Source organism: Chiloscyllium plagiosum, unplaced genomic scaffold (assembly GCF_037043375.1).
Source record: "Chiloscyllium plagiosum isolate Xiang-an unplaced genomic scaffold, Cpla_swu_hap1 HiC_scaffold_11, whole genome shotgun sequence".
NCBI lineage: Eukaryota > Metazoa > Chordata > Chondrichthyes > Orectolobiformes > Hemiscylliidae > Chiloscyllium > Chiloscyllium plagiosum.
Window position 1 is genome coordinate 37,614,085 of NW_028270149.1, and position 136,106 is coordinate 37,750,190.

The window sequence follows — 136,106 nt, forward strand, 5'->3', positions numbered from 1 at the left end:
TTGATCATCCTCTGTATCAGCCATCTGGCATTTCTGCTGTCTGACTTTGTCAATAACAGGCCCATGCATTGATATTACATTCTGCAGCATGAAAAGTATTCACAGATCATCCTGGAGCTGTATTGAAATTTGTTGCATTTGAACAAAATCTAAATTAATAATCTTTTTTTTTAAATGCCAAATTTGTTATTTGAAATTTTTGATGTGCTAATGTGAAGACCATTGCACCTCTCCAGAGTATGGTTTACATAATTAACATTGGATTAATGAATTCTGGTTACTTTGAGTGTAAAACTGAAATTAGAATGGACTAGTATGGGATTAGAATCTGGACTGCACTTTGAAATATGATGGAAGAAAAACCCATACCCCACGGACACAAAGTGCGTAAATAAAAGCTAAACCTCAGTACAAAACACACACAGGAAGTGCGTGTGTGTGTGTACACACACGCAGGGGAATAATCTCACACACATTCCACATGACAGCAAAATCTATATAGTCTATTCTGCTATAACGCGTATTTCTTCAATGCAAATTGGCTTTAATGCGATTGAAGAATTTAGACTGTTATTTGCAGAATGCGAACTTTCCTTACCTGTATTAGCTATAATGTGATTCTAGCCTCATTAGTTTAAATGATGTGGGTATTGTGCAATTTTCTTATAACGTGAGATCGCACAAGAATGGGACTATCATGTTATATCAGAGCCAGTTGTACTACTAAAAGGACTGAAATTTAGGACACCATCACAACAGTGACATAGAGTAATCACCATCACGTATCAAATTAAAAAATGGAGGAGGCCTTGTCACAACCAAAAAAACGTTCCAAATAACAGCCATTCACTCCAGTCACGGAGGAGGAGAAAATCTTTTTAAAAAGATCAGCTTTGGGGCCAGGTGCGATGCATTTTGCAGAAATGGCATTAACATGAATACAATCATCTGGAACAGAGTAAAACAATCAATGAGGGTGCAAAGTGTTGACTATAGTTTTCAATAAGACAGCTTTAGGAAATCTGCATATGATATTTTAATAAGAATCATCATAAAAGGGACAAGATTGAATGAACTGGCACTGCATTCAGAAGAAGGGTCATGACAGGTCAATCTGTCTCAGGGCCACAATTAACACCTGATGGACCAACTGTGGTGGTACTTTTTTTGTCATTCATGAGATGCAGGCAGCACTGGTCAGGTCAGCATTTATTGGTTATCTCAAGCTGCCCTTGAGAAGGTGGTGGTCAGCTGTCTTCTTGAGCCACTGTAGTCCATGTGCCAAGAGCTGATCCTTTATGCCCTTGGGGGAGAGAAGTCTAGGATTTTGACTCAGTGTCACAGAAGGAACTATGATATCATTGGGGAAGGTGAAAGCTGCCTTATCCCAAAGGAGTGAGAGAGCTGTAAAATTTATCAGTATTAGATAAAAAAGGTAATCTCCTTTACAGAAGCAGACTCGGTAACCACTTTGTGGAATACTTCTGCTCTCTCCATAGGAATGACTTGATCTTCTATTTCAATAAACCACCTCAATTCCTGTGAACCTTTCCTTTCTGGGCTTGTTACATGCTCCAATTAAGCTTAATGGAAAAGAGAGAAACAAAACTGAATTTTCAGTTTAGATATCTTACAGCTTCTAGGACTTAACATCGAGGATGACAAATTCAGTGTATGACCCCTGTCCTCCATTTTTCTCTTATTCAGCCACCCACCCCCAGCCAAGTTTTTATTATGTCCTATTAACTTTGATCTCAGCAGATCAGACCCATTTTCTGCTTTTCATACCTTCGTTTACACCCAATTCACATTTCTATTACTCCTTCACCACCAACACGACCTTTGTCTTTTGCTCTGGGCACCTGTCCCAATTACTCCTCCCCCTTTATCAATATAATAATAACCGTTCATTTCTATTGCTTTCAATTCAGAAGAAAGGTCATACTGGATTCAAAACATTAATGCAATTTTTTTCTCCACAGATGCTGTCAGATCTCCAGCACATTCAGATTTCCAACATCCACAATATTTTATTTTTATGTGGCAGGTGGGGATTGGTTACACTCTGTGACCAGCCTGTATTCTCAAAAGTGCTGAGGAGAAAGTGAGGTCTGCAGATGCTGGAGATCAGAGCTGGAAATGTGTTGCTGGAAAAGCGCAGCAGGTCAGGCAGCATCCAGGGAACAGGAGAATCGACGTTTCGGGCATAAGCCCTTCTTCAGGAAGTGCTTCTCAAAAGTGCTGTCATCCCTTATGGATTGGATCCCTATGCACTGTCTTAAAATGGCCCTTACGACTGGTTTAAGACACTCAATGATGATGCCTAAAATTCCACGTTTGATAATTTTCACCCATGTCACACTGTTTCAAGGTTCCTCACTCCCTCTACCTATAAAACTACAAACCCAGAAGGAGTTTTAAGATTTCCTTAATAGGAGTTATTCTTCTTGTATTTTGATAATTAGAGGTACTTTTAGCATTGAAATGTTTGCAATCAGAACTGAATTCACACTTAAATTCTTATTACAGGCTTATCGTCATTTTATAGTCCATATCCTGAAAAAACCCCACAGCTGATTGGCAAGCAGACAAGTCCTAATCAGGAAGTCAGTTTAACTCATTCAAGCAAGCCAAGTGATCAGGGTAAGTACCAGATCAATAACAAATAAGGGAAGGTCAAAGGCATGTTGTCAGAGTATTCACACAACTCCCTAGTTTAAATTGCTCTGAATTAGACATACCTGCATCTAGAAACCAAACTCTAGAGTCCAGAAATTTAGCTCTGAATGCTGTTTAAACTTTTAAAATTTCTATTATATGTGGAGCAACAAATGATAAGGTTTGCTTAGTGACTGGGAGTGTCTACAAAGACTGAACACATGATTTTGTTTTTCTTTATTTACTCATGGGACATGGGCATTGCTAGCTGGCCTATATTTTACAGCCCATTCCTGGTTGCCCATAAGAAAGTAGTGGTGAGTTGCATTCTTGAACTGCTGTGTGTAGATTAGAGTGGTGCTGGAAAAGCACAGCAGGTCAGGTAGCATCCGAGGAGCAGAAAAATTTACGTTTCAGGCAGAAGCCCTTCATCAGGAAAGTCCTGATTTTCCTACTCCTAATCAAGATTTCCTAATCTTGACTCTACTCTCCAGCTCTGCAGTACCCACTTTCACCCTGCTGTGTAGACAGATCATACTGTTAACACCCACAATGCTGTTAGCAGAGGGAATTTCAGGATTTTGACCCGATGAGTCATTAATTAACAGCCGAAGAGCTAAAAGATCCCCAAAAGATATAAATCACATTAGACCAAATCAGAGTCAGATCAAATTTCTGTATTTATCGACTAGAAGTAATGTAACTTATACAGAAGTCTACTGAATTCATTGACCACGTCATGCAGATGCAGAGAAAGCATCGATTATATCATTTTTTCAGATAGGAGCTAGCAAACAGAATTGTTGAATTGATGACTGCGTTCACCTACCAATGGAAGTTTTCTAGCAATAGTTTTAAGTCAAACTTAGGACTTACAATGTCGAAGAACTCCTGAGGCATGGATGATAAGTTCAAAGCAATCCTTGAAGGTCACAAAGCCTACAGGTCCTAAGTGTAAACCTATTTGTTGACACCACCTTTAGACCACCCAGAGCTAAGGCAGATCTGGCCTTCTGCATCCATCAAGAGAACAGGCAGCTTGTAATCAATTTTGCAAGACATTAGAATTAGCTTTGTCATGTGCCCTCACTGAGCACAGTGAAAAGCTTATACGTTGTCACTTATAGTGCCATCTTACGTACAAATGTACAGTTTCTTTAGTTACAAATTTCTTAGAAAATAGTGAAATAAAATGACCAGCACTACAGAAATAAAAGTTCAGAATCACAGTCTTCCAATCCAGACCACGCTGGCACTTAGCTTCCAGTCTGCATCAGGCCCGAGCTCCAGACTAGGCTGGGCTTCACCCTGAGGACCATGAGGCTGGGAAATCGCTTCAGGCCACCACAGTGGGCCGAGGACACTATGCCGGGAGGCCACCACAATAGGTGGGGAGGCTGCTACATTGCTATGGGAGGCCACCGTGCTAGGCTGGGAAGTTGCCACGCCACGCCACGTGATGCATAAGGTCATTTGGCAGAGGCAGTGTATGACAACAAAGGCGGGCTGCCACAAAGAAGTATCTCCAAACTCCAATAAAAACCATGCGGTATAATGCATGAGGTACTCCCATGGAGTGAGACGGTGTATACAACATGACAAATAGTAATGAATGCAAGTTTCACATGCTTGAACTTGTGGAAAATACCAATGTCATCACACCATCTGAAGTGTTTGCAAAAATTCAAATTAACTGTTCTCGGAAAACTGCTGGCTGTTCATTAGTGTCCGAGATTGACAAAGGGCAAGTTCCAAAATATTATCCCTGCAAATTCTTTAAACAAATTTGTCCAAAGCCATGGAAAGCCATTACAAAGTGTACAAAGATCATTCAACAATGATTAATCAAACCATGTGAAAGATTACCAATGCTGGAGTTTTTTTACATTTTCCCTGGGATGTAGGCTGTGCTGGCTGGGCCAGGATTTAATGCCCATGCCTATTGTCCTGGGGAAGTTGATATTGACCTCTCATCTTGAATTGCTTCCTTTCTTGGTAGTAGGGACATGTCAAATATTATTAGGAAGAGTTCAAGGATTTCAACTCCAGGTACAGATCCAGGTTCCTTTTTAAACACATGGAAGGCCACCACCAAATGGGCAACAAATTCCATACAGTCACCATCTTTGTGATTAACATGTTCCTTCATGTTCCCTTTAATCCTTCAACAAAATCATCTAAAGTCTATGCTCCTGGTTTTTGGCCTCTTCCCTAGGTGAGTTGAGATTAGAGTGGTGCTGGAAAAGCACAGCAGGTCAAGCAGCATCCGAGGAGCAGGAAAATCGACGTTTCGGGCAAAAGCCCTTTGTCATCTTTCTTGATGAAGGGCTGTTGCCCAAAACATCGATTTTCCTGCTCCTCGGATGCTGCCTGACCTGCTGTGCTTTTCCAGCACCACTCTAATCTAGACTCTGGTTTCCAGCATCTGCAGCCCTTGTTTTTACCTAGTTGATTTTAACCCTACTGTGAATTCTCTTGCAAGGATGCCTGCCTTGAAGAAGTTTTCCTCCTCTCTCTACAAGAATCTCAGTAAATCTCTCTCACTGCAACCCCCAGGTCATCTCCTCTGCCCTGAAGCTCTTCAACCATGTCCTGAAACAGACTCACTACCACAGCCACATTTGCTTTCTCAGTGCCTGCCTCCATAACCAACTCATCCCACACGGACTCCGGACCACCTTTAAACCAGCAGAGTTCAGAACTGAACAGGACAAAGAGTACAGACTACAGATTCAAAAACACCAGCAACGGTTCTCCTCCAAGATCCTTTGCTCCACACATGCAGCCATGCGGCGGCGCCTTACCTCTCCACAGTCAGCCCTGCCACAGCTGAGGGCCACACTCTCTCAGAATTGCAAAGGACCCCTTCTGTACTATATTCTCAGGAGAATTCATACTCTCAACAAACAGTATTTCAACACCATCTCAAACATCAAAAACTGTAAGTACAACAAACGTTTCTATGCCCACCTCCATAACCAGCACTCCTCAAATATTCCTGAACATTCCCCCAGACGCCATTAGACATGTGGCTGCTGCAGCTACCATCCCCACGATGATCGACAACATCACTTCCGCCCCCATCATAGCCGCTTCCACAGCCACATTCCTGATGAAGGGTTTTTGCCCGAAATGTCGATTTCCCTGCTCCTCGGATGCTGCCTGACCTGCTGTGCTTTTCCAGCACCACTCTAATCTAGACTCTGGTTTCCAGCATCTGCAGTCCTTGTTTTTGCCTTTCCCCTAGGTGAAACAGGTCTGGCCTTGACATAGACCTCTCATGATTTTATGAAGCTCAATTACATCATCCTGCAGCCTCTTTTCTTCTCAGGAACTCTATCCTATCCATCCTTTCTCAAAACTGCAGTTTTCGATCACTAGCAACATTCTTGTACATCATCCCTGCACTTTCTCCACAGCAAGTACGTCCCTCCTATTATATGGTCATCACAAGTGTCCACAAAGTTCCAGCTGTGACCTAACAAGCAATTTTAAGTTTCAGTTTAATATCACTGCTTTTGTATTCCATCTCTCGTTCATTAAACTAAAACATTCCATTTGCTTGTGTACCACCATATATACTTGCCAGCTTTAAGGACCTATGCTCCTGCACTCTCTCAATCTACACTTGTCAATATCCATTGATTGTGTACTCCATCTTTATTTCCCTCCCAAATGCTTTACCTCAATTTTTTCTGCATTGAATTCCACTTGTCATTTTTCTGGCAAATCCATCAAAATATCAATATAATTAATCAACAGCTTTAAAAACAATCTTTTTACATGCAATTAAAGCAAAATAACATCTTCTGCTTCTTCTAAATTTTTTAATGTGCACAGCATTCTCCAGTTTTCTGGTTAGTTGTCTGTTCAACCATAGCTTGGATTTTTGTAGCACCCTTAACATAGGAAAATGTCCCAAGTGCTTCTCAGGAACACAATTTAAAACTAATCTGCGTTAGAAGATATTAGTATAAGTTAAAGTCTTATGTTGCATTCTAAAGGAGGCAAAAAGGGTGGAGCAGTGAAAATATTTAGGGAGCCCCATAGGTCAGGGCTTGTCTTTCAGAAGAGACATTTAATTGCTTCCTAACAACATTAAAATACATAAGACTAAAACTGATGATCTGGTCACTAGCACGGTGGTTTCTGTGAGATTAGCCGTCAGGTTCTGTTTCTAAGTGATTCATATACATAATTCTTTCGCATATTTTGAGGCCATAAGTGGTGCCAATCAAATACAACTCTTAGTTCTTCCTAAGCAGGTAAAGGCATTCTCACCAATAACAGAATAAAAAAGAATGATTTTTAAGAAGCTAGAATTGGAGGAGCCCAGAGGGTTAAGGGCTGGGCTCTGCCATCACCAACAGAGCAAATGAAAGCTGTTCAACTCAGATGCTTTTTGTGGAATCCTGTATGCTAAGTAAGGGCTTAACTTGTTTGTGCAAATCACTACTTTTCAAAGTGTTTAAATGTAACATGCTTTGGAGAATGTCATCAGGAACTATGAGTAGAAGTCTTCATTTTGTTTATTTAATTTTCAGATTTTTTTCATTACTGCTTAAAAAGCTAATTGGAATGGCCATGTTCTAATTTGAAACCACGCAACAATTTAAAAAACTACATACTATTTCCTGATATCTTTCAATTCCTATGTGTGTACCAGTAACTGCATTTTTAATATATCCCATTCAATATTCAATTTTTACCTATTTCATTGCAAGATACACAAAATCTCACAATTGGCTTTCAGTCAGCTGCTATTAACGGTAGGCATCTAATATACCTGACAGTGCTGTGTGATGTTACATTACTATAAGTTAGATAGGGATTCATTTATAATTGAAATTTATATTGATGCTCTGAGATTGATAAGTTTATCATAAAAGTAAAATGTTTATTTTCTTACATTTATAAAAGCTTGAAGTTATTTCAAAATCATATCACTCTCGCTGATTGACATTTAATTGAAAATTCAGAGGATCACAAACTTAATCAGATGCGCTGTATTGCATTACAGTACTGGATACTATTGCCATTTTCAGTTGAACAGATTTACATTTAGATTTGACGTTTACACAAAGGATACCAGGAAATTGTACCAAGTTAAAAATCACCCAACACCAGGTTATAGTTCAACGGGTTTAATTGGAAGCACACTAGCTTTCGGAGCGACGCTCCTTCGTCAGGTAATTGTGCCAAATCAGGGAAATTGTAGCATTCTGTCCAATTGTTGCACAATTTATGCTTTCAAGCTCTGTCTGAGAAATTTTCAGTTCTACAGAACTATCATATTAAAGATACAACAATTGTTGCTATTGACATTAGCTGTCACAAATATTTAGATGATCACGATTACAAGAGACAAAGGAGTTTCTTTGAGGATTAGCAGTTTGACGAAGAAGTTCAGATTCTGTCGCTTATCTGTGTGGGGAGTTTTGACACAAATATTGGTATCGCTGTTGGCATCACAGCTGATGAACTGGAGGGTGGAATCTGTCACATTTCACAAGCCTTGTAGTTGGAGATCAATGTATTTTGGAAGCTGAAAGAGAAAAGCACCGCTCGACCTACTGCCATGGCTGGGTTTCCAAAATCAGGCCTAACTGTAATACTGACAATAATTAATTTATTTCAAATAGGTTTATTACAATCAGAAATGTATGATTTTATTGCCCAAATTTATGGGTGAAAAAAAACACTCAAGACAAGGATGAATAAATGGAGACATAAGAATGAATGGCAACAGATTGCAGTTACAATACACACCTTAAACTAAACCTCATGACTACATTCACCCATGTATAAGGTTGCCAACTTTGGATGAGGGCATTGCTGGAAATTTGCACATATTTTGATGCAGCATCAGATCACATTGTCTGTTTGCAAAACAGATTAAATTAGTTTATTTGCTTGCATTAGATTTACAGTCAGAAACTATTTTGCAACACATCCATAATCCAGACTACGTATACGCAAACAAGAGCTCATGATAAACAAAAGAAACCACCAAGGGAGTGATTCATAGGCCAGGGGAAACTCTGATTCGACTAGTGCACAGCCACAAGCCAAGATATTCATTTCCACAGAATACCACCTCAGTCAACTAATGTCATAGGAATCGAGCATCAGGCCATCAAACTTCCAGGAGTGCTTTCAGAGATGGCAAACTTTAACTGATACTTTTTTTTGAGGTGCTATGACTGCTTTGGACAGTATCAGAGGCTGAGTTTATGTGGACAATGAAATTGCCTAACTGCTTATTGATCTGTGTACACTAGCCATTTTACTGGAACACTGAAACCAGCCAGTTTCTAACTGGAGTAATTGGTTGATCTGGAAGATATAGTGAAAAAAAGGACCCTTTAATGCTTTCTCTCTAGCTGAGTAAGTAGACATGAAATGTACTTTGTAATCCTTGCCCCTGGTTCATTGCATGCTGATCTCAATTGTTTTTGCTAGACTGTGTCATTGGAGTCAATTGAGAAATTGGATAAGTACAACCTGCAGACATATCAACTAGGTCTATAATTGGGTTAGGAAGTGGGAGCCAGTTTAAACACTGTCTTCAAAGATAAATCCATACAGTCAAGGGTAAAATAACATTGTGGTGCAGAAACTCAGGGATGGAGGAAATGACTTGGTCATCACTATCTTCTGTTATCTATGCAGCCTTTATTATACTACTTTTCAGTCTAAACATCAACAGAGATTTTCAGAGAGCCAAGTGAGAGGCAGTTTTCCAAAGGTCTCACTGACAGTGCTGACAATGACACTCACTGAAGCTTTTGCAGTTTTATACCCCACAGCATTGAACAGAAGAGGCTGTGTATACGAATAGCTCTGATGTCTTACAGTTGCAATATTTCCCTGCACAGAATGTTAATAAACTGGTACCTTGTTTCTATACAGCAACAATTGGCCAGGTCAGAACGGAGCTGCTGGCTGAGCAAACTTTACAAAAACGTAGAATTCAAATGAAATTTTGAAGCACCAAAATTCACTAGTACAAAATTGTGATCTTCCTAGACAGCAGTGTCCCATTAGAAGTTAAACACATTCATTGAAACATTACTGAGCATTGAGATTTATATTTTATCAATAATATTTCATTAATTTACAGTTGATACTGTTAAACAAAATAAAAGGTAAACATCCAAGAAACAAGTTGCTTTATTTAAAATAGGGTTCTTTTGGTTAACTGGCTCAGAGGTCCTGATGAATACCTCCTTGAATACTTCAAATCCACATCTGTTTTGATTCTCACTCACGTAAAGAGATTCCTTATGTTTTACTTTAAAAACATCCACCATATTAAAACACGTGCAAGGAGTGAACCATTCAAATACAAATCAATCACTGTACATACAATTGAAGGACTGACATAAAATACTGGAATGGAATAGGCTAAAAGGGAAATAACTAGGCATCCACAGCACAGGAGTAAAGAAAATCTCAATTTCCAGCTTCAATGTGAATGCATTCATTAATCCATAAAATGTTTTAAACTGCATCAACTGAATATATTTCTAATGAATGTACAATTGAGCAAAGGCAATTGTAACTATAGGGTTAACCAAGATGTAGTCTTCATTTGAGGACGAAGCTTAATTCTTCATTTTCTTCCAATCCTTTCGTCCAGATGTTTCTGGAGTTGTTTCTGCCCTTCTCTTCTGTGCCTAACAGTATATAAAGAGTTGTTACAAATGGGATAATAAATAAAAAAATCTGAAATAAAAACAAAAAATACTGAAAAAGAACAAATACACAGGCATCTAATAGAGAAAAGGTACATCAAAACTTAGGTTAAAGAACCTTTGTTCTGTCAAAGCAGCCCTACTCGAAATGTTAACCTGTCTTTTCTCCTCAGACACTAACAGATTTACTGTGCACTACAGAGTTTCAAATTAATTTCACTTTTTATTAGTTCAACTTTACATGTAGAATATTAAAATCCTTTGTGCACCTGGCTGTCATTGGAAACAGAATTCCAATTGGAACCAGGGGAGTAAATAGACAGACTTGACTGCCCATCAGACTGAGCTTAAATGACTATTTCCGCTCTAAATTACATACTTCCATGTCTGCACTCGAGTCAATCAGCTGAATCTTTTGTTGCTTTGGCTAAGTGTCAGTTGCATTGAGTAAGGCTATCCCGCCAAATTGGCATCTCTCTCTGACTACAGCAATATTTGCCACATTCCTTGAACAATTCTTCACTCACTGGATATCTGCTAAAAGACTGACATCCTGACTTCCCGCACCATCTTCAGAATGCCGCTGTGTGCTTGAAGATGCACTGGCAATCTGGTATTGCCCAACCCCAACAACAATATGGCACAGCGGCCACATAAACAAGATGCTCTCGGCAGACAGCCAACATGGCTAATACTCCCTCATACACACAAGCCCGCTGTTTAACCCACTGGACTACACAGTTAACGTATTCTTACCTACATCACAGCTAACTACCCTCTCTCAGTCACCGCTGCACTGCTCCCGATGTCCACTGTCAACCCACAGGTCTACTGTCCAGCATGAGGTCATCACATACAGGTGAGAAATCCAACAACTACAAACATGAACTTTTGTTTACAACTGGCAAAAACAAAAAAAAAACAGAAGCTGTCTGCTATACACCCAGTAACTGTCCATTCCATGATGGTCTGCTGCATCCAGCTGTCATTTACTGGAACCAAGTGTCAATCAGCTCCTAGCAGTGTCCAATGCAGCTGAGCTGTGTCATTCACCAAGACAGCTTTCTCCTCTCCAATGTCCTCCTCCTCCTCAGAAAGCTGATCCCATCCTCTCAGTTCCTCAGCACTGAAAGAAAATCTCTGCACAGCACATTATTCTTGGATGAGGCAGCATACTCCATCCAGGCTAGAATGAATGCACCCTCCCAGATCACTGAAAGCAGTGGAACTGCACCTTCAGCAGCCCTACTGTCAGTCAGCCCCACCATGGCCTTGGTCACAGCACGTGCATCAACTTGGCAGAAGTGCCATGCCTACTGAGTGACTAAAACATCACATCAATAAATGATCATCCTCCCTTTGCCCCTAGTCTCCCTTGCTTCCTTGTGAACAATCAAGGCATGGACCACCAGGACTGTATTCACCCCTGACCTCTGACAGACTTCACCTGAGTAGCCCCTAAACATGACCGACTAGACCCCTGACTGCTGTTTTTGCAGGTCCCTAACTGATGAGACTCGATTTGCCTGACTGCTAGTGCTGGACCTACAGGACTGACTATTGTTTACTTCCTGGACTGCAATCAGACAGGTGTCCTGACAAGTGGTCTGAGTAAATTAATGACCATTGCCAAGGCCTTCGATTGTGTGTAGACTGTGCCCACAATTGGGACCCCTGACAGACACTGACTCTCGTTGACTGGACTGGAAACTAGCCCCCTGCCACCTTCCGACATAAGTCATTTGGTTGAATATATTGGGTCTGTGTACTGACAGTCAAAACATGCCGTAGGTGTCAGATTGACGTCTCAGTAAAGTGTACAGCAAGATGTTCCCCTGAACCCCAAAGAGATGCCTACTGACAAGCATGACAAGCAGCCTGTGCCTGTGTGACTGTACAAAAGAGCATGTCATTATGGCAGTACTGATACGCCCTGGCTGAAGCAACAACGTGCTAAAAGGCGTGGCTCGGCATTGAAACTGGATGCTAAGTGTGTGAGTAATAAGAGAGCCACCAAGAGGCCCTGAGATACAGCCTTTCCAATCCATGAGCTGGGTGCCTGCCTGTAGACACAAACCATCCCTGCTATTTGCTGATGTGCTCTGCAATACAGATCTGCCCTTCCTAAGCATCATAGAAGTGGATCAGAGAGGGGCCATGAGTATCCTGAGGGGTTGGTAAATGTCCATGCACAGGGGATGCGTGCCAATGGATTGTATTATGTAGTGGGTAACACGAACGCTGTTCACAGCCAGTAGCGAGCTAAAGTTACCAGGTACACACTCTGAATTCCATGCTGAGAACTCTTGCTCTATAGTCTGCTTGGCTCAATTCATAAGATAGGAAGTTGCATATTGATAAAACAAGATGCGCAGTTAATAAGGTTATTAACAAACAATAGTCCCCCTTAATAGGCAACTCACTGCTGCCTAGCAAGAGCCTTGTCTCAAATGCTCAAAAGATCCATAAAAGACAGCAAGTTCCTCCCAGCAGTAAGATCATCCTCATTTGACTTCTCGTGCTATTCTGCCACAAATCTCAGGTAAGCCTGCATTGTTCATAGCCCTTTAATATTCTGCGCATTGGCTCAGCCCTCCTGCCAGCTTAATGAGTAATGGCACAATCAAGTGTAGCAGTAATTAATTGAGAAAACAAACTTCTAGGTATTGTTCATATGTTGCAATCATTCTCGCCAGTTTAGGACATTTCAGCAACTGATCTGAGCTCAATGAACTAGCAAATGGATGAGGAAACAAAACGCGAAAAGGGTTTCATTTTAAGATTTCCAACAAGAACCCCAACTGGGAAGTATGAATAGCTTGGACAATATCAGACATAATCCAACACAGTAAATGCTGGAGATGCTCAGCAGGTCTGGCAGCATCTGTGAAGACAGAAACAGAGTTAACATTTCAAATCCAGTATGACCCTTCTTCAGACATAATCAGCTGTTTTGTTGTTTCAGTTAAATAGTCTAACTGACATCCAGTGGCTGGACTGACAAAACCAAAAGAAGGTTACGTGCACATAATATCAGGGGGGCTGGCACCAAACAGAGACAAGTATTCCAGCAAAAGCTAGCAGCTTCTGGTAAGGACTGAAGAAAATGGAAGAAAAATGGCAAAAGCTATCATTGCCACTTGTTTTACTTTCCTAAAGCTAAAACAAAGTGGATATTTTAAACGTCCTTCATTGTTCTTCATTATTTTTTATATGAGCGAATGCTACCAAGTCAGTCGACGTGGAGGAACTGAACTAACATCAGTAAGTATGCAATCATTAAAAGGTACTACAACTGTACATCAAGAACTCTTCATAATAAGTTTACTCTGCTAAAACAAAAACTTCACTTCAGCTTTTCTATGTTAGTGTATAACCTAAAGTGGCTAACTTAAAAAAAAAACTAGCAATAAATGTTCACTGCCAGAAGCAGAGATTCTGTTTCTCTGATGGAATCTATATTTGAAAGTGTGGGAGAAAGGGTAATTTATGCAGCACAACTCTGTAATATGTTTCATGGAGGTGTCCTTTCAATTATTTTCCAAATTCCTGAGGCAGAGAATGAGAATAAATACTTCACTGACATCTGTCAACATTCTACAAGGTTCAAACAGTATTTTTCATTCTAGATTCAGATGCATTTTAACTCCAGAGAGCTCAGTTATAAAGTTGTGCAAAGAAGTTTAATATTATCCAAAATTACCGAAGCAATTTCAAACATCTTCTGACCTTTTAAATACAAACTCATTTATGCTTTCCATTCACACTTAGGATGAAATCCTTGCTTTTCATCATTGAAGTCAGTGTGAAAATAAAGTGAAGAATCTGGTTCTATTAAAGCCAACAAACCAAAATAGCCTCATTACGATCAATATTGGTACATGACACTGCTTCTTAAACAATTTCTTTTAAAATTTTGCTATCATAAAGCAAAGAATGTTAATACTAGAGAATGAAAGAGTCTCCGTTTAGGGGGAACTCAACAGGATCAATTTTCAATGTCTTTGCCTACCATTAACAAGATAGAAACGCAATAGGGTTGGCAGTGTTAGAAACCTAGCACTAGGCACAGGCCATTTAGCCCATTGAGTTTGTTTCACTATTCCATGAGGCCATGGCGATACTAGGACCGAGATCCATACCCTTGCCCATATCATATGGTACCTTCTATCTAGCTATCAATCGCAGATTTAAATATTAATAAATGATCTGGCATTGCTGTTTGTATGGGAAAATTTCAAACTTTTACAGCCCTTTGTCATAAAGTTATACAGTCAAAAAGCACAAAAATAGACCCTTCAGTCCAACCAGACATTCAAATCTGACCTACTTCCATTTACCAGCATTTGGCCCATATCTCTCTAAACCTTTCCTACTCATGAACCCATCCAGATGCTTTTTAAATGTTGTAAATGTACCACCCTGATCACTTCCTTCGGCATCTCATACACACTCTCCATACACACAGCACCCTCTGCCTGAAAATGTTACCCCTCACATCCTTTTTAAATCTTGCTTGTCTCACCTTAAACATATACCTTTAAGGTTTGGACTCGCCCACCCTCGGAAAAAGACTTTGGCTGTTCACCCTATCCATGCCCCTCATGATTTTATAAACCTCTGTAAGGTCACCCCCTCAGCCACTGATGCTCCAGGAAAAAAAAACACCCCAGCCTCTTCCCATAACACAAACCCTCCAGTCCCAGCATCACTCTTGCAAATCTTTTCTGCAACTTCTCAAGTCTAACAACATGTAGAAGGACCACCAGAATTGTACACTGTATTCTGTGTGACAAATGGTTTCCTGATTTCACTCCTGAAAGGTCTGGCCCCAAACTGCATCTTCTATCCTGGACCCTCCAATTCCTCTCAATCTACCGAATCATTTCTCCTTAATAACCCTGATGGCCTGCATGCCAGTTCTTTAGCTCCAAGACACAACAAGACGGGTGGCAGAAAAGCCCTCTCTCACTCATGGTATGTAGGCAATATTACTCATTAAAGGCCGTTAAAACCAATTGGAGGAAGTCAAATTAGGTCCAGGCAACTTCTGTTTTCCTGCTGGCAGTAAGAGCCAGCATAGATGCTTGGAGGAAGACTCTCTACAGGAAGCTGGGTTTTGGGGTGGGGGTGGGGTGGGGAAGACTAGTACTCCAAGAAGGGAGGCCTGGAGTCGCTCCCAACTTGCCGAACTGCAGCAGCAGCAGCCAATGAGGTAATTCCCTTGGCTCTCAGTGGTTTCCTGGCTGAAAACGTCACATTGAAGATCTATCTCCCTTACTTCGCTTGCATTCCAGCCTGCTCCTATTTTTAAGCTGCAAGCCCTCTGATTGGCTCTCCAGCGTCAAGAGATCATCCATTATTTTTATTTGGATAGTTAGGCCTGCTCTCTCCAGGGAAAATCACAATGAGCAATTATTTGCTGTACAGTGCAGTTTTATGATAATCTGACAACAAATTCCTGTCCAGGGACTCTGAGAAAGTTGAGAGGAGATTGCGTAATTGTGTTTAACATTACAAGGTGGTTTGATAAGATTAACTAATTAAAAAAGGTCTGGCAGCTATTACATTGCTAACATGAGAGCATAAATTTAAGATAATTATAAAAGAGCCTTTTCTTTCTAAACCGCACAGTTAGGATCTGGATGCATCTCCAGAAACAGTGGAAGCAGAATCAATCATAGCTTATCCGTAAGCTGCAAATTGAAAAAGAAAAATTGACGGTTAGCAAGCAGAGGGAGTGGGAATAAATAGAGGGTTCTTTCAGAGAGCTGACCAAGGTATGATGGCTGACTGGCACCTCCGTGTGCTGTAAAATTCCATTATCCTAATGCTCTAATGTGTTATAACTCCAATTTCAGAAAAAAAACACCCTTTACTGCAGGAGCGTAATACTTCATTACCACCACCAGTCATCTTGTGACCTCTCTGAGATTGAGAAGATGACATTCATGTCAGGAATTATATTGTCGAGACTAGAAACCTTCTGAGATTACCCAAAGCGATTTTGTGGAGAGCAGAGATGGACATTTCATCAATAGTATTAGAAGGTTCAAAACTCAGTCACAGATTTAGCCACTACTGGAGGTAGGTGAGATGTTTTTTTAAGCAAATTAAGTGCTCTCTCATCTTGTGGTTCCCTGCATGAAAGGGAACTGCTTTTAGAGCTGCTTGTCAAGACTATCCGCCACCTCGCTTTCTTGATTTACTCTGAACAAAATTTTAAATACCGTTCCAGTTTTAGGTCCTCGTCGTTTCTTCTCAGCACGTTCCTTTTCTTCAAGTTCTGAGTTTTCTTTCTCAATTAGAGATATCAATGTATTGCAACGTCTCTGGAGTTCCTGATGTAAGAAGAGTATGAAGAAAGAAAAGTTATCGTCATCAATATCAAAGGGCAATCTCATTGAGATATATGACATTGCTGAAGGGTTAGACAAGATAGATATTGTGTGGGATTTGTTTTCTGGCTGGGAATCAAGAACCAAGGGCCAAAGTCTAAACATTAGGGGTCATTATTGACGGACCAGTTCAGGGCCTTGCAATTGTAGGTGAATCAAGAATGTCACCCATGGACTTTCTCACTCAGCACTTCAATGCAGAGACGGCAAGAAAGGGGTGAGTTTCCTATCAGGAAAGACTCACTCAATTACTTCTACTTCTTGTCACCTCCAGGAAGGGGAAAATTACATCCTATGTTTCTAATTACTTTGTCAGATTGGGACTAATGAATACAGCAGCCATTTTACAGTAAAATCACAGAAGCAGATAACTGTTCAGTTTTACTCTCACAGCTATTAGATTTAAAGAGTGTAATTCTAATTTAATTGAGCAAATTTACTTGCCTAACGTAAAGACCAAAATGGCCAAACGAAAGCTATCCCTACGTAAAATGACAATGTGTCATACCTGTTTATTTTGACCACTTAAAGAATACATTTAGCACAAATTTGTAATCTGCTGAGTTTCAAACCTATTTATTAAATATATTACATGCAAATAGTTTTCTTTGAAGATGACAGTCATGTCTAAAAAGCAAACCAAAGCCACTGTTCTCAAAGGCACCTTCAGTCTTCCTGTGTAAACCTGTTCATATAGGAAAAGGATTTTCCTATAAGAATTGAATTTTATAAATGCCAGTAATTGTTTGAGTTGTGAATAAAACTCATCCAAATTAATAGACATTAAAAGACTAATAGGGTTTTGAATTTGCTCAGCACCACGTAAATCTTACATACAAATGATACTATCACATTTGATTTTTCTAAATGTACAATTTATAACTCTCCCAAAACAAGTACCACAATGGCACTTAATTAACATAGTGTGATCTTTGTAAGGAATCTTAGTGCCTGAAAATGTGGGAGTTCGAATCTTTGTAGCATTTAAATTCAAGACTCAACAATTTGAAAACCTAGTGAACATTTTCAAATTAATTGAACATTTTCTTACCATTGCTGTCCTGGACTTGATAAACCAGTCAAACCTAAACTGTGGGGCATTGCGCACACATTGTCGCAGTTCCTCATACACATTTTCCTTATCAAAGCCCATCTTGTGCAGCATACAGATCAGGAAGCGATCTTCCTCTTCTGTATAATTCTTTCCTTTGTTAGTTCCATACTGAATACGCAGTTGATGGAAAGGAGCTTTATATCTTGCCATCTGAAATGAAGGAACAGACGGACACAAGTTAAAACAACATACCAAGAAACATGTACCACATCAGAAAGTTCACTCTTTTTCAGTAATACGAGGAATCAGATTACAAGATAATGCATATGCAGTGAATCACCCAACATCATCTTTAAAGCAACACTTGACTTACAGAAAGAAATGAATATTGAACTCTCTGATTTAACAATGGTTTATATTATAATGCATTGGTAATTTTAAATGTAAGGATACAGAAAGTGCTATGATCTTCAAAATAGGTCTTCACTATATTCCATAACAGGATTAACTTTGTATGTGACTGCACAGCATGTCATCAATATTGCAGGGAATGTCATCCCAGATTAGAAAATTAGGGATATTAATCCCACAATCTTTTAACAGACAGATATGTACCAACACGTGAATCATGAAATAGTTCTATATTCCATACTGTCAATTTCACACATGCCACTGAGGTTACATCAAAACTATGCAGTTCAGAAGTCCTGTTCAAGCTGAGCACGTCAATCCTCTTGCATACATTTATCATGCATACATGAGTATGTCTAAAGTTTCGCTGCCTGAGCACTCAAATGAATACATCATAAACAAAAAAGAATTAGAGTGAACACTGCATGACACTTAGCGGTATTAAGTAAAACAAAAAAAAAGTCACCTTTGCATCTAAAGCTTTCTTTATGCTAATCCGTCTTTGAATCCTTGACTCCCCACGCTCAATCTGGGCCATGATCTTCTCGATGTCCTGCAATTCATTGCAGCGTTCCCAGAAAACAGCTAAAGATTCAAGTATATGTAAAGAATGAAACAGCCTGCAATACTCAAAGAATATTTGACCACACAACAAACCTAGTTTCCATTTCAATTTTCCTGCTCATCTCCCAGAATTTCAACTGAAAAGGGAGCTGTCAGCTTGTCAAATGTTCAAAGTATCAGCCTTCAATTTGGAGAGTTTAAAGACCATGTTTCCTTTTTTTTATTGTGTGCTGGGGGCTAAACTGGGAAAAGGACTGCTTTAAACCAAGGACTGTGGAAGGAGTTGCTGCATGTTTTAAAACAAGCAATCGGAACTCATTGTGAACTGTGTTTATACTGTTGCTTGTTCAAGCAGTGGAGGAAGAAGTATAAGCTGCCATGACATGGCCATGTGATCAAAGCAAACCACCCAGACAGAGAGAGAGAGAGAGAGAGAGAGATGACTGGTTTATGCAATAAGGTCCAGTTGTGGAGGCAAGGAAAATCACTGTCTGGTTTCTGGGCAGGTAGCCTGAGAATGTGTGAATAAACAGAGAATGTTTCTCTTTCTTTCTCTACAGTGAAGTAACAAAACTAGAAAAATAGCTAGCTATTGTCTCCCACCTGCTATAAGCAGTTGCCTCTATGCCGTGACTAAACAATTACAGTATCAACTGCTCTGTGTCTGTACTATAGAACTGAAAGCAACTTGGAGAGAATGAGAAGCTTGAAGGTGAAAAAGACCTGGAAAACAAAAGAGACGCCTCTCTGAATCATGTGGACTGGTGCCATCGAAATGTGTTTCCCCGATATTTTTTCTCCACCCATAACATCCATGTCTCTGAATGTCTTTATATGTATGTGAAGTGGTTTCAGAAGGGGGCTAGAGTTTTAGCTTAGTGCAGTTCTATAGTGATAATTCAGTTTTATAAAGCTGTGGTTAAAATTAATTTCTTTGTGAAAGTGGAGTACTGGAGACTTTGAGTAACTCAATCAAAACTTTAGCTTGCATGATAATCCCAGGAATGGGGGCTTCAAATATCAGCGCACTTCCCAATTTGATCACAAAAGATTCTTATTTATCTTCCACTTTCTATGACCCACGGGTAGGCTGTCAGAATGCTGGACGATTCAGGTTTCACTGTTAAAAGATTTTTTAAATAAAATATGGTCAATTTAAACAGAAAAATTTAAATCCCGAAGGAAAAGATTGCAAACCTACAAATATCTTCATCAACAAGATCCTTTTTGGTCAAACCTAGATTTACAACTCAGGTTCGATGACCAAAACTAAAAAAAAATACCAATTCCGTCAAGAACTGGAAACACATTTACCAGAATACTCAATGACCTCTTCAGGAGTCTTCCCCTCAACTTCTCTGGCAATGTTATCAATATCATCTCGACCATACTTCTCATTGGCTTTGATAAACTGATTGAAGTCCCGTTTGTTCCAAGTTGTGAAACCCTAGCAAACAATTTGCCAGTGGCAGTTTGAGTAATGCAACTTAAATTTGCACTGCAAGTTCATTACTACATGTAAGCACAAGTGATCATTAAATGTAATAGGTAATTTTGGAGTAAGGATATTAAATATGGAGAGTTGTGACTTCCATTAATTTTAGTTAAATGTCAATGTGTTTTGATCATAATTATCTCACAATACAAATAAATGTATTCCAAAAATATGCAAAACAAACTTACACAATAATTGAAGACTAATCGTATTAATTAATTAGTAGGATTAATATGATGGCACATGATGGAAGGTTACAATTTGAACGCAGACCTCTTTTTAATTATTAAAAATTAATTAACAGCTCAATATGATAGGGCACTCAAGGAACACTCAAAATCAATTTCTAAGCTATATATAGTTAGAGGAGATAGGTTTTTTCAAAATTTCAATGATTTCACACTCCCAAGACAAGGCCCACAAAGCACCTAGGTGCAACAGCCAAAAGCTGCTGCGATTCTGGTGGGTACAGACATTCAACTAATGGCTAAATTCCTAAACCAACAGAGACTAGATCTTCGGGTCAAAACATACTACAAGCAATTTCAACACGCGTCAGCAATTTTACAGGCAAATTAATTCATATCTAGCACGTTATACTTTTGCATTTCCTACATTATGAGTTCCATTTGTTAACAGTGCAGGATTAACTATTGTGCAAACAAGATGTTGATAATAAAACAGCTTTACACACAGCATTTAGTTAGTTCACTTCCTCAATATTATTTTTAATGGTAGCTGAGGAGTTTTTTTTCGTGGTCCTAGTTCTGTGACAGTTGGCTTAGGAGTTTGTTTTACTGTTGTTTTGTGAACGATATGCAAGATACAAATAAAAAAAAATTGCATCTTCAACTTTGTTGGACAAATGACAGAAGTTATTATACAAAAGAACTGAAAAATTTGTGCAGGTGCTATGCAAGCAATTATAGTATTTTATATTTATATATAATGCATTCTTAAAGATATTCCAGTTCCAATAGTGAAGAAGATGTAGATCAGCATTATCTTTTGTCTAAACTGCAATAGGCTTGGAACTATACCTGTGTAAGAAGCTTCTCTTTCTCTTCAACTTCCTTCTGGTTGAGAGGCAGTGCATCGTCAATTTTCCGCTGCTCTTCCTTTTGTACTTGAGCTGCATTGTGTAAGTCAGGATTCCGGGGGACCTGGAATTATTCCCAAATGGGCAGTAAGTTACTTACATGCAATACTCCATATTGTTATATTCTTATAGCAGCATCCAACACAATGCAAAGAAAAAATCCAATTGGCTTATCTACTTATGAAAAGAGTTACCAAATGCCTCAAAAGATAGGTTACCTCCAAATCTCAACATTGTATTAAACTGCATCCACATTTCATGTATTCTTTTGATTCTTAAAGTTGTTTATTTGGAAAATAGTTGTACCTTCAATGTCACTTTTCACTAAGGATTCAAACACTGAAAAGATTACAGATTGTCATCCAAACACAATGTATTGCATTTGAACACAAGGGTCAAGATTAAGTGTAATCAATAAAGATTAAGATTAAGCTCATTTATGTAACAAAACTACCAACCACAGATTAGGTTTCCATCACCAATACCGGCAACATGCAGAAACCAGAACATCAACTGGACCAGAGTTGGAGCTTTGAGGTGATAAGGGATTTGTCACTGAACATGTGTCTCAACTGCTCACTGTCTCAAGTAATTGACCACAAACTGACTGCCAGAAAAGCTTATTGGGAGAATGCAGAACTAAGTGGGATGCTCACTTGGAGAGCTAGATAGGCATGAGCTGAATGACCTATTTTCGTGTGATAACAATTCTGTGATTCCATGAAAACTTCGCCCAAGTTCAATTATTTAATACAATCTCAATAATGAGCATCCAAAGGTAGTAGTCATGCATAGCAAATGAACACACTCCATTTTTGTTGACTCAATGCAAGTGCACACTAATATTAACATGAAAGATGTGGTCAAATTTTAATGCATGGTGAAGGATAGAAGCATCACGCAAAAAGTACTGGGAAGCCATGCACTCTGCACCTCCAGAACTGACTGGATGTTTTCATTTTCTCTACAAATGTAAAGGGGTTTCAATGGGAAAAGACTGACTTTGCGTGATGCTGTTGATGTTCGTTGTACTAGAATGCAACACAGCAGCTCCAGTGCACTGTGAAGTATTTCATAGAAAATCACAGAATCACTTACAACTCAATACAATGAATTTCAGCCAATTACTCAATTCTTAAGACATTTGCACTGCAATACCTTATAGCCTATACTTTTTCGATAAGACAGGATTTCTTTCTCCAGTAGTTCAAATAGGCGTGGTGGAAAAAACTGGAAGTCTTGAATACTTGGCTGTTTTGGAGGTCGAGGTGCCTACAATATATAATAACTGTAATCAGAATGGAAACATTCAGTACCTCTTCGTCTTTTGTCTATTTGTAAGAGCTGTGCATAAATCTTTGTTATTTTTAATCATTTCCTTTTGCTCTTTATGAAAGGCTTCTAAGAAAAATAAACATCTTAAATGATCATTCTCACATTTTTAAATTACAACAAAGCAACCAAATAAAAACATCAACATTTCAATCATTAAGTACTTTTTACTGGATCAGGAAAAACCAATTCATCTTTAATGGAATCGTAAGCAATTTTCCTGGAAAGCACTTTGCAAGCCTACTGGTGAGGTCAGTATGTGTCAACCCAGACCTTTGCCAAGATTGGTTTGTACCTGTCAAGTACAAGTAGCAGTAAAGGCTGAGGGGGAAAAAAAAGTCACATTTAGAACATAGAACAATACAGTGCAGAGCAGGCCATTTGGCCCTCAATGTTGTGCTGATCTGTGAACTAATCGAAGCCCATCACCCTACACTATCCCATCATCATCCATATGCTTATCCAAGGACTGTTTAAATGCCCCTAGTTTGGCTGAGTTAACTAAGATTTGTATTTATGATCTATATAATATTATTCAGACAAAAAGACAACTTTTTACAGTCTAGAGAGATGAATTTTACAAATGAGGTGAAAGGACTGGGGGGAGGAATGAAATTTACAACAAAAGAAGCATATTTTAAGGAAGTTTCTGCAGTACCCAACACAGTCAGCAAGATCAAATGGCTAAGGAGAATCACAATAAGCGAGTCTGCAAACTTGAAGTTGGATTATCTGTGAAGTCTAAGTCCACCGAGAAAGTTCCCAAAGCAGAGCAAGTTGAAGGTTTCAAAGATAGGGAGAGACCTCTTACAAAAGGAGAAAAAAAAACTGGGTGGAATTTTCCCCTCTATCGGTCTGGCATGAGCATAGACCTTGTCATCGAGCAGCAACCATCACAGTTCCACGTGTGCCTCATTAAAACCCTGACTTGCTTTATTTTATATGCCCTTTCCAATTCTACTCTTTATTTCCCAAGAAGCTAGATGGCACAACTGCCCACATATAGTTCAGAGCAGGTACCTGGCAGCTGCAGCTGCAGTTTATCTATCCTGGCCTCATTTAACTGCTTCTTCACAACACATCCTTGCATGCTCCATGGTAACCTCTCATTCACAGTTGGCAGTGGCCAACCACCAGCCTTACCACATCATCATGCCTGCCATCAGACTGGCTCATGCATCAGTTCAGCTCTTCAACATTTTGCTGTGGAGTTCATGGGCTCCCGTGAATTGTGTGTTTGCACAACGTTCAGTTTGCATGCTGGGACACAAATGCATCGACTCAGCGGTCACTTTATGACTGTTGGCTTGCTTTCTTAGCACAAAATCACCTTGCACTTAACTTGAGGCCTCCGGCCTCTGTATACTTCACACTGCTTTCTTGGCATGTCCTCACTGACTTACAGACTGCTAGCCTTTACCTAGTTTACATTGCTTTTAAATGCAGAAGAAGAGGCAGACAGCTTGTGATGCTAGCCAATACTGAACAGGCAAATGAGTGGACATGTGCTGTTTGGTACCATGTGGTCAATGTCACATCCACAGTATATGCCATAGTTTACACTGCAGACACACTGCAAGTGCTTCAAGCAAATGGCCAAGTGTAAAAGTCAAAGGGAAGCAAAACAAAGTGAAGTGAATAGGATACACAGGATGTACAGCAACAGTCAGTTCAAGTACTCATCTGATCCCAGTCCATGGGGTTGGCCATGGTCAGTCAGGTGCTTGGTTCTATTACAGTCTGGGAATCTGGCCGTGGTCAGTCCTGCAGTTCAAGTTGAACCAGTCTGGAAGTTCAAGTCGACAGTGTCTGTGGGGATACTGGTCCAGAATAGAGAGGGTCAATGTTTCCTGCATTGAGACAATGGAAGGAGTTCAACACAGATGGAAGAGGTTAAGCTTTAGGAGAAGAGTGAGTAGGAAACGCAAAGGTTAGGAATGTTTGCACTTTGGGAGGATGAGGTGGGTGAGAACAATTGAACGTACTTGACGATTGCCACACTACGCCTTGCAGTCTATGAGCCTTAGTTAGAGACATGTGCACAGTTAGAGTGAGTGGTGGTCTCTGAGTGAGGGGTGAGATAACACAGAGGAGATGGTGGCATTTACCCTTGGAGAGTACAGATGATCATCAGCCTTCTTCCTGCACTCCTGGGTGACTCTGTTAGCTCAATAAAGTGCTCTGGTGATCTCATCTCCTGTGGTAATTCACAGGAAAAAAAGTCAGCCTTGCTCTCCATTAAGATCTCCATGTCTCTGCGCCCATATGGGGAGCGGGTTTTCCTTTACTCCAGGCTATGCTCTTGGTGATAACAGTTGATCACTACAGAATGAGGGGCAGTTCCTGGTCAGCAGTATCTGTACTGCAGCTAGGCTTTAAATATGGCACCAATGATGGGCACACCAGAAATCAACGACAGCGATAAGCTCCCTCCTGCCCTACAATTCCCTAAAAAGACACGCAAAAACCTGGTTTCAATAATTGTAATTGCATGAAAAAAGTTGCTCTGAGCTGTGGCGGGCTGGACGCTAGGAAACTTGACAAAATGCATTAACTAAAAATGGGAAAATTCCACGCAATAACTCTGACTGAGTTGGAATTGTCTCTGATGATCAAAGGGGATTTTGGGGATGAATTCTAACTTTTGTTAAATGGGGTAAAATGGTCAGTAATTGAATAGTCACTTGTTATATGTCACACACAAGTGGACTTGGGTCTTAATTTTTTTTAAAATACTGTTATTCTAGTTATTTTATTTCTTTATTTTTCAAATTTATCACTGAGATTTTGTACTTTTGAAGGTCTGTAATGCTGGAATTTTTACTTTTTTTTCTACCTTTTCCTAAGAATTTGTACTAAAGAATCTGTACCTTTATACTAAAATGGCACCATAAGTGGCAACTTGTAAACTTTTCACTGTACTCATGAAAGCACATGTGACAATAAATCTAATTCATTCATCCATTCAATTTGTCTTTCTATTGCTATCAGTAGACCAAAGAACTTTCAGAAAAGGTTTACAAGACAAATTCTGGTTATCTTATGGGGAAGGGTTGGAAAGTAATTCTTTTCTCCTGGTAGTTAGAACAGTAAGAGGCAATTTGACTGAAAATTGAAAGATGCTGAGGATCTTAGCAGATTATATGTCGACAGGAATTTCCCCTTTAAAGGAGAATCTAGTAATTGCAATCACCGGTTTAAAAATAAGCAACCATCTATTTAAAACAGAGATTAAATGATTTTTTTTAAGGTTGAGAGTCTTTGGTATTCTCTTCCTGAAAAGATGGTGAAAATAAAGTGTATGAATAATTTTAAGGCAGACATGTATAAATTAAGCAAGGGAGTAAAAGGTCATTAATGTTAGGTGTGAATGTGGATTTGAAATTACAATCAGATCAGCCACATCTTCATTAAATGGTGAAACATACTGGAGGGGCTGAATGGCCTCTTGCTCACTGTTTCTATGTATCTTCATATTTATGCTGTTCAAATTGAAATTCCTGGAAACCCAAGACAAATGTTATGAAGAATGCTGAACTGAGAGGATGTTCAAATAAAAATTAAACAAGACAACTTCATGTGATGAGACAGGGGAATACCATGTCTGAATTCTTGCACCATGATTTACTTTCAAAACCAAAGATGTCTTTTAATGTTCCCTCAGTGTAGACATCAGTGCAGTATTTTTAATCATTTCATCAAATAAAAGCTTGTATTTATTCAATGCTCATGATATAGAAGAACTTTGGGGAATGCTTTAGAAGGAGATAAAAGAGTTGAGAGAGCCAGGGGACCAATGCCACAATCAAAGGCAAAAATGTAAGCAGGCTTTGAAAGAGGGAGCATTGACGAGAAAGTACAAAGGGCAAGAATATAGTAACTGAACAACCGTTCTGTGAATATTATTTACCCCAAGACCAAACACATCAATAGTCAACTTGCACATTTTCTGACAGGAAAAAAAGTTTCTTCTGATATTCTGAGAGGTAATTCAAATAATCGTATAGAACAGGAGAGGAAATTTACCCTGTGAGCATGATGCAACAAAATCACAAACCTCATTCTTCATAAAACTGGTTTACAATTTTCATACAGATAGGGCAAACTCTTCTCTCTGCATCATCGTCAGCAACCTGCTACAGATGTGTATTCTCCAAGGAAATCAAAGAGGATAAGGTACCCAGGAAGTATACTATCACATGATGAAATCTTTATGTTGTTCCTGTGCCTTTGTATAATTTGATAATTCTAACCATCACAAACTACTAAACATAACCTTAAACACCATCATTTTAAATTCAAACTATCCTTTGAAAACATAAACGAAACTGAAGTTGCGAGAAAAGCTCAACAGGTCTGGCAGCATTTGTGCAGAGAAATCAGAGATAACTTTTCGGGTCTAGTGACCCTTCCTAGAATTGATGGTAACCAGGAAAATGTCAGTTTATATGCAGGGAGGAGGTAGGGAATAAACGATAGGCGAGGATGGAGCCCAGAGAAAGAAGGACAGTTGGACAGATAAAGGAGTGAATAACCAAAGGGCTAGGAGGGTGAAACGCTGTTAATGGAGACTGTTGGTGGCTAACGTTAGGTACCTATCAGTTCTGAGGAACAGTCACCGGACCAGAAACGTTAACGCCGATTCCTCTTCACAGATGCTGCCAGACCTGCTGAGCTTTTCCAGCAAATTCTTTTTTTGTTTCTGAACTACAGCATCCGCAGTTCTTTTGGCTTTTACTTTGTAAACATAGCTTTCTTCAGCCCGTTACCTTTGGTGCTCTTGGCTCACTGACACGTAAAGCTTCTCGGAAATATGCATCGACTGCATAATTGGCTTTCCGCTCTCGTTTGGGAGGTTCAATCCACTCTGTTAAACCTATCTGTTCATTTTATAAAAAAAGAACAATTTTATTAACACTCTGCATTTAAAATTGACAACAAGATCATTAAATTTGATATGCAAGCCCCACAGTACATAAGGCAACCTTTGAAGTGTCCAAATATGGTGATTGACATACACAGAGGAACCTCGATTATCCGGCATTCGATTAACCGAATGAAATACTCCCCGCCCATGTCCTTCGGATAGTCGAGGTTCCTCTGTACACTGAGCATAAAATGTGAGCCACTGTTATGGGTATGGGTGGTCACCCTTTCAAGATGTAAATGAAAACCTGGTCACATATAATATGAATGTGGCAATGGTTTATTGAGTGCATTCATTGTACAATCAACTGAGAGAAAATTCTCTGATTCACTGGTATATCCTTTCCTAAAAAAGACCAAAACTGTACATTGTATTCTAGATGTAGTCAGACTGATACTATGTACAGTAGTAGAAACACTTCCCTACTTTTACGTTCCAATTCCCTTGCAATAAAGACTGACATTCCATTGGCCTTCATAATTAATTGCTGTACCTTAACACATCACAGAATCATAGAGATGTACAGTACAGGAAAAATGCCAGTCAGCCCACTGAGTCTATGCTAGTCTAAATTATTCTAATCCCATTTTCTAGCGCTTGGTCTACAGCCTTGTATGCCTTGGCATCAGAGTTGCACATCCAAATACTTCTTAAATAATTTGTGGGTTTCCACTTCTACCACTCTTAAAGGCAGTAAGTTTCAGATTCCCACCACCTTCTGGATGAAAAAAGATTCTTCACATCTCCCCTAAACCTCCTCCCCTTTGCTTAAATCTATGCTCCTTGGCATTAATCAATCTGCTATGGGGAACAGCTCTGTCTGTCTTCCCTACCTATGCCCCTCATAAATTTATAAATTTCAATCATGCCTCTCCCTTCAGACTCCTTTGTTCTAAGGAAAACAGCCCCAGTTTATCCCATCCCTAACTCTCCACCCCAGGCAACATTCTGGTAAATCTCCTCTGCACCCTCTCCAGTATAATCACAACCCTCCTGTAATGTGGATTTCAAAACTGCACATAATACTCTGGCTGTGGGTTAACCAACTTTTATGCAGTTCCAACATAACCTTCTTGCTCTTAAACTTAATGCCTCTGCTAATAAAGATAAGTATCTCTTATGCCTTCTTAACTACTTTATCTCCTTGTCCTCCTACTTTAAGTGACTGTGGACATGCACACCAAGGTCCTCCTGCTCCTCAGTGCTTCCTAAGGTCTTACCATTCGGCATCCCTTGCCTTGTTTGTCCTGTCCAATTGTATCAATTTAACAGAAATAGAGAAGATATGTGGAGGGAAATTATAGATGGAGCACAGTCTGTTGGAGTGCATTATGGTGCGATTAAAAGGACAGGAAAAATAGTCTTTATGTTATGTCTGAAGTTGAGTGATCTTTTGAAGTGTATATTTTTGCATGTAGGTAGTATGTTAGAAATATAATTGTTTGCATATCTGAATGAGCAATTTGTCAGTTTAACTGCTTGCTAATGAATAATAACTCTGGAATAAAAATTAACAGCTAGGTTCATTAGCTCTCTACTTGTTTCTGATTCATGATCATTACCATCTACTACCAATGGAATGTAAATTATTCTGATTTATTTAACCTCAATTAAATTTTGTTTAGTAACCAAACAGATGAGTGGTTATTGGAGCCAATGATGCTTTCACATGTGGTTAAGGTGTGACATCAACTAGACATGTTCTGCTCAATTTGTTTATGGGTTATTATTACATTTATATTCCAGATCAAAAGCCAACATTCTGAAGCCAAGTTTTTTAATTACTCAACTTTCATCAACTATTGTAGAATTCCATTAATGGATTAAGGATTGATCAGCAGAGCAAATAAAAAAAAGGTACACCCCTTTTATAGTGAAAGTGGCTGATCCAGATAGTCTGTATTTCCTAATTCAGTACAAACAACGCATCATAAAATTTCCCAGTTTCTATTTCTGTGGAACTCTGACCTTCGATAATACTTTATCTCCTACTACAACCTTTGAGCAGATTGTCTGAAAGTTGAAATGAACAGGCTTCAAGAAGGGTCTATTGGCAAATTTCAACAGAAATTTGCAACCTATGAGAGAATATTTTGGACAACAAGATAGTTCTGAACATGACAACTTTGGCTCAGCTCAGACAGCGATTTTTAAAGCCAGTACTTAAGCAAATACACAAAATGATCTGACATACTTTGCAACAAGGGATAATTCCACCAGCTGTTAAATTGTCAATATTCACAATATGTGAACACATTTGTGAAAAAATCAAAAAAGCATTAGCACTACTTTGAAAACAACGCTTTGAGGAAACTGTAGAGAAGATGTGGAACAAACTGAAGAGTAGCACACATTCTTTGCATCACTAGAGGGAGGTTACATTTGAGGATAAGGTGGTTCCAAATCCACTACTGTGCAGAGGGTGGCATATGCTTTTCATGTGCCTGTTCACACGGTCCTAGGAAGCATCAACAGTTGATGATGGGACTTTGTGAAAATGCTTCCAGCATATTGCGAGCATTACCTGAGCCATTCATTGTCATCCCACCTGTTTTGGGAGGGGATTGCAGAAAATTCATTCTACAACATCCTCCGCCTTTTAATGACAGCATTTTTCATTTCCTGATGTTTTTCACATCATCCTGCATCCTATTCTATATTTTCTCCCTACATGACTAACTGCACCTACTTTCACAAACTATTTTCCTTCACTAATTTGAGTGGGATCTTCTGTCAAATCACCTGATCCTGCTGTGATTCTAATCCCTCTTGTTGGGTCAGTGTGTTTAAATATGCAGGGCAGCCTGCCGCTAAACTTCCTGCCATATACAGGAAGCCCAGAACTGCTCAGCAGAAATATATCTATATGTGGCACAGCAACAAAGTTTTCTCTGTAAGGTGCTAAGGATCGGCAGTTAGATTTAAGTGTGCTTTGCCTGGAATGCTAAATATCAGAAATGGTCACTGAAATGGTGAGTTTTAGCTTGCAGTACTGATATGCTGAAGGAATTAAAGCTCATTTAAAAAAAAAATTACATATTCAAAAGAGGTTCAATAGTAGTATTAAACTCAAAGTTAACAACACATACCTTCTGTTTCCCTCTGTAATCTTCACCTTCAAAACTATATAAACTTTCTGTTTCCATTGTAAACGATCGAAGAGAACTCTCACCAAGGTTTTGCAAACGTTCTTTCAGTTCAGCTGTCTATAATGGAGAAAATAATTTTCTTCAATTACATTTTCAGGCTGCAGCCTAAGACCATCAATAAAGTCAGGTTCCAAATGAAATATGACAGCATTAAAAAGATAAAAAATAGAAATTAAACATTAGAAAAAGGTGTTTCTGAATTTTAGTCAGTATACGTAATGCTTTACATTAACAATTGAGTCAGGGAGAGAGGCACAGGAAATTCATAATGCCTAAAATCTGAATGTGACTCCCCTGATGGCCTGACCTGTTAAACAGTGGACAGCTTATTCACACAGACCAAGAAAGGCTCAAGATTGATCCTTGGCCATTGTTAATTGGGCTAACAGCAGGAGACTTCTGTCAACTTCAGAACACCTGAATTCACAAGGAGAAAAACCACAACGAATATTCCTGCCTGAATCACTAGCCAGTAACCCTGCTGGAAGTATGTGTGGACAGTATCAGGCTCAGACAAAATATTCTCCATCTAGAGTCAGGTAACATGTCAACATTGTCAAAGGTCAGCATCATGGTTCGACTTGCACTACTTGAAGAAAGAGAGAATACTGAATTTCCAAACATTGAATAGTTCTCTCCTTATAATCACAACATTCATGTAGCAAAGAAATACAGGGAACAAGTTATTTAGTAGCTGACCGTTAAGAACGAAACAAGCAGGAAAACATGGACTCATTAAATATTTGGTTGTGATACCTTCTTTTCTCCTCTCTCCAATATAGTGTCAATGTCCTCATCTGTTAGCTCACTGTCTTTGGTGGCAAAGACATGGGTTGCACCATGGCGAATCATCTGTAGCATTTCATCTTTGCCTAGTTTGTTGGTCTGTTGGTCAATCAGCCTGCCTAATAAAATAAAAAAATTGCCAAATGTCTAGATGTACTTTTGAAACAAATTGGATTTAAAAAAAACTAACTTGCTCTGATTATTTAACTCTATTAAATAAACAGTAACTAAATTAAATGATTTCAATCTGATTTCAGATAGTCAACGTGGTTTCGTCAAGGGCAGGTCGTGTCTCACAAACCTCATTGAGTTTTTTTGAGAAGGTGACCAAGTATGTAAATGAGGGTAGGGCAGTTGACATGGTATACATGGACTTCAGTAAAGCCTTTGATAAGGTTCCACATGGTAGATTATTGGAGAAAATGCAGAGGCATGAAATTGAGGGTGATTTAGTAGTTTGGATTAGAAACTGGCTTTCTGAAAGAAGGCAGCGAGTGGTGGTTGATGGAAAATATTCAGCCTGGAGTCCGGTTACTAGTGGTGTTTTGGGACCATTGCGGTTTGTCATTTTTATAAATGACGGCATAGGTGGATGGATTAGTAAATTTGCAGATGATACTAAAGTCGGTGGAGTAGTGGACTGTTTGGAAGAATGTTACAGGTTGCGGGGGAACTTGGATAAACTGCAGGATTGGGCTGAGAGGTGGCAAATGGAGTTCAATGCAGATAAATGTGAGGTGATGGACTTTGGGATGAATAACAGAATGGCAGAATACTGGGTCAATGGAAAGATTCTTGGTAGTGTGAATTTGCAGAGGGATCTTGGAGTCCATCTACATAGACCCCTGAAAGTTGCTACCCAGGTTGACAGTGTTGTTAAGAAGGCATACGGTGTGTTAGGTTTCATTCGTAGAGGGATTGAGTTCCTGAGCCACAATATCATGCTGCAACTACACAAGTGCGGCCACACTTGGAATATCGTGTACAGTTTTGGTTGCCATATTTTGGGAAAGATGTTGAAGCAGTGGAAAAGGTGCAGAGGAGATTTACCAGGATGTTGCCTGGTCTGGAGGGAAGGTCTTATAAGGAAAGGCTGAGAGACTTGGGTCTGTTCTCATTGGAAAGAAGAAGGCTAAGAGGGGATTTGATAGAGACATACAAGATTATCAGAGGATTAGATAGGGTAGAGAGTGAAAGTCTTTTTCCTAGGATAATGACTGTAGCTTGTACGAGGGAGCATAGGTACAGGAGAAAGTGAGGTCTGCAAATGCTGGAGATCAGAGCTGAAAATGTGTTGCTGGACCAGCGCAGCAGGTCAGGCAGCATCCAGGGAACAGGAGAATCGACGTGGAACATAGCTACAATTGAGGGATGATAGATTTAAGACAGATGTCAGAGGCAGGTTCTTTAAGCAGAGAGTGGTAAGGGCATTGAATGCCCTACCTGCCACCGTAGTTAACTCAGCCACATTGGGGAGATTTAAACAATCCTTGGATAAGCACATGGATGATGATGGGATAGTGTAGGGGGACGAGCTGATAATAGTTCACAGGTTGGCGCAACATCGAGGGCCGAAGGGCCTATTCTGCGCTGTATTGTTCTAAGTTCTATGTTCTGTGAAGAATAAAAGCAAAACAAAAAGGAGCCTGTCAGGTAACTTCTGTATTACTGGCATCAAATAGTTCATGGCGATAATAATAACCATGTGAATATCTCTGCTAAGACCAGAGAAGCAAAGTGCAAGTTCATTCACTTTCCCTTCATCCTCTCATTGCCAGACTTGTCTTCACTGACCGCAGTAACGTATGTTATGGATACGAGTGCAGCAGTTGTACTCTATTACCTCACCCAATCAGCTTCACATGTGAGTACCTGCTGACTTCACCTGCATCATCTTCCAGGGCAGATGCAGTAACACAGGAATAGGAATAGGGCATTCAGCCCTCAAATCTGTTCTATCATTCACAGTGATCCTGGCTAAATCTGTGGCCTAACTCCATATACCTTTCTGCCTTTGGCCAATATCCCCTAATACTTTTTGCTTAACAAAACTTTGTTTTGTATTTAAAACTAGCAACTGACACAGCATCCACTGCTGTTTGTGGAAGAAACTTCCAAACACCTACCATCCTGTGTGCAGAAGTGCTTCCTAACATCTCTCCTGAATGGTTAGGCCTAATTCTCAGACTATGACCCATTGTTCCTGAATCTGCACTAGTGGAAATAGTTTCTCTTTATCTACCCTGTCTTTTCCTGTTAGTATTTTTAAGGTTTCAATCATATCACCTCTTAACCCTCTAAATTCTAGAGAAAAAACAGCCTAATTTCTCCTCATAACTTTTAACCCCTGAAGTCCAGGTATTATTCTTTTAGACCTATCCTGTGTTGTCCCTCCAAGGCTAATACATCCTGCATCGAGAGTGTGGTGCTGGAAAAGCACAGCAGGTCAGGCAGCATCTGAGGAATCCTGATGAAGGGCTTATGGTCAAAACGCGATTCTCCTGCTCCTCGGATGCTGCTTGACCTGTTGTGCTTTTCCAGCACCACCTACCCAGCTCTGATCTCCAGCACTTCACTTTCTCCTAATATATCTTGCCTCAAGTGTAGTGCCCAGATCTGCTCTCAGTACTCCAAGCAGAGTCTAACTATGGTTCTGACTAGTTCCCATTATAATGCATACAATTTCAAGCAGGATTCAACAGATAGCATTCATGGTGAGAATTCTGAATGCATCCCCCTTCTCTGGCTTATAGTGTCTTGCTGGGAGAAAATGGGAAATGAGAAAACACCAATTGTGTCATCCTAATGGCTACCAAAGCTGAGAACGCCTAATTGAACACAGGTTGCGAGTTGTAGTGCATAGCTTGGTAGCACACCAAACAGTGTCATTCAGGTCTGGATCATCAGGAAGTTAGCTTGTATGTTGTATAAAGTGTTTGTGTTGCACACAGAATCATGGAGCTGTGCAGCATAGGAGGCTTCTGAGCACATTCAGCTTGTTTCAGTTTTATCAAAGAGCAATCCCATGAGTTTCACTCTCAATTTATTTCCAATAGCCTGGCAATTTCATTCTCTGTCAGGTATTTAACTAATTCTATTTAAGACTACTATTGAAACTATTTCCATCACACAATCAGGCACTGCACTTCAAATCTTAACTATTTGATATGTTAATAAGTTTACCTCATGTCACTTCTGGTTAGTTTGCTAATCGTTGACATCTGGTTATAGGCTCCTTAGTTATCAAGAAGATTCTCTTCATTTAATATATCTAAACCCTTCTTGATTTTAAAGATGTCTATCAACCTCCTCTTAACCTTTTCTGCACGAAAATGAAGAACCTTAATTTCTCCAATCAAATAACAGTGATACCTTTTGTCCGTGACCATTCTAAGGGAGGCAATGGCCTAGTAGTATTTTCACTAGACTGTTAATCCAGAGACTTGGAGATAGTGAGGACTGCAAATACTGGAGAGTCAGTGTGGATAGAATGTTGAGCTGGAAAGAGCACAGCAGGTCGAGCAGCATCAAAGGAGGAGGGGAGTCAACATTTCAGATCGGAACCTTTCATCAGGACTGGTGCAAGGTTCCGACCTGAAATATTAACTCCCCTGCTTCTGTGGTGCTGCTTGACCTGCTGGGTTCTTTCCAACTCAACACTCTATCCACTCTGTTAATCCCGAGACCCACGTAATGTTCTGGGGATCTGAGTTCAAATTCAGCCATGGCATGTGGTAGAATTTGAATCCAATAAAATAAAGTCTAATGATGACCATGAAACCATAGTCAATTGTGTGTATCATCTTCATAGCATTTGAATTCTTCAGATTCCCAGAACTGGACACAATTCTCCAAATTAGGCCAGACTAATGTGTCAATTAGCAGAACCATCTGGCTTTTATACTCTATACCTCCGTTTATTAAGCCTGGGAAAACTCATTTGTTAACCTGTCTTCCTACCTTCAAATATTTACACATGAACACTCCCAGATCTCTGACTTCATGCAACCTCGATAAAATGTTACCATTTAATTCACATTCTCTCTCCTCATTCATCCCACCAGGGTATAGCATTCACATTGAATTTCAATTGCAATGTGCACACCCTTTGCATGAGTTTATTTATGTCCTCTTGAAACCTTTCATCATCTGTTTAGTGACTGCCAAGTTTTATATATCTGCAAATATCAAAAGTTATGCACTGCACCAAATCAAAGTAATATATATCAAAACAGTGGTGATTCTACCGAACTGAACACTAGGAAATACCATGATATATCTCCCACCAGGAAAAAACACAGCCATTCACTACATCTCTCTGTTTTATGTCTATGCTGTTTTTGTGCAGTGCCACTTTGACTAACAAGCTTGATTTGTAGGACTTTATCAAATATCCTTCCAAAGTCTAAATACACAACATCAACAGCACCAGCCCCTATCCACCCTGTCCATTAAAGCTCAATCAAGGTAGTAATGCAGAAGTTACCCTTAACAGATGTATGCTGGCCCTCCTTTATTCATTCAGGCTAATGGATGATGGACTGTTAATTTTGTCTGAATTACTGCATCTGAGCACTTTCCCACAGGTAACTGTAAATTAACCAGCCCTTAAATTCAAGGTTATTAGCTTCGTTGTTTTTGAATAAGGTGTAACATTTGCAGTCCTCTTGACAACAAGTGTCGCCTTGTAACTAAGAAGGATTGGAACACTTTTAAAAATGTATTTATGAGATGTGGGCTTCGCTGGCTCGATAAGCATTTATTGCCCATTCCTAATTGGGGGTGGCACAGTGGCTAGCACTGCTGTCTCACAGCACCAGGGACCTGGGTTCGATTCCCATCTCGGGCGATTGTCTGTGTGGATTTTGTACATTATCCCAGTGTCTGCGTGGGTTTCCTCCCACAGTCCAAAGATGTGCAGGCCAGGTGAATTGCTGAATTGCCCATAGGGTTAGATACATTTAATCGGGGTAAACGTAGGGTTACTCTTCGGAGGGTCAGTGTGGACCTGTTGGGCCAAAGGCCTGTTTCCACACTGTAGGGAATCTAATCTAATCTAATTGCTGTTAAGGTGGTGGTGAGCTGCCTTCTTGACCCGATGCAGTTGTTGGCTTGTATATTCACTCACAGTGTGTGTGAGGAAGAGAATTCAAGGATTGACAATCTCCCCTCAGCAACCAACGATACCTCCCGACCAGACATGGTGACTTATCCATTTTAATTATGACCACTTTTCCTATACTACCTCTTTGTTTTTGTCACATTTCATGTCCCAACAATCTCCCTGCTTACAGTAGCTTTGGCACAGTCCTTTTCCTTGCTAATGCAAAGTCCTCAGTAATACATCAGCCATGCCTCTGCCTCCACTAATACATCTTCATTTAGGTCCCGTATCAGCACCACTGCTCCTGACAACCCTTTTCACTCTTCATATGCCGATAGATGACCTCTGAATTCACTTGTATGTTAGCTGCCAATTTACAGAGAGATGATGTGGTACAGTTAAGGGTAGTCAGGTTCTCCTGTAATAAAGACAGATGTCAAATAAAATTGACTCTGGTGGCTGTGAAAATTGGTGTTATGGTGCCAAATGTCACAGGTATGATTATATGAAGTCTGTCAAAAGTAATGGAATTATGGGTGAATGTCATATTATATGATGCAAGTGCTGGTTGTGACCTGAATAAATGCAGCAAATTCATTTCATCCAGTTCTTGTACAAGTATACAACTAGTTTCAAATATTAATTATGTTGTGAGTCAGGATTGTGTGTTTACTTATGCGCATGTGTTGTGTTGGGGGTAGTGAAAGAAAGAGGGGAGGGAAGTGAGGAGAGGTAAAAGCAACAGAGAGAGAGAGAGCGAGACAGAGCGAGAGGGAGAGAGAGAACTGAATGAACTTGTATTCAGGAAGTTGCATCCCCATTCCTAGTTAAGTGTCAACAGCACAAGAACAATTCAATCAAGCAGCGTTTTGCTATCTCAATCAGCGGCTAGTGTGAGATAATGATAATGAGGATGCTGATCTATAATTGTCAATGCAATGCAGTGCAGCACAGGAAGTGCTTTGCATTAACTTTAATTGGGGTTGCTTGATGTCAAAACTGGGTGTCTTCATGAAAAGTAATTTTCCCAAGTCACATAACCTACCTCGGTGAAAACAAAAGATAAAGTTGGGGGAATATGAAAAAATAGCAGTTTAGATATGTACTGTCCTTCCATATAAATCTCAATACAGCACACAATGACTTGGTCAGCTACAAACTGAAACAAGAACATCAAGTTTAACAACTCTCTTTCCTTTATAAAGTGCAACTTTTTTGCATCCTTGTTTCCCAGCCCTGATCTTGCTGCCAATTACTAGCTCCTACAGTGACTATGTTTATGGTAATGATGCTCTACCCGGTGAAGGTTTGAAGTTCAAAATCCAGGTGTGGTTACAATGCTAATTACAGAGTCGGTTCCCTATTTGCAAACAGGCTCCATTCTGAAATCCGTTTGCAAGTTGGAACACGACAAAAGACAATATAAAGGAGCTGTTCCTAAGTACAGCTCATGTAAGTTCATTTCGGGTCTTTAAAATACATTCCAGTATGAGATTGTGGTTGTAAGGTTGGATGTTTGTGAATTGGTACCTCATGTGTAGAAATACTCAATGGATCAAAGTCAAAAGATTTTCATATCATTTAAATATTTGTCAATTTGGTCCAATTGATAGCACTTTCAATAAACAGTTCCGAGGTCTGTGTGCTCAATGCCTTCTCTAAGACCTGAATTAGACTGGTGCAGGTAAGACTGCTTGTTTGCAATTTTTGAGAAGATTTGTAGCTCAGGTTGAGGTTCAGGTTGTAAGTTTGCTCGTTGAGCTGATAGGTTTGTTCTCAGATGTTTCAATCACCATGCTAGGTACCACCATCAGTGAGCATCCATTGAGGCGCGGGTGTTCTGTCTCGCTTTCTATTTATGAGTCTTGGTCTGTTAAGGTGGGAGATATCATTTCCGGTTCTTTTTCTTAGAGGTTGGAAAATGGGGCCCAAATTGATGTGTTTATTGACGGAGTTCCTGTTAGAATGCCAGGCCTCTGGGAATTCCCATACATGTCTCTGTTTAGCCTGTCCTAGGATGGATGCGTTGTCCCAGTCAAAGTGGTGTCCTTCCTCATCTGTGTGTAAGGATACTAGTGAGAGAGGGTCATGTCATTTGGTTGAAACTTTATTGCTGGAACAGCACAGCAGGTCAGGCAGCATCCAGGGAACAGGAGATTCGACGTTTCGGGCACAGGCCCTTCTTCATGTCATTTGGTGGCTAGTTGGTGCTCATGTATCCTGGTGGCTAGTTTCCTGCCTGTCTGTCTGAGGTAGTGTTTGTTGCAGTCCTTGCAGGATAATTTGTATAACATCTGATTTGCTGGTTGTTGGTACAGGGTCCTTTAGGTTCATTAGTAGCTGTTTCAGTGTGTTGGTAGGTTTGTGGGCTACCATGATGCCAAGAGGTTGAAGTAGTCTGGTAGTCATCTCAGAGTTGTCTTTGATATATGGTAGTGTGGATAGAGTCTTTAGACGTGCTGTGTCTTCTTGTTTGGGTTTGCTGTTTAAGAATCGGCAAACTGTGTTTATTGGGTACTCGTTCTTGACTATGCTGTATAGGTATTTTTCTTCTTCTGCCTGTGGTGCTGCAGTGTGTTGTGGCCCGTTTAAGTAATGATATCACCCACCTTAACAGACCAAGACACACAAATAGAAAGCAGGACAGGACACCAGTGCTTCGACAGAGGTTCACTGACGATGTTATCCAGCACGGTGATGAAACGTCTGAGAATAAACCTACCAGCTCAGCGATCAAACTTACAACCTGAGACTGCTTGTTTGTTAGTCTGTTTTAATGTCAGTAAAAGACCCTACGGGACCATTTGAAGATTGGGAGGAAATTCTCCTACTGACTTGACCAATAATTCCCCTTCAATCAAGATCACTTATTCCTCCATCTCACTGGGTTTTGTGGAATCTCCTCATATATAAAGTGGCTATCACTTTTGCCCATAGTACAGGGGACCGCAAAATATGCCTTAAAAAGGGTAGGTTCTAATAGTTTCAAAATAAAGACTGAATTCTATTTATTGTAAAGCAAGTATCAATAATGAATCAAACCGAACAAAGGACTAGAAACATATTTCTCTTGCAGATGTGTACAATTTGTTCCTGTTTTTTGACAAGCACATTGGAGGCTGGGTCAGATACATTTATATTGTGATCTTATTAACCTCCTATTGCTTCTAGCTGTAGGAAAAAAATCTGGTAACATATGACAAAACAACGTGCAAAATCTCTATTTTGCAATGACAAACTACAATAATGATTGATACATGTTTGGAATAGTGTGTGCAATTCTGGTCTCCCTCTTATTGGAAGGATGTTGTGAAACTTGAAAGGGTTCAGAAAAGATTTACAAGGATGTTGCTAGGGTTGGAGGATTTGAGCTATAGGGACAGGCTGAAGGCTGGGTCTGTTCTCCCTCTAGAGTTGGAGGCTGAAGGGGTGACCATTCAGAGGTTTATAAAATCATGAGGGGCATGGATACAGCAAATAGACAAGGTCTTTTCCCTGGGGTGGGGGAGTCCAGAACTAGAGGACGTAGGTTTAGGGTGAGAGGGGAAAAATCCAAAAAGGACCTAAGGGACAACTTTTTCACGCAGAGGGTGGTGCTTGTATGGAATGAGCTATCAGAGGATATGGTGGAGGCTGGTATAATTATAACATTTAAAAGGCAGCTGGATGGGTTTATGAGTAGGAAGGGTTTAGAATGATATGGGCCAAGTATTGGCAAATGGGAATAGATTAGGTTAGGACATCTGGTCGGCATGGACACGTTAGACGGAAGGGTTTGTTTCCGTGCTGTACATCTCCATGATTCTATAACTAAGTCAATCTTCCTTGGTGTTTCTCAAAATGCGTTCAATAATCCACCATTTTACAATAGGAACATATTGGCTGTGTAAGTGATAACACGAAGATCACTATTTCACTACAGGTAAGTCACATAAATGCTCATATGTTCACCAAATAGCAGGTGACACCCGATTCTGGGATTCCCATTCCAATTTCAAGCACCATTTTTTTGCTGGCATGTTATAAAGGTAAGGGAGTCGGCCTGTACACAGCACTGACACCCTCACCGGTTCCAAAGAGGTGGTGGACAGCTCAAAGCCCACCGTCACCCCTCCACAATTTTAGTAGAGTCAAGCCCTTCAGCCACGGCTCAGAGGAGATGTGGCCCTCAGTGGAACCCAAATCCTGGGATGGCAAACAATAAAAGGCAGCTGGAAATGTGTTGCTGGAAAAGCGCAGCAGGTCAGGCAGCATCCAGGGAACAGGAGAAACGACGTTTCGGGCATAAGCCCTTCTTCAGGAATGCCCCATTCCTGAAGAAGGGCTTATGCCCGAAACGTCGATTCTCCTGTTCCCTGGATGCTGCCTGACCTGCTGCGCTTTTCCAGCAACACATTTCCAGCTCTGATCTCCAGCATCTGCAGACCTCACTTTCTCCTCAAACAATAAAAGGCAACCTGATGCTGATACCCTTTCAGTGACAGGCTTTTCAATATATACCAATTTTTTTTCTGCAATACTTATATGTTGTATTGTAAGAAAGATGTGCGTTTGCTGCACTGACTGATTATAGGGCCTGACAGATCAGCTTTTACTTGTGTAATTGCACCCTCTTGTGGCCATTTTGTATAAGGTACATTAACCATTACATTGATCAGTATTATATGTTTAGATTAGATTAGATTAGATTACGTGTGGAAACAGGCCCTTCGGGCCAACAAGTCCACACTGCCCCGCCGAAGCGCAACCCACCCATACCCCTACATCTACCCCTTACCTAACACTGCGGGCAATTTAGCCTGGCCAATTCACCTGACCTGCACATCTTTGGACTGTGGGAGGAAACCGGAGCACCCGGAGGAAACCCACGCAGACACGGGGAGAATGTGCAAACTCCACACAGTCAGTCGCCTGAGGTGGGAATTGAACCCGGGTCTCTGGCGCTGTGAGGCAGCAGTGCTAACCACAGTGCCACCGTGCCCATAGTGCCACCATGCCGCCATGTTGTTCTTCACTAAGAGAAAACACATTCAAAACTGGAAAAAAAACTCTAGCATAATAATCTGAAGTGATTTAAATGCCCAAAATCCTTTAAATTGAAAACCTTCAGCAACTTTCAATTAGAGAATAAGGCGGCTACAATCTGTTGTTCTTAGATTGTTTTCATTGACAGGATATCTCATGTGATTTGAAGGAGAAAAGTATTTGTTCCTTCAGTTTCAAGATTTGTTTTGAAAGTTGAGCCTATTGTGAATGCTCGGCTGGACTTCAGAAGCTCATCAGAGAGCTATTTACCATTTGATTGACTGTTTAAGATATTGTAAAGGATTATCTGCCTTAAACATGGTTTCAACAGATTGACCACTTTAAGGGATTTAAGTCTTTAAATTAATTTTGTGAATGACATTTTTTTTCAAATGCTTAAATAGAAGCTTAGTTCTTTTAATCTCCGTTTCAAAGATATAATTTTTAAAGTCTGCCCACAGCAGACAGTGGGTGAATTGCTCGGGAGGATATATAGGTGGCATGGGAGAATATAAGGGAGCATGGAAGTATCAGAGAATGGAAGGAATGGAACAGCCTGGGGAGCATTGGGACCATGCAGGTATCTGCATTGGGATGATGGATGAGGCTTTGGGCCTGTGATATTTCATTCTAAAACTGAATTAATGCCCCAGTAAATAGGGAACGGCATTCCAGCCTGCCAACCTTACTATCTACCATCTACATTGCCAACTGAAGCCAGTAGACCATAATCTACAGTGCCCTCACCCCTTAGAATGACAATACAGCAAGTGGGGATATTTTTAAAGAAGACAGGTTTTCTAACTTTCCTTACTCGATGGTGAAAATCCATCCCAATGTTTCTAAGTCCAGAAGAGTGGTTTGTCACACTTGGGAATTCAACAGATTGGATATATTGGCTGGCCTAACTATATTTCCCCAGTCAGCGATGCAGTCCTACCTTGCTGAATAACAATGGAATCAAGTCGCAGTTTCATCTCCGCTCTTTCCACAATCCGCTCTTCCACGGTGTTGTCTGTGATAAGCCGAAATACACGAACTGTTTTCTTTTGGCCAATACGATGTGCGCGGTCCTATTTGTAAAAGAACACCACAATTTTTTTTTAAGTGTCATATGCACAGAATAAAATTGCAGATATATGCAAAGTTCTGATAACCTCCCTGAAATCTGTACATTTGACAGAATAATTTTATTCAGTCATTGGATACATGCCATCCCTAATTGCCCATGAGAAGGTGGTAACATCATGCTGAACGACCACAGTCCTTGTGGTTTCGGGATACCCAGAGTGCTATTAGGAAAGGATTCCAGAATTCTGGCCAAAGTATACATAAAAGCCACAGAAGAACAGGTTAAAATCAACATCTTCAGTAACCCAAACAAATAAGACACTAATAAAACTAATCAGCTGCAGTTGTAAAGACCACATTCAAGTTTAAATCCTAGTTAGTATTGTTAGTCAGAGCAATACTGAGGATAATCCAAATAGACTCAGCACTGATGCAGTGACTTGATTGCAGACACTGTACCCTTGAATATCCCTTCAGGGTATGATGAGGCTCAGTTGTAATATCGTACACAACAGAGTTAACTGTCAATATCATCTGTCTACACAGGAAAGTACTGGAGGAGGCTAATATCTGAGGCAACATATTTTGAGGAAGGCATTCATCCCTTTTGAAAAAGAGGAAAGTCAAGGAAAAGAAGGAAATACTTCAAACAAACAATAGAAACAGTGCAATTGTGCACATAAATAATGAAATTCTGCTCTTGAAAACCTGAAATCTCTTTTGTAATTATCAATCTCCTTTGGTTTGATGAATTATAGATAATTAAGTTTCATTAATGATCCTAAATTTTCTTCAGTTTTAACTAATTGGTTTAAGAGAACATTGGGTAAGAGAATTGGGTAAGAGAGAATTATTTGCCAAATTGATCATATAGTTCATGCCATGAAAAAACAGAATCTTTTGTGTAATAAAGGCAGGGAAAAGAAATTGCTACTGACAGTTCAGCAAACTTTGCAGAATCCCAATAGGCTATTATACTGAAAATAGAATTTTTAAATAAGTTACACTTTCAATAACATTTCTGACCAAGGATTTCCTCGAGAAATACTGACTCAAATCGCTCTCCTTTTGAATGCTGATAGATCAGCTTTTACTTGCGTAATTGCACCCTCTTGTGGCCATTTTGTATAAATGGCTACATAAGGAAAAAAGTGGCTCAGTACTGTATGAGTTAATTCTCAATGTGCTAAGTTATAGAATCATTGAGATCAACAGCACAGAAAAAGGCCCTTTACCCTTCGAGTCCGTGCTGGTGAAAGGCAACCACCTAACTATTCTAATTACCTGCAATGATCCCTCCTGTGACATGGGTTGGGATGGGGATGTTCCTAGTTGAACAAATTTGATATGGATAAATTTCAGTGCAGGAATTATGAGGATTTTGTTCAATGATAAATAAGCATGGCTGGACTGGCCTACAAAGGCGGTTGCTTCAACAGGCCTTCCTAGGAGACAGGGAAAGTACACTCGCGATTGAAAGTCTTTCGCTGCATGTGTGATAACGCTCGGGATATTTTTCACCGCTATCCTGGATAGTCCTGCTATCCCTTTGCTGTAAGGGGAAGGAAAAGGAGAATATTTTGGACTGGAGCAGGCCCAGATGTGTTTAGATCACTCACGATTTTACACATCTCTCCTAAACCAAGAGGCATGCGCTGGCAGACTGTGTGTGAGCTTGAGCCACATGACAGGCATTGGAGACTGCAGAAAGCTGTTTGTCTGACACAAGGAATCAGTACCTAGAGGATATTGGAGAGTTTATTGTGGTTTTGGAAAAACTGTCCATGCATTCTCATTTTGGAAAATTTCAAGAGACAGCAATGTGAGGCAGATTTGAGTGCGGTTTTAAAAATGAGGCCTTTTGTAGTAGGTTGCCAACAATGCCAAAGTTAAACCTTCAACCGAGTTTGCCAAACAGCATTTTCAATGAATATGGTGGAATATAACTCGAGAGAAGTTTGAGTTTACAATCACAAGGCATCTGCTGAAGGAAATAAATACCAAGTGGGTAAGCCAAAGGGCCCATAAAAACTGTCCAAACTTTTCCAGAAAATGCATCACTACATACCATAGCTTGCAAATCCACTTGTGGATTCCAATCTGAATCATACAAAATGACGACATCTGCTGTTGCAAGGTTGATACCAAGGCCTCCAGCTCTGGTACTCAGCATAAATATGAACTTCGAACTGTTGAAAGCATTGAAAGAATCTATTGCCCGCTGTTTAAATCAAAGATAAAAGAAAATCAATAAATACAATGGCAGGATTTAGTCAGTTCAGCACTTTCCAAAAAACTCGAAACATGGTCAGAAGATTACTTTCTCTTTCAAATGGTAATGGAACTATTGTGCATTTTCAAAATTTTATTTTCCTAACAAAGTCAACTGAATTGACATTTCCATCTCAAAATAGGCACCATTAAGAGTACTTAAACTCCTAAATATTCAGCATTGAAAAAAGTACAACAGTAAATAGTTGGTACAGGAGAGATCCATATGTACAACACTGAAGAAATTTCATGCAAAACATTAACTGGCACTTTCTTTCTCAGATAAGTTTCTGGTTTTACTTTAGCTTTCCACCTTTAATTTTTTTTTTCATTTCAGGAAGATCCAATTTTTAAAATTTCAAAGCAGAATTGATAGTCACATCAATTCCAGTCAGATTCCAAATAGGAGGGAATGAGGGGCAGCCATCGCTCAGCTAAATGTGCAGTCATCCAATGCGGACGGAATAGTGAGGAAGAAAATGCAGACAAGCTGGAGGCTCTGGTCACAATTTTCAGTTTTTGTTTTGATAGGCAGGTGATGCTAGAAAAATAAAAGATTGCAAACATCATAGGACCGTTTAATAAAGATGTCCATTCATTGCTGCTTTGGGGAATTTCAAGACCGAGCAATATGCAACAGATTTAAGTGCAGTTTGAAAATTGAGGGGATTTGCAATAAGTTCCTGGTATTGCCAAATTTAAACCTCCAACATCAATTGCCAAACAGCGCGGTCCTTGGATAAACTTAACGCTTACAAGGCCAGACTGCCTAAAATTGATGGTGGACACAATAATCCAACTGACATTTGGAAATGAATGGGCAAATAAATTAAAATTAGCATTTGTTAATAAAAATCGCTCTTCAATGACATATTTGAATTTTTTGAAAGGAGAAGCTTGGTGCAAGTCTTGATGCATTTGACGTTGCGGCACATGAACTTTCATAAAGTGTTTAATGAAGTGTCATAGAGCATACTTATTTGCAAAACTGAAGCCTATGAGATTAAAGTGCTAGTGGCAGCCTGGGAAAAAAAAAATCAACGTAAGGAAAGTAGAAGACAGCGATGAAGTGTGTTCCCCAGGGGTTGGTATAAAAGCTAATACTCTTTTTGATATGCTTTTGATATGTATTCATGACTTAGTGTAAAGGGCAAGATTTATAATTCTGCAAAACTACATACAAATCAGGAGTAACCGAGAATGTAATATCTTGAAGGGCAGACATAGATTCACTTGTAATTGGATTAAAAGCTAATTCTATAAATACTTGGACGAAATGATTTTACAGGGTTTTTTAAATTCATTCAAGGGATATCAGCACAATTGGCTGGACAAGCATTTATTGCCCATCTCTGTCCTGGAGATGTTGCCTGTAAGCTGTCTTCTTGAGCTGCTCCGGTGATGAAATGCTGTTGGAGGAAGGGAGCTCCCTCAGGATACTGACACCTCACAACAGTGAAAGCACAGCAATATAGTTCCAGGTCAGACTGGTGTGTGGCTTGGCGGGGAACCTGGACGTGATGGTGCACCCATGCATCTGCTGCCCTTGACTTTCTAAGCGGCAGAGGGTACAGTTCGGATAGTGTGGGAGTAGGATTAATTGTACAGTGCTACCAAAATGTGCAGGCTTAAAGGGTCAAATGGGCTCCTTCTGAGTTATGTCATTATATGACATTAATGTTTACTGGTGTGCTTTCTGATGAGAGGGAGCTGGAAGAAGGTTTTATGCAAGGAGACCCAGAAGTATACTTTATATTCCATGTACTGCATATCTCTTTTTTTTGGAAGATCAGCCTGAGTGACTGACCTAAGCAATATGGGCATTAAACGTACCGCTCTGAGAGTCAAAGATTCTAGTGGCTTAACCGTGCTTAGAGACAGCATGTAATCGAAGACTAAAAGGCATAATCCCAGCTCTATAACAATGTGTCTCACCACAGGCAGTGCAGCAGTATTTACTAAATTTGTCTCCAAGCTCCTAAACTAAAGCAGACAGCTACAAATGAAATCAGGTGACACCAGCTGGAATGCTCCCAGATGTGGATATCAAATGGTGACAGGATTGGGTCAGATTATTCAAAGGTATCACAAACTAGCCCAAACCAATTTCAACATTGACACAGGGCCTAACAGAGCTCTATGATGCAGAATCAACAGCAAAACACAAAATGAGGCTCAGACCAACAATTTTCTGATCTTCATGACCCAGATGTACAACGGACAATTCTACTACCTGTTAACTCATCAGTGAAAGCTGGGCAAGTACATATTACTTTAGGAAAAATGAGCATTATCACAGACCTCTCTTTCTTCATGAGGGGTTTGTCCATCCAGACGACAATAGTCATAGCCACGCCACATGCAGTAATCTTCAAGAATATCCATCAAACGGGTCATCTGGCTGAAAATGAGGACTCTGGAACCTTTATGACAGTTATGAGAAAGCAGGAAAAAAGTCTCAAATTGAAATAGTCAGATATCAGCAGCTCTGAAAGGGGTATATTTCATGATTCAGAACTCAATCCCAGATGATAATAAAAGCTAGTTACAGAAAAGTACTTTTATGAAAAATAAGCAACATGATTATGCACATGAGAGCTTTTTCAAATTACTTCATGGAATCTCACCATCACACTTACTGCCCATCCTCAATTAGTTCCATTTGCTATTTTCCAATCCATGGACATCATTCTATGACCTAAGCAATTCTTAAAGTCATTGCAGCCAATAAATCTGTACCAATCCCTTTTAAGTGTGAGCCAATAAATCCTAGACTGTTGACATTTTTTAATTCCATTGATTGTTCCAGCACATTGTCAATTCTAATGTTTATTCCATTATGCCCTTGGTTCCTCACAATTTCTGACCTGTTCTTTGTATCCTGTATCATGATGCCAGTAACAAAATATTTATTCAACATCTCTTCCATATCCTCATTCCCAATTATAATTTCCCCTATCTCTGCTTCTCGGGGACCTAAGTTTATTTTCACTAAACTTTTCTCATACAGTTATAAAAGTTTTTAAAGTCAATTTCTGTATGATTTACTATTTATGCTCATCTTCTAATTTCTCTCTTTTAAGCAAATGCGTGGATATCCTTTGCTGATTTTTAAAACTCTGAATTTAGGACTTGATTTTGGATTTAATTTTATTACTTTAAACTTACTAAAATTCAAAAATACTGATTACTCCTCCCCAGATTTCTTTTACTTCAAGGTTAATAGTCATATACGATGCCAAACTAAAAAACAACCTTTTTGGATGTGTGCAAGTTTATGTTGAGTGGAAGATGGAAGGAGAGCATTGGAACAGGCATGTTGAAGTAATACTGGTAAGAGTGAATGTTTCGGCAGTGGATGGGCTAAGGCAGGCCTGGAGTTGGGTGCAGTTATGTAAATAGAATTTGTTAGTCTTGATGGTGAACTGGACGTGTGACTGGAAGCCAATCTTGCAGTGTAATACGAGGTCAAGCTTACAGGAAGTCTGGCTTAGCCTCATTCTCTTGCCAACTCACATTTTTTTGCTGAGAAAGTTTCCATTGTTGACACTGGCATAAAAGAAAGTAGCAAAAGGCATATTTGTGGAATATTGGATTACAAACATAATTCACTCTTGCTGACTGCAGCTGCCTAAAGATTTTCAGTTCTTCTGGCACCAACTATACATCTTTAAGTTACATAACTGAACCTACGGGGAGCCAAAAACAATGCAGCCTGCAAACATAGGGGTTTAACCAAACCTGCTTTTGGGCTAGTCATATCAGGACCAGAGATGTGACCAAGAGCTTTTATTAATTGTCTCTACCTTATATAGGAAAGCGCAAAAGCCCAATTAAGGCTACATATATAAAGGGTGGAGGGTGATAACAGTGATCATAGCTTTCATAAAACAGGAATTAGGAAACCCAACAAAGTAAATTTTCCAACTAAAATTAGCACCAGCGCTCCATGAATACCTACTCTGTTCCCTCAACTTGGGCAGCAGCTTATCCAAAACTACCATCTTGCCACAATTGTAAACAAGATGAGTGTCTGTTGTGTAAGGAGGACCAGGTTCAGCACCATCAAAGAGATACGGGTGGTTACAGCACTTTCGGAGCTGCATTAAGATGTTCAACAAGCGCATCTTGTCCATCTTTCCAGCAGAGTTTAGAATGTCAATGTCCTTCATCAAGATTTTTGTGTACCTGAAAACATTAAGAAATAAATGTACAAACTGATTGCAATTTTAAAAGGGCAAAGCAAAGCACAAAATTGAGGTTCACAGATGAAAAGCGGCTAGTGGGACAAAGTACTGCAAGGCTGCCAGTGCACTTTGAACCCACACTCACCAACATAGAAAAACTTCAGGAGAAATGCAAAAAAAAACTGAAAATACTTCCATATTAACATCAGTTAAAACTGCATCAAATGTCTTGATTGAAGACAGGCTTTGGAGCCATAAAAGCTAAAGGCAGAAGTAATTTAGAAAGCTAATGTAAGAATGAGAAATTCAACCAGAAAGTTGTCTCGTCTGTGACTTGTCTTTACCAGCCTATTCTCTTCTCTGGACAGCTTTTTAACATCCAGTTGAACTAACAGACAAACATCGCTTTTAACATCCTCAAAGGGAGAGACCTCTGACACACCCAACACTGCAATGTCAGCCTGCATCATGTCAACTCATGTTGCAAGGCCAAATTTTACCCAGAGGCGACAGTGCTACCAACTAAACAAGTCTGACACTGCAAAAACATCTGTATTTCAAACTAGATTATTCTGCTTACTAATGCAGAGCTTGCATTTGCAAGCCAGCAAGTCACTTCCGGAAAAGCAGATTGTTTGGGTGCCAACCAAAAGCATTTTAAAAATATAAATCCACAACAAAGTCGTGGAAGTTACTGACTTCTCAAAACAGTGCCCTGGAACTTAGCAAAATTCAACAACAGATATTCACTTACCATTCCCTTTGCATTTTACTGAGGCCAACGTAGATCTTAGTCTCTTTTTTAGGAGGCAAGCTTTTTTCAACCTCTGCTTTAATCCGCCGAAGCAAGAATGGTCGGAGTACCTTAAGGTTTCAAAATGAGGAACAGTAATATTAGAAGGCGGAGAAAGTTGAAAAGCAGAATTTGCCGACTGTTTCCTGTAGAGTGGTAAAGATGCAATAAACGTTGCCGGTCTGAGAGTGGATGGAATTGTAAAAGTTGTCATAATCTTATCAGACCATAGGGTTGCACTCTCATTATACATAGATGACTGCTGGTGGTTTAACCTGAGGGCTACTCGTTTAAACAGAAAGATGGAATGAGTCTTTGAAGTTCCAGAATTATTATGAAATATTGAAAAGCAGTCATGAACATGGAGAGATCTGGCCAATTTGTAAACTCCTCATCATTCTGTAATTCCTCAGTTTTTTTCAAAAAATAAATTCTTTGTCTCACAAGTTTACGATACAAAATGCATGTAGCATGCCACTTGCCAGAGGGGTGATAAACTTACCGCATGTAAACGTTCCACTAGCTGCTGATCACCGAGGCAGTTGTTTGTGTCAAACCATGAGTCAAAATCCTGCATATGCCAAGGAAAAAGTTAGTTTTTGCACAGAAGTATGAAAAAGTTATTTAACAGTTGCCATTTTTGTACTATATTTTTTCTTTCAAAATCACTTGTCAGAATTCTCATATTCAATTTCTTCTATTTTCTTCCCTTCACACCCTTCACCCTTGTTGGAAGCAGGTCACCAATAGAAAGACTTCCAAGTGGCAACTTTATTGCCGAAATAATCATTCATCTTCACCAACAAACCTGGATTAATGAGCAATGATTGGGCTTTTGGATACAGTATGGCATGTTAAGTTGGTTATGGTAAGTGCAGATCTCAGCATGTGTTGAAAAAGTAATCAGGACGTAGGATTGAGTTTATTTTTAATAATTGCTCACAGTGTAGTTGTATGTAATGATCAAGCAGGTAAGGTATTATTATTTCATTCTATTTAATTCCAGCTAGTAAGACACTATTATCATACCATCGAGGCATTTGGCTATAGCTGTTAAGTGCAATTTACCACAGTGACCCAGTCAAACATAGACTCAATGGTGGAATAGACCCACTTTTATGACTTGCTTCATTACAGGGCAAATGTGAGGACACTTTAATTGGAACAGTTTTTGTTTTAAATTGGTTTGGCTTATTCACATAAAATGCCTGAAACAGTAATTTATTTTAATGTATGTAAATAACACAACATAAATTTGGATTTGACATTTGGATCTTGCTAATCAACCTGTTCAGAGGTGTTATTATACACCTCTGGAACAGGTCAGACTTGAACATGGGTTGTCTGGCTCAGAGATAGGAACACTATCAGTGTGCCATAACAGCCCTGGCTCTGAGTCCTCTAATTAGCTTGCAAGTGCTTCTTTTGTTGTTTTCATAAATCTGGCTTTCAAGAGATTCATTACCTTCTTTATCTTTAAATAACTATATTATAACTATTACTATAACTATCATAAGACAATCTAGGCAGTACAAATGGGAGCTCTTGTAAAACGTGTGACGAACTTTATATTTCTGGAGAACAAAGGTAGTACAATATTTTTATATCGAATTATATCTTACGGAATCAATTATGAGATTAATAGGAAGGGATATCATCAGAGGTGTGCAATAACATAAATTTAAAAATGCTGTGATAAGATCAGGAATTTCAGGATTTGAACACTTAGCATTAATCAAGGTACAGTAATATATTGCCAAGTCAGAATAAGGGCTGACTTAGGGAGGAACTTGCGGTTTGTGAAATGCCTACATTCTGACTGCTCTTGGCTTTCTAGGTGGTGAAAGCCAAGAAGTTTGGGAGTTGCTGTAAGTAAAGCCTTGGCAAGATCTTGTAATGTATCCTGTGAATGGTAAACATTTTAGCGACAGTGTTGTTACAGTTAAATAAGGGTAATTATGAGGGCATGAGAGAGGAACTGACGAAAATAGACTGGAAGCAGAGCCTAGCGGGGAAGACAGTAGAGTAAAAATGGCAGGAGTTTGTGGGTATAATTGAGGACACTGTACAGAGGCTCATCCCCAAGAAAAGAAAGATTATCCGGGGAGGGATTAGACAGCCGTGGCTGACAAAGGAAATCAGGAAATGTATTAAAGAAAAAGAGAGATCCTATAAAGTGGCCAAGAGCACTGGGAAATCAGAAGATTGGGAAGGCTACAAAAACAAACAGAGGATAACAAAGAGAGAAATAAGGAGAGAGAGAATCAAATATGAAGGTAGGCTAGCCAGTAATATTAGAAATGATAGTAAAAATTTCTTTCAATACATAAGAAACAAACGACAGGCAAGAGTAGAGATTGGGCCACTTCAAACTGATGCTGGAAGGCTAGTGATGGGAGATAAGGAAATAGCAGGAGAACTTAATAAGTACTTTGCATCAGTCTTCACAGTGGAAGACATGAGTAATAAATATCCCAACAATTAAAGAGAGTCAGGGGACTGAGTTGAGTATGGTTGCCATTACAAAAGAGAAAGTGCTAGAAAAGCCAAAACGTCTTAAAATTGATAAATCTCCTGGCCCTGATGGGCTACATCCTAGAGTTCTGAGGGAGGTGGCTGAGGAAATAGCGGAGGCGTTGGTTGAGATCTTTCAAAAGTCAATGGAGTCAGGGAAAGTCCCGGATGATTGGAAGACCGCTGTTGTAACCCCATTGTTCAAGAAAGGATCAAGACAAAAGATGGAAAATTATAGGCCAATTAGCCTAACCTTGGTTGTTGGTAAAATTCTAGAATCCATCATTAAGGATGAGGTTTCTAAATTCTTGGAAGAGCAGGGTCGGATTAGAACAAGTCAACATGGATTTAGTAAGGGGAGGTCGTGCCTGACAAACCTGTTGGAATTCTTTGAAGAGGTGACAAGTAAGTTAGACCAGGGAAACCCAGTGGATGTGGTCTATCTAGACTTCCAAAAGGCTTTTGATAAGGTGCCACACGGGAGGCTGCTGAGCAAGGTGAGGGCCCATGGTGTTCGAGGTGAGCTACTGGTATGGATTGAGGATTGGCTGTCTGACAGAAGGCAGAGAGTTGGGATAAAAGGTTCTTTTTCGGAATGGCAGCCGGTGACAAGTGGTGTCCCGCAGGGTTCAGTGTTGGGGCCGCAGCTGTTCACGTTATATATTAATGATCTGGATGAAGGGACTGGGGGCATACTAGCGAAGTTTGCCGATGATACGAAGTTAGGTGGACAGGCAGGTAGTACTGAGGAAGTGAGGAGGCTGTAGAAGGATCTAGACAGTTTGGGAGAGTGGTCCAGGAAATGGCTGATGGAATTCAATGTGAGCAAATGCGAGGTCTTGCACTTTGGAAAAAAGAATATAAGCATGGACTACTTTCTAAACGGTGAGAAAATTCATAAAGGCAAAGTACAAAAGGATCTTGGAGTGCTAGTTGAGGATTCTCTAAAGGTAAACATGCAGGTTGAGTCCGTGATTAAGAAAGCGAATGCAATGTTGTCATTTATCTCAAGAGGGTTGGAATATAAAAGCACCATTGTGCTACTGAGACTTCATAAAGCTCTGGTTAGGCCCCATTTGGAGTACTGTGTCCAGTTTTGGTCCCCATACCTCAGGAAGGACATACTGGCACTGGAGTGTGTCCAGCGGAGATTCACACGGATGATCCCTGGAATGGTAGGTCTAACATATGAGGAACGGCTGAGGATCCTGGGATTGTATTCACTGGAGTTTAGAAGATCAAGGGGAGATCTAATAGAAACTTACAAGATAATACATGGCTTGGAAAGGGTGGACGCTAGGAAATTGTTTCCGTTAGGCGAGGAGACTCGGACCCGTGGACACAGCCTTAGAATTAGAGGGGGTAAATTCAGAACAGAAATGCGGAGACATTTCTTCAGCCAGAGAGTGGTGGGCCTGTGGAATTCATTGCCGCAGAGTGCAGTGGAGGCCGGGAAGCTAAATGTCTTCAAGGAGGAGATTGATAATTCCTTGTGACATCAAGAATTTAAGGGCAACGGGGAGAATGCGGGTAAGTGGAGTTGAAATGCCCATCAGTCATGATTGAATGGCGGAGTGGACTCGATGGGCCGAATGGCCTTACTTCCACTCCTATGTCTTACGTCTTATGACAGTACACAGGTAGTGAAGAGAGTGAATATCTAAGGGGATGGGATGCTGAGCAAACAGGTTGTTTTATATTGGACAGTTCACAAGCTCCTTGAGGAGGGAACTTTATGCACACTGATCATAGTCTCACCATGAGACAAAAGAAACTGATCCAAGCAAAGGAAAGCTAAGTTAACAGAATACATCTGCCCATAAGATGGGAAGAGTTGAAGAATAAGATGGGAAGAGTTGAAGAATAAATTTGGGAGTTGAAATAAGTTGACACAGTTCTAAAAAGAGAAGGGCTTGAGGAATATGATGGAAGGTGGGCAGAATTATGGAAAAGTAATAGGCTGATTAGGACAGAAACATGAATATAACGATCAATACTGGACATTCAGAACCAAAAGTTCTCAACTTACATCAGAAGAATTGAATACATCAGGCAACAGGAAGTTGAGCAAAGCCCACAATTCATGGAGATTATTCTGCAAAGGTGTCCCTGTCAGTAACAAACGGTTTGTTGATTTAAATTCCCGTACTATTTCAGAGAGCTGAGAAGAAAAAGAAAAATTGTAATAATTGTATAAATACAAGAGTTAAAACAAATTTCAAGAATAATTACATGTATTCAATTAATCACACAACTTACTTTTCAAAGAAATGTGCAAAGATACAATGCCTACCACAGACTAGGATTGCTTAAAGTGTTTACACATAAACTATTCTTGAAACATGGTCACTGTTTTAATGAATAAATGATTTATTGTCACATAATCTAGGAAGATACAAAGAAATGTGTTCTGTTTCCGCAATCTGGCATCATTTTGAGGTACAAAAGAATTTTAAAAACTTGAATACAAATCATCTTCATTGGCCAGGGTCCCAAACACAGCTCCAGGACCTCTGCAAGGTCCCTGCTCTGGGCCTAACGCTGCCAGGAGTCCCCTGTTCTGGGCACTGACACCACTGCAGTCAACAGCCCACTACCACCAAGAGTCCACACTCTGGGCCTATTGCAGCCAGGGATCCCTGCTCCGCGACCATTCCTTGCATCTTTGCATTGGGCCTACAAGTCAGGAGTCACCGCCAACAGCGCTCTGGCCTCTCTGTGATATCGCAAAGATGAAGAAAAGGAAAAAAAGACAAAGGAGAGAAAAAGAATGTGGCCAGCCTGGAGCGGACGGCCTCAGCCTGAATATTACCCATGCTGGCACTACCACCTTGAATCAATGCAAGCAATGTACAAAATACAGCAGCCAATTTGTGAACTTCAAGCTCCCACAAACAGCAATGTGATAATGATTAGATTTCAATCTATTGTGATGCTGACTTAGAGATAAATACTGGCCAGGACCCTGGGAAGAGCTCCCCTGCTTGTCGCCAGAAGAACCTCTGGTGCTGTGCCGCTTGGCTACTACCAGGGGTCTGCTGTCATTGTGTGGTATTTTCTTAGCCACAGTAGTTTGTTTTCAACCTCTCTATGGTATCCATCTTTTGTTTTGGCGCCTCACTCTGCTGATCTCCACTTTGCCCTCTCGAAGAGATCGCCATAGCTTTTTAGTTCTGGTCAAATGGCTGAGAATCATACTTTGTTTCTGGATATCACTTTTCACTCTTGAAGTTTGAAGCACCTCTTCATTTGTTTCATAGTCTGTAGATGGAATCTTTTAGCATACCTCTTAGGATCCACATCATAAAAGCTTCTGATTCCTTCCACAGATCTTTACTTATTGTCTAGATTCCTGAGGACACAGCAAAGTGAACAGAATGTAGCACCTCAAAGATTGCTTTCCACATTTCAAGCTTGTCACTAATAAGTCCTTCACATTTGCCAGATTATTTCTGATTATCACTGTCCTTCTTCAGACTTTAGTTTTGATTTCTCTCAAACTTTTTTAACATTTGTCCTACACAAAGATCTCTACTTGTTCCATTTCAATCCAGTTTCCTCCAATGTATTTCTTTTGATGACCATTGTTTAATACCTTTTTCAATTTTTAAATTTAAATCTTACTCTAAGCTTTGAGATTCTGCTTGCTGCATGATATTTTTTCACTTCTTCTGATATTACAGGTAGTGCTGAGTTTTCGGTACACTGCAAATTTGTTATGTTCCTGCCTCCAAATTTTACCTTTGGAAGAGTCCACTGCTATTGAATATCTGTTCTGTATACTAGCTAATTAATTTTCAGCATTGTCAAATATCTCTTTTCATTTGAAACATGTCTGACTATACAGCTTCTAGTCAGCCTACTAATTCATCCCAATATGGACTCTGGATAAATCTCATATCTTTGCAACATCAAAGTCACACACTTCAGCAATACATCTATCAGATATTTAATTCTTTATATTTATAGAATATTCTAAAAGACTGTCCTTTGGTTAAATATTCTCTCTTCTCTCTACTCCAAGTCTTTTCATTAATATCTGCTTCAGACTTGTTATTGTTTCTTTCTATTATGGTTTTCAAGTTGGAATATTGCATGCAATTCTGGTCTCCTTCCTATCGGAAAGATGTTGTGAAACTTGAAAGGGTTCAGAAAAGATTTATAAGGATGTTGCCAGGGTTGGAGGATTTGAGCTATTGGGAGAGGCTAAACAGGCTGGTGCTGTTTTCCCTGGAGCGTCGGAGGCTGAGGGGTGACCTTATAGAGGTTTACAAAATTATGAGGGGCATGGATAGAGTAAATAGGCAAAGTCTTTTCCCTGGGGTGGGGGAGTCCAGAACTAGAGGGCATAGGTTTAGGGTGAGAGGGCAAAGATATAAAAGAGACCTAAGGGGCAACTTTTTCATGCAGAGGGTGGTATGTGTATGGAATGCGCTGCCAGAGGAAGTGGTGGAGGCTGGTACAATTGCAACATTTAAGAGGCATTTGGATGGGTATATGAACAGGGAGGGTTTGGAGGGATATAGGCCGGGTGCTGGCAGATGGGACTAGATTGGGTTGGGATATCTGGTCGGCATGGACAGGTTGGACCGAAGGGTCTGTTTCCATGTTGTACATCTCTATGACTTTAAAATGAGATGACTTGTTAAATTTGTGGTCCTAAACTGATTGCACTCAATTGCTTTAGGTTTCTTAGGTATCTTAACAAATAACGAATGTCTCAAGTAACTTTAAACATATCTTTTGAGATATACGTTAATGGAAATTTCTGTTATCTCGTCAATTTTTGCAAGAACTTTCATGTGTTGATGTTATTTCATGCATGTCTGAAGCTTTTCCTGTCTTCATCAATTTCAAAGCATTCTTTACCTCTTATATCATAATGTTTGGTCATTTGCCTCTATACTTTGAAGGATTCCACAATTTGGATCATTGTACAATTTATGTATATATTCTGTCCATCATTTTGCTCCTCCGTCCCTTTCAAACAATATCTTACCACGTTTATCTTCTATGCACCCATTCTTTGTATTATCTTTTCTTTCTAACAGTCAAAGATTTCATCTCCTAGTCTGTAGCTTTCATTCTATGATATATTTCCTGTTCCTGTACTTCATCAGACATCTTGTTAGACCAGGTAAAAACAATGGCTGCAGATGCTGAAAACCAGATTCTGGATCAGTGGTGCTGGGAGAGCACAGCAGTTCAGGCAGCATCCGAGGACAGGCAAAATCGACGTTTCGGACAAAAGCCCTTCATCAGGAATAAAGGCAGAGAGCCTGAAGCGTGGAGAGATAAGCTAGAGAAGGGTGGGGGTGGGGATAGAGTAGCATAGAGTACAATAGGTCAGTGGGGGAGGAGATGAAGGTGATAGGTCAGGGAGGAGAGGGTGGAGTGGATAGGTGGAAAAGGAGCTGGGCAGGTCGGACAAGTCCGGACAAGTCAAGGGGACAGTGTTGCTGGAGGTTAGGAACTAGGATGAGGTGGGGGAAGGGGAAATGAGGAAGCTGTTGAAGTCCACATTGATGCCCTGGGGTTGAAGTGTTCCGAGGCGGAAGATGAGGCGTTCTTCTTCCATGCGGCTGGTGGTGAGGGAGCGGCGGTGGAGAAGGCCCAGCATCTCCATATCCTCGGCAGAGTGGGAGGGGGAGTTGAAATGTTGGGCCACGGGGCGGTTTGGTTGATTGGTGTGGATGTCTTGGAGATGTTCCCTAAAGCGCTCTGCTAGGAGGTGCCCAGTCTCCCCAACATAGAGGAGACCGCATCGGGAGCAACGGATACAATAAATGATATTAGTGAATTTGCAGGTGAAACTTTGATGAATGTGGAAGGCTCCTTTAGGGCCTTGGATTTACCTGGATTACACCTCTTCCCACCCTACCGCTTGCAAAAATGCCACCCCATATTCCCAATTCCTCTGTCTCCGCTGGATCTGCTCCCAGGAGGACCAGTTCCACCATAGAACACACCAGATGGCCTCCTTCTTTAGAGACCGCAATTTCCATTCCCACGTGGTTAAAGATGCCCTCCAACGCATCTCGTCCACATCCCGCACCTCCACCCTCAGACCCAACCCCTCCAACCGCAACAAGGACAGAACGCCCCTGGTGCTCACCTTCCACCCTACCAACCTTTGCATAAATCAAATCATCAGCCGACATTTCCGCCACCTCCAAACAGACCCCACCACCAGGGATATATTTCCCTCCATACCCCTCTCCGCCTTCCGCAAAGACCGTTCCCTCCGTGACTACCTGGTCAGGTCCATGCCCCCTACGACCCACCCTCCCATCCTGGCACTTTCCCCTGCCATCGCAGGAACTGTAAAACCTGTGCCCACACCTCCTCCCTCACCTCCATCCAAGGCCCTAAAGGAGCCTTCCACATCCATCAAAGTTTCACCTGCAAATCCACTAATATCATTTATTGTATCCGTTGCTCCCGATGCGGTCTCCTCTACATTGGGGAGACTGGGCGCCTCCTAGCAGAGCGCTTTAGGGAACATCTCCGAGACACCCGCACCAATCAACCAAATCGCCCCGTGGCTCAACATTTCAACTCCCCCTCCCACTCTGCCGAGGATATGGAGGTCCTGGGCCTCCTCCACCTCCGCTCCCTCACCACCAGCCGCATGGAAGAAGAATACCTCATCTTCCGCCTCGGAACACTTCAACCCCAGGGCATCAATGTGGACTTCAACAGCTTTCTCATTTCCCCTTCTCCCACCTCATCCTAGTTTCTAACCTCCAGCAACACTGTCCCCTTGACTTGTCCGGACTTGTCCGACCTGCCTAGCTCCTTTTCCACCTATCCACTCCACCCTCTCCTCCCTGACCTATCACCTTCATCTCCTCCCCCACTGACCTATTGTACTCTATGCTACTCTATCCTCACCCCCACCCTCCTCTAGCTTATCTCTCCACGCTTCAGGCTCTCTGCCTTTATTCCTGATGAAGGGCTTTTGCCCGAAACGTCGATTTTGCCTGTCCTCGGATGCTGCCTGAATTGCTGTGCTCTCCCAGCACCACTGATCCAGAATCTTGTTAGACCAATCAACTCTCTTTAGTCTCCATGCAGGTCGTTCTGCTCGAACGCACGTTTCATTAACACAAATTCGCCATAATGCGATTGACAAACTGGGGGCGCTGTTTCTACAACGCAAACTTTTAAAACATGTGTTGGCTGTAACGCAATTATATCACCAATACTTTAAGCACGATATTTCTATAACACAGGGTTGCACAAGAATGCAACCATCGCATTACAGAAGAACTGACTGTACATGCATTCAATAGTTTTCCCCCAATTTCCTCAAAGTCAAATGTAGCTTTTCTTCCCCATTTCTATCATCGTCACTAGAAACTTATGTCATTCATTCCTTTTTTTTTCCATTCTTCCGCAGCATGTTGTTAAGTTTCAGGTTTGTTCAGTTTTCTCATTCCTAAGACAGTCTTTTTTTTAAACTTTAAAGCCGAATATCTCTCTGATGTTCTCATCTTTCACCATATCAGTGTCAAAATGGTCACATATGTTTATTTTTCTTGGCATTTTCAATTTCGTGTTAATTTTTCCCACAACAAGACTGTGATCTGAATTGAAATTTGCACCTGAAATATGTGAATACCCTTTCACTGTTCCTATAACATTGTTTCACATCACACAATCTATTTAATCTCTGTGCCCATAACCTGGACTTCTCCAAATGTACATTCTTTGTTTTTTTTCCACTCACGAGTGGGACGTGGGCATTGCTGTTTGGTCAACATTTTTATTGCCCTTTCCCTCGTTACCCTCGAGAAGGTGGTGGGGCACTGCTTTCTTGAAATGCTGCAGTCCACGGGCTTTAGGTTGACCCACAATTCCCTTTGGGAGGGAATTCCAGGATTTTGAGCCAACAACAGTGAAGCAATGATGATATATTTCCAAGTCAGGAGGGTGAGTGGTGTTGGAACATGTTCAAATAACAAATGAAATCAGTGAGTGGCAAAATCAACATCTTTATTCAGCAACTGTAGTAGCACAGCTTGAGGTGGCGATCGAATCCTGAAGTACAGTTCTTACAGCAGCTTCTTGATACACAGTTCTTGCAAATATTAAAATTCTATCACTATGGTTCTTTATAGTTTTATCTATCATACACAAAAGATTGTATGCAAGAGATTGTTTCAACATTTGCTAAGTGCTGGCTGTTACTTCTGATGGGATTAAGAATGTCTGTCCGGTTTCCTTGCTTACTTGAGAGGTATTAGTCCTTTTAGCTTTTAAGTTGGTAAATATTAGTAAAAGTACGAGACCTATGTGCTCTGAATAAATTAGAAATTATACGTGTACTTAATAAAAGAATCAAGGATATTAAACGGATTATTGCAGCTGGGTCTTGAGATTTGTTTCCTATTTGTCGGAGTGAGTTTCATTCATTCATGCAATTTCACAGAAGCATTGTTTTGACAGTAAAGGGGAGAGTGGCCTTGTTTATTGCATTTACTAGTTAGGGAAACTGTTTGATGTTCTGTAATCTATTCAGGTCCTGAGAGATGGTTGGTAAGGGCTGATTAATATTATAATTTTTCCATAATTTCAGGTGGGTGGTCTCGACACGGTGTGGGGAAGGTATTGTTTCTGAGTAGTCTTTAATATTTATTCAGGGGTAGGTTTTGATGTAAATAGGTTTGATAAGGGTTGAGGTGTGAAGAAGCCGTAATGGTTTGGAAGGGAGTTTTAATTTAGTCTTTGCAATAGTAAAATGCACTACAAGAATGCTGTTTTATGAATGAATTAATGAAAATGTGTTATAGTAAACAACGGATTAGTAAAGTATGATGAATGAATTAATGAATGGGAATACGTTATTAATGAATACAGTGAGCTGGTGAGTCAGTTAGTAAAGATATCTATAATGCAATATCTCACAGTAGCTTGGAGGGGAACTTGCAGGTGGTCGTGTTCCCATGTATCTGCTGCCCTTGTCCTTTGAGGTGGAAATAGTCATGGGTTACCTTAGGATATTTGGTGAACTCTGCAGTGCTTGTTTATTGATGGTGTTTGTTACTATTAGATCATTTTCTTGACAAAATCATATCAGTCTCTTGCCTCCTTTTTCTCTCAACCTAAGCTATGTCTTCTTGATGTTCCTTCACAGGGTTCAGCATTTACATTGCCATCATAACTACACCATCATTTCATTTTGATTTATGCATAACAGTAATTATTGTTTGCAATATTTTAGGTCAACTTGATAGGGCTGACAGTGCTTCAGTTTAACATCGTATCCAAAAGAAGGTACCTTTAATAGTGTAGCAGTCCTCTTGTGCTGGCGAATCAGCTCGCATTTTGTAATCAAGTTGTGCAGTGATACAGGAAATGATAATCTCTGACTCAGAAGCAAGGTTGCAAATGGGCCACAGCTAACACACAGCCATGTGTGTGTTGGTGTTTATTTTCCACATGATCAATAATCTTAATCACATGTACCTGCCTTTTACCCATATCCTTTTACTTCCCATTTCTCCAACTATCTTTGTAACTATTTGCAAATGTTGGCATATTTTACAATTAATTCCTAACCCTTCAAGTACATTCTATAGCCTGCATTAAAAAAATCGTTTAGTAATGTAATATGCCAATGGTTTATATCATTTTTTATTCAGTTGTGGGACATGGGACCTGAGCATCTCTGGCTGGCCAGCACTTTTGCCTGTTCTTAACTGCCCTCAGGAAGGTGATATTGAGCTGCCTTCTTGAACCGCTACATTTCCATGCTGCAGGTTGACCCACAATGTCATTGGGAAAGGAATTTTAGGATTTTGACCCAGCGAAAGTAAAGGAACAGCCATATATTTAGTGTCAATTCTGTTGAGTTTCATGGAGGTTTCTCATGCCATCATCCCAAACAGTTCTTATTACTTACACAACAGCCCTATACTGTATTGCTTGTTAAATTCTCCCACTTGCTACAGGCGGATGTACTGTCTGCTGCTGGGACCTCCAGGGGTTCCCAACACTGGGTGCTACCTGTACACCAGTCAAACACTTGCAGTCTGCAACTGCCTTGCATAGTCTCTGGCAAGTGACATGTTGAACTGAGGGCAACTGCCACCTCACTTTGCCGACAGGGACCTGGAGAACCTGGTGGATGGCAGGTGAGTCACAGTCATTATCAATATGGCGGGCCATGAAATGTTGGTGCCTAGCATCCAAGACAGAGAGCTGGGTGTACGAGGAGCAAGCAGGAGTCACCAGCTAACCACTGAGTACCACATCCGAAATTGTCACCGTCTTGTTTCTATCCAATGGGTGGAAGACTGGGAAACTGCATATCAATGAGGTTACATGACATGATAATGAGGACGCTAATGCAGGCAAACAGGCCTCTCACTGTTCACTAGTGAGAATCTTGTCTTGGTTGGAGGATGGGATTTTTTGCTCTTGACATCGGGAATCTCTTTACCACTGACCTCTCACAATTCTGTCCATTTTCGCACATAGTCCACATCATTTCAGGGGCTGGGAAAATTCCATTTATGACAACTGTGTTCTCAGCATCGTATCTTGCTGTGAAACATGGAGAGCTTATAGAAATCAGGAAAGGAAGACCAACAACTAGCAGCTTCATTGTCTGCGAAGTAGTCTCAGTATCTCCTGGAAGGGCAAAATCATGAAAGCAACCATCCTTACAAAGGCAAAATTTCCAAGTGTAGCAACACCCATCAAGCAAATATAACTGGGATAGCTCTTAGGATTGAAGACGCCATATCCTCAACAGTTTTCTATATTTCAAGATGGTGGGAGCAGTAGGATGGGTATTTTTTGGCACCTGAACCTATCTGATCCCCAGCAACAGACTGGCTGCATCCTCCTTTTCCTTTCTTCTTTGCTCTTTCATCTTCATCTTTTTGGCAGCAATGATGAAGGTAGTGACATCCACAGGATCAGCAGGCAGCCCAGTGTGGCCAACTGTGGGGGGGTGGGGAGGGGGGGGGGGGGGGGTGAGGTGCAGCCCTTTTAAGGATTGCTAGCCAAACATGGCAAAGCACATATGGAGAGTTGAACTGTAAACTGTGTTTGTTTGTTTTTCTATTTTTTAGTAAGAAGGACAATAATGTTTAAGTTTTTAAACTTTGTTTTCCTTATTTTCTGCTTTGTAACTAAGATTCTGTACCAAAGTACCTTTCTACCCAAGATGGCACTGTAAGTGGTGACTTGTAAACTTCACACTGTACTCATGAGAGTACATGTGACAGTAAACTTAATAATAAAATAATTGAAGTCAGAAAACCAGTAGGATATCTAAAACGCCAAACCTGACATTGAGAACGAAACATCAATTCTTCACATCTGGGAGACACCGGCCAATGAAATGGACAAAGCAATATCATCTGTCATCCAGCAATTTGTTTAGTATTTTTGCCACTATGTGTACCAACATATGATCCCTCTTACTTCTTTTTCATCCACATGGACCTCTGAGGTCCACGTGCAGCAGCAACTTCCAAAATTGGAAGTCAATGGAAATGCTGATAGCATGTTGATTGGCAAGTGTGGTCCCTTGGAGTTGCAGCTGAGAGGGAACATTACAGCCAATGCCAAAAACAACAATCTAGCACCTGGTAACCACCCATTATGACAGTACTTGCCCCTTATGTGTTGGTCCCTTCAGACATCAACAAAAATGTATTATACAAAACTACATCATCCCCAAAAGACTGGCTGCATCTTGGTACATGGTAGATACCAAACACAATGTTATTTGATGCTACAGAATCATTTCTTCTAAAGTGACACAAATCCTTTAATAGCAAAGTTGTCCAAAGTACACAATCCATCTGTAGTACCATATATACTCTCCAATGGACTTTTCTTCTCCACCTTATAGTATGGTAAACATGGCTTATCAGATCACCTTAAGTTGGAATTCATTCTTTGTTAAGAAACTGCAGAACCAGTTTATACTTTTGACCACATACACCCTGGAAAACACTCCACTGAGAGGTCTGTGCGACAGACAGGCCTATTATTGATTAAATACCTTATAGAGATTTTCTTTTTATTCATTTATGGAATGTTGTCAACATTTTTTTCCCATCCATAATTATCCTCAAGAGGGTCATAGCAATGCATCTCCTTAATGCTATCACTCATGTTGTGAAAGTATTCCCACGGTGCTATTAATGACTGAGTTCCAGGATCCTGGCCCATCCTTATAATGGAGGAAAGGTCATTGGTGAAGCAGCTGAAAAGGCTGAGCCTAGGACTTTGCTCTGAGGAATGCCTACAGTAGTGCCTTACATTAATGATTGATCTCTAACAATTATCTTACCTTGTACTGATTGTGGCTCCAGTCCAGGGGTCAAAGTAGTTTATTTTTGAGACATTCTCAAGGATAATTCTCAAGGGCAGCACAGTGCTTCAGTGGTTAACACTGCTGCCTCACAGCGCCAGGGTCCCAGGTTCGATTCCAACCTTGGACGACTGTATGAGTCGAGTTTGCACATTCTCCCCATGTCTGTATGGGTTTCCTCCGGGTGCTCCGGTTTCTTCCCACAGTCCAAAGATGTGCAGGTCAGGTGAATTGGCCATGCTAAATTGCCCACAGTGTTAGATGCATTAGTCAGAGGGAAATGGTTCTGGGTGAGTTACTCTTCGGAGGGTCGGTGTGGACTTGTTGGGCCGATAGGCCTGTTTCCATACTGTAGGAAATCCAATCTAATCTAATAATTTTTGATTTTAAGAGCAAATTTTTCTAGCTTTCTACCTCCTTCACTGAATGATGCGGACTTGTAACATTTCCTGTAAGTCTGCTGAATGTTCATAGGATTTCCTTCTTAACAGACAGTACAATACAAAAGATGGTATACATACAAATTATAAAATAATTTAAATTAAAATCTATAAATAATATACACTAGATAATCTCTGATAAAAACAATTCTTCTATAGGATCTTTCCAAAATTGGATCACATACACTGTAATCAGACCCTCTTCCTCACCATATACCATTTACAATATTCACTCCTTGTTTCAGCACAGCCAAATTTTTTTGCTAAAATACCATCAAAAACCACATGCTCCCTTAGTCTAGATTCAGCAATGTCATCTTGAACTGTTTAATGTTAATGAAGGCTTGAACAGCCATTGTAACATTTTAGTTTGAGTCCCTGCACAGTACCAATATATTGCGACTTTTATGAACCAAACATTCTTTAAATCTCAAGAGGCAGTAAAGGCTTTATGTTTCACATAAACATCAAAGGCATGCCCAATCTCTCTCAGGCTATTTGACGATTTTATCTAGAATAACGTAGCTGCCAACTGTCCTTCCCGCTCTTGGACATCACTCAGGTCATACATGCCCTGACAACACTTGAGTTACACAACTATTTTAAAATCAAAAATTCAACAAAATACCTATCCAGACACCACACATTTCAATGCAACAGTTCAAACATAATTATTTCGTCCCTGAGGTTTGATAAAATGTACTACCAACATAATGTTTTTTTAAAAAAGAAACAATATTAAATAGCAGGTGCAGTTGCAGCATATCAAAGTAGCTTCTCGTGTCTGTGAACATTTTCCGAGCTCTCATTCGTGGTCTGATTTCTTTTCCATCTCTGCTCTCTTCCTTGCTGAAAATTGGGCTTGGCCCTGATGGATACTCACCTCTGAGTACCCATACTTCCAGCCTCCTCCTAGATCTCTGCTGCTAAAAGAACGCCTATCAGCTCCTCCAATCACCAGGCACTTCCCTCCCACCTTTGGTGCTCGTCAAAACTCAGATTCTGTCGCCGAAGTAGTAACAAGTTTCTGAGAGCCAATCTGTGAATGACAAGTGAGCAAGGGAGGAACAGAATCTCCGAATGGAGCAGCTCTTCACAGATTATGCCTCTCTCCTCTATAGAGAGATGACTTTTTTTCAAATGGATCTTTCTTGTGATTTAATTTTCAGGAGGAACCAAGGGTGTTGGCAGCAGGGAGAGGTGAATCTACCTGCCATCTTATGTATTTTGAACGTGGGTAATCAGGGGAAGGATTTTCACTCTGAATTCAATTTAACTGTCAGCCCCTTAATGCCACAATCTTTCAAATGATGCTCTCATGAAAATGCAGTCATTCTCACTTCACCTGTTCAGTCCAGCTCTTTTGTCTGTGTTGCTACCAAGGCTATGTTAAGGTCTGGCATTGAATGCCTACTGGCAGAATCCAAATAAATTAGTTTTAGGGCTAAAAGGCAGAACCTTCCCCTCCTTGTGGTGTGACCAATGGCACAGAAGGTGATAAAATACAGAAAGAATGAGAAAACCAGAATTTCAAGACTGAGAACCATTTTTGTCTTCTTTAAATCAAGCCTTAAATAGCAACCTTTGAATCTCACCATTGAGTGGCAACTACCTATTTTCCTTTACACTATTAGAATTATTATTATACCATTTCCATTTTCTGCCATTTTCAATTCTCTAAAAAATTTCCATTAGGTTACACCTTAATCTTTTTTACAAAAGATACAAACAAGCCTGTTCATTATTTTTTTGCAACATAGCCTTGCAATGTTAGTGAAATCCCTTCAGCATTTAAAAATGTCCCCTCTCCCTTGGAGACCTCCCCTTCATTTCACTGTCTATCCAGTTAGTTGCTCAGATGAAGTTTACACTTAGGAATTAGCATCATAAGGTAGTGTTCTTACCTTGGATTTTTCATTCTTGATTCGATGAGCTTCATCAATGACCAAGTATCTCCAGTTAAACTTTTTGAAAACAGATTTTTCTTTTATGACCATTTCGTAAGATGTAATGCAGACATCCCACTCGCCTGGCATCATGATATCTCGAATAAAGGCAGCCTGGTTTCAAGTCAAAGAAGTTTTGATGAAAATATTATCATGGTTATAAATCTTTCATCATACCTTCAGTGCAGAGGCACAATATTTCTAGATTAAGAAAGGTACTGCTGATTGTTTGATCCCCTCCATTTTCTCATCTCTTGAAGACACTCAACAGTACTGAGAAATGGTTTCCAGTTCCAGTTACTCAACGCCCTGCAGTCATTCATTCAAGTGGCCAGTCTTAAAGCAAGTGATTTGTCATGCCATGACATCTCATGAAAAGTCTGCAAATTACTATCCAATTTCCTGCTTGACTACCACAATTTTATATTAAAAGTCCTAAGAGGTAATGAAAATGTCAACTTCTTAACAGATCTTTGCAATAAAAAAAATCATTATTCATGCGTGATGCAAGGCAGCATGTGTTGGCATTAAATTCTGTTCTATTACTGCAGTCAGACATGTATTCCAGAGCAGAGGTGAGGAGTAGATACTCTGGCTGATATTTTGCCTCTTCTCTCTCTACAAAGACCACTGAGTGCAGCTCTACGGCATTCTGACAAGCCATCGCCAACCTGGGTCAGATGAACTATTGAACCTATGATCTTCTGTGCTATGCAAAGTTTATGGCATAGGGAAAAGGGTATTTTGAACTGTGGCGCCCACTCCAACTTAAGCCCATTGTCCTGTCCTTTTCTTTATCAATCTTCAAATCTCTTTTCATTCCATTTATACATTATCTCCTTAAGAGACATTATGGATTCAGTTCCCTCATCACTTCTGATATCCTGTACAATTTGTTTTTGGCAAACCTTAATTTATCATAATCTCCTGTGATGTTGAGTTCATGTCACACTACATGTAACCCATCATACTGTTCTGTATTTGTAAAATCTTCCTGACTGTCCTATTTTAACACCATCACCTTGATAACTTGTTATGATACCTCTACTTTAATTAGTTTGTTCAGTTTTGGATTATATGTTACTTTGATGAGACCCTCGACATGCGACTCTTATACCTATCGTGTTATTCCACCTATTTGGTTTGCCTCCAGGACCATCTTATTTTAAATTTTTTCTAATTATCTCTCTGCCTCAATTAACTGGATACTAGGTCCTCCCCCTCAATTACTATTCAGCTGCTGACACTTTACTCACACTGTCTGATATTTTTTGATCATCTGCAGAAACCTACTGTTCATTACTCCACTCACATCATTTGTATGATCTTTTGATCTTTCTACCCATTGATCTCTCTGCCTATAAATTCTGTGCCTATATACATTTTCTCACTTCACCTGACAAAGAGGCAGTGCTCCGAAAGCTTGTCATTTCAAATAAACCTGTTGGACTATAAACTGGTATCATATAAGTTCTGATGTTGGCCACCCCAGTCCAACACCAGCATGGCATCTCCACATTTTCCTAATCTCTGTTTTTTTTATGAAGATAATCTTAGATTTGAGTTGTCTGGTTACGAACCTCTTACATTTCTTTTTCCCTCCTTGCCTGGTCAAAATTATTTGTAATTTTAGCAGTTTTCAATTTAGATTTCTGTATATTACTCCGACAACCCAAAGAAAGAATCTCAGTTTCTTTATTCCTTCCTTGTAACTAAAGCCCACTTCTGCACTTTTTCTCTGATCTTCCTTTTTTTCTGTAACATGATTCAATATTTTAAATGCAACCTAATAAATGAATTGTATTAGTTTAGCATTATCCCTTTAGGCTTGTACTCTACAACCCTAATTGTTAAACAAGCATTCCATTTTCTTTAAAAATATGTAGCTTTACTCACTAGATTTCAAATATTTGTATCCAAATACTTCCTTGAATCTATTTATATCCTGTATATCTTAAAATATTAACAATTGGTGCATATTTATTCTCATACCTCCTCTAAAACATAGTTCACATTCCTCTACATAAATTACATCAATATCCTATCCAGTTTAATGCTGAAATTGACGACCATCACCTTCACAATTTACAACACCCTCTAAGTTTATTTCATCTGCAAATGTTGATCTCTGAGCAAAGCAACACCTTTTCTATGCAACAGCAGCACTCTGATCAGCTCAAAAGCACTGAATATCATTCAAAAGCACACTGTTTGATTTAACATCATTGTAAACACTCAAAGAAGTGTGAAAAGCTCCTACAGTTCTCAAGGGAATAGCCGTGAATAAGTAATAAGCATATTCTTCAACTAAAAGAGGTTATGATTATGATATGGTAGACCTGTGCTTGCATACACAAAATCATTGAGTTGGCAAGGGTGGTCTGAGCAACATTGATCAGTAGATCTCAATTTCAAATATTGGTTTGTGCTGAGTTTGTTCTCAGGGGGATCAGTGTAAACGAAACAATTGTTCTTACCAATATCTGCGCAGGAGCAGAAAATGTGTCAGCCATAAATTCCATACTGACAGATCTAGTGATACTGTTGTTAAGCGTGACTGTGCTAAAATTGGGTGATTAGACAGTTTGACTCAGCAATGATGATTTCATGATCCCAAGACTGCCAACACCCTCCATCTCATTTCACATATGAAGAATGATTCCTTAAGCAGAGCATTGGAGGTGACAGTCAGTGTCTTCAAAAAAGTAGGAGAATACTGAACGGGGGGAACACACAGATGGAAATTTTTAGCAATCATGAATTTAACAGATTCCTATAAATATTAAATGGTGTCCCATAGAAAAGCATACACATACAGGGCGTATTCAGAAATATTCCGAAAATAAATTTCTTTACCCTTTGATCTTTGTCTCCAATAAGACAAACTGCACGAAGTGATGGAACCCAACGCTTGAACTCTTTCATCCAATTATGTAACGTGGACTTTGGTACCAAAACCATATGCGGTCCAGGTGTATTTCTGTAATGTTTTAGGTAGCCCAGCAATGCAATGGTCTGTAGTGTCTTACCAAGACCCTATTTTTTTAAAATAAAAAGAAGTAAAATTTTAGAAATGGAATTATTTTCAAAATAGTAAATCATTCCAATTTGCTAAATGAATTCTAAGGTTTAAGATTGAAACCAATGCAAAATATCCAATACATGAAAGTAAAGAAGTCAAAAAATGACAATCCTTCATTTTTATGATGAGAGATAGGAAACTATCATGGAGCGTAGAGCAGAGAATGTTACAGCGCAGTACAGACCCTTCGGCACTCAATGTTGCGCCGACCTGTGAAATTAATCTGATTCCCATCTATTATCCATTATTATCCACATGTATGTCCAATACCCACTTAAATGCCCTTAACGGCGGTGAGTCTACTGCTGTTGCAGGCAGGCCGTTCCACATCCTTACTACTGTTGTTGTGGTTCTGTTCGCCGAGCTGGGAATTTGTGTTGCAGACGTGCTGAGGATGTCACCTAGACACGGGACGAAACGTCTGCAACACAAATTCCCAGCTCGGTGAACAGAACCACAACAACGAGCACCCGAGCTACAAATCTTCTCACAAACTTTGAACCCTTACTACTGTCTGAGTCAAGAAACTACCCCTGATATGTCCTAAATCTATTACCCCTCAATTTAAAGCTATGTCCCCCTGTGTTAACCTTCACCATCTGAGGAAAAAGGCTCTCACTGTCCACCCTATCTAACCCTCTGATTATCTTATAGGTCTCGATTAACCTCTCAATCTTCTTCTCTCCAACTAAAACAGCCTCAGTTTCCTCAGCCTTTTCATGTAAGACCTTCCCTCCATACCAGGCAAAATCCTAGTAAACCTCCTCTGAACCCTTTCCAAAGCTTCCATATCCTTCCTATAATGCGGTGACCCGAAACGTTTGCAACACTCCAGTTCCGACCTTACCAGTGTCTTGTACAGCTGAAACATGACCTCGGGGCTCTGAAACTCAATTCCCCTATGAATAAATGCAAACACGCCATATGCCTTCTTAACAACCCTATCAATCTATGTGGCAACTTTCAGGGATTTATACACTTGGGCACAGATCTTTCTGTTCATCTACATTGCCAAGAATTTTACCATTAGTCCAGTACTCTGTACCCTGCATTCTTCCGAAGTGAACTACCTCACATTTTCCACATTAAACTCCATTTGCCATTTCTCAGACCAGTTCTGCATCTTATCTATGTTCCTCTATAACCCACAACATCCTTCGGCAGTATCCAGAATTCTGCCTACCTTAGTGTCATCTGCAAACTTACTAACCCATCCTTCTACGTCCACCTCCAGATCATTTATAAAAACGGTCAACAGCAGTGGCCCCAAATCAGATCCTTGTGGCACACCACTGGAAACTGAGCTCTAGGATGAATATTTCCCATCAACCACCACCCTCTGTCTTCTTTCAGCTTGCCAATTTCTGATCCAAACTGCTAAATCACCATCAATCCCGAAACTCTGTATTTTGTGCAATAACCTATTGTGTGGCACCTTATCAAACACCTTGCTGAAGTCCAGATACACATTAACCACTCTACCTTCATCTACCTGTTTTGTCACCTTCTCGAGTAACTCAATAAGGTTAGTGAGGCACAACTTACCCTTCACAAAACCGTGTTGATCTAATCAAATTATTCCTTTCCAGATGATTATAAATCCTATCTCTTATAACCTTTTCTAACACCTTACCCACAACCGAAGTAAGGCTCATTGGCCTATAATTACCACGGCTGTCCCGACTCCCGTTCTTGATCAAGGGAAGAACATTTGCTATCCTCCAGTCTTCTGGCAACTACTCCTGTTGACAATGATGACATAAAGACAAAGCCAAAGTCTCTGTAATCTCCTCCCTGGCTTCCCAGAGAACCCTAGGATAAATCCCATCCAATAGACAATAGGTGCAGGAGTAGGCCATTCTGCCCTTCGAGCCTGCACCACCATGCAATATGATCATGGCTGATCATCCTTAATCAGTATCCTGTTCCTGCCTTATCTCCATAACCCTTGATTCCACTATGCTTGAGAGCTCTATCCAACTCTTTCTTAAATGAATCCAGAGACGGGGCCTCCACTGCCCTCTGGGTGAAGAAGTTTCTCCTCAGCTCTGTCCTAAATGGTCTACCCCATATTTTTAAGCTGTGTCCTCTGGTTCAGCACTCACCCATCAGCGGAAACATGTTTCCTGCCTCCAGAGTGTCCAATCCTTTAATAATCTTATATGTCTCAATCAGATCCCCTCTCAGTCTTCTAAACTCAAGGGTATACAAGCCCAGTCGCTCCAGTCTTTCAGTGTAAGGTAATCCCGCCATTCCAGGAATTGACCTCGTGAACTTATGCTGCACTCCGTCAATAGTCAGAATGTCTTTCCTCAAATTTGGAGACCAGAACTGCACACAGTACTCCAGATATGGTCTCACCAGGGCCCTGTACAGCTGCAGAAGAACCTCTTTGCTTTTATACTCAATCTCTCGTTATGAAGGCCAGCATGCTATTAGCCTTCTTCACTACCTGCTGTACCTGCATGCTTACATTCATTGACTGGTGTATAAGAATACCCAGCTCTCTTTACCTAAATTGATTCCATTTAGGTAGTAATCTGCCTTCCTGTTCTTGCCATCAAAGTGGATAACCATACATTTATCCACATTAAACTGCATCTGCCATGCATCTGACCACTCACCTAACTTGTTCAGGTCACCCTGTAATCTCCTAACATCCTCATCACATTTCACCCTGCCACCCAGCTTTGTATCATCAGCAAATTTGCTAATGTTATTACTAATACCATCTTCTATATCATTAACATATATTGTAAAAAGCTGCAGTCCCAGTACTGATTGCTGCGGTACCCCACTGGTCACTGCCTGCCATTCCGAAATGGAGCCGTTTATCACTACTCTTTGTTTCCTATCAGCCAACCAACTTTCAATCCAAGTTAGTACTTTGCCCCCAATACCATGCACCCTAATTTTGCTCATTAACCTCCTATGTGGGACTTTATCAAAAGCTTTCTGAAAGTCTAGGTACACTACATCTACTGGATCTCCCTCGTCCATCTTCAGAGTTACATCCTCAAAAAATTCCAGAAGATTAGTCAAGCATGATTTCCCCTTCATAAATCCATGCTGACTCTGACCTATCCTGTTACTGCTATCCAGATGTGTCATAATTTCATCCTTTATAATAGACTCCAGCATCTTTCCCACCACTGAGGTCAGACTAACTGGTCTATAATTTCCTGCTTCTCTCTCCCACCTTTCTTAAAACGTGGTACAACATTAGCCACCCTCCAATCCGCAAAGAATTGATCCCGAATCTATCAAACTCTGGAAAATAATCACCAACGCATCCACGATTTCTCGAGCCACCTCCTTCAGTACCTGGGTTGTAGACCATCAGGCCCCGGGGACTTATCAACCTTCAGACCTAACAGTCTCTCTAACACCAATTCCTGGCAAATATAAATTCCCTTCAGTTCAGGTCCTTCAGCCACTGTTACCTCAGGGAGATTGCTTGTGTCTTCCCCAGTGAACACAGATCTGAAGTACCAATTCAATTCTTCTGCCATTTCTTTGTTCCCCGTAATATATTCCCCTGTTTCTGTCTTCAAGGGCCCAATTTTAGTCTTAACCTTTTTTTGCCTTTCACATACCTAAACAGGTTTTTACTATCCTCCTTTATATTATTGGCCAGTTTACCTTCGTACCTCATTTTTTCTCTGCGTATTTCCTTCTTAGGAATCCTCTGTTGTTCTTTAAAAGCTTCCCAGTCCTCCGTTTTCCCACTTATCTTTGCTATGTTATACTTTTCCTCTTTTAACTTTATATGTTTCTTAACTTCCCTCGTCAGCCACGGCCACCCATGCCTCCTCCTAGGATCTTTCTTCCTTTTTAGAATGAACTGATCCTGCATCTTCTGCATTATGCACAGAAACATCCGCCATTGTTCCTCCACAGTCATTCCTGCTAAGGTATTGTACCAGTGAACTTTGGCCTGCTCCTCCCTCATAGCTCCATAGTTCCCTTTATTCAACTGAAATATTGTCACTTCCGATTGTACCCTCTCCCTCTCAAATTCCAGATTGAAGCCTATTGTATTATGGTCACTACTTCCCAATGGCTCCTTTACTTCGAGGTCCCTGACCAATTCTGGTTCATTGCACAATACCAGATCCAGAATTGCCTTCTCCCTGGTCGGCTCCAGCACCAGCTGTTCTAAGAATCCATCTCTGAGGCACTCCACAAAGTCTCTTTCTTGAGGTTCAATACCATCCTGATTCTCCCAGTCTACCTGCATGTTGAAATCCCCCATAACAACTGTAGTAACATCTTTGCGACAGGCCAATTTCAGCTCCTGATTTAACTTACGTCCGACACCCAGACTACTGTTTGGGGGCCTGTAGATAACTCCCAAGAGGGTCTTTTTACCCTTAGTATTTCTCAGCTCTATCCACACTGACTCTACATCCCCTGATTCTAGGTCCCCCCGCACAAGGGACTGAATATCATCCCTTACCAACATGGCCACCCCACCCCCTCTGCCCGTCAGTCAGTCCTTACGATAGCCCTGTCCACTTGAAGCCACGTCTCAGTTATCCCCACAATATTGTATCTGCCAATTTCCAAAAGAGCCTCAAGCTCATCCATCTTTTTTCTAATGCTTCATGCATTCATGTATAGTATTTTTAATTTGTTACTGCCCTCACCCTTCCCATCAACTCCTATTTCACTCAACCTTACGGCATGATCCCTTTCTGAGTTTTCTGCCTCATTGATACAGTTGTCTTTCTTGACTTCCCTTGTTCTAACTTTCCCTCCAATTTCCTTCTTAAACTTCCAGTTTGTCCCCTACCCCCCGCTACTTAGTTTAAACATAGCTGTGTTGCAATAGCAAACCTGCCTGCCAGAATGCTGGTCCCCAACCTATTAAGGTGCAAACCGTCTCTCTTGTATAATTTATGCTTACCCCAAAACATACCCCAGTGATCCAAGAATTTAAATCCTTGCTTCCTGCACCAGTTCCCCAGCCACACATTCAAGTCCATTATCTCCCTGTTTCTGGCCTCACCAGCCCGAGGAACTGGAAGCAAACCGGAGATAACCACCTTGGACGTCCTGCTTTTCAGCCTTCTTCCTAGTTCTCTGAAGTCCCGCTGTAGTATGTTCCTCCTCTTCTTCCCGACATCATTTGTGCCGACATGTACCAACACCTCTGGCTCTTCACCTTCGTCCTTGAGGATTTCCTGCACTCTGTCTGTGATGTCTTTAACCCTGGCACCAGGAAGGCAACACACCATCCTTAAGTCCCGCCTGCTGCCAAAAAAACCCCGGTCAGTTCCTCTCACTATGGAGTCCCTTATTACCACGGCTCTGTGCGATGTCCGACTCTTCCGCTCTGCCTCTGCGCCAACTTTTGATTGATAGACCTGGCCGCCTCACGGACTGGCAGTGTCATCTGTCTCTACTGTTTCCAAAAGATTCAACTTGTTCCTGACAGGTACTTCCCCTGGGGTCTCTTGCACCTGTCTCCTTCTGCCTTCCTCATCGTCTGTTCTCTTCTGGTACGATTGGTGTAATAACCTCGCTGAAGGTCTTGTCCAGAAAGATCTCGTTCTCTCTGATGAGCCTAAGGTCCTCGATCCAGCCCAAGGTCTTACCTATTTTCAGATCTTCCAAAATTGCTAAAACCTCCTCTTTGTCAACCGCAATCCCACCTAATCTAGTAGCCTGCATCTCCATGTTCTGACCAACATTGGAAAAGGGCAATGTGAATACTGACGAAAATACTCTCGCAAACAAGTCATTATATCCTTTCTCAAGATGACATCAACAATAAGCAATGTTAAAATTACAAAGAAAATAAGCAAATCATGCATGCTTGCGACTTCTTCATATCAACAAATGATAGTCATGGCTACAATTCTGGCACCTCATGCCCCCATGAAAATTTTTAGTCGCCTGTATATAATAAGAAAGACTGAAGCTGCGTCAGTACATCTTCTTGGTGCTGACTGATATTGAAAGCAAGTCTGAAGTAAAAGATGCACCTCTTTGTGTTACTCTGGAACTACTGTAGGTAGACAATGATGTCTCTCACTCTCTGTCTAGCACCATGTCTTAGGAGGACACTGTCATCCATGGACTTCCAATAATTTGCTGCAGGATTATGCATGGCAAAGAGATATACTGTTGCTTTTTATGAAAGAGTTAACCACCGCATTTTCCCTCTCTTATCACCAACCATCAGGCACCCTGGAAGGACTTACGGACTGATAATCAACTTGTTTGATAATTTTACAAACACACCAATGGCCATCAAGTCCTAACTTGAATTCAGCTTCTAGCGCAAAAGTAGGGATGTCACTGCTGTACCAAAAGACCTCCCTCCCGTTTTCAATTACTTAGATTGAATTTTAATTGTATTTTGTACAATTTTTAACTTTAATTGTACTTTGTACCCGATGAATTGCATTCCATCAGGTTTAACATCACAATCAGAAAGCTTATGTTCAACATCGGTTACCTATGGTCCTAAGACTGTAGGTAACTTCACGACTTAAAAGCAGACAAATTCATGAGCAATTCTGATCTGCAAAAGTTTGAATCATACCATTTCATCAGCAAGGATACCATTAATACCATTTTCATAGAGGGAGATCAGCCAGTTCAACCCACGTATCTGATAATCTCGAAGTGTTCCCGATTTCACATCTGGAGTACAAAAAAATTTGAAAAAAATATTTATTTTAATCCCATATTTACAAACTTGCAAAATTAATCTAGAATTTAATCTAGAAGTTACTTAAAACCCCTCTCAAAGTATATAAAATTGTAAGTGAATTCAGTTTATATAATAGTGCTATCCTCAAAAGATTGCAATAGCACATCATTTGGACCATAAAGCTTAGAATTCCATTATTTTCACTTGTTACAGAAGAATTGCTGGAAAATTAAGTCCCTTCTGGCAATAAGTTGCAAAAAAGAGCTACTGCAAATACAGAATAGAATTTCAAACAAAATATCAGCATGATGAATCTCTCTCACTCCCTGTGCACAGATCTCAAGGCAGTTAATCATAGAATGGCATGAATAATAACGGCCTTATGAAATTTAACATCATTACACCAGATAATACAGTCAACTGAAATTCTGAATATCTATATTTTAGTATGTTTACTTTTTCCTAAACTAGTAAGAAAAATGTGCACATTAAAAATTAATCACTGCTCAACGAAGTCCCTCTTACACAAGGTCAGGCTATTGTTCTTCATTCAACACTCAAATCGTTTGCAGGTTTCAGCCCTTGAGTAAATGTGATTAGTCAATAGTAAAATGAGAACAGAAAAATGTGATTTAAATCCTGTTGGCAATGTGGATTCATTACAGTACTGTTGAATAACTTCAACTACTGTAAGTGCAGCAGCACCACTCACTGGCACTGAAAGGCTTTGCAACGGTTGAGACAAGGATGGATGGGATACAACTCAGGTCATAGACATATTTGGTAGATGTTTAAAAAAAAGATTCAGTTTATACTAAGAAAAGAACCCAGAAGCCTGATAGATTGCTGTTTATGAAACTGGCCCTTACCAACCAATACGAATCCCAAAAATGAAATGGTCATACTTACAGGATGGTGACTCTTCAAATCGAACGCAAACATTTGATGTCTTTTTGCTTTCAGAAAGTAGTTCCTCATCCTCCTCCTGTTCAGTACGCCGATGACGGTTGCTTAACATCAATAAAATAAGGATCAGTAAACCAATAGGGAAAATCAGAACTTTCCAAAAATATAATAGGATTTTATTTTACAGCAGTATTTTTAATAAGACAATAATGGTAAGTTGATAATCTGACAAATCTTATTAGAGTCATTATAGTCATACAGCACAGAAACAGACTGTTCAGTCCCAGCAGGCGAAACTGAAGACTGCAGATGCTGGAAATTAGTCGAGTGTGTGGTGCTGGAAAAGCACAGCAGGTCAGGCAGCATCCCAGGTGCAGGAAAATCGACATTTTGGGCAAAAGCCCTTTATCAGGACACGTCGATTTCCCTTCAGTCTAAGCAGTCCATGCCGAACATACAGGCAGTTCTTCTATAACGTGATGGCTGCATTCTTGTGAAACCCCGCATTATAGAAAAATTGCCCTTTCGTGAGAGCACTTAAAATGTTGGCAATGAAACTGCGTTATAGAAACACGTTTTAAAAGATTGCACTTTAGAAACTTATCCTCAATTCGTCAATCGCATTACAACAAACTTGTGTTACCGAAATGTGTGTTATAGCATAACTACCTATAATCCCAAACTAATGTACTCCCACCTACCTGCTGCAAGCACATATTCCTCCAAATCTTTCCTATTCATGTATATGTCTATGTGTCTTTTAAACATTGTTAAGTGTGCCCGCATCTATCACTTCCTTGGGGGGGGAATGAATGCGTTTGAGATGAACTATATGCCTAAGACACACTAAACTCCATTAACACACTTTCAAACTAAACTATGGAAAGGCCTACATAAGCAGAGTTGCATTGTAATAATTGCAGAAATCAAATTTGATTTCTAAACTGAAATCCTTTATTGAAGAATCATATCTGTAGTTGTGACTTGGTTAAGTTCAAATTCCAATGTGCCAATTGCAGCAATTAAATGATGAAGACTCTCTCATTCATTACTCCTAACACCTCGTCCATTAGATTTTGTATTCTTCACATAGTTAATAGTTCTTTGGGATGCGGTAACTGTTTTTATGCACCTTACATTGTAGCAATTCCGCGTAAATGTGCCAGGTACATCCAGAAAAAATAACTTAAGAGAGGGCATCTGCAATTCAGGCTTAGATTTGGTTTGAAAATCCCATAACACTATTCAAAGTAAACATTTTCTTCCAGAATCCTCACCAACATTCCCGAAATCAATACCATTGACTCATTCATCTAGTTAGTTCTGGGATCATGTGTGAAAACAGAATTATTGCATTTACCTCCAAAACATCCATCACTCTTTATGCAATTAATTGTATGTAAAAGAAATGTTCGAGAGATGTGATGTGGCAAGTCTTTTTCTTCTTTTGGAAATTTTGTTTCAAAATAAGTGCTGAAAGATGTTGTAGTATTGTGGAGCTGCATGGAACACAACCTTTTTTTCAGTGCTTAAAAATGATAAGATATGGCAATTACGTTTTTCATCTACATTGCCAATAATCCAATTTTAGAAATCCTCAAGTTTGGCCATTCAAATTCCTCCACGCTTTTCTTGTTGTGGCTTAGACTTGGGAGTCTATTTCAAGACAGTTGAAACAGCAGGTTGAGCAAAGAACAAACGAAGAAGTTTAATAAAAGGCAGAGCTATTTTGTAAATCTACCAGCAGCTACCAAGAATGTTCTAAATGAGATTGTGATGGCTCGCAAACTTCCACCATACCTGACCCCAGCGCACCTTCAAAGTCACATTCTCATGTCATGATGGAATGTATAGTACATTCCAGCTTGTCTTGTAGGAGGCTGACAAAATACCGAAAGCCTTAGTGGAGTTAGTCTAATAAAAGAAAAGTAGCAGTCTCATATTCGAAAGAGTGATATGAGCAAGGGAGGCCATTTAGGAGGAGATGCTGGTGTAGTGAATGAAACAATCATCCTGACGTCCAAGTTAATGCTCGATTCCAATCCAATCCATTTTTTTAAAATGTTCCTTCAGAGGACGTGAGCATAGCTGGTTAGACTAGCATTTATTCCCATCACTAAATGCCAAGTGGCAAATTATAAATCAACCACAATCCCGTAGGCCTGGATTCACATGTCGGTGAGGTCAGGCAGATTTCCTCTCCTAAAGAATATTAGTGAACCAAATGGGCTTTTACAACAGCTGGAAATGGTTACATGGTCACCACTGGGCTAGCTTTTCATTACAGATTTTTGTTGAATTCAAATTTCACCATCTGCCATAGTAGGATTTTGAAATTAAAAACTATCCCAGTAATTGTGAGTGTGAAGTCATCACTGATTGTCGTAAAGATTCATTTGGCCCTTTAGGGGATGAAATCTTCCATCCTTATACAATAACATGGTCGATTGCTTTTTGAAACAGCCCGGGGAAATCACTCACTTCAAAAGGAAGTTAGAGAAAGGCAACAATTGCCAGTGATGTCCACATTCCATGAAGGAGTAAAAGGCCTCAAACCTATCTGAGCTCAACCATCCAGAACAATATCTCTTCTCAGATAATGTTTTCATCCCCAGAGATTTGTTCATAATTACTGCCTGATTACTTCAGAATTTTAATAATCAGGTATTTAAATTTCCAATTCCTACTTTCAGAGGTTCACCTATTACAAAAAGAGCAAAGCAGGGAGTTGTTTCAGTGCCCAAGACCACATATGTAGTTTGCATTTCTATCATAAATTTAGATTAATATATAATGCTTTGAACTATTATTCCCATTCTTGAAAAGATTCATCTTTATATTCCTTACTCATTATCATTTCAGTTATATATGTACGACTTAAATCACATCTAACTATTGGTTTGTATAAATGGTAATCTTATATTCTTAGCTCCCTGATTAGCCTTTACCAGTTTCTCTTCCGTTTTGTTTTTCTCATTTCTTTTCTCCCATGCCATAATCTTTAAAACATAAAGCAGGCAAAAACATTATTAATCATCCAGGAATATTTGGCAGGTGAAAGGTCATTCACTTGGGCAAGCTATTACTCAACAGATATTGATATTTGTGTCACTGAGAATTTCAAATGAAAGAATTGTTGACTTTTGTGACTCCAAAAAATCATTAAACTCCCAAACTTCTATTGTATTGTGGCAATTCAACTCTCCTTCCAAGCTTTCCTTGACTGCATAGCTTCCTGGTTTACAGAATCCTTCCTTTATTATCACTTCTTCTCCTCTACACCCTGAAAGTATTGACCATTTGTCGGCATGCAATACCATGAGAACCACTGTTTTCTAGTAGCATGCACAGGAGTTACCATCTGCAAGAAGAGAATGATGACAGGCTATTCATCTGAAGGGAAGTTGATCTCATAGTCAACTTGTGCACAATCTAGCCGGGCTCACTGGACAGTAATAAGGAAAGGAAAACGTTGGCCATTTTTATGCTGACTCACCTGGATGCCTTATGTTAACTTTTCTCTCTCTAACTTACAATATTCCTACAAGTACCTGACACCCATGATGAGGTCAACCAGTCAACATAAGCTAGACATTAACTCATTCTGCATAAAGATAACTTTTTGTGTATTTCAGCATATATGCAACTTGAACATCTCTTCTAATACAAAATTTGTTGCATTTGGCAATGCAGACTAGTACTTGTCCAACCAACTTGAACAGGTATCCCCTATACTAGGATAAATATATTGCATCTTCTCTTGAGGATGTTACTGTAATGGGGAAGTTGAGCACATGGGTGAGTCATGGAATGACACTACACAAACCTGGACATTCATAATCGAGCTCTGATAACGAATAACAATCACTGAGAAATATAAAAACCCTGAAATCAATATCTTGTACTTACACAGCATCACTTATAATTCATTTTAGAAATTATGGAATCTTATAACATTGTCTAATATCTTCTGTGATCACAGTTTCCATTCACACATAATAGTTTGTGAAAAATGATGAGCAGAATTTAATGCCCTCCGACTTGGCAGGGTGGAGCATTCAATCAAAATGATGTAAATGTCGATCCCGTTATCTTCCTGCCTCTGCTCCAGTTGAGTTTATTGCTGAAAGGGCCATGGATGTCCTTCCAACCCCAGTGCCATAGGACTCCCTTAAATAGTCAATTAATATTCCCTTTAGTGCATTATCTTGCCTCTACTGGTATTTACCTAGTGATTAGTGGGTGACTCACCATGTGGGAATCCAAGAAATTAAACTCAGTCTGTGTTACTTGTGGGCATGCCCTACCTCATTCAAAGACACTGACGGCCAAATCAAGGGACAGGTCATACCCACCACCTGTATTCATCTAAGACTACTTCACCATTCTAACCCTCTCCCCAACCAAAACCTTCCCCCCCCACCCTTTATCCGCAGCTCCCCCTACCCCCACCTCTATTTCTGAAGAAGGGTTATACCCGAAACGTCGACCTCCACCTCTTGATGCTGCCTGGCTTGCTGTGTTCCTCCAGCCTCCTGCCTGTCTACTTTGGATTCCAGCATCTGCAGTATCTTCTTGTGTCAGATCAAGGAACCTCGCAGTGGAGAGGGGTGTCTTGCTGAATGTCACTCCTTTGTCCGTACATTTAAACCAGTACCTTGAGCCACTTTGTGCCATTACTAACCGGTCCAATCTTGATTTGGGCGAAGAGTACCTCCACTTCCATCAGTATCACCATCGCCACACAGCATTGCTGCTCAGTGAAGAGCCACCTACTTCTGACTGTGCAGCAGCTGTCAGCATGTCCTCACCCAGAGTTCCCAATCCTGGGAAAGTCCTGCGCTGATTGGCACTTAACGTATTGAGGCTTCGCTAAAGGTGGTAATGCAGGGCTCTCCAGGTGGCAGGCATGCCCCATGTATTGACAATATATAAAAACGTCACCAAGACAATGCCGATGCTGCAAATGGTCTCTTAACTGCATGGCCTAAGAATACTAGAATCAGGCGTCATTGTTTGAAAGTATCTAACCAATTATCCTGCCAAATTTCTTTTCAAAGTTTAATTTTGCATTACCTGTGAATATATATATGCACAACTCTGCAATACATATATGTGCACTGTACAGCATACAATAAAGTTGAAGAATGCAAGTCCCACAAGAATAGATAGCATGCTATCAGTCTTTATCTTTCACACACATATTGAATTAACACAAATCTAATAATAAGAAGAGCTCTCTATACGGAAACAATACTAGCTATAAAATCAATCCCAGTACTGTCTTTCAATTTACTCCAGGTAACAACATTTAGTTCATGCAAAAACTGCTACGATTGGCAGTTAGGAATATAACATGAGATGGAACCTAATGGAGATTAGCAGCATATGTTGTTTGGTCAACAGTTTGATATAGTTATGTCTCCATTTAAGACCATAAGACATAGGAGCGGAAATAAGGCCATTCAGCCCATTGAGTCCACTCCGCCATTCAATCATGGCTGATGGGCATTTCAACGCCACTTACCCGCACTCTCCCCATAGCCCTTAATACGTACAACACAGATGGCCTCCTTCTTCAAATACGTACAACACAGATGGCCTCCTTCTTCAAGGATACGTACAACACAGATGGCCTCCTTCTTCAAGGACCGCAATTTCCCCCCCGACGTGGTCGACGGTGCCCTCCACCGCATCTCCTCCACTTCCCGCTCCTCTGCCCTTGAGCCCCGCCCCTCCAACCGCCACCAGGACAGAACCCCACTGGTCCTCACCTACCACCCCACCAATCTCCATGTACAGCGCATCATCCGCCGTCACTTCCGCCACCTCCAAACAGACCCCAGCACCAAGGATATATTTCCCTCCCCTCCCCTATCAGCTTTCCGTAGAGACCACTCCCTCCGCGACTCCCTTGTCAGATCCACACCCCCCACCGACCCAACCTCCACTCCCGGCACCTTCCCTTCCAACCGCAGGAGGTGCAACACTTGCGCCCACACCTCCCCCCTCACTTCTCTCCAAGGCCCCAAAGGAAACTTCCATATCCGCCACAGATTCACCTGCACCTCCACCCACATCATCTACTGCATCCACTGCAGCCGGTGTGGCCTCCTCTATACTGGGGAGACAGGCCGCCTACTTGCGGAGCGATTCAGAGAGCACCTCTGGGCCACCCGGACGAACCAACCCAACCAACCTGTAGCACAGCATTTCAACTCCCCCTCCCATTCCACCGAGGATATGCAGGTCATTGGACTCATCCACCGCCAAACCACAACAACCCGACGGTCGGAGGAGGAGCGTCTTATCTTCCGACTGGGAACCCTCCAACCGCAGGGGATGAACTTGGACTTCACCAGTTTCTTCATCCCCCCTCCCCCCACCTTGTCTCAGCCGGATCCCTCCAGCCCGGCACCGCCTTCCTGACCTGCAGTCTTCTTCTTGACCTCTCCGCCTCCATCCTACTCCGACCTATCACCCTCACCTTGACCTCTTTCCACCTATCACATTTCCAACGCCCCTCCTCCAAGTCCCTCCTCCCTACCTTTTATCTTCTCCTGCTGAACACTCTGCTCATTCCTGAAGAAGGGCCTGTGCCCGAAACGTCGAATCTCCTGTTCCCTGGATGCTGCCTGACCTGCTGTGCTGTTCCAGCAATAAAGTTTCAACTTTGATCTCCAGCATCTGCAGACCTCACTTTCTCCCCATAGCCCTTAATCCCTTGCAAGATAAAGAATTTATCAATCTCTGCCTTGAAGACATTTAATTGGCTCCGTGGCAATTATGGATGAGTAATTGCTAAACTTTAACTAAACAACAAAGTTGTCAGTAATTACATAATGTGAATGCTATCTCGTTCTGACTACATGTTAGTATCTAGAGCATTAGGACAATAATTTGTTGCCTGAAGTGAAATTGAGAAGTGAGTTTGTGGAGACATCAGACGAGTTATAGATGCTGTTCTGTAAGAATGTGGCGTCAAATGATCATTTAAGTGGGCAATTAATTAATGAACCTTAATTAAGACATATTTTGACCTAATGCTGAAACCATTCTGGAGAGGGTTCAGAACATAGTAATTATAAAAAGGTAGGAATAATTCACTTAGAAAAGACCATTACTATTTTCCTTTGTTGTAAGCACTATTAACAAATATCCTACAAGAGCCATTCAAATAATTATTCGTCAGGGACACGACAGTGACTCTCAACATAATTGTGTTTCAAAGCAAGACCACTGTTAGCCAGAATGTAACCGGGTTCAAAATAAATATTTTACCCAAAAACACATTTACAAGATAGGTAATTGCATAGAAAGCCATGGGATCCTTGATGCCCAGAGGCACAAAGTACTTCTATCTTGACTTGGCTTAGGCCACAAAGCCTCTCATGGTTGTCAGCAATCAGTCAAAGGGCTGGACACGTTATATGGCACCATGTTATGTCAATTTCATAATGGCACCACATGCCAGCAGCTTATGCACTAAAGACACTGCGTGTACTTTAATCAAATGGCCATGTCTCCATCCATTGGGGTTCCCAGCATAGTAAGTCTATTATCAGTCCAGACACTTGGGCTCAGTTATTTGGTCACTCAGGCAGTCACGGTCAGAATCCTCTCCTCATAGGAAGTGAGCTGCATAATGCCAAGCATTCCATTGTCTATCTTGACTCTTTCTGCCCGACTGTGGGCTTTTCCCACCTGGCATGAGACAAAGGGAAAGGTTGAGTGAGATGAAAGTGAAAGGCATAGCTTAGCAGGTGAAACAAAGGTGGTGAGATTTCCCAAATGAACGAGTAGGCAGCCCAGAGTTAGTCACTGGGAGGTTAGAGTGTGGGAACGGTCAAATAATAAAAGAAAATGTTGTATGTGTTAGTGAGAGTGGTAAAGCATGAGCCTTGGTGGGATGTGTGTATCATTGGCAGAGATAGTGAGTGTGAAGTTAGAGAGAGAAAATGGTGGCACTTAAGCAGGCAGGAGCAGCGAAGATCTTTGTCTTTCTTCCTATTCATCTAGACAGCTGAGACCACACTGACCAGGATGCCAATCTTGGACCAGCAGGCAGGGTCGAATGTCGTGGCCTCCTCTGCCAGTTCAGGGGAAGAAGATAGCCTTCCTCATGAACCCCATCCTCCAGATCCCTGGCCACCCAGCATGAACGTCACAATCCATGCTGGGCAGCCCCAAACTGACAGTGCTTGACATGGTGCACAGCAGCCTTTCAAAGATGGTAAGAGCACAAAGAATCTAAGGATATTGCAGCAGTTAAGAATGTCTGGCTACTGTGAATGAATCGGGATAACATCAGCTGAGAGGAGTGTAATAGGGAGCATTAGAACATAGAACATAGAAAAATACAGCGCAGTACAGGCCCTTTGGCCCTCGATGTTGCGCCGATCCAAGCCCACCTAACCTACACTAGCCCACTATCCTCCATATGCCTATCCAATGCCCGTTTAAATGCCCATAAAGAGGGAAAGTCCACCACTGCTACTGGCAGGGCATTCCATGAACTCACGACTCGCTGAGTAAAGAATCTACCCCTAACATCTGTCCTATACCTACCACCCCTTAATTTAAAGCTATGCCCCCTCGTAATAGCTGACTCCATACGTGGAAAAAGGTTCTCATGGTCAACCCTATCTAAACTCCTAATCATCTTGTACACCTCTATCAAGTCACCCCTAAACCTTCTTTTCTCCAATGAAAACAGCCCCAAGTGCCTCAGCCTTTCCTCATACGATCTTCCTACCATACCAGGCAACATCCTGGTAAACCTCCACCCGTTCCAGTGCCTCCACATCCTTCCTATAGTATGGCGACCAAAACTGCACACAATACTCCAGCTATGGCCGCACCAGAGTCTTATACAACTGCAACATGACCTCAGGGCTCCGGAACTCAATTCCTTTACCAACAAAAGCCAGTACGCCATATGCCTTCTTCACCGCACTATTTACTTGAGTGGCAACTTTCAGAGATCTGTGTACATGGACACCAAGATCCCTCTGCTCATCCACACTACCAAGTATCCGACCATTAGCCCAGTACCCCATCTTTTTGTTACTCTTACCAAAGTGAATCATCTCACACTTAGCTACATTGAACTCCATTTGCCACCTTTCTGCCCAGCTCTGCAACTTATCTTGGTGGGCGGCACGGTGGCACAGTGGTTAGCACTGCTGCCTCACATCGCCAGAGACCCGGGTTCAATTCCCGCCTCAGGCGACTGACTGTGTGGAGTTTGCACATTCTCCCCGTGTCTGCGTGGGTTTCCTCCGGGTGCTCCGGTTTCCTCCCACAGTCCAAAGATGTGCAGGTCAGGTGAATTGGCCATGCTAAATTGCCCGTAGTGTTAGGTAAGGGGTAAATGTAGAGGTATGGGTGGGTTGCGCTTCGGCGGGTCGGTGTGGACTTGTTGGGCCGAAGGGCCTGTTTCCACACTGTAATCTAATCTAATCTAATCTTATCTATATCCCGCTGTAACCCGACACATCCTTCCTCACTGTCAACAACTCCACCGACTTTCGTATCATCTGCAAACTTGCTCACCCAACCTTCTAGCCCCTCCTCCAGGTCATTTATAAAAATGACAAACAGCAATGGTCCCAAAACAGATCCTTGCGGAATACCACTAGTAACTGCACTCCAAGATGAACCTTTACCATCAACTACTATCCTCTGTCTTCTTCCAGCCAGCCAATTCCTAATCCAAACCTCCAACTCACCCTCAATGCCATACCTCCGTATTATTTGCAGTAGCCTACCATGGGAAACCTTATCAAACGCCTTACTAAAATCCATATACACCACATCTACCGCTTTACCCTCGTCTACCTCCTTAGTCACCTTCTCAAAGAATTCAATAAGGTTTGTGAGGCACGACCTGCCCTTCACAAAACCATGCTGACTATCCTTGAGCACATTATTCCTATCCAGATGTTCATAAATCCTATCCCTTACAATTCTCTCTAACTTTGCCCACAACAGAAGTGAGACTCACCGGCCTATAGTTACTAGGGTTATCCCTACTCCCCTTCTTGAACAAGGGAATCACATTTGCTATCCTCCAGTCTTCTGGCACTATTCCTGTAGACAACGAGGACATAAAAATCAAGGCCAATGGCTCTGCAATCTCCTCCCTTGCTTCCCAGAGAATCCTAGGATAAATGTCATCAGGCCCAGGGGACTTATCTATTTTCACCCTTTCCAGAATTTCCAACACCTCTTTCCTACATACCTCAAAGCCGTCCATTCTAATTAATTGTGACTCAATATTCACATCGGCAACAATGTCCTGTTCCTGAGTGAATACTGACGAAAAGTATTCATTCAGTGTCTCTCCAATCTCTTCAGCCTCCACACGCAACTTCCCACTACTATCCTTGACTGGACCTATTCCTACCCTAGTCATTCTTTTATTCCTGACATACCTATAGAAAGCCTTAGGGTTTTCCCTAATCCTACCAACTAAGGACTTTTCATGTCCCCTCCTTGCTGCTCTTAGCTCTCTCTTCAGATATTTCCTGGCTACTTTATAACTCTCAATCGCCCCAATTGAACCTTCATGCCTCATCTTTACATCGGCTGCCCTCTTCCATTTAACAAGGGATTCCAATTCCTTATTAAACCACGGCTCCCTCACACGACCCTTTCCTCCCTGCCTGACAGGTACATACTTATCAAGGACACTCAATAGTTGCTCCTTGAACAAGTTCCACATATCAATTGTGCCCATACCTTGAAGCCTACTTTTCCAAGCCACGCATCCTAGGTCGTGCCTCACCGCATCATAATTTCCCTGCCCCCAGCTATAACTCTTGCCCTGCAGTGCACACTTATCCCTCTCCATCACTAGAGTAAAGGTCATCGAATTGTGGTCACTGTCCCCAAACTGCTTACCTTCCTCCAATTCTAACACTTGGCCTGGTTCGTTACCCAGAACCAAATCCAGTATGACCTCACCTCTTGTTGGCCTGTCTACATATTGTGTCAGGTAACCCTCCTGCACACATTGGACAAACACCGACCCATCTAACGAACTCGAGCTATAACTTTCCCGGTCAATATCTGGAAAGTTAAAAGTCCCCCATAACAACCACCCTATTACTTTCACTCTTCTCCTGAATCATCCTCGCAATCCTTTCTTCTACTTCTTTAGGACTATTCCTAACCTTTCCTATTCCTAACCTCAGCCCAAACTACCTCAGATGGCGAGTCTTCATCCATCGTCCTTTCCACCACTGTAATACTATCTTTGACAAGCAATGCCACACCTCCCCCTCTTTTACCCCCACCTCTGACCCTACTAAAACATTTAAACTCTGGAACCTGCAACAGCCAATCCTGTCCCTGTTCTACCCATGTCTCCGTAATAGCCACAACATCGAAATCCCAGGTACCAACCCACGCTTCAAGTTCACCTAACTTATTTCGTATACTTCTTGCATTGAAGTATACACACTTCAAGCCACTTTCCTGTTTACAGGCACCCTCCTTTGAGATTGATGCCATGTTCCTAACCTCCCTACACTCCAGGTTCTGCACCCTAAAGCTACAGTCTAGGTTCCCATGCCCCTGCAGAGTTAGTTTAAACCCCCCCAATTAGGTAGCTAATGAGATGAGTTTAGGATGATGGGATGGTGAGGCTTTTCATGCTTCGCTGAGAGAAAGCCTTCTTGAAAACTAATGAAAATTACATTCTATCAGAATATGGTAAGTTTTGGCCAATTATCTTTAACTCTTCACTCATACCTTTCCAGATGATGCAAGGGAAAGGGTTTAAAGTGATTTTCGCGTAACCTTTATTTAGAGCAAGCAAGGAATGTCCCAAACTTGTGCAAAGAGAGGGTCTCATACAAGGAACAAAACTTTTAACCAGTAAAAACAGGGCTGCAATAGTGCAGATGTTGAGACTGCAAAGCTCTAGCTAGGGCCATGTGTGTAGCATGAACAATATCCTATATTTTTTGATTTAATTTTCATTTGATTTACTACTGGCATGCGTACCATGCTACGGTGAAAATTGTTGTCTTATATGCTTTACAGGCAGATCGTACCATACAAGTGCATCAGAGTAACAGAACAGAGTGCAGGATACAGTGTTACAGCTGCTGAGAAGGTACAGAGTGTGATCAACATTAACATTAAAAAGTTCCGTTCAAAATTCTGGTAACAGCAGGGAAGAATCGTGAACAGCTTCTGTTTGTATGTGTATAGAAACATTTATCTTCTGCCCTATGGAAGAGGCTGGAGAGAGTTTAACCGGCGTGGGAGGGGTCTTTGATTATGTTGATTGGACAGAAGGCTGGTCTGCATGATGGGCTGAACTGTGTTCACAACTCTCCATGGTTTCTTTCAGTCTTGGGAAGAGCAGCTGCCATGCCATACAATGATGCATCCAGGTACAATGCTTTGAATGGTGCATCTTTAAAAATTTGTAAGTGTCTTTATGGACATGCTGAATTTTCTTGGCCTTCCCAGGAAGTAAAGGTATTTCTGTGCTTTCATGACTGCAGTGTCAACATGGGTGAACCAGGACATATTGCTGGTGATCATCACTCCGAGGAACTTGATGCTGTCCACCATCTCCACCTCAGTACCGTTGATGCAGACAGAGGCATGCCCTCCATTACACTACCTGAATTCAATGACCAGCTCCTTTGTTTTACTGACATCGATGAAGAGATTGTTCTCTTCAAACCATTAAGCACTCAACGTTTTTCCTGAGCTCCATCTTGTCAATGTTTCAGATCCGATCTACAATGGTGGTGCTGTCAGCAAATTTGAAAATGGAGTTGGTGCAGAAGTTGACCACACAGTCACGTGTGTATAAGGAACAGGGGGCTGAGTATGCAGTCTCGCGGGGATATTGAGAATTATCATGAAGGAGGTGTAGTCACCTACTCTTACTGAATGCAGTCTGTTGGTCAGGAAGTCAAGAATCCACTTATAGAGAGAGAAGCACAGACATTGGTCTGTGAGTTTGGAGATGAGTTTGTTTCAAATTATGGTGTTGAAGCAAAGCTGTAGTCAATAAGCAGGAGCCCGACGTAAATATCCTCATTGTTCACATGATCCAGGACCATAGGCTAATTGCAAATGATCAAGGCAATCTGGGAGGCTGCAGCTGAAGTAAGCTATGACCAACCTCTCAAAGTACTTCATAATTTTTAGATTAGATTCTGCAGTATGGAAACAGGCCCTGCGGCTCAACAAGTCCACACCGACCCTCCGAAGAATAACCTACCCAGACCCATTCCCCTACCCGATATTTACCCTTGACTAAAGCACCTAACACTATGTGCAATTTAACATGGCCAATTCACCTGACTTGCACATCTTTGGATTGTGGGAGGAAACCGGAGGAAACATACGCAGACACGGAGAAATCGTGCAAACTCCATTCAGACAGTCGCCCGAGGCGGGAATCGAACCCAGGTCCCTGGCGCTGTCAGGTAGCAGTGCTAACCACTGAGCCACCACGTACAGTCAGTTCTGCTATAAATGCGGTAGTTCCATTCTCATGCAATCCCATGTTATAAGAAAATCGTGTAATAGTAGCACCATTTAAACTAAAGGGGCTGAAATAGGTTACAATCAATACACACTTTAAAACTTGGCGCTTTCGGAACAGTGTCCCTAATTTGTCTATTGTATTATAGCAAATTTGTGTTAACGAAACATGTGTTACAGCAGAATGGCCTGTGCAGATGTTAAAGTCACTGGGCAGTGGCCATTGAGGCATGCTACATGATTTATCTTTGGTACTGGGATGATGGTGGTCTTCTTGAAACAGGTGGGGACTTCAGATAAGGAGAGGCTGAAGATGGCTGTGAATACTCCTGCCATCTGATCCACACAGGAACTCCATCCTGGTTGGTCACTTTCCGTGGGTTTACTCTTGAAAAGTTCGCTCTAACGCATGAGGCAGTGACCAAGGATACACATGCACTTAAGGCTGAGAGGACAAATATTGTTTCGTTGCCCTTCTGTTCAAAGCATGCATAGAATGCATTGAGCTCACCTGATGTACAACTTTACAATATAAAGGTAATTATGGTATCCCAAGTAGAGCCCATGTGGCAAACTGCTCAAGGACTTTCGGATATGTATGTACACCTGGTGATGCATTCATTCATTCATCCACAGACGGCCTCAATTTTAATGCATAGTTTCTACATTTTGAATATAATTCAGAATATAATTCAAAATGTCAAACAAATTTCTACGGCAACTGTTCAGTTAAACTTTGTTAACTTAGCAGAGCTGACTTGTTTAATCTCAATTAAACCTCTAATACATAGACAACGTAAGAGAAAATGATAATTACACCCTACAGGATACCTCATAGTTGGCACTCTTTCCAAAAGGTTATCCTCCTCCCTGTCATGTAGGTTGGTGTCTCTGCCTGTGATAATTCATGCCTGTATGGATTGTTTAATCTATGCCAGCTTTAATCAAGCTGCTCTCTCATTATAGGCATTACCAGTAAGTGATTTTTCAGCAGTGAATGGTTAAAATGGGCTGAATTTCACTGAAAAATGGCCAAGTGGGAAATAGAAAAACATTTGGCCGATTGAGTCTACTTTGCCATTCACCTTGACACTTTTAGTCTCTTGAAATCTACCTGCTTCTGACTCATATTCAGTGATTTGGCCTCCAATGCCTTGTGTAGTAGAGAAGTCTACAGGTTCACCATCCCGCGTGAAGAAATGTCTGTCCAAAATCGCCTACTACATACCCTGCCACTGCGACTCCTTGCTTCAAAGCCCCTGCACAGGGGATGCATCATTCCTGCATCCGGTCTATCCAGCCCTGTCAGAATTTTTATGTTCCTTAGAGAGTTTCTTGCTGTGAGCTCTATGACTTATCTCACACAATTCTCCAGTGCTCACCTTATTAAATATGTACCACATATATAAGGGCAAGCATGGCGCTAACTGCATGCTCATTAATGGTGGAAGTAGTCACTATTGTTAGGACCTCTCAGAATCGATTTTCCCACTAGTTTCCAAGGTTCTGCGCATGGCGATTGCATTGGCGCACCAAATACAGTATTGACTTCTGGTTCCAGACATCTTGGCTATGCAGGGACCCCAGAGGCCTGCAAGCAAATTAGAGGGAACGCTGCTGAAAGGTTCCCCGTGCTGGTGCCGTATCTAAAGCTCAGCCGGGTACCAGACTGAGCACTGCCAGTGCATGAAGTGGGAACTGAAAAAGATAAGTTTCCGAGGGCACGTAAGTAGCACAGGTAACATTTCATTGCAAAGACCGCTCACCTTCATATTGTCACCTGTTTGATCAACAGTTATTGTAGATGCATCTACAAGGATCAACTTACACCAGCTGCCCTACCCTTAGCACCATGTCACAACCCTATCGAAGGCAGTGGTCCTCTTTCCCAAATGCACAGAGTGGCATAACATCTTCTCGTTGTCCAATGTGTAACTATTACAAGTTGGATAAGCTCCAAACAATTGAAAGCATTCACTTTTATTCAAAAGCAGCAAAAGCAAAGGGAAATAATGAAAAAAAAGCTATGTTAGCTAATGGAAACAGACAGGGACTGCTTCCTTTTCAGATAGCAGCAGACTTATGGCCAATGAATAATTCCTTGCACCGAGCTCACATGTATTGGAACCGGGTATTAATTAAATCCTGTTGGCTTGTGATATCATGGTGAAGATAATGTTCCTCCTGGTCAACATCCTCCATCTTTCTTCTTTTTGCCTGTTCCATGTCTGCAGAACACAGCGTGCTAGAATTAAGCAGCACACTCTGTCTGGATGTAGCAGCAAAGAGCCCCACCATGGCCCAAGACAAACTGAAAGATCTTCCACTGGCCCATCATCTACTCCACAATTTTATTTATGCTGCTGTAGTTACAGAGGGCAGGTCTTATAGCCCGTGAACCATCCTTATAAGGCATCAGCTCTTGAATGAAGCAGAAACATGGAAGGTCTGAAAGAAAAAGACACCATGGTACCTTCCAGGGTACCTGGCACAGACTCCTAAGAACATTTCTACAATGAACAGAACAGTTTTCTACTGAAAAAGTCGACTGCATTGATGTGATGCTCTCAACGCAATCTGTTACAGTCTATAGTGCCCCCCCTCCTGAGGGAAACAATTTGAAGATGTGTGATCTGTCATAGATTGCATTGGTAAAAGCCTTAATATATCCGTGGATTGAGGAAAGAGATATCCCACACAGGTCCTCAGTTGATCCATGGAAGCAGCCAACTGCATGAAACCTTAACGCAGCTGTCATCTTGATGACAGCCAACATCAAATGGTCACCCACTCCTTCAGGTCACAAGTTCCACTACAGCTGCTGGTGAACTTCTGTAACTTAAACATCTTCAGTTTACAGCTGAAATGCACTTCACGCATTTTGGAGGAAATGGAATCGAGAATGATATGCTCTGGGCCTCCTGTACGTACTCTGCATCCCAAGGAGACCTCCAGCTATAACCTCTTCGTGCGGAGGCTGTTGGGAAACTGTGTAAGATTGCTGCTGATCCTGGGCTTGCTAACAGATAGATTGATAAATTCTTGATGTCACAAGGAATTAAGGGCTACGGGGAGAATGTGGGTAAGTGGAGTTGAAATGCCCATCAGCCATGATTGAATGGTGGAGTGGACTCGATGGGCCGAATGGCCTTACTTCCACTCCTATGTCTTATGGTCTTATCTGTTCCTCTTCTATTTCTCGGTTTTCTTCACACCACGGCCACAGCAACAAAACCCCCTGCTGTAGCTGGATCCACTGCTAATGGTTCTGATGAACCTGTGTGAGGAATCTGTTCGCCGAGCTGGGAATTTGTGTTGCAGGCGCTTCACAGGAGGCTCCCAAGCACTGAGGATGTCACCTAGACAGGGGATGAAACGTCTGCATCACAAATTCCCAGCTCGGCGAACAGAACCACAACAACGAGCACCCGAGCTACAAATCTTCTCACAAACTCTGTGTGAGGAATATCAAAAAAAGAACAGTTCCTTAGTAATGTGAGCACCCAGCATTCGTAATCCAAAAGACAGCTTCGCAGAGTCCTCCACACAATGGACATGGAGGACTCTGTAGAGGCATTCTTTTTCACTGATCTGGGGAAACCTTATTCCAATGTACACAGCACAAGCCAAGCTCGCAAATACAATAGGAGATTGTAAGTGCGGTACGATTACTGGTGCCTTCTAGCCCTGGTCTTCCTGCATCCCAGCCCACCAACCTCATGACCCATGAAAAGCAGCATCGCACATAAGAACATGTTGGTGAATACTTCCAGTTCAAGGTGAGAGGAAATCAGCTCCTTGCCCTTGTGCAGCCTATCAGATTTCAGACTGTCCTCGTGAACTGTGGCCCACAGGTAAGAGTTCTAAGATTGCCTGCAAAAATGACTGCTTCACAGAGTTATTTTGTTCAATCTGATTCACATGCAGCATAAGGATATCTTCGACCTGTATTGTGTAAATGCTGATTAATGCAATTGGTCCTTACAATCACTCACAAGTATCGTCCACATGCTCAGACGCATAAAACATTTACTCCAGCAGATGTGGTCACAGCCACTTTCTGAGTTTCCACGTTCTCATCCAAATCTTTAATTTATGTCTTCATCTCCCTGAACCCTGGCCCTACAACTTAGTCACGCCAACCACCATGTTGCACTGCCTCCCTCCCCCACCCCCAGCGAAGCCAGAATGGTTGTTACCATTGATGACCCTTCCTCCCTTTCAGCTCCCCAATTTTATACGTTGAATTGCTTTCCCTTCAAAATTACTGTTTCTTCTACATCAAGGCATACTGCCTTCAAGCCCCATAAAGGACTTCCCAAGCTGTCTTACCACAGCATGGCCCCAGATACCCCATTGACCTGACCAAGGACTGCTCACCATAGATTTTGACTCAAGGCCCGTTGGTAGTAGCACACCCTGTGTGACTGCTGCAAAATACCTGGCACATATCCAAAATGACTGAGCATGGAGTGAATAAGCAAAATGCCCTGAGATGCACCCTAATCAAATCAATTAGGTGGGTAATTGTTCGGAAGCGCAAAATGGCTGGCAGCAGCATTACAGTGCAAGGTGGATGTGTGCTCTGAGGTGCAGAAGTAAAGTCAAGAACTACATTCTATGTAGGTCAGGGATGTGCCATGGAGATGTGGTGAGGCAGGTGCATGTCTGAGGGTGGAGGGTGCAGGTAGCTGCTGCCCATGGAGCATGATCTGAGATGTTGGGGTCTGCAATCCAAGCTGGAGACCAAGAAGGAAGCAGCAAAGTGGAGCTTTGCTGAGTTCCATGTCAGGAATTGTTGTTGTCTAATTTCTAGCACATCTAACATTCAAATAATTACGGCAAGATTAGGTACTAATGACATGTAGATGCATGCAAGTAAGTCTGTCGCCTCTGACGAGTGAGATTCTTGCCTTGCTGTTGTTCAAACAAGGTTGCAGAATCGGACTTTATTTTCTCCATGTAGAAAATATCATATTTCCGATCTCAACTTATTTCTCCAACTGACTAAGCATTGCCAACGTTGTTCCGGAGAACTGAGAAACTTCAGGCCCATGCCATTGTCAGTTATAACCAAACAGCATGCAAAAGTAAACTGTGATAAGTCACCAATTATTTCAACTTGAAGTCTGACAGACTATGATGAGTGAAACTGGTTTGTAAAGCATCCAACAATTGATATAGAGCAAGTTAATACCATTACTAAAATTAAAGATTACTGCAATGAATCCACTGCAATATACAGTCTGGATTTTCCTCGAACAACATAAGCAAGAGGGCATTTTGGCAGGTTTTCCTTTTTTTTCAGTTTTGAGGAAATATTCCAGCCAGCATGTTTTGCTAAGTCAGCCATTACTGGAAATAGAAAAGCTTCCACTGGTTTTAAAAAAAAAATTAAATCAGTGAACATAAGACATTCATACATGTTACACCACAAATATCAGTTAGCCATTAACAATTTCACCTTTGCACCTATAGTCCATCACTTCCATCTTAGTTCTTTTTCCTTCCCCTTTTGACTCTTCTCGTTACTTCTGCCCTACTTGTCACCCAGCCATGTCATTTTTTTCTCTTGGCCCCATATCATCATTATTTATCTGCCATCCCATATATACTACCCCCATCCCCCCAGCTACCAACGTACTTCGATAAGCCCCTGCTAACTTCTGTGTCGGTGGACTTTGCCTGAAGAGCCCACTGAGGCTACTACCACAACAACCTCAACTGTTCTACGGTCCCTTTGCTGTGGACCTTCTTATTCAGCTGTCTGCTCAGACCCAATCTCACAAAACATTTTCCCTTTATGTACCACCACCCACTCCCACGATGGCCTTAAACTCACTCATTGATGACATACTTTGTGACTATGGCACAGAATGTTCCAGTTAGCCTATAATCAGCAGCAATAAAGCATGACTTTAATAAAGTCAATTGTTAAAACTAATCCAAAGGTTACAGAAATAGCTAACGCAATACCAAAGAACCAGCCAGTGTAAGATTTTCAGCTCTCACGAGGGCCAAAAGCAGAGGGAAATAGGCATCCTCCCACCCCGAGAAGCTTGTCAGTTCACTGGTTCTATCTTGCCCCCAGGCTGTTTTTCACAGAGGCATTATGGGTGCGGCATGTTTAAGACAGGACTACACACCCTAATACAGCAGGTCCGGCTAATAAAGGGCCAAGTAAAGCTGTTAAAGGAGAATTCAAGTTCCAGATTTCTGCAAATGGCAAATGCCCATTTCACTCCCTGAAGCCACCTCCCAGTTGTGAGCAATAGGCCCAGCATTCCAGGCAGGTTGAGAGGCCACCCCTGTCGGTCTAGGAGCAGAGGGCAGCCACAGGCCAGACTCCAGGTAGATTCTGCACTACTCCACAATACCCACAACCCTCCACGGCCCCATCTACAACAGCTATCATCTGATTTCAAAATACATTTTCTATTTTTCATTTACAAGTGTTGTAGAGATGGGCCCCAATGAGAACCTTATTCCTTACTAAGCTTTCACTGCAACTTGCTGCTCCTTTCAAGCTGAAACACCGCTGATTGGCTTACCAGAGAAGGACCAGTCTGCTCCAAGAGCTATTTTGTCTGGCCATGAATTGTTTACACTCTAAAATCAGAATGAATAACTGTTTCTCTTTAGCAAAAGCAAATTACTGTAGATGCTGAAATCTGAAACCAAAAGAGAGGGGCTTTGACAAAGGGTCAGTTAGACTCGAAACGTCAGCTCTTTTCTCTCCTTACAGATGCTGCCAGACCTGCTGAGATTTTCCAGTATTTTCTCTTTTGGCTTCTCTTTAGCATGGATTTCTTGTCTTATGAGCACATAATTTCAACCACTACAGTACACGGTGGGTTGCAATCTTTCCAACCGTTTGCTCTTTTGACTTAATCAAAAATGGTAGAGGAAAACTTGGCAACCTAACAACATCCTTCCTATAACAGGGCAACCAGAAGTGAACACCATCTCAGAAGAGGTCTCACCAACATCCTGTACAACCTCACATGGCTTCCCAACTTCTATACTGAAAAATCTGAGCAATGAAGGCAAGTGCGAGGAGGTTCTTATCTGGAACAAGATGGCAGTCAAGTACAAGTTACGGACACTGTGGCAAACAAGAAACCTAGATGATCCTTCTGTCTTCATCGAATCCAGAGCTGTTCTGCCTTTCTCTACCCAAATCCTTATGGTATTATCAGGTTGAAAGAAGCTTAGTATGACTTCAGCATTAACCCTTTCATGTCATTATCATATGCATTACCAAAGCCTTTCAAGCTTTTTTCTTTATAGTTCACATTTTTTCATTCCTGTACATAATTACATTTACAAACCTTATCATGCCTGAATGGTTCACAAATTCAGGTGCCCTCGACATTTCACAATTCTTCCAGAATTTATTCACTTCAAACTTGGAAGTTTATAGGTCCATGACTCTCGAGGACTATTGTCTTTGATTGTGTTCTGCAACCCATGAGTTCTGTATCCCTTGAATGTTCTTCATGGAGAATACTGTTTCTATTCAACCGTGCAATTAATCGATTCTCTCATGTTGAGAATTTCTGTCACAGAGGAACTCTTTCCTGCTGAAACATGTATTTACTTTTTGAAGTATTGTGGATTTCAAGGCAGGACAATTTCATCAAAAATATCCGGAATCTCTGTGCCAGCTGTTTCTTTTTAGTGTCCTAAACTTGTCACTTCAGCAGTGGCTTCAATGGATTTTATTGCAGCCCATCTTCAATCTGTAGAAGCAAGTCTTTATTCTCAACCTGAAGGTCAATCTGTGCTGTAACATGCAGATTCAGTGTTTAAACATGCTGACTCAATTTGGTCCTTGTTTTAACCACCATTCTGCATTCCCTCCCCTCCAACCCCCACCCATACCCATTGGAAAGCCAAGAATTGGATATGCGTTGCAATTCAAATCTGTCAAAACAGTTTGTTTCCCAGGTTGTGTTATTCTCCAAACAACTTCAGGTAAAAATTTATCAATGACTTCACACTGCACACGTTCTCGCAAATTTTCCTGATTTTTGTCCTGTGTTCTTCAGTGTTAATAAGAAGAGAAAACATTTCAGCCAACCACAAATATATGAACAAGGAATTAAAGTGAGCCACTCAGCCCCTCCAGCCTGTTCCACCATTCAATAAAATCACAGCTAATCTGATTTTAATCTCAATCTGCCAGCTGCGGGTGTCCATGACACTACTGGTAAAAGTGACCACCAGACAGTCCTTGAGGATTTGATGTCCCACCTTCAAACTGATACCATGTCATATTGTGTTGTGTGGCACTATCAACATGCTAAATGGGACAGGCTTCAAACAGATCTAGCAACTCAAGAATGGGCATCCATGAGGCACTCAACAGCAGCACAATCATACCACCAAGCCAGGTGATAAACCCTGATTCAATAAAGAGTTCAGAAGGGCATGCAAAAAGCAGTATCAGATAACCTAAAAATGAGATGTCAACCTAGTGAATCTACCAAACAGACCTACTTGTATGCCAAACAGTTGAAGCAGCAAGTAATAGATTGATCAGATCTAAATTCTATGGTCCTGCCACATCCAACCATCAATGATGGTGGATAACTAAACAACTCACTGGAGGAGGAGGATCCACAAATACTCCCATCCTCAATAACAGAAGAATCCAGCACATCAGTGCAAAATAAGACTGAAGCATTCGCAACTATCTTTAACCATTACTGTCTAGTGGATGATCAACCTCCTCTAGCGGTCCTCAGCACTGCAGATACCAATCTTCACCCAATTCAATGGCTGAAATGATTTCTAGTCAAATCAACACTGGACAGCACAGATGACAGAAATCAGTAGAGTTTGCAATTGGTTTAGGCTGACAAGTGGCATGTAATGATCGCACCATATAAATGCCAGGCAATGACCACCTCCAATGAGACAATCTAACCACCCACAATTGCATGGCCATCACTGAATCTCCCATGATCAACATCCTAATGGTTACCATTGACGAGAAACAGAACTGGACTGGACTCGGCACAAAAACACAGTGGCTATTAGAGCAGCTCAGAGGCTAGGAAAACTGCAGTGAGTAACTCACCTCATGACTACCCAAAGCCTGTTTACCATCTACAAGACACAAGTCAAGAGTACGATGGAATACTCCCCACTTGTCTGATGAGTGCAACTACGGCAACATTCCAGAAATCTGACATGAGCCAGGGCAAAGCAGCTGCCTGACTGGCGCCACATCCACAAATATTCAGTCATTCTACCACGATACTCAGGGGCAGAAAGTGTTTATACTATCTACAGGATGTCCTGCAGAAGTTTGCCAACGATCCTTAAAAAGCATGTTCCAAACCCATGGCCGGTGCATCAAGGAGGACAAGGGCAGTAGATATTTGGGAACACCACCCACGTGCGGTTTCCCTCCAAGCCACTAACCATCATGACTTGGAAATATATTATCATTCCTTCACTGTTGCTAGGTCAAAATCCTGGAATTACCTCCCTATCATCATTGTGTCTCGAACTATGGCAAATGGCTGCAGCAGTTCAAAAAGGCAGCTCACCACCACCTTCTCCAAGGACATCTAGGATGGCCAAGAAATGCAGTAATGCTTACATACCATGAGTGACTAAAACAAAATCTGCTGCTTAAGGTCTGCCCAAGTTGCTCTTGTAGCTGTAGTCGGAAATTTCCTCTAAGGTCACTGGAATTAGTTCTGTGCTAATAAACTGAACCTTAAGTGCACCACTTATGAGCATATGGCACCAACCCAGCAGTGGCTGTGTAGATTGTTACCTCAATCTTCTTTTCTGACTAGATCTTCAGAACCTACTTTGTATAATTTGGTAGAAAAAAAACCACTGAGCAATCTAATAAGAAGAGAGTCTTGTCTTAAAATAACATGTTGTTTATAGCATGATAGCAATCAGGTACAAGTGGTACTGTTACAAAGACCTCAATGATAGACCCATCTTTCATGAGATCCAGAGATGATCTGATATACACCACACAAATCCTAAGACTTGTGAGAGAAAGTATTGAGGAATATAAATTACTATAGGCAGTATTTGCAATAAATATTTAACGCACTGCTGAGGCATTTTCCCAATGTAACTGGAACATTAACCAACCCAATCAACATAAATGTTCTTCTTCTTTTGGAAGTGTCAATAGCTTTAATTTTTGTTGCAGATCACAAAAACCTCACAGGGGTCTCAGAAGAAATTTGCAATAGATATTCTCTGCATGCTTCCTCACAATTCATGTTGCCTCTCCCATGACAAGTAGAATGACCCAGACCTCAATCTAACAGCCAAATTAGCTTTTTAAATACAATAAAGGAGCATTCAGGATTTTGGTACAATCATAAATTCCAATGAAACTGTTATATTTCTCAAGTATTAATCTTATTGTTATTTATGTGATTGTGTTTCTTTTTTCTGAGCAAAACTACAGCTACAAGCCACACTCAATACCTTCAAAGCAAATAGTACAATCCACCTCAACAATAACTGCCCACTGCCTTCAGTTACACCACTTCAATAGTTCATGCTCAAATTATTGGCATTTTAAAACTAAAAGTTACAGTCACCCTATTGTTTTTCTTCTGAGTCAATTAATGGATCGCCTGGAAATATGCAGCAGTTTGATAATCAATTGAAAGCAATAAAATAGCTTACTGTTTTGGATAGACACAGACCATCATAACTGGGAACAAATGAAGAAAAAAATTTTGGTCAAAGTGGGGAAGGCAAAGCACAGAATAACGGTAACTTGTCCAATGTCAGTACATTCTGACAAGAAGAAACAGCCTCAGGATTCAACTTATGAAAACTAAAGAGTTGAAAAGTGCTGATGCACCAAATGAGTCCAACTGTGAACAAGCACTAGAAAAGCAGACAATTAAAACAGTTTGAAAAAATTCCAACTTTTGATCAATAATGGAGCGCTTACTCGCCAACTGAAAGCAGTGACTGCTTTTCATCTTGCTTTGTTCGAGGTCTCCCCAGTTTTAGCTTGAGTGGAGATGATGGGGTTTTCTGGGCAGCTGGCTGGATAAAATGTGCAAATAGCTCAGTCTGTTTTAAAAGGAATTCAAATCTTTTGGTCCGGTCCATTTTCTGTTGTGAATAAAATCAAAAGAATGATTTTCATTAAAAAAATTTCACCTTTGCACAAAATAAATGTCAATAGTAAGATATGGGTGGAACCAACATTAGCTCTGACAAAGGAAGAGGGTTTCCCTTCCCCTTGTCACCCTTTGTCCCCATCTCTGACAATGGCCAAACAGTGTTAAAGTTTAGAGTTAAATAAATAGCTTTCATGCACAAATGAAGACCTAAAAAAAGACAAAAGCTTATAATAATTTCATTTAACAGGGCCACAGCAGTCAGGTCATTTTATTTCATGACAAAGTTTTCATGGAAAATTATTAATCAACAATTCAAACTCAAGATCAGAGGAGTCATTTTTGTCCCCCAAAAAATTTCTGATTAACAGTTAGTTCAAATGAAACAATTCTGAATTCAGAGTCAAATGATTGCCAAAGGAGAAGTGCTTCGCCATTGCAGCTCCCAAGTAAAACTATCATTCATTCTCCCAGGTGACAGGAACTCCCCACAAACTCCCAGAATGAGGGTTCTGTCACCCTACCCCATCTCCTCTGTGATAGTCTCTCCCTCCTCTGATCTCTATGGCCTATCTTGACCACCCTTCTTTCCGGCCCCACCCGATCTTTGCAAATACTCCTCCAAAGTGTCCATGGCCCCTCCCACCCAGAAGTCTGATACATCATTTCCTCTTCCAAACATCCTGGCTGCAACATGGTAACGGAGGCCTATTTGTCTGCTCACCAGTCAGACTTTCAATTCATTCACTGCTGCCATGATGCAGACTTGAGAAATGTTAGCTGGTCCTGCCACTCAATTCAACAGGAATCCACTTTCTCACAAATGCAAAACTACTGCCATCTCCCACAATTTCCTTAAATATCAGGATTGATGACATGCAAAATATTTTGCCCAGTAAAATTCTGGGAAATAATTGGAAATCTTAGAGAGGTAACAAGAGAGCAGATAATGGAGGTTTCCATATTCATAGACTATGTCTTACCATTTTCTCTTCATATTCAGGATCAACATCATTCCCTGGGTTTGTGGTCTTCAGAGGCATTTTAAGTTGCAAAGGTGAAACGTAGCTCTAAAAATTGGAAACAAATAAAATCAGTCTCAGGGTACATATTATTTTGAAACTTCAGTTTCATTCTTTAAATTAAGGAGATTATTAAACTATAACAGATCACTTAATTTGTGCTCAATTGTTTATTAATATTTGCAGAAAAAGGAAAGCCATATCTGCAAATATTTCACAAATGATCTGAGCTGAGCAACAGTGGCTCTCTGAGCACCGTGAACAGTTCAGAGTGATTATTATTGTTGTGGCTTTCCTACTTGCATAGATTAAAAGGTTTCATTACATTCTTTCAAAATATTCAAAAAACAAACTTTTGATGTAAAACAATGCAGCAGACATCAGCTAAGGGCTCTGGAAAAACTGCACATGGTGCATAAACCATAGTCAAATTGCTGCAATAAAGATCGACAATGGTTCTGCCTTCTGTACATTTAAGTATAGCTGGGCAATTAAACACTTCTGAATTCCAGAGATATTGCAGAAGCAGGAGGCAGCATCCAGCTTCATCTCCATAATACACACTGCAAGCTCATTCCATCTAACACAAGTTAGATGTTTTTGTGATTTATTTAAAGTAAGAATTCTTGTCTGACAATCCACCCACTTCACCAACATCTAGGAATTCTTCCCTTCAAATATTCAAAGGAAAGGATACAGACCACAAAGAACCGCTTGTAATCCTTGAATAAAAGCAACATGCTACATTCTGATAACTCAGAGGAATTGGCCCAAAGGAACACACTCATGCTACCCTGGCGGGCATTGCCAGAATATTAGTTACAAGTAAATTTGTCAATTACTGCATCTATTCCAACTGCTTCAATCCCACATGACAATAAGTTAGCTCAGGAATCTCAGCTCATCAGGTTGCTGCCTCTTGTAGAGTGGCCTCAAGACTTAAATGTCTGCAGCTATTCAAAGCAAATGTTCTGTTTAACTGCATTTTCTGTTTCTGAGTCATTTGGATTTGCTCCCCAATGAAATGGTCTTCCCTGTTGAGGGCAGCTAACTCAAATAAGCAAAGAGTCAGGGATCAGACTTGAGTCTTTCCTGGTTTGTAATCATCAGCAACTTATTGTGTGACTGCAACCTTACCTCCCACTCAGCTCCTGAGCTATTCGGAATTAAGTGCAATGAAAGTTGGAAAAAATATTTACTTCACATCCCCATATACGGTGCAGTGATATAATGCTAAGGACAGCTGTTTATAAAATAATGTAACAGAAATTGCTGGTTATAAACAATAGGACATCAATATGTAAAAGAAAAGACATAAAGATCCTTTTTATAGAAGACCAAGAGCACTAACTTAAAGCCTCCCCTACAAGATAACCTGTCCTTTCTCTTTAAGGAACATGAATGATCAACTGTGTAACTCCAACATTTTCTCCTTTTACTTCAGCCTGACAGTTTGTAATCTCCATTGCTTATTCACTACGGTTGAAGTCATTCCTGCTGTAAGCAGCACTGGTTAAGCCTTCTTTTGCATCTGGTTCAATTCTACTACCTATCAATATTACCTACTTTGAACAGCTCAAAGATTTTCCAAGTAAAAGATCGTATCTTCTCTACATTTGTCTAGAATGGAAAAAAGGGCCAAAAGAAACATGCTCATTATAATATCAAATTGCTTAGTCTCATCTAAACAACACAAAACACTTTAGACTACCTTTTAGTCATTGTAACTTGATCCATAAATTAGATACATTATTGTTCTAGTAGGCTTTAACTTAAATAGCTGCAACAGAGCCAAAATCATTAAATATATATTATTTTAAATGTATTAGTCATTTTCTGCAGTCCACTAAAGAGGGCTCAAATTATATCTTGAAACTGTGTTTAATATAAGGCTAATCAGATTTAAATTACATAGGATTTTCTCATGCTTTACACCATCTGGGGTTCTCAAATGTCTTGACTCCCAATATCTAATATTATCTAAGCATCAAATAATTTAAGGCAGCTGGAGATCATCTCCACAATGGATAAAATCTGCCTGTAGCAATCTTCTGAAACCAAACAGCAGTAATTATCCCAAATAGGTGAGTATATACTTTAAAGGAAACAGATTGTGATGTTGAGGGAGTCTAAGTAGGCAGGGAAATAAAAAGCAAAAACATTTCTAGAAATATATACAAAGTATCACAGAACCAATCATAGATTAAGTAAATCAAATGTCCAACAGAAAACAGAAAAATGCAACAAGATGAAAATAGCTGTAAAATGACAGGAGGTAAAACAGAAATATTACTATCCTGGACTATCTGAAGATTCCACTGGCTGAAAAGAGGCAGAGTTCTTCAATGTATAATCACAAATAAATGCTACATTGAGTTAATTTCAGCAATAATTGAACTTTAAATAAGGCTGATACAATCCTCCTGCAACAGAAATACTTTCATACTGAGCTGCATTTTTAAGAAAGCGTTTGCCAGTCAATTTCCAGGAGGGGATATTTCTTGGTTTTGCAGGTATAGCAAGTGAATCGGGAAACAAGCAAAAGTGAAGCTTCACAATTAACTCTCAAGCCAGAGATAAGATTACAGGAAAATAAACTCACAGTTATAAAGTCAAGTAGATCTCCCCAGCCCCTTGCAAGAATGGTGAGAACAGGAAAACAAGATTCTCAACGTCAAGAAAAAAATTTACAATTGTCCACCGAAGACTTAAATAGTTCGATGAGAATCTTGCTAGTGAGAGGTGAGGGGTCTATTTGCATGCATTAACATCTCCTTCTGACCTTGTCTCACCTCATTTATATTCAAGTTACCATTTTTCCATACAATGGAGAGAAAGCAGACTCTCAATTTCCAACATTAAAGTCTCAGCGGGACTCGATGGTGCTCGCTGCCATCTTCTGCGGGTCTCTGTCATGGTCAGCGTTGCCCACTCCTCAGGGCACACTCCTCGGGCAGTGACTGCCTGCCAACCTCTCCCTTGTCCACCAAGGATGGTATCAAGCACATACCAGTCTCAGCACACCAACACGGCAGCGCCAACTCACTTACAAAACAGTTCACAACTTCAATGCCATGATTTGAAGCTCACAGGCACTGTTTCATTGTAATGTTGCTGCTGAGCCACTTTGATGGCAGAGATAGGCACCTATCTCATGACTCGGTAAAGGGTGCATCCCAGGGCTGTTAGCTTACTCTCAATGTTCACTCCCTTTATTTGGATGCTTACAACATCTGTGCCTTACTTTTCTGCGCATTGCCACAATGTTCAGGACTTAAAAAGCTTGCATTATTTCTGCCTTAACTTGCCTTTTAATTCAGACATCAAGCCAGGGAACTTGTACTGTTTGCCAGCAATGAAGAATCAAGCAGATGAGCTTGTTACTGTCTGTGCTACACAAATTTCACATCTATTCCATGTGCCAGCAGCCTACATGGCAAATGCATTAAAAATACTTTAACCTAATGGTCCGATCTGAAAGGCTAAAGGGAGCAGCTCTCAGTCACATCAAGAGGGACTGATTTTGGTCAGGGATCCCATGTTAGTCAGTCTGGGGCATCATTTGATCTTGGTCCAGTGGCTTGAAAAGCACAGCAGTTCAGGCAGCATCCGAGGAGCAGTAAAATCGACGTTTCCGGCAAAAGCCCTTCATCAGGAATATTCCTGATGAAGGGCTTTTGCCCAAAACGTCGATTTTACTGCTCCTCGGATGCTGCCTGAACTGCTTTGCTTTTCCAGCACCTCTAATCCAGAATCTGGTTTCCAACATCTGCAGTCATTGTTTTTACCCAGTGGCTTGAACACAGTCAGCTGCTTGGTGCATTCTGAATCAGATATTCTGTAGAATTCCAACTGAGGAGTGGGCCATGATCAGTCCTGCAGGTCCTGTACAGCGATCAGTCAAGGTTCTGCTCACTTGTCAGACAGGGCTGTCCTTCATATCTGGTTACAGCAGTGGGCCATGATCATTCTGGGAGATCTGTGCTCTTAAAGTTAAGGGAGCCTAACAGGGACCACTACTGTCATTGGAACATTGGTAAAGTCAATTGTAGGAATTGGAGACAGCTTGCTGCAATGCAGAGGGGATAATATTGTAAAGGGTGGGGGGGTGGGGGGGTGGAGGAGGAGGGGGTCAACTCCTTACAAAGGGGTGGAAGATGATAAAGCCTTGGAGGGCACAGGTCACTGCAGGAGGGACAGTCACAGCAGTCTCCACTGCCCTAGTATCACTGGTATAATCAATTATTTGATCATTGTCTAGTGTTCCATAACAGATTTTCATTACAGTTTTCATAAATATAACAGCATTTTCATTAAAATATAAGAACTAGGTGCAGGAGTAGGCAATTCAGCCCCTTGAGCCTGCTCCACCATTCAATATGATCATGGCTGACCTCATCTCAGCCTCAACGCCACATTCCTGCCCGTTCTTCATAACCCTAACCAATTACTAATTATAAATGTTTGTCTCTTCATCAATTTTAACCAATGTCCCAGCATCCACCACACTTTGGGATAATGAATTCCAGATTCATGACCTTTTATGAGAAGTAATTTTTCCTCATCTGTTTTGAATCTGCTACCTCCTTACTCTAAAACGATGATCTCTCATTCTAGATTACCCCACGAGGGAACATTCTTTCTATACTGACTCTGTCAATTCCCTCTAGCACCTGATATATCTCAATTAAATCTTTCTTTCTTCTAGATTCTAAAGTGTATAGGCTGAAATTGCTCCATCTCTCTTCCTAAATCAAACCTTTAATCCCTGGAATCAACCTAGTGAACCTCCTCTTAGCTGGTTCCAATGAAACCACATCCCACCTCAATCAAAAGGACCAACATTTTACCCAATATGCCATTTAAGGTCTCACTAATGTCTTGTAAAGTTGCTGCAACACTTCCTCACTTTTAAACTCTGTTCCTTTAGCAATAAATGCCAAAATTCCATTTTGCCTTTCTTATTCTCTACATTAACTGCATAATAATTTTGTGTTTCATGCACAAGAACATCCACATCTCTCTGCATCAGAGGACTCTGACTGTATCTCCACTTTGGATAATAAGTTGGTTTTCTGACCAACATGTATAAACTTTCACTTATCCACGTTAAGATTCTTCTGCCAAATTTGGGCCCATTCACCTACCCATATCCGTTTGCAAATTTCTTATTTCTTCCCATTATTTTCTCCATATTCTCCTAAAATAAAAGACTAAATGAATGTATTAGAATTTCAGTAAAATATTAATGATGGGTATGCAAATGTTTCAAACAACTGGTCTATTCATTTATATTGTGAAGAATACACCTCATTGTCAAAATGTGAATTAAATTTGAGATCATTTTGAGGTGTATCATTCTGGAATAAAGTAAAGATGGTTACATTTGATCAATCTTACACAAGAAGTATTGTAGCTTAAGGTAATCTCCTTCCCTTATGGCACAGTTATTAACACGATGAAGACAAGTGTCAAAAATGCAACAATGTTTTTTGATATTTAGGAGAAAAATAATGACAAGAAATAAAATTAAAAATTTTATGGAAGCCATCTCATCATAGGAGAAATTGCTAAAGTCTCACTATTCAAGTCCTGTTTTGTTTGAACAGAGAAACATGTGAAATCCAAACAGAATTAGAACATATAGTCTATCGAGCTTACTCTGTCAGTCAATTATGGATGATTTTGGTTTGCCATCATGGTTACTCACCACAAAATCCCTTAGCCTCTAACCTGGTCTTGCTATATGACACGTCTAGTTCAGCTTCCAGTCAACAGTAACTCCAAGGATGCTGATATAGGTCCTACCCATTTATGTTGTCACCCCAGGACCCAAACAAAATGTTCTCAACATAACTGATGTTCCAAGTTTCAAATGACCCTGCTGAAAGTGAGATTCATTATCTGACCTCACTCCACTGCCAGCACAAATGGGAGCTGCTGAAAATGTCAGCTGAATTCCATGTCTGAATCCCACCTGTGATTCGAAAGGCCTCGAGATATGGCCCAACTGCACAAAAAATCTGGCCAGTTGTTTCAAGCCACGTGTGAATAAATTTCAAAAGCATAAGATGCTGAGACAAACGTAGATTTTTTCAATTGGTGACATTGAGGCAGAACAAAATGTGATTGCCATCTTATGAGGGCAACCCTTTTTTGCTGATGTTGAGATCATAACAAGATTAAAAAGATAGACAAATAGAACAATTGAGGGAGAATTAATTAGGCAGGATGTTGGCTTCAGCAGGGTTTACATAAACAAATAGGACTTTAGAATATGAAATTATAAAATGTGGCAACTGCTAATACATTTTAATCAATAATACATATTAATCAATTAACTAGATTGTGTACATTCACATTTCCTTCAAAAGAATTCAAATATTTTCATCATAAAACTAAGAGGAATACATACCAAGCCCAAGCTACTTTCATCACAAAAATGAAATTTGAAATACATTTCTTATGAAAGTTAAAACGGCAAGAATAGCAGATTTAGAGATGTAATTATAGCAAGTAATTAAATGACTTTAATTGATTAATTGACTCGTTAGATATAAAAGCAACAGCTGGAAATGGTGTGTAGATGGGCTGAAAGACTGATCAGTTAATAAACTCCATCCACAGGAAAAGATGTTTTGGTCTCTACTTCACTGTGGAACGACATTGATAGGAGAGGAGGTTGTCTAAAGGTGAAGTTTGGAAACTAAGTTCTTTTCTTACAGGAAAATGCAATTTAAGTTACTTATGAGAAGAATGTGTCTAAGTTGTTGGAATATAAGTTCCCACCAACATGCTGTGAACCTAGTGATCAATTGAAAAATGAAGTATTTACAGACACAGATTAGAATGTTACAGGACAAACAAAAATGCAGTTAGTGGATCAGGTGTATTCCCAGAATTTGAGGCCAAGAATTAAACACTGAGTAAGGACATTGACAGTTGTGGACAAATGTATAAGATGGAAAGCTTGTTAAACGAATGCAAATATTGTCATACTTTGACAAATCTGGAAAGTCAGATAATTATTCCTTAGTGGAATATATTTGAAATTCTACCTGCTTCATGGTTTGGGAATGATAATGAACTGCCACCACTAAAAAAGACTTGTGATTCTCTAAAATAGCTGGGGTAAAGGATTTCATCAGCAAGTGTAATGAAAAGTGAAATAACTTTATTATTGAGCAGGCCATCAATGCAAATGGCCAAAATGAAACTCACCTGTGAAAACATTGCAAATGTTTTTGGGAAGTCAGCAGATGTAGTTTGCACAATACAGACACAATTGTATTCCTTTACTAAGGCCTATCTTCTTGAATCAAAATATTAAGAAGGTGTTGGCGTCAGTGATAGGAAATTAAAGAGAAAAGGGCTAATTATCTTAGGACTACACCAGCATTTTTCTCATCATCTTCACAAGTTAAAAATCATACTAAAAAAGTACAGGAATAAGGTTTGAGGAGTACTGTATATTTATCAAAATATTACCAATGTGAGAAAAATTTAAAAGAGAAGATATCATGAATCACAGTGAGTCTCCAGTTAGCAAGAAACTTTAATAAAGTAGGAGCAATGAACTTTAGGAGTCTAAGAAAAAAGCATAATCATATTGCATTTTGTAGGCATAACAATTACTTTTTGTCAATTTATAATATACACTTTTTAAAAAAAAGTAATAGTGAACAATGCATTGGAAAAAAGTGTTTAAGGATTGGATTGGCTAAATTCCAAAAAGCAATGGATGGGGTGAAGCATGGGAGAGGAGGAGAACAAGCAAGAATGTGTGGAAAATACTCATGCAGTCATCAATTAAATGCTTCATAAAATCTAACAAGACATCCATGTTGTAAACTGTCATGACACAGACAGTCCATGTAGAGAACTGCAAATGGTTGGGAACTATAGTCCATATTAAATGGCTTTTGGAAGAAATCCAAAAATTCCTTTCAGTAATGAGTGATCATCTTGGCTTGAGAAGAGAACCCAATTATCCCCTGTTTTTCTGAGGATTGAATGCCCTGCATGCATAGGAGAGGGGTGTTCATGAAGGTTTCAGAGAAAATTTGAGAATCTTATGGAATTAAATAGAGCCAGCAAAAAAATTTTTAATCCAGGGTATAGTACAAAATAGAAGGGCAGAATGAGATGGAAAGTATATTAAGGACATAGGTGGAGATGCAAAAAACATGAATTTTACAGCACGGCAACCAGCTTTGGTTGACCTTAAGATTAACTGGCAGTGCTTACACACCTACAGAAACTGAAGAAGAAATGGAAAATAATGAGGTATCATGCACTTTGCATAATTACGTTTAGCAGCTTATGGCAGATGGGCTGACTAAATATGGACAAAGTGGAAACAGAGATGCAGGACAAGGCTGTTTGCCTTGTCGAACATTGGCACTAAAATACTATATGTGCCAGAAAGGGCCATTGAATATAGAGATGCCATCATCACAAGAATAGCAGGGAAGACAATTTGAAAATATAGAAACTGTTTGAATGTGCAAAATGAGGAAGAGATGGCAAGATCCACAATCAGTAAAATGAAGTAAAGATGCAGCACACTTTCCAAACGTGGACTGGGAAGTCAAAATGGCTGAAGCAAAAGGTTGCAAATTTGCAAAAGGAATCGTGATTATAGGAGGTGAAGATCTTCTAGTAGTCCAGAACAAGATTGGAGAACAAGTACAAAATCAGAAATCACTAGAAAAGATCAGCAGGCCTGGAAGCATCTGTGGAGAGAAAGCAGAGCTTACATTCTGATTCCATTGAACTTTTTTCTGCTTTCTTTCTACATATACTGCCAGACTTGCTGAGTTCTTGCAGCAATTTCTGATTTTGTTTCTGATTTCCAGCATCTGCAAGTCCTTTGGCCTTTTGTTGAGTGTTTAACCCACTGCCACATCTCTTTCAGCTATGCCCACCTTGAAGAAATTCGGCTTCGCTCTCCGACAGAATTCCCGTTGTAATCTTTCTTTCTTGTTCACCATCATTTCTTTCATTGTCACTCCTGATGTTTGATCAGTTATTTGCCAATACTCTCTTCCACAGCCACATCACATTCCTCAGTAACTGCCTCTGGCTCAGACACACCCCATGAGGATTCCAACTCAAGTTTCATCCTTCATGCTTTGAATCCAACCGGATCATAGGATCTCCATGATGTACAACGTTCCTCAGACACCTGTTCTCGCTGCATTCTGAGAACCACACTCAGTGCCATGTGTTACCATATGCACATTCTCAACCTCTCTCTCCAATACCATGATCTCACACTGGCTCAGAGCTGCCCTGCCCTCCCAATTCCACTTCATCCTCTGACTTGATATTCTAACAAGAAATGTTTTCTTTTCCTTTCAGGCATTAAGGAACACAAGGTGCAACAACCTAAGATACTCATGCCTGTTTGGAACCTACCTTCCCTTCGACTCCATTCGCTCCCCCAACCCCACTTCCTCCTGACCATCTGCTTTCTGATGTTGAATGTTCTGCACTCCGCAAAGGTCTCAGTTTTATCCCTCTGCATCCCCACCTTAATATATTTTTGGCACGACATAACATTGAACTCTTCTGTTGTCTTCACCTCTGTGCCCATTTCTTTGGGCAAGAGTCTTCTCCCTGTCCCTCAACTCCTTTCACCCACCTCCAACATTCTCCCTCCACCTGGACCTCCTCCCTCTGCCCTCTTACCTGCAATCAACTGGTTCATCAAGAACTCTTGGTATGACACTGGTCATCTCAATTTCTCTGCTCCCCGCGCCCCCTTACCCATTTCAACCTATCTCCCTCTGAACTGACTGCCAGACAGCCAGACTTATCTTACAGATGCACAAGCAAAGGAAAAGTGCTCCCTGATGGGACATACAAGGCTAAAGCCAGTAAAGTGCCTCAGGGTTCTAAAGAGAAGCATGGTAATCCAGATGTTAGAGTGCATTCTCCTCCTATAAGTACTCTTAAATATTTTCATATTTAAATAACAAACTCCTATGAATTTAAGTTAATCAACTTAAAAGCTGTATTTTTGCAAGCTGGAAAGTTCCAAAAACAATAATCTTTAAAACAACCTGAAGAAGCAGGTGATTAAAAAGTGAAGATATGGAAATTGAATTAATGTTTAAATTGAGTGATTCAGCCAAGGTCTGGTATTTCAGTTGAGGATGGGTCACTGGACCCAAACCGTTAACATTGATTCTTCTCCAGATTCTGTCAGATCTACTGAGATTTTCCAGCAATTTTTGTCTTTGTTTCTGATTTATAGCATCATTTTGGTTTTTTTTATAGTATTTCATCGTTAGGACATCTCACTGAAATTTAGGCGCACTCAGCTTCATGTAAACCCAGAAATGTTCTATGGGTATCACCAAGAGAAACTGGCAGGTATCTTTATGATGCACATTGATAATTAATTTCCTGTGAGGAGGTTGTGCAGAATTTGTGCAATGTATGGGAGATAAAAGGAAAAGGGAATTTAAGATTGGGAGTCAGGCTTCAGGGATCTTCAAATATGTTGGGTGAAACGTTAAGCAGAAAATGTTAGGAGTGACTTTAGATCAACAGCCTTAGTTGGAAGGTATTAAGTGAATCCTGATAAACTGGGCCAGATTCTCATAGAAAGGATTTCAGGGCCAGAAGTAGATACCCTACCAATGCACTAAAAGCTCTTTTTCATGGATTGTCTGGATGTCTTCAAAAGTTTTAGATAAGAGGGGAATCTGTAACTATAGTAGTTAAGCAAGCACTCAAGGTTAATTTATCGATTAATTTACTCGGTTGATATAAAGTAGAAGCAATAGGGCTTTTCCAGTACAGTGGTATTGTCTGTAACTCTGGACTAGAAGGCTTTGTTACCAGTTCAACCTGCTCCAGATATGTGTCATAACATGTATGAATAGGTTAATTAAAAATATCTGCAATGCAGACGCAGGTGGGAAGGGTGTGTGTAAGGAGCTGTAAGGCGAATAGTTAATTAATTATCTACTAAAAGAGATGTCTTCGCAGGACTTATGTTGTAATGGTAGTTACCGTAACTCTGGGCCAGAAGGTCCAGGTTCAAGTCCCATTTCAGGATGCAAGGAAACAGGTCACAATACATGTAAAACATTTTGATTGAAAGAAAATGGAAAGATGATTAGTCCAGAACTAGATTGAGAGGGGAAAGATATAAAAGAGACCTAAGGGGCAACTTTTTCACACAGAAGGTGGTACATGTATGGACTGAGCTGCCAGAGGAAGTGGTGGTGGCTGGTACAATTACAACATTTAAAAAGCATTTGGATGGGTATATGAATAGGAAGGGTTTGGAGGGATATGGGCCGTGTGCTGGCAGGTGGGACTAGATTGGGTTGGGATATCTGGTCTGTATGGACAAGTTAGACTGAAGGGTCTGTTTCCGTGCTGTACATCTCTGACTAATAATGAAATGCAAATGCATATAAATAAGGTAATCACCACTGAATAGCAAGATTCTGAATCAATGTTTAAAGCTTAAAGGGAAAAAGAAATCAGTCATTCCTTTTTTGAAATCAAGGTTCTCGCTTTTTCATTCTCACCACACTTTAACAACTTTCTGACCATTGTCTGCACCACACCAGGGAGGGGATTACTTACTCATTGTTTCATTTAATCATGCAACCAATGAGCTTTGAAACCAGTTTTTTTTAAAAACTGGGAAAATTTGGAAAAAAGGATAACAAAAATAACTTCATAAGTTATTCAACAACAAAACTCTGGCTGCAAAACAGTTCATCTTAAACTTGAAATAAATTAAAGACTTTAAATATAGAATAAGCTAAAGTCCACAGATGTCAACAATTTAATAATAAATGTCATGCACCTGTACATACCGGAGTGCACAGACCAGTGTGATATTGCTTACATACCTGCACATTTGAAGATTCTTGTTTAACTTCAAGGCCAGCCTGTTCACACAGCTGCTGAAAAACATTAGTGGCTTATTACTTCAATCATATTGTACAGCAGCTATAAATTTAACTTCTGTGCAGTAAACTGTGTATATCACACATATATAAAACAGAGATAACCATTTTTTGTAAGTTTGTGCTTTGAATTAATAACCTATATGTTTTCTGTGTGTCTCAAGTTAATCATTAACTTGCAAGTACCATATACAGTTGAGTAAAAGTCGATTTTGTGTAAAGTCGACCCCATATTTTTGGTCAAATGATCTGGATTTGCCATAAATCTCATGTAAAAGTCGACCCTAGTTCTTCACAGATCACAAATCAACATGTTTTTATTTACTCATTTGGAGATCAATTGGCCTTCTGCTAATGATATGGTATTTTGGCCTGTAGCATGAATTTCAGCCCCTCCGAAGTAATATCCATGTAATAAACGGCCCATAAATTTAACCTTTAAAGTCTAAAAAAATTCAACTTTTACATGAGTATATACGGTATTTCAGTAGCCATAGTAATTTCTTTTAAACCGATCTGAAGCCTGGTTTTAGGTAAATGATGGGTCCTCATGTTTTGTTAGCGACTCCTGGAACTTGTTTCTTTTTAAGCTCAAATCAAAACACCTACAGCTTTGAGAGGGAGACTGCTGACTTCAGTTTTTCTTTAAGTTAGGCAGTCTTAGGAGGTCCCTGGTTGGTAATGGATGTATAGACCTAATGAACCAAAGAAGAAGAAATAAAGTGCAGTACTGTTCACCTTAGAGTGAATGGTAAGTATTAGTCCCAGGCAACGAGTGATAACACAAAACCCCAAATGCATTATTTAAAGCTGACTCTGATTAAAGGGATGGGTGGAGCAGGACACTGAGTTGTGGGAGGAGGTATTGGTCTCCTAATACTTGAGAGAAATGAGAAAGGGATGTTGTTGGACAGTACACAAGGAGTCAACAAAATTTTAGGACCTTGAAGAGTAAACAGAACATTGGGATGAAATATGCAGAGATGCTCTGAGAGATGAAACCATTTGAGGTTTCAGGTGTGAAAAGGTTCCTGGAATATTTGAGTACTAAATATTTAATTATAATCATTTGGGCTTAACACTGAGTCATGGTAAACTCATGACTGATCCCATCTCCTTCGTGGTTATATGAGGAGAGAGAAATTAGAGAAAATACAATAAAAGTTCAATGGTGCTCACTAAAGTCACTTTGTACAGCCAGCTTTGTTCTTGAAATGTCCTGAAAGGGGAATAAAGATGGTAGCACCGTAACTCACATAAAGTTTTAACTGTTGCATTATTAAGGAAATAATTTAAAAGTCTCAGTTGAGAATATACTATACAGCTCATCAAAAAACATCCCTCTAACAGACTTATTCCGCCTTCATACCACAGCACGTAAGTAATTTGAGTATGACCAATGTTTCTGTTTTTACTAACTTATTTGGTCTATTGCAAGTGTATGTCTATTATAAAATGGGCGGCACGGTGGCACAGTGGTTAGCACTGCTGCCTCACAGCGCCAGAGACCCGGGTTCAATTCCCGACTCAGGCGACTGACTGTGTGGAGTTTGCACATTCTCCCCGTGTCTGTGTGGGTTTCCTCCGGGTGCTCCGGTTTCCTCCCACAGTCCAAAGATGTGCAGGTCAGGTGAATTGGCCATGCTAAATTGCCCGTAGTGTTAGGTAAAAAGGGGTACATGTAGGGGTATGGGTGGGTTGCGCTTCGGCGCGTCGGTGTGGACTTGTTGGGCTGAAGAGCCTGTTTCCACACTGTAAGTAATCTAATCTAAAAAAAAAGATCATTCGCTGCACTTCAAAATTAAGTCTTGCTTTTCCTGAGAGGTGCCGTGTATTTATTGCCCCTTTGATAAGTTTTTTTTCCCTGACAAGATCCATTTCCCCTGTAATATTTTGTTTTATTTGGTATCATTCGAATTATTTATGTTTCTGCACCAACTCAATTTAACATCTCATGCTCTCTCTCAACAACCTTGTTATGTATTCCCATTATAGAGCGAAAAAAAAAGTCAGTCTTGCCAACCATATTTGTATTCGGTATGTAAAAGGATGGTGTTTATATTTTCCCCTCAGTTGAACCAGAATGTTCCTTAGTGGGAGGCGTCACACAATGCACATTGATACACGTAAGTGGCCAGCGTTGACGTACAGTAAAGCAAAGGCCTGGGTTTGCCAGGCTTTGTCCCTCCTGCAGCTCACCCTTGCCGACATGTCACCAACACGGCCAGCCAGCAGCACACAATCTGAGGCCCAAACATGGAGGGAAGCTGAAATATTTATATAAACAATGTCCATTTTTTAAAAAATTAAACTTCTCGTACTTCCATCGGGAAAATAAACAGTCGCAGTGCAGTCTCGGCACCCTGTATGTTATGTGTGTTATTAATTAAACAGAAGCCCGCAGGTTTTGAGAAGCTGTGTGGAAGGAAGCAGTGTCCTCAGGGTGAGCAGCAGCAGCAGCGGAGAGTGGACTTTTCCCGCCATCGAACGTTGCTACACCCCCGACGTTCCATCGCCAATGGATACAAAGTTGGAAACAATGAGCCGGTACTTGTTACACACTCACCCGCAGCGTGTCCCCCTGGCCAGAGGTACCAGCCGCTGCCACTGCCACTGCCGCCGCCGCCTCTTCCTCCTCCTCACTCATCCCGCCGACACTTTCTCTCTGCTGCCTGCGTGACAAACAACAACAAACCAGCAAAAAGGTTTCAGGCTTTCGCTCGCACGCAGATCCTCCTCATCACGTTGTTGTTATTGAGGGGAGAGGAAGAAAAACCGTTCTGTCATTTTCCAGAAACATCGCGAGATTTCTCATCGTTCCGCCAATCATTCGGCAGATTCCTATGCCAGTCTGTGAAATATTTCGAATGTGAGTGCCCCCCCCCCCCCCGTGATCAGATACCAGAAACTACTTTCTTCCTTCTCCCCAAAAGTCAGGGAAATGGTTACTCGTTTCATATCGTTAAGTCTGACTGATTGCATTCCAGAGAATGATTCAGTCTCCTAGATTGGTGCAGAAATGCGCTCTTTTTGGGCAGCAGTTACTCCTGATGTCGCGATGAAACAAACTTGGGAAAATGCCTTGGTGCAAGAAACGACATCATTCTCATGATTTTCTGGTATAAGACCAGTTATCACAGACTGTATAGCTTTTCATATGCACTGTGCACAGGCAATCTCCAAGCTAAAATATAAAGCAAACTTTTTTTTTGTTTTGAACAGAAGATTTGTACTTTGATTTGTAGTGGTTTTCTGCTGATTGTAGGAAGGTACTTGTATGGAGTGCAGCAAGTGAACAACATGGTTCACAACAATTTGCTACGTTTAGATAATACTTTCCCAGTTGGCCTGAGCAAAAGAGATTGTCACAACATTGTTACCACTCATTAAGTTGATAACTAATTGGTTTACTTTTGAAGAGATTTATGGATAATTAAAATTCCAGCATTATTTGTTTGAAGAATCAGGTACTCTAAACACTGAGAATGAACTAACTTCCATGTTCATGTGACTAATATGCTAGACCATTCACGCCGAATCAGATGGCAGGAAAAATCTCCAATATGTAATCTCCTAAATAGGAACCATATATTCATCAGAACAACAGGTATAATGCAAAAATATTGGAGATTTTGTCTTTAATTACCTATACGTTAGTTATAGAACCCCAAAAGAGGTTGCATATATGGTTGGGGATATTTGTGGCACACGTTTTATATGTAGTCTAATCCAATTTTGAAGCTTAAAGCTACAAGATTGTAATTTAAGAACCAATCTATAAGGGTACCAACCTGCGTTAGGATTTCAATTCACTTGAAAGAAGCTCTGAATTCAACAAGTTATCTTAAATTATCCTGTCCTGTCTGGATATATTGAAAAATGAATTTATGTTGGCACCTAATATTGCAAGTCTGATGATACAAATGTTTGTGATATCATCAAAATTCACAAGTTATGCAGTGCTTTGCAACTGCTTGCTCGGCTTACAGCAGACTGAGTTCTGCTGTGATAAATGAGTTAGCTTTTCACCCACTTAGTACTGATGCAACAGTGTCATTAACTATGACATGAGTTCTCCTAGGTATGTTATTTTACCTGACAAGAATGTTTGAACATATACTTCAATTGTTTTTCATATTAGTAATTAGTGATTAACAGGGGATTTTTTAGCTCCCTCAAAGGCTCTGTGAATCTTTTCTGATACTTAGTATTCTACATTTTTTAATGACTTCAGGTAAAAGGAAGAGTGTTTGAAAATTACTTGATTTTAAAACAAATGTATTTACTAAAAAAATATAGTCACTGCTTTTTGAGAAAAGGTAGATTTTAAAATGAAAATCTATGACCAAGAGATACAGACATGAAATATGATCAATAGGCTATTCAGCCACTCAAGCCTGACCCTGTATTTAAAATTACCATGGCTTATCTGATTGTGGACTCATTTCCACTTTCCCTCCTACCCCTTTAGACCGAGATTTTCTCCACCACCTTTTCAGAATTTATTTTTAATGGGGATGGGATATATGTCAGGGGAACATTTTGCCAGCTACCTGCTCTTTTACAACCATTTTATTTCCTACTATTGATGTATATATGACATTGTACCTCCATGCAATCTGCATAAATACATCTGAAACATTTTCAACAATAATTTGCCTTTATATACCATCTGTAGCATAGACAAACATTCCAGAGCACATCGTGGATGTGAAAAATTAAGACACTTCAAATAAGTGGGCTTAAATTAATCTATTCAAGGATGCAAAGAGAGTTAGGATAAGATCAGGATGAGAATGGATGAGGGTGTGTACCATAAGTAAGTGTAAAAGAACAGTTTGTGTGTTTGTAAGGGTAGAAAAGTTTATTGAAATAATAAAGATTTTAGTTAGGTGAATTTCAAACATTCAAATTTCTATTGCCAAGAAATGAGTAAGGTGAGGTTAATGAATGAGCAGGACTTGATGCGTGACATCTACAAGTAATAGAGTTTTGGCTGAACTGAAACTTATGGAGGATGGAAGCTGACCAGAAGAACATCAAGGTAAGTGACCTCTGGAGGACGTACGATTGGTTTTGGCAAGGTATGGGCTGACATAGGACTTGGGGGTAGGCAATATGAAATCTAGTGGTCTTTGTGATGGGGAACATATAAGGTTGGAACAATCTAATTTGATCCTAGTTAAGTTGCCAAGGTATGATAGAATTGCTGTACAAAGTTTATGGCCAGAGCCAAAGACATGCACATTGATCTTTCCAATTGAGGCAGGGAGAGATTGAGTGAAATGATTGGTATTTATGTAGCAGAGGTACCCATGGCTATGGATGATGTCACTAAGGGGCAGCTTGTACAGCAAGGACTAAAGATGTGTGTGTGTTTGGTGTTGCCTAGAGATGATACTTTATTAGTGCATATGAAAATCATTACCAGGAATTGGTTACAACTAAATAGATAAGAATGGAATTAAGAAAGTCAGTGCAGTCCCATAGAACTGGACACCAGTGAAGAGGTGTCAGAGAATGAATGTTCATTAAATGCTACACAGGGATCAGTGAGAATAAATACAGGCAACAAATAATGGGCACTGAGAAGGAGAATATAAGGTCTGATTTTGGTTTTGTCTCTGTGGAAAGATGAAGTTTGCTTGGAGCAATTCAAACAAGAAGTTACTGAGACAAATACAGAACTGGGATGCAACAACAAAAGGCAGGAAATTAAAATTTAAGGCAGAGTTTTCTCAGGACAGTGATGGATAAGATTGACAAGGTGAGGAGGAAACATGGGGAATAAACTGATTCAGGATTGGGTTGGGGATGAGGCAAGACATTCAGTTAATCAGTATGAGACAAAAACAGGAAAGGCAGTTGAACTAAAGGAGTCAAAGAAATCCATGAACTCCCCATTTACTGTTAGACATGAAGGTGGACATGACAGGGATTTAAGGAGATTGTGGTAAAGATAAGGAGTCAAAAATAGAAGTTGCTGGAAAAACTCAGCAGGTCTGACAGCATTTGTGAAGAGAAATCAGCGTTAACATTTCAGGTCTGGTGACCCTTCCTCAAAGCAGAGTGTTAATAGGCTGCCCAATCATTCTGCCACTCAATGTTGCTTTGTACAGTGGGATAGGTAGCAACCCTCCAGCATTATCCTGATAGCTGCAGGAATTAAGGATTCTTTTGGAAATCACTTGGGTGAATCAAGATAAAGCACTGTAGTATTAAACATATTCACATTTGCTTTTAACCCATTGGAATTTATAGAAGTGTTGACAAGGCCCAAAGGCTAACAAAGTAAAGGCTGTTTAATTGACTGATGGGTTAGGGCAGGAGGTACTCCAGGAACATGACCAAACAAAGTTAGCAACTAGAAAAGGGAGAAATAAGACTTTTTTTTTGTACGTGTAAAGAAGCTGATTGTATTATCTCAGTTCACCACAGAAACCAGAGGTCAGGATAAGTTAGAAAGGGATTTTTTTTTAAACTCCGAAAAAACTGCGGATGCTGGAATTCAGAAACAGGAACACAAATTAGTGGAAAAAGCTCAGTAGGTCTGGCAGCATCTGTGGAGAGAAATCAGTGTTAACATTTCGGCTCCAGTGATCCTTCCTCAGAACTCCAGAATCATGTTTATGTTACAAAGGGCTCTTGGATAAAGAGGGGTGGGGTTGGTTCTGTGGCATAACAGCAACAGTTCTGATTCTACCAGGTTCTCGTGTGAGGGGCTGTCAGTTTCCCTGCGCTTACATCTCAGCTTTGGAGTAAAATCGAGTGTTTTTTTTAAGTTGAATTATTTCCATTGCCCAGTGTATTCCGCGATAGGAAGGGTTTTGTAATTAGTGGTTTAAATTCCATCGTTACAGTAGTTAACTGTAAAATCAAAAGCACAAATCCCTAAGCCACTCGTGGGACTTTGCACTTTCCAAATCGGCAAAAGGAGCAGAATTCCCAAAAGGGCTTCTATTTCCTGGGTTTTCGCCGACCTTGTTGGGTAGTGCCGGTTCCTTAGGTTGACCGTGAGGTGGCGCCGCTTAGACAGTCAAATCGTAAAACAATGACAAAAACAAGATCCAAGGCTGTTGGATTACCTTTATGTTTTGAGAAATATTTGACACTGAACCGCATTTGAACAGTATAAAACTAACACTTTTATTTAATTCACATTAACTAGAGATCGACATGAAAATGCTGTTTTATTGAAAAATGGAACTTTGATTAAGATAAAGCTTACACTTTCTTAGAGCATCTTTTAACCCTTCAAACATAGCCAAAGAAGTATTATTGCAGTGTAAATTAAGAAAACAGGAACCATGAGCCTAGAACCAGTGTAATGATTTGGCCCCAGTGAGCAATGTTGGTTCACAGCTGTATAAATCCCGGCAACATCCTTGTAAATCTTTTCTGAAATCCTTCAAGTTTAACAATATCTTTCCTACAGCAGGGAAACTAGAACTGAACACAGTACTCTTAAGTGTGGCCTCACCTCTGTCCTCTACAGCTGCTAAATGACACCCCAACTCCTATACTCAATGCACTGATCATCAACCACCCTGTCTACCTGCAACTCCACTTTCAAGGAGCTATTCACTTGTATCCCTGGCAACACTCCCCTGGGCCCTACCATTAAGTGTACAAGCTCTGCCCTGAATTATCTGACCAAAATGCAGCACCTCACATTTTATCTAAATTAAATTCCATCTGCCAGTCCTCACCAAGGTCACCTTAAAAATCTTTCTGGTCTTCTCCTTAATACAGCAATGGGACACTTTAAGCCCACTATCACCAAAAAGGTGCGACCTTTCTTGCTTTTTAAAAATAAAAAGTACAACAGATGTATTTATAGCATGTTCACGTGCTTAATGTTTTAGGTTTTATTAACTTGTAGCCTAGAAGGATTACACCACCAATCACTAAGTTACACATCATCATGAATTATGGACATTTGAATTATATCACCATTACACTTTCACTAGATCAAAATCCTGGAATTTTCTGCATAACCATGGGCGTGCATTTACCATACAGACCGCAGTTTTAAAAAAAAAAAGCACTCCACCACCATCTCAGGGGTAATTAGGCTTGAGCAATAACATCTGACCTTATTAGCAAGACTCACATTCCTAAATAAGTACATTTTAAAAAGAAGACTTCCTGGACCACCATAGCAAGTCAAATAATTCTGTAACTACTTGAATGATACTACTTGAAGCAAAATCTGTCAGCACTATTTAATCTCTCCATCCTGTTCACATACCTGACATAGCTCTAGACAAAATTATGGTTGACTGCCTGCGTGACTGCAATACCCAGCCTTGGTTTCCACAACTTCTGTACAACATTTGGTGCAATGGATCATGTCATACCCTTCCATTGCCTTTCCTCTGTGATCAACTTTATGGCTCTGCCTTAATTGATTGTGCTTTCATCCACCTGATGCCTATCCAACAATGGCTTAATTTTCTAACTTCCTATTTTCATCTTTTGAATCATCCAAGGTTCTAGCTTTTGTTCATCTCCTTTATTCCACCATGTATTGCCATTCTGCAACACTAGATACAAAATACCCAGTCAGCTTCAAAGTGTATACTAATGTCACATTGCATTACTTCCCTATTAGCCACCTTAACCCACACTGCTTTGTTGTCAGGCTACCATCCAACAATTTAATCTTCAAAAGTCTGAAGTCACTGTATATAAATTCTGTACTTTGCTGCTAATTCCAACTCATTACTTTTACTTGTGTTCTGTTTCACTTTGTATTGAACTTTAAAACCAACTTCATATACATTACAAACATTGGTTAATTCCACCTGTGAAATATTGTCAACTTCTATCTTAACCACATCTTCTCTACTGCTAAATCCCTTATCCATGTTATCATTACATCTAGATTCAATTATTCCATTTCATCCTTTCCAATCTCCATCATTCTATCTTCACAAATTTGTCCAAAGCACAGCTGGCCACGTTCTGTCCCCTGCTTAGACAACAGTTGCTCATTACCTCTATGCTCATTGAATTACACTAATTCCTAATCTAATATCTGAATTGAAACCCATTGTCCTTCCAGATCTCACATCTGTAAATCTCGCATCAAAAGATTGATTCAGTTAATTAACATGTTGATTAGGAAGGCTATGTCAAGGACATACCTTTTGGAAAATAATTTAATGACTTTCTAATTTGGTTGAATTTTTGAACAAGATTTAGCATATGAGCATAACTAAATAGAAATTGCAGCAAACTGAAATAAACAGTGTATGACACTATTAGGAAGTTGAGTTGACAGTCTGGTAGCATTGTAATGGAAAGGTTCATTGATAATGGTGTTAACAGTACCAATTCCAACACTATTCTTCCAAAGTTGTGAATTGGGAAATCTTGAGAGAAAGAAATATTACATAATAACCAGAATGAAGATTTCTGGTAGAAAAATGATAAGTGTGAAGATTTAAAATTGTAAAATATCCTAAGAGATAAGAAAATTCAACTGTTCACGTATTACCCTATATACAACTATTCAATTTGTCACTTAACCTCTATAGTTATGGTTGTACATCAAACCTATGATAATCTTATCCAGTGAAGAATATGATGGGAGACATTGGCACTCTTAGGATGTCTAATTAGTCTTGCACAGGGCTGAAATAAGCTGTTAGAGCACTTAGTTCACAAACTCCTGAGTAAAACGTTGATACCAGTCTCATAAATCTGTATGTGTTGGATTTGTAATACTTCAGAAATAAAGGGTGTTGATCTGGCAGCTCTCTGTCTTGAGTCCATGATCTTCAATTATACTAACAAATCAGAATTGTCCAACAGAGAATTCATGACAAGAACTTTGTGAAATTAGTGTTAATATATTTCAATGGATTGAGAAGTGGCTAATTGCATGTATGCAAAAATTGCTTATCAATAAATGTGGATCAGCTTGGAGACCAGTTACCCAGTAAATCCTACAGGGATCAATACAGGGCTCTTTGCTATTTATGACATTCATCAATGATCTAAATATAGGCTTGTGAGGAATAATTTGAAAATCTTGGTAATACAACACATTTTAATACAACGGAATAGCTGGTTGTGCCATTACAAATGGCATTTAAAAGTGAACAACAAAGTTATGGTTCTAATATTATGTGTGAGCCTAAGGACAGCAGATTTCCTCCCCTGGATAGACATTAGTGAACTATATGCTTTTTATAACAAACTGGTAGTTTCATGACCATTATTAATGACATTAGCATTTTACTTTAGATTTATTAATTGAATCTAAATTCCTCTAAACGTTATTCAGTAATTTGAACTCAGTGTCTCCCACAAATTAGTCTGGGCCTTTAAAGTACTAGTTGAGTAACATTATCACTGTACAACTTTTCCTTTTTAAGTGGTCAGTTTCTCCGGTATATGCACAGAACAAATCACTATAGAAAAGGGATGATGTCATCTTGACTTTATACAAGACCTTTGTTTGGCCACATTCAGTACGCAATGCCAGGGTTTTGGCCATCTCAAAGGAAATGAGGGACATTGAAGCTTTGGACAAATCACAGAAAATGGTCATATGATTAACTTAAAGCTTAAAATATGTTAAAAACCAAAATTATTGTAAATGCTGGAAATCTGAAATAAAATACCATTGTAACCTGGATTGATGCAATGAACTGGGTGCACCTACTTTTAAAAAAGCACAAATGAAGAATTATTTATCAAGGTTTTAAAAATAATGATGGTACTAGATTGTGTCAATACAGACCAATTATTTCAACAGACTAGATTAAGGAGGACAACTGGCCACACCTGCAAGTTATGCAAGGACAGAATTAGATTGAATGATAGGCATTATATTTTCCAGAGAATACAAACAGGTTGCCAGTTCAAGTAGTGAACATGGATTTCATCCAGCAAGTGCCTTTTTCTGGCTAAGTTGGAAATCACATCACACAAGAGATATACATCTTCAGACATAAACTCAGAACAATCTAACCTTCCAGTTTAGTTTTGATTGCTCAAGGAAGCCAGGGAGGAGTTTCTTTTCTTCCGCATTTATTTGAGATTTTATCTGTGGTTTTACCTCTGCCAGAGATTGCATGACTCTAGGTGGGTGTGGAATGCTTGTACTGAGATACATAAAGCATTACGATTGTATTGAGTAAGCTGAATGGGCCAGCAGGCCATTCCATAGCCATCATATTTACATGTATGTACATTCTCTTCATTAACGTTCTCCACAGTATTATCTCACTCTATCTCTGCAATTATTTTCAATCTTCTACCGTAGCTACAAACATCACATGACCACCCCTCCCTACACCATTTCACTCTTTGAATATGTCCTTTTGTGCAACATCCCTGTTTGTTGTCCATATTACGAGTGGCACACTTGTCAGCTGTCTTGCCTCGACTCCCTATGCCTTTTCATTTCTTCCTTTTTCTCCTTTTCTTTAAAGACCTGATCAAGGTCCATCTTTTCAACAATGCATTTAGTAATACCCCCAACCTGTGTCTCTTTTTTAATGATTTGGTATCCAGTTTCCTGTCAATTTTTGCATGTGAAGCATATAACTTTATAATACTAACAGCACTATTAAATTTGAACGTAAGTGTGCTTTTCCCAGTACCCTGAATATGGTGATTTTTTTTTTTTTGCTTAGAAATGGTTTCAGACACCAACAATGTTTCAAACCCCCAAATCAATTGGCCATTCTTTAAAGAGGAATTTTGTACTTTCAAGCTAGTCGAGCACACTTGGAGAACTATAACATCTGAATTCAATTCTCGTGTCATCAACATTCACAAGCATGATATAACTGATGATTATAGAATTAAAATGTTGCCATCATGCAGTGGGGAGGAGGTTACTGATACAATCGTAAGCCAGAACCTCTGTGTCTCAGCTTATACACATAACCAAACATGAACTTCTCAACTATACAATCATTGTACCAGATGGCATATTTGCCTATGAGACCATGAGTATCAAAAGTTTTCATTTTCATATGTAGCTGAATGCCACAGAGATCAGCAAACCAGATATGTTTGAAGTAATGTGCATATTAATTTTTGCACATTCCAAGCTGTCAATAGCTCTAAGGATTTATTCACATGGAAGCCATATTACTAAGAAAACCAGGTTCACAATCTCCAAGCCCAGAAGATTCAAATGAGAAAGATATTCTTGACATATGACTATTCCAGTGCATAGCCTTCTTTCTTTAAACTTCTGTAAATTTAAGCTCAACTAATCCTGCTGTCATGCCTAAAACTGCAACAAGTCTTCTTACTCATCATTCCAGCTGCTGGCCTAAATAGGCTACTGGTCCCTGATATCTTCAGTCCAAATTCTCTTTCTTGTACTCAAATTCTCCATAAACCAGTCTCTCACTCTCTCTATAATCTCTTTCAGCACTAACTGTAAGAATTCTGCAGTTTTCAAACTCTGGTCTCTTGTCCACAACTACTTTCTGCACGGCACCATTGACTTCTTTCAATTCCAGGTGCTAAGCTCTGAAATTCCTCCCTGAAAATCCATTTGCAACCCCACCTTCATCTCTTCCTTTAAGACCCTTCTTAAAATCTATCCCTTAACTATGCTTTTGATCTAATGTCCTAATGTTGTATTCTTTGGTTTGGTGATTACACCCCTGTGAAGTATCTTCAGACCTCATTTGGAATATTGTGAGCAGTTTTGGCCCTTTTTTTTATGGAAGGATGTGCTGGCATTTGGAAGGAATCCAGAGGTTTACAAAAATGATCCCAGGGACAAAGGAATTGTCACAAGATGAATAGTTGAGGACTCTGTGTACTCGATGCAGTTTAGAAAGATGAGCAGGGTTATGATTAAAACTTAGAATACTGAGAGGCCTGGATAAAGTGGACATGGCGAAGGTGTTTCCACCAGTAGGAGAGACTGGGACCGGAAGGCAAAGCTCCAGAGTGAAGGGACAACCCTTTAGAACTGAGATGAGGAGGAGTGTCTTCAGCCCAGATGGCAGTGAATCTGTGGAACTCATTTCCACAGAAGGCTATGGAAGCCAAATCATTTAGTGTATTTAAGACAGAGATAGATAGATAGATAGGTCCTTGATCGGTAAGGGAATCAATGGTTTTGGGGAGTAGACAGGGGAATGGGGCTGCCATGTTTCAGCCATGATCAAATGGTTGAGCAGACTCAGTAGGCTGAACGGCCTGATTCCGTTCCTATTTCTTTCTGAGATTTTGTCTGTTATTTCTTCAGGGAATGTAGGCATCACTGGCAACATCATTAAAGTTATTATGGGCAAAGTCTTACCAGAAATGAGTTCAGTGTCATTTTTGTTGAGTTTCATGAAGGATTTTTCTCTCTCCACAAAGCCTAATGAATTTTCTCACACTGTCGTCCCAAATTTGGGTCATTATCCACCCCATAACTCTATTGTGGCATACCACTCATTGAATTCTCTCACCCACCTTAGGCTGAAGTACTCTTCACTACCAGGACATCCAGGATTCCAGGTGTTAGCACCATCTTTAAAAGGCTGTTGTGTATCCATTCAAGCTATCAGCCTGGAGTTACCCTACATAGTTTGTGACATTTGTCCCAGACATGGCAGATAAAGGGAAATCAGTGTCCGTTTTACTTACAGTGATCTAGAGGTCCTCATGAACAGGGTGCTGCAGAGGAGGGCCATCCTGTTCCCCTGAGGACTAGCAGTGGAGACCCTGGGTCCAAGGTTCACACCTGTGACAGTGTGGTCTCCAAAGAATACGTAACAGGGTAGGGTGAATGCCATCATCTTCACCCTGTTGCTACATACTCACTCACTCTCTCAATTTCATGCACCTCTCACCAAGGCTTATGCTCTACCACTCCAACTATTGCATACAACATCTTCCCTCATTTGCACTCTCACTCACTCACTCTTCTAACCCTGAATGGCCTCTGTGCTGCTTACTTACTCGGGATACCTCACCACCTTTCCCCACCTGCACAGGCACTAAGGGCTGTGCCTGCCTTTGTTTAATTTGAAGGTAAAATGGCCCATATTGGGGCAAAAGAGCAAGGGAGAATAGTGGGTGCTGACATTCGGCTAATCACTAACCTCCCACCCACCCCGTGGAGAGAACGTCTTGACACTCACCAGCAAGAATTGGAACTATCTTGTGGGCACATTGAGATATCCATATACTAGCATCCAAATGAGAAACATTGTCTATTGCTGTGCTATTCTCCCATTCCCTCCATCATGAATTCTCAACAAGCCAGAACGTCTACCCATTGTTCGTTAAAAATTCATTCTTTTATCTCCTCCATATAATGTGTCATGAGATCCGTTCAGTGCTGACTGTCTGCAAGATTAGTTGCACTGAACCCATTCTTAACTGACTGTGTCCAAGCCTATGTTCTGGTAATGGAGGCTGCCCTTGACTATTGCGCAAAGTCCTCCTGACTGAATAGTGTCTCCCTCAACTTGACTGAGGACTTACCCCCCCCCCTCCCTTAGACTTTGAGGCATGACTATTTATTTGAAGCACATGCTATGTGTTTCACATGTGCTGCTGGCACATAGTGCAGATGAAACATTGAGTACAGCATAATGTTCACTCTTTTGTCTGATGATTGCTCGCAGCTATGACAAATTGCCAGGATTTGTATCTGTGCAAAATTGCAAGCAAGACAGAAGTACTTGAGCCTTTAAGTTCTGGTTTAGGGGACAAAGTGTAACGAGGCAGAGATATTGTGAGCTTTGGAATAATCAATAAGAGAGCAAGCAGGATCCCTGAGATGCTCACAGGATGGATCCATCAGCTGAGTGCTCATCCCTGCACTCAATGTCCTGGCAGCAACATTCCAATGAAAGATGCCAGGGTGCTCCAAAGTGTAATATTGAAGTGCAGAACCACACTGTAAGTGAATCAGAGATGTGGCATGACGGAGCAGAGGTTGGTATGTGGATATGGGGTGTGTGCTGTCAATAATGTGAGTCCCGAGATGTTGGTGCTGGGTGTCCAAGATTGAGATCCAGAACACCAAATTGAAAGCTGGAGTCGATCGGTAATAGCTCTTACTTCCATGTTGGCAATTCTTGGTGTCTGTTTTCTATTTCTTGGGTGGAAGAATGGGAAACTGCATAATAATAAGGCAAGGTTAAGGAATAATGAAATGCTAACGCATGCAAATAGTCCTCTTATCTCTCATGATCTCAAATTTTGACTCATTATTCAAAACCTGGTTGGAAAATGTGTTTTTTTTTCTTCTTGATAAGATCAACTGGCCAACTTACCTAATTTAGCAAACTTTCTCACCACGGCCAATGTTATTCAGAAGCTGTGAAGGTTCCACCCAATGTTATGAGGATGTCATGTTAAATTATTAATCTGCCTAAAAGAATTGCTATAGTAAAATGATTTTTCAGACCAACGGAAAACAGAAAATAAAGGTGAGGATGTGGATATTGTAACATTTCCTTGTTGTTGAGTTTATTATTGATGAACAGATACAGCCAACCTAATGGTGTGGAGCTCAGCTGGTGTCTAGAGGTGAAATTGACACAACTGCACACATATTACAGCTGTATCGATGATTATGATGGAGTCGTGCTCAAGACACTTATCATGTATCATAATGGAAGTAGGGCAGACATACCACAGAATATATGTGTACAGTGTCCCAAACTCACATCCAGACTATCCTGCTGTCAGCTTTAGTAATAGTCATACCAGAATCAGTGCAATGTATCAGTTGTGTACCTAGTAAGATGCAGCCTTATCTCTAAATGCCTGTAAAGATTCAGAAGCTAGCAGAAAGTGTGAGATATGTGGTTACTTAATTTTGTAATAAATATGAGCACCAAAGTCTTCAGGGACTGACTTATCTCAATGTCAGTGTCAGGATGGACTACTCATGAACCTTACCGCTAATTTTCACAGGGTATTGTCAAACTGTTAACATCCATTGTAAGCAAAAAGGAACAGTTTTTCATTATGTAATGGAGAGCATCTGTACCTTGGGATTGCTCTAAGAATCAGCAGAAACCATGTTGTTCACAATGATACACAATTTCATTTCTATACACCTAATTATATGTGACATGGGTTACAAATAAATTATATATAGGTTGCTGGATTTGTTATCCTCTCAGGGAAATGGTCAATACATAGTTGGTTTGAATGCTGGCTCTGAAATGATTGACATTTATCCACAAAAATTCTGAACCGAATAATTCTAACACAACCATAATGTCTTTCTGTTGCTCTTTTCAGAAAATTCATTCCAACATTATTTTCTTCATCATAAAAATAAATATTGAGAAGTGGTCACTTTAGCGGTATAGCTGCTGGGCACGGAGGAATTCAGATACCCAGGCAATCACCCAGGGACCCAGGTTTTAAGTTCACCAAAGCAGATATTGGAAGTTGAATTCAACAAAATACTTTGGAAATAAAAATCTAATCATGATCATGAATCCTTTCTCAATTGTAATCAAACCCATCTGTTTCACTTTTTCATCTACTGCTGTCCTTACCTGGTGGGCCCACATGTGACCCAGAATGTGGTTGACTCTTAACTGCCCTCTAGCAAGCCATTCAGATTTATCTAACTGCTAAGAAGTCTCAGAAAAGGAATGAAACTGGAAGGACCACCTGGCAATGACTTATGCACCAGAAGCAACAACAGCAGCATCTGTGAAGAGAAATCCAAGTTGGGTCACTGGACCTGAAACCTCAACTTTGATTTCTCTTCACAGATGCTGCCAGACCTGCTGAGCTTTTCCAGCAACTTCTGTTTTGTTTCTGATTTACAGTATCCACAGTTGTTTTGGTATTTATCAGCAAACTTAGTACTTTTGACCCTGGAAAATTGTCCTCAATAACATCTGGAGCTAGTGCCAAAATTGGGAGAACTGTCTCATAGAATAGTCAACCAAAAGCCTGTCGTCATCATCATATTCATGGTATTCCAGCATGGTGGCTCTATGGTTTGCACTGCTGCCTCAAAGCACCAGGGAGTTGGGTTTGATTCCACCCTTAAGCAACTGTGTGGAATTTGCACATTCTCCCCGTGTCTGTGTGGGTTCTTCTGGGTGCACTGGTTTGTTGTATGGCATGACCAATGTGCTAAGTGGGATAGATTTCAATCAGATCTAGTAAGTCAGGGGGTGAGGGGGATAAATTACTCCAGACTGGTTGAAGCCATGTCAACCACAAAGAAATACTGTTATCATTGTTGGAGGTTGGTCATCTTAGCTCCAAGACATTTCTGCAGGACTTCTGCAGTCCAAACATCTTCACTTTCTTCATAAACGCCCTTCACCCTATCCTGAGATCAGAAAAGGGAATGTTCAGTACCACTCAAAACTCCTCAGATACTGAAGCAGTCCATGTTCAAATGCAACAAGTCCTGGATAATATACAGACTTCAGTTGACAACTGACAAGTAACATTCGCACCATGCAAATGTCAAGAAATGACTATCTGTAACAAGAGAAAATATAACCATCATTTAAGAGCATTACCATTGCTGAATCCCCCACAATGCACATCCTGGCAGCATGGTGGCTGTGGTTAGCACTGTTGCCTCACAGTACCAGGGGCCTGGGTTTGATTCCAGCCTCAGGTGACTGTCTGTCTGGAGTTTGCACATTCTCCCAGTGTCTGCGTGGGTTTTCTCCGGGTGCTTTGGTTTCCTCCCACAGTCCAAAGACGTGTAGGTTAGGTAAATTTTCCATGCTAAATTGACCATAGTGTTCAGGGATGTGTTGATTAGGTGCATTAGTTAGGGGTAAATGTAGAGTAATAGGGTAGAGGAATGGGTCTGGGTGGGTTAGTCTTTGGAGGGTCAGTGTGGACTTGTTGGGTGAAGTGCCTGCTTCCACATTGTAGGGATTCTATGATTCTGGGATCATCCATTGACCAAAACCTGAATTTGACTAGCTGCATACATACTGTGACTAAAAGAACAGGTCAAAGGCTAGGAATTTAGCAGCAGGTAACTTAAATTCTGACTCCCCAAAGCTTGCCCACTTTCTACAAGGCACGAATCAGAAATATGATGAGATACAACCCCCTTGGTTGAATGAATGCAACTCCAATAATTCTGAAAGAGCTTGACACCATCCAGGACAAGAAAGGGCTCCTTGACTTGCACCAAATCCACAAACATTCACCAGTAACAACAGTACTTACTATCTACAAGGTAAATTGCAGAAATTCACCAAGGTTTCCTTGACATCAAAGTCCAAAACCATAACTATGACTATCTTGAAAATCAATCACATATGTTGAACACTATTACTTACAAGTTTCTTTGTAAGCCACTCATTATTCGAACTTACAAATATTGTACTATTCCTGTGCACCCTTCCTAATTGCACTTGGGGTGTATTTACACTGAAGGAATTATGGCAGTTCATGAAAGGCAGTTCACCACCAGCTTTTCTAGGGTAACTAGAGATGGGCGATCAATGTTGGCTCAATCAGCAAAACCCAAATCCCCTTAAGAAAAAAACACAAAACAAATTTTGTCCATTCTTGTTGGAATGATAAACAAATTCTTCATCAATACCACTTTGGGATCCAGATCTCCACTACTCATGGTAAATAATCTGTTATTCTAATCATTAAATGCATGATAATGTGATTCTACCTAAGTATTGTGCAACAGATGAGCTGCTAATATCACCAAGTCAATTACAGACTAAGAGATATATATGGTATCCCTAATGACTCTGACTGCCACATTTTTGAATCACATTGTAGTCTCCTCCTCTTCTGAAGTAATTGATTCAGGCAGGGTTTTATTAATGTTAGTCAAACTTCTTCAACTCCTCCACTTGGTCATTCTTCGCATGTGAATCTCAAAAATTGATGTTAGTTAGCTATTTTTACAGGATAGCTAATGCAGATCCTGCCTTCCTTCAACTTCCACAACCATGCACATTTCAGCAGAAATGGTTGAGAATGAATTACAGCAGGAACTATGAATATCTCTTTACCCTCCCTAACTAAGTTACATGGAGATTACTTGTGGCAATGCAACTGTCATCTTGGTTCAGATCATCTCATATAACATAAACTGATTATTATTCCTCATATCTCCTGGTTTTTCTGATATTCAATGTACCACATCCTATTGTAATTTAGTAGATCACCAAGGCAGTCATTGTCCCAGTTGAAAATTTGCAAGGCATCATGCTTTTAGTCAGTTCATTGAATCTCAAACAATTGTCTTTGAAGCTTTTTGGTAAATATTATTAAGCATATGGGGTTGGACGGTGGCTCAGCAGTTAGCACTGCTGCCTCACAGCATCAGGAACACGGATTCATTTCCCACCTCGATTGATGTCTGTGTGGAGTATGCATGTTCTCCCCATGTCTGCGTGGGCTTTCTCCAGGTGATCCGGTTTCCTGCCACAATCCAAAGATATACAGGTCAAGTGAATTGGCCATGCTAAATTGCCCATAGTGTTAGGTGCATTAGTCAGGTGTAAATGTAGGGGGGTGAGTTATTCTTCAAAGGGTTGGTGTGGATCTATTGAGCTGACTGGCCAGTTTCTACTAATCGAATCACATGTGAGACCACTGATATCCTAAAGGGTAAATCTGATGTGCTACTGCCATACTAGTCAGGTTCCTTCCCAATCTTGACAGAATTACTTGATCTTAGCCATTCCAAACTTGAATTAGAGTCAGTGTTCTGGGGCTAGGAAGAGAAGAAAGCAGCAGGCCATTCTAATTCTTGGGGATATGTGTTATAACATGTAAGACAGATCATTCTGAACAGGGCGTACTGATGGATTAGGATTGGCTGTAATGTACTCCACAAATGATTAAGAAAGGAACTTGCATTTAGACTACATCTTTCCTGAGAATAAGATGTCCCAAAATGCTTTACAGAAACTTTACACTCATGGCTAACACATTTTAAAGTGTAATGTAGGTAGTACAGCAGTTAATTTGAGCACAGCAGACAACTCTGTGATATTGGCCTGATAATCTGTTTTATGATGTTGATTGTGAGGCAAATAATGGCAAGAGATAATTCCCCTCCTCGCCTTTCAAATAGTACAATGGGATCTTTTATACTTACCTAAGTGGGCAGACAGAACCCCAATTTAACATCTCACCCAAAAGACAGCAACTCCAATGGTGCAGCATTGCCTCAGCTCCACGCCTAAATGTTGGCTTGAAATTTATATTGAATCCACGACTAGGGGATTCAAACTCTCAACCTTGTCATTTAGAGATAAGAGTGCTACAACTGAACCTTGGTTGACACTTCTGCCAACATATCCTAAAGAATGGTTACTTAACAAAGTGTAGAATTGACTTATCAGCATGGTACATTTGTCCAGAAACATGGAGATAAGTGAGAAGGAGAAAAGAAAAGCAGGTGTGAAGCAGTGGAGTTTACACATGAATTATTTAACCCCTTTCATCCCTCGAGAGTCATAGAGTCACCCCTTGGCCTCCGACGCTCCAGGGAAAACAGCCCTAGCCTGTTCAACCTCCCCCTATAGCTCAAATCCTCCAACCCTGGCAACATCCTTGGAAATCTCTTCTGAACCCTTTCAAGTTTCACAACTTCTTTCCTATAGGAAGGAGACCAGAATTGC

General features: G+C 40.5%; 1 protein-coding gene across 2 annotated transcripts; it reads right to left on the reverse strand.

Moving 5' to 3' along the window:
* Positions 1-7,530: 7,530 nt before the first annotated feature.
* Positions 7,531-118,293, reverse strand: smarca1 (SNF2 related chromatin remodeling ATPase 1). 2 transcript variants are annotated; one of them, XM_043704859.2, is made up of 25 exons: positions 118,082-118,293; positions 115,459-115,512; positions 103,538-103,624; positions 102,380-102,546; positions 77,914-78,014; positions 76,894-76,994; positions 70,115-70,294; positions 67,217-67,372; positions 54,565-54,696; positions 50,524-50,592; positions 49,983-50,092; positions 49,003-49,229; positions 47,343-47,464; positions 44,839-44,991; positions 42,640-42,772; positions 31,541-31,689; positions 30,725-30,841; positions 27,478-27,588; positions 22,535-22,648; positions 21,318-21,440; positions 20,097-20,229; positions 18,685-18,803; positions 17,805-18,017; positions 16,586-16,696; positions 7,531-10,337 (listed from the first exon to the last, which is right to left on the reverse strand). In XM_043704859.2, exons 1-25 carry the CDS (start codon positions 118,160-118,162, stop codon positions 10,266-10,268), a joined length of 3,135 nt encoding a protein of 1,044 aa, XP_043560794.1. In that variant the 5' UTR covers positions 118,163-118,293; the 3' UTR covers positions 7,531-10,265. The 2 variants fall into 2 exon arrangements, with proteins under 2 accessions (XP_043560794.1, XP_043560795.1); XM_043704860.2 differs by having other exon boundaries at positions 115,459-115,509; positions 118,082-118,292.
* Positions 118,294-136,106: the final 17,813 nt, after the last annotated feature.

Coding starts and splice junctions, on each gene's coding strand:
- smarca1 (XM_043704859.2), bottom strand. CDS start 118,162: ATGAGTGAGGAGGAGGAAGAGGCGGCGGCGGCAGTGGCAGTGGCAGCG. Junction 49,230..49,982: donor AGTAAAATGCAAAGGGAATG/GTAAGTGAATAT, acceptor TAATGTTTTCAG/GTACACAAAAATCTTGATGA. Junction 27,589..30,724: donor ATTACAGAGGGAAACAGAAG/GTATGTGTTGTT, acceptor TAAAATGAACAG/ATAGGTTTAACAGAGTGGAT.